The sequence below is a fragment of the Equus caballus genome, chromosome 14 (assembly GCF_041296265.1).
Source record: "Equus caballus isolate H_3958 breed thoroughbred chromosome 14, TB-T2T, whole genome shotgun sequence".
Classification (NCBI taxonomy): domain Eukaryota; kingdom Metazoa; phylum Chordata; class Mammalia; order Perissodactyla; family Equidae; genus Equus; species Equus caballus.
The window spans coordinates 42,961,252-43,105,430 of record NC_091697.1 but is presented as its reverse complement, the minus strand read 5'-3'; the positions used below and the strand labels follow the sequence as shown (position 1 = coordinate 43,105,430).

At 41.5% G+C, this 144,179-nt stretch overlaps 4 protein-coding genes across 10 annotated transcripts in view; 2 read left to right on the top strand and 2 right to left on the bottom strand.

Annotated features, from left to right (window-relative positions):
* MYOZ3 (myozenin 3) overlaps nucleotides 1-11,756 on the top strand; it is a 15,399-nt gene extending 3,643 nt beyond the window's left edge. For all 4 annotated transcript variants that reach the window (XM_014730574.3, XM_005599291.4, XM_014730575.3 and 1 more), the window contains 5 exons: nucleotides 3,806-3,960; nucleotides 4,893-4,946; nucleotides 5,063-5,198; nucleotides 5,648-5,810; nucleotides 8,819-11,756. In XM_014730574.3, coding sequence (XP_014586060.1) covers nucleotides 3,806-3,960; nucleotides 4,893-4,946; nucleotides 5,063-5,198; nucleotides 5,648-5,810; nucleotides 8,819-8,987 — 677 coding nt within the window. In that variant the 3' untranslated portion in view covers nucleotides 8,988-11,756. The remainder of the gene's footprint in view (nucleotides 1-3,805; nucleotides 3,961-4,892; nucleotides 4,947-5,062; nucleotides 5,199-5,647; nucleotides 5,811-8,818) is intronic.
* A 7,689-nt stretch (nucleotides 11,757-19,445) lies between these two features.
* On the bottom strand, nucleotides 19,446-29,945 carry RBM22 (RNA binding motif protein 22). Of its 2 annotated transcripts, none has more exons than XM_070234002.1 (12): nucleotides 29,843-29,945; nucleotides 28,814-29,130; nucleotides 28,334-28,387; nucleotides 27,326-27,355; nucleotides 26,572-26,704; nucleotides 25,450-25,550; nucleotides 25,179-25,351; nucleotides 23,874-24,074; nucleotides 22,746-22,910; nucleotides 21,908-21,996; nucleotides 21,574-21,705; nucleotides 19,446-20,555 (listed from the first exon to the last, which is right to left on the bottom strand). In XM_070234002.1, the coding sequence occupies exons 2-12, from the start codon at nucleotides 28,865-28,867 to the stop codon at nucleotides 20,425-20,427; spliced, it is 1,263 nt and encodes a 420-aa protein (XP_070090103.1). In that variant the 5' UTR covers nucleotides 28,868-29,130; nucleotides 29,843-29,945; the 3' UTR covers nucleotides 19,446-20,424. The 2 variants fall into 2 exon arrangements, with proteins under 2 accessions (XP_070090103.1, XP_023473173.1); XM_023617405.2 differs by having other exon boundaries at nucleotides 28,814-29,086.
* A 4,803-nt stretch (nucleotides 29,946-34,748) lies between these two features.
* Nucleotides 34,749-67,964, bottom strand: DCTN4 (dynactin subunit 4). 2 transcript variants are annotated; one of them, XM_023617397.2, is made up of 14 exons: nucleotides 67,510-67,738; nucleotides 65,093-65,163; nucleotides 62,325-62,503; nucleotides 56,584-56,627; nucleotides 54,317-54,424; nucleotides 53,118-53,138; nucleotides 52,643-52,716; nucleotides 52,295-52,407; nucleotides 51,652-51,761; nucleotides 45,419-45,492; nucleotides 42,340-42,394; nucleotides 41,211-41,318; nucleotides 40,157-40,254; nucleotides 34,749-37,355 (listed from the first exon to the last, which is right to left on the bottom strand). In XM_023617397.2, exons 1-14 carry the CDS (start codon nucleotides 67,642-67,644, stop codon nucleotides 37,142-37,144), a joined length of 1,404 nt encoding a protein of 467 aa, XP_023473165.1. In that variant the 5' UTR covers nucleotides 67,645-67,738; the 3' UTR covers nucleotides 34,749-37,141. The 2 variants fall into 2 exon arrangements, with proteins under 2 accessions (XP_023473165.1, XP_001917683.2); XM_001917648.5 differs by lacking the exon at nucleotides 53,118-53,138 and having other exon boundaries at nucleotides 67,510-67,964.
* SMIM3 (small integral membrane protein 3) lies at nucleotides 67,622-112,087 on the top strand. Of its 2 annotated transcripts, none has more exons than XM_023617398.2 (2): nucleotides 67,622-67,746; nucleotides 110,724-112,087. In XM_023617398.2, the coding sequence occupies exon 2, from the start codon at nucleotides 110,735-110,737 to the stop codon at nucleotides 110,915-110,917; it is 183 nt and encodes a 60-aa protein (XP_023473166.1). In that variant the 5' UTR covers nucleotides 67,622-67,746; nucleotides 110,724-110,734; the 3' UTR covers nucleotides 110,918-112,087. The 2 variants fall into 2 exon arrangements, with proteins under 2 accessions (XP_023473166.1, XP_070090104.1); XM_070234003.1 differs by lacking the exon at nucleotides 67,622-67,746 and adding an exon at nucleotides 93,897-94,035.
* The last annotated feature ends 32,092 nt before the right edge of the window (nucleotides 112,088-144,179 follow it).

Sequence of the window (144,179 nt, the reverse complement as noted above, 5' to 3'; positions counted from 1 at the left end):
AAACGTATTTATATAAACACATGCACACATGGGCTAAATACTATACACTGTGTTCTTCAGCTGAAGCTTTTTTCCCATTAGTGGCACACCACGGACTTATTTCCAGCCTAGAATGATTTATCTCTCTGCCACCCCTCCCCCCGCACCCCCAGCATATAATATGTTATACGCATTTGTATACACACACACACCCCCGCCCCGAGTCGTGGTCCTGAAGGCTCGTCCTGGGTTGGGACCCTTAGGAGCAGAGCCTGAGGATTCTTCAGCAAGTGACTTACTGAGGTCGCGCTCTCAGGAGAAGGGAGGAGACGAAGCAGGCTAGGGCAGGGGAATTGCTAAGCAAGGATGTGGGCTCCGCCACAGCCCGGGTTCACTCAGACCCTGTGGCGGATGGTGCTGCAGAGCATGAACGGCTCCACAGAATTCGTCCCATCTTCAGCAAGGGGGCCGTGGTGCTTCCATTTGCCTGGACGGTCCTCTGCAGAAGGTGGCGGTTGAGAACTGCCAGCCACTGATAAAGGGCCGCTGGGCAGCATCTACTGCAAGACTGAGCCCCAGTTTCACAATTTGAAACCTCACCGCAAGAAACACCCTTGTAACGTAGATCTTCGGGCATGTTTATTCAACTTTTCTCCCCAAGGATGAATGCCTAGAAATAGAATTGCTTAGTCCAATAGGTTTATCCATAGCTTTTTAAAAATCGAGCTCGGTTCATCTGGATAGTATCTGAGAATATGATGCTGGGGACTTTTTATTAGATCTCTAGGTGTAGTCTTTCATGTTTTTAAGTATGCAGTACATTTTCTTGTTAAAAAAAAAAACCAACAGTGCGAACAATTTCGAGCCCTCGCTCATCCTCCCTACGTGCCATAAGTAGGCGCTGCTAACATTTGGCACGCCTCCTTGCAGACTCTCCAGGGCGTGCATAAACACACACTTAGTTTTTTAAATATGTGAGTGGGATCTTAGAATACAGATTCTTATGAAACTTAGTTTTTTCCCTCTTAACCCACAGTGGGTTTCTTTCTATTCCTAACATGTAGAAGTTATTCTCTCGATGTTTGCTGAATGAGTGAAAAAAACGTCAACCTTCTTTTTTAAAAGGTTGTTTAGGATTCCACCGAAGGCAGTGAGTCACTGCGCCTGCAGGGTCCTCAGTGCTACCCGACGGCCGAGTCCACGTCCCTGGCCCTTCTCTCTTCTTCTCTTCTCCATCCCACTCTTGTAGACAACTTTAGCAGCCTCTCTCCTCAAACCTCCACTACCTCCTCCCCCATCTTCATTCTTAGCTAATGACCTCGCTTCTTATTTCACTGAGAGAAGGGAAGTAACCAGAAGAGAACTTGTGCAGCTCCCTCCTCCACATCTGTCCACGTGCTTGCATCTGTGTCCATGTCCTCAGTTCTCCTTCCTGACGTGGTCGATGAACTCTCCTTGTGCCTGTCTGAAGCCAACCCTCCTAACTGGGCACCGGACACCCTCCCCGCCCTCCCTCCTGCTCAAGGGCATTCCTTCGGTAACTCTCCCCGCTCTCTCCTGCATTGTCAAGTTTTCCCATCAGCTGACAAGCACGCGTGTTATTTCTCCCTCTTTAAAAACAAACAAACCCCTCTTGATTCCACAGCTGCCTCCAGCCATGGTCCTGTAGAGCATAACTTCTCAAAGCAGTTGTCTATACTTTCTTCCTCTTTTTCTTTCTTTCTTTTTAAGATTTTATTAAGCCAATCCCCAAACACACACAAAAGTAGAGAGTGCAAATCCCCCTTTTTATTCCTGGAATCCTAAGCAAACCCCAAATACTTCAGAATCCATCAAAAATAATAAAAGGACGTGTCCTTACATGCCATGAAGATATTGGCACACTGAAAAAACTAGCAATGTTGATTTAAGATTATCAAATAACTAGTCCCATAGTCCACCTTCTCCAATTTTCATTTGTTTTAATGAGGATCCAAAAAAGGGCCATTGTTTTTATTTGGTGGCTATGTCTCTCGAATCTCCTTTAATCTAAACACTCCCCTTCTTTTTTTTCTGGGTCATTCACTCCTTTGAAGAAACCAGGCTAGTTGCGCTGTCGAATGTCCCACATCCTGGGTTTGGCTCATTGCTTCCTCGTGGTGTGGTTAAGCTTTTCCTCTGTCCATCTTCTCTTGAACCGTTTCCAGTAAGGCTGTCACACCCAAATACTCCACAGAAACTGCCTTTGTGCAATTACCAATAATAACCCCAGGTTACCAAATAATGGCCAATTTTCAGCCTTCATCTTGCTTCACATATCAGCGGCATTTGCCTCGCTGGTCACTCCATCTTCCCGACCACTTTCAGCATTTGGTTTCTAGATTTCCTCCTACCTCATTGGGTGCCCCTTCCAGGCTCCAGGGCTGCTGGTTCCACATCTCCTCATCTAAATGTTGGAAGCCCCGGGGCTGACTTCGGATCTCTTTATCCATTCTCATATCCTTGGTGATCTCATCCAGCTTGCCACTCAAAACACCATTTATAGAGCTAGTGAAGTAACACGCATGTTTGTTCGCTGATGGGAGCACCATTTTCAGAGCTCTGTGCATCTGAGCTCAGAGAGGGACCCCTTTGGTGGTGCTGTCCAGACATGTCCCTTTCCTACCAACCTCCTCACCATTCTGTCACTCCTTTAAAGGCTTCCCTTGTTAGGAAAATATAAAAGTGTGCATTTCACCAGTGGGGAAAGCAAAAAGGATATGGATGGGCCCCGGAACTACTAAGGACAGTTATCAGCCCTGGAAACCGTCTACATGGCAATAATAACTAGTCCTAACTATGAGAAAAGAAATAAACTTAATGGTCTTCACTGAAAAACAACAACAACAAATACCATTTGTAAGCTCACACTGTTCCAGTTTTTATCTCCAGGTTAGTTTTCTCCCATGAACACTGGACCCACACATTCAGCTCCCTTCTCACATTTGAGTGTCTACACAGCTCTTCAAATCTTATATGCCCAATTTTGGAGACCATTAGGAGAGTTGAACATGGACTGGGCATTATATAAAACAAAATTTATTCACTTGGAAGGGTAGAGACCTTTAATTGATAAAAGCAAGTTATAAAGCATGATACTATGATTCCATTTTGGTTAAAAACTCATATAGGAATATATAGTCATTGAAAAAGTATGAAATGATTTACCTGAAAGTGTTAATAGTGGCAATCTCTGGGTGGGAGGCAATTCTTTTCTTTTTCTCTTCTATCTGTATTTTCTAACTTTCTTCAATGCACATATGTGCTATTCTTATAATAATAAGAGGCTATTTTGAATTGAAAAGACCTCGAGTCTAAAACTGAACTCGATCTTTCCCGCACCTTCTCCTCCTCCAGCCGTCCCCACCTCAGGAGGTGGCTCCATCCTTCCAGTGGCTCAGGCCAGAGCCTCTCCGTAGACTCCCACCCTCTCTCTCTCCTAGCCCATACCCATGGCTGACCTTTAAGGGATATCTAGAATCTGATCATTTCTCACTACTTCCACCACTATGGGCAAAGAGCTGCACAGGAAATTCACGGAATAAATACAAATGGCCAAAGAACGTCTGAAATGGGGCTCAGTCTCACTGAGTGTCAAACACATGCAAGTTAAACTCTGAGGTGTCATTTCTGCCCATCAGGTGGGCAAAGATTCGGCTGAATGATGACTCTCAGTGTCGGTAAGTGTGGGGAGAAACCAGGTTTCTCACACACAATGGACAGTGTGCTGAGGAGGCCTCCTGAGAGGCGGCAGCCTAGGAAGCCTGCGGGTTTGGTAGTAAGAGCTGCCTCTGGCCTCTCCTGGCAGTCCCTGTGCTGGACCTGGGCAAGAAGCTGAGCGTGCCCCAGGACCTGATGATGGAAGAGCTGTCGCTCCGCAACAACCGGGGATCCCTCCTCTTCCAGAAGAGGCAGCGCCGCGTGCAGAAATTCACCTTTGAGTTTGCAGCCAGCCAGCGGGCGGTGAGTAAGCCCCCACTGTGCTCACAGGGAAACTGAGGCCCAGAGAGAGCCAGTGGTTAGTCTAAAGCCCAACAGTGAGCCAGGGGAGGACCTCTGGCCCCTGGGGAGTCCCTCAAGCTCCAGCTGGGGAAGACTGTGATGTTCCCATCGGACTGAGCCCCGCCCTGCCGGGTGATCCTAGAAAAGGGTTACCTCTTTAGGCGTCTCCCCAGATGTGAAACATGAAGTGGCATGGGCAGGAGGAGCTGTGGAGTGAAGGACTCTGGCTCCTATAAAAAGGGCTGAAGCATAGTCATGTGCTCTGGGCTGAATTTACAGCAAGCCGGATTTAGGTTAGACTTGAGCTTGATCTAAGGTGGAAAATGCAGAATGCCTTTTTCTCTTCTTCCCACTGGAAGAAGGAAAAGGCCACGGCACAGTCTGCTGGTAGAGAAAGGAGGCGAGAGCTGTTCATCCTCAGGCTGCAAAGAGGCAGGAGGCAGTTTCAGGTACTTCTAAGGAACTCCCGCACATTCCATCCAGATGCTGCTTAGTTTCTGGACTAGACAGGGAGCGGCTGAGAGGAGTGATGTGGCCGAATGATAAAGACGACAAACACCTGCCTCCCTTTGTGCCCAGGACGGTGCTAGCTAGCGGCTTTGCATCTATCATCTCACTTAATGCTCACAGAGTGAGTTATCGTCATCACCTCCATTTTACAGAGGAGGAAACTGAGGCTCAGGGAAGTCAAGTATCTGTGCAAAATACAATATCTGTCAATATTATAATAGCAACTAAGACGCAGAGCATTTCTCTGTCCAGGCGCTGGGCACCCGGCCCCCCCATCCCCGGGGAGGTGGGCGTTAGGATTAGGCCACGCCCTTTTATTTTCTTGGAGGGAGACCCTGGTCCCTTTCCCCGCTGAGCCCTCCTGCGGCTTATTTTCCCCACAGACCGTGGCCGGAAGCGCCAAGGGGAAGGTGCCTGGAGCAGCAGAGCCCGGGACGGTGAGCGCGCAGGGGACCCCACAGGCGGGGCGGCTTGCGGCTGGGGACCGGGGGTGGGTGCCCGGCGGCTGGAAGGCTACAGGCCGCCGCCGCTGAGCGCCCGCCCCTGTGCCCAGGTCACCAACGGCCCCGAGGGGCAGAACTACCGCTCGGAGCTCCACATCTTCCCGGCCTCGCCCGGGGGCCCCGAGGACGCGCAGCCCGCAGCCTCCGGGGCAAAGAGCGCCCGCAGCCCCAGCGCCCTGGCGCCAGGTGAGCGGTCTCCTGGGTCCCGGGACCAGAGCAAGGGGACAGGAGCGTGCGCCACCGTGGGGCAGGAAGAGACCCCAGAGAACGTCTAGTCCACCTCCTTCCCGACACACACACCCACACCCACACCCACACCCCTCTACAGACCAAACCCAGAGAGGCGCAGCAACGTGCCCAAGGTCACACAGCGAGCCAGAATCGGAGCCAGCACTAGAATCTGCGCCCCAACTCGCGATTCCCCGGCTCCAGTCCTCCTGTTTCCAGGGATGGCGAAGGGTCCCCTTTGCTGGAGCAACTTTGGCGTCACACCCCTCCTCCCCCACTCCTCTTTCCCAGCTCCGGTCTTCCGTCCTCTGTATCCACTGGGTGGGCGTGGGGGTGGGGGCCGAGGGAGGAAGGAACCCAGGCGTCCCCTCCCCGCCCGCCTCCCACGCGCCCTGCTCCACCCCCAGGCTACGCGGAGCCCCTGAAGAGCGTCCCGCCCGAGAAGTTCAACCACACGGCCATCCCCAAGGGCTACCGCTGCCCGTGGCAGGAGTTCATCAGCTACCGGGACTACCAGAGCGACGGCCGAAGTCACACCCCTAGCCCGGCCGAGTATCGGAATTTCAACAAGTAAGGCGGCGGGCAGCTGGGGAGGGACCTGGAGGGTGCGGGAGCCGGTCACCCGCGCAGCGGGAGCTGACTGCCCGGGGCCCTTTCTGCGCGGGCTCTAGCTAAGGCTTCATGCGCGTGCACTGAGCTCTTGCTAGAACTCAGTAGACCCCCTGCCTCTGCGCGGCGTAGGTGCTGAGGGAACGTCCAGGGAATGAATGCGCGAACGCGTCGCACGTCTTGTTGGATCCTCCCCCGACCGGGTGGGGCGGGTGCTACAATCTTTCCTATTCTGTTCGGGAAGAGACTGGCTCAGGACTGCCAAAGGCCTGCCCAAACTCACAAAGTAGGGAAGCAGCGGCAGGGCTGGGGTCCAAGTCTGGGTCGGCCTGGGTTTGTCTCTGGAGCCCAGTTTCATGTTCTCCATCACTGCTGTGTGCCCCCTCTTTGATGGACATCTAGGTGCACATCCTTCCCTGGGAGGTGGGCCCACATCTTGCCAGTCCTAGACCAGCTCAGCCTTGTCCTCACCTTCATTGATGGTGTGGAAGAGGCCTGGAAAGTGGATCTGAGGCTGCCCCACAGTGGGGAGTGGCAGTGAAACATTAGACATCAGAGATGAGAGCCACAGAGGCGTGGCTTGTACTGGTTAGTTCCTCAACATGGGCTTAAATGCAGACTCCACACTTGGCTGTGTGACCTTGGGCAGGTGACTTGACCTCTCTGAGCCTCCCTTTCCTCATCTGTAAAATGAGACTATTACAGTACCTACTTCATAAGATTGTTGTGAGGATGGCGTGAGAACCATAGGCAAAGTTTATGGCAAGTAATAAGCTCTCAATAAACATTGTTACTATTATTACTATTTACAGGCTGAAGTGATGGTTGGAAAAGTTAACAGGGGAGAACTTGAAAGGGATAAATTTAACATTCTGCCCAAGGGGGCCTGAAAAATCACGGGAGTCAAGACAGGAGCTTGGCACTGGACGAAGGCCTTGGGCTGAGGGCCGCATTTCGGCTGCAGTTGGCTTCCTCAGTCTGACGCGATTTCTGAAAAATGCTCCTCTGGCTTGGGCTGCACTAACTGAGAGAGACGAGGGCCCCCCGGAGAGGAGGCCACAGTCCAGCTCGTCTGGCACCTGCTCAGCCCACACGTGGAGACCGTGTCTGTCTGACAGAGACAGATGAGTGGTCACCAGGGCCTGGCTGGGCCTGTGAGGAGGGGCTGAAGGGACTGGAGGTGACCGGCCTTGAGAAGAGACAGCTCAGGAGGCGTGTGACCGCCCTCGAGCAGCTGACTAGCCCGGGAGGGCCATGACAGGAGACTGGGCCCAACAGGCATTGTGTGAGCCACAAGCCCCTGGCAGACGGTTTGGGGCCTCCCGCCAGGCGGGACTGTCCCCTCTCTCCTCCTGGGGCCCTCAGGCCTTGCCTGCCCAGCTATTTACAACCCTCAGCAGACATTCAGTCCTGGCAGCCAGCTTCCAGGCTGGGCGGCTCAGGTGGCAGCCCCATCCATCTCACACCTCAGGGACGACAGTCTGAGGCACGTTCCCACCAGCAGAGGAAGAGTCTTGGGGAACCCTGAGCCCAGACCCCTTCCGGGACGGAAGGACCAAATAAGGCACAGAGAGGAGGAACAGCAGTGCTGGTGGCCGAGCTGTGCTCAGAATCCAGGGCTCTGGGCTCTCAGTCAGCGCCCAGCTGTGAGGCCTTCTCTGCTTGGACGCTGCCCAGCTGTTCTCGCGGGGCCTGGCTGTTGCTGCCACAGCTGGGGTGGTCCAGGCAGAAACGCTGTCCTGGCTGGAGCCCAGGCCCTGGCCCAAGGTTTGCCTTTCCACCCGGGGGCAAGCACTGCCCTCTTCCTATTGGTCCCAGGCTGTGGGGAAGACACTACAGGAGAAAGCCTTTTTATTTTTCTTAAAATTGAAAAACAGTTTAAAAACCACATCCCTATATTCTCTTTTGGGGGGAAAAAAAACCTACGTAACTGCAGATAAAGGTAGGGCTCCTGTGTTCACCATCCTCCATCCCAGTTCCCTTCCCAAAGGTAACGTGTTGTCAGGTGGGTGTGTAGATTCTCAGAACATTGTCTACAGGCGGCTACGTCCCCCAGGGGCCACGCATTGCTCTGTGTGTGTGGGCGCTTTAATACTTTGTATTTCATTTGTAACTCGCTTGCTTTCTTCACTCAACATTATGCTTTTGATTCTACCCTACTTCATCCATACAGACCCCGTCTTTCCTTTTAAGCTGCTGTATAGTATTCTGTCGTGTGGAGATTCTACACTTGTCTTGTCCATTCCTCTGCTGGTGGGCGGGTGGTTGCTTCTGGCTTGTCACTAGTCAGTGCTTATCTCTGCTCCCTCGTCATCTATGCTTGTGCTCCCCTAAGCCACATGCTTGTAGGTGGAGTTGCTGGTTTACAGAGGTTGCACGTTTTCAAGTTAAGAAGATCCTGCCAAATTATCCTCCGAGGTTGCAGCATCAATTTACCCTCCAAACAGCAGTCTAGGAGTGAAACTTTGTCCCCCGACCCCTACCTCACCAACTTTGCCCCATTACCAAATTATTTCTTCTTGTCAGTCTTACGGGTGAGAAGTGGCGTGTCTCTGCTGTAATCTGCGTCCTCCTGATTCTCAGTGCTCTTTCGAATCCTCCCTTCTCTCCCCAGTTTGTGGGTATCTTGTTCTGAGGGGAGACAGAACGAGGGAGGAAACCCTATTCCTACTCTGGTCCCTTCTGGGGCTCACTTAAGGGGAGCCTAGAGCTGTGCCTGGGACAAGCCAATCCTAACTCGGAAAACTTCACTTCTATTCCCAAGAATAAGCCACCCCAACCAGGGCCAGACTTGGGAATGGGCAGACTGAAAAAACCTTCTAGAGACAGTACAAAACCTTGCTGTATAGGAGGGGAAACTGAGGCCTAGAGAGAGGCAGGGAGGGGGCCCGGCATGGTGACCCAGGTGTCAGTGTTTTGCCATCTCCTTCACACACAGCCCACCCCTCCTGCTGCTCTTCTCTCCCCAGGACCCCGGTGCCCTTTGGAGGACCCCTGGTGGGGGAGGCCGTGCCCAGGGCAGGCACCTCCTTCATCCCAGAGCTCACCAGCGGCTTGGAACTCCTCCGCCTGAGGCCCAGCTTCAACAGAGTGGCCCAGGGCTGGGTCCGCAACCTTCCGGAGTCCGAGGATCTGTAGCCCCAGCCTGAATCTTCAATTCCCCAGTCTCGGAGTTTGGGTAACATCTGGAGCCAAGACTCATGGACAGCACTTCACAGTTTACGAAGGGCCTTCACATACAAAACCCATTGCAAGCGGCCTCAAAGGTCACAAAGTTCACTAGTCCCCAAATGTGGTGTGCTTCAAAATTACCTGGGGATGTTATTTTTAACACAAATTTCTGTCCTGCCCCAGACTTGCAGCATCAGAGACCCCGGAGTGGGGCAGTCTCCACTAGTAACTAGTACTCCCAGGTGATTCCAGTGTCCCTGGTTTGTGTCTTTAGGAATGCCAACCACCAACGAATGCACCTCCTGCCTCCACTCCTCCCTGCTCCTGCCCTCCAGCGTACACTCCCCAATCACGGGGCGCTCACTAGTTGCCATTTGCCTGTGAATAACTCTGATAATGAGAAAGTTTTTCCTTTTTCTGAGATGCAGTTGGCTTTATCTATTCATGCTGTAAACATTTACAAAACACCTACTGTGTGCTAGACACTGTGCCAGCCCCAGGGAGTGCGTGTGGTGAATAAGCCAGGCCCTGGCCTAGAGGAGGGAAAGACAGACTTGTAAAGCAGTAAATCATCTTAATTTTTCCCTGAAGCGTGCTGACAGTTGAGGAACAAGGCCCCGCGAGGCCGAGCAGGGGGCCTCTCACCCTGGGTGTGGGGTGGGATTCTGGGAAGCTTCCCAGAGGACGGGAGTGGGAGCTCCGGGGAGGAGAGAGGCCATCAAGGGAAGAGGGTGTGATGGGGAGGGCGTTCCCGGCAAGTGGACCAGCCCGTGCACAGGTGCGGGATTGTCATAGATGCAGGGTGTTCTGGAGAAGGGTGAGGGCAACGTTAGAGGAGTCGGTGCCTCCTTAGAGGGCTAGAGTCGGGGTGCTATACTAAGGAAGTCGGGGAGGGTCTTGAGCTGGGGAGGGAGGTTGCCATGTGAGGCACAGATTGGAGGGGACTAAGGCCGGAAGCCAGGAAGCCTTCAAGGAACAAGGCCTGGACTAGGGAGGTGGCCATGGGGATGCAAAGTGGGGTCACCTCTCTGCACACCTCCCAGGACAGGTGCAAAGTGCAAAGGGCACTTATAAGGACTCCTTCTTTCACCTCCTTCTGCTCACAATGCTGAGCAGGCCCCTGGGTGGATCTTCTCCTGGTCCCCACAGGAGTAGCTCGGGGCTCTGCTCCAGCTCATTAGGAAGAGGAGAGAAAGGAATGGCTCTTAGTTCAAGTGACGGTGATGGTGATGATGGTGACGATGATGACGACGACGATGATGATGATGATGATGGTAGTGGCTGCTTTTTACTAGGTGCCTCAGTGCTAGGGCTGGGAGTAGTTTCTCTACAAGTTCTGTTTCTAATTTTCGGTACAAACCTGAGAGAAAGGCATTGTCCCATTTTACAGACATGGAGATCCAGGCTCAAAAGGGGCATGTGACTTGTCTGGGAACAGAGCCAAATGGGAATCTGTCTGATTCCAGTGGCTGTCTCCTTTCCTTGCACTGAGTGGCCATGCCAATGCCCGCTCACTCTGGAATCACCTCATCAGGGTGCCCTGCCTTAGAGTTTAGAGGTTAGAGGGCAGGCTGAGGAGTCGGACTGGATGGGATGGGTTCTAACTGCTAGCCGTGTGAACTTGAGTAGGTCATTTCTCGTGGGTGGGCCTCTGTTTCTCCACGTGTAAGATGAGAACAAGAGTCGGAGCCCGTGTATAGAGTGGCTGTGAGCACAGTGATGGACACAGACACAGTAAGTGCTCAGTCACTGTTAGAATTCACGCAACTACTGCTCTTGACTGGAAAGATGTTCTTGCAGGGGATGCAGCTTGAGAAGCAGGCTGCCAGGATGTCACTGGGGGTCAGTAAAGCTGAGACGTGAAGGAAAGCTTCTGATCCTGTAGGGCTCCCTTTGGACATGAATTACTCCTTCCTCCGCCTCCCTCCGCCTCCTCCCTGACTCCTTCTCTTGGGAGATGAGGTGAGGCACCCAGCTGGCTCCCAGGGTGCGTGGGATAGTGGTTGCATTTTCCTTTGGCTTTGGGGTTCCACTGTGCCCCACACAGTCTCAAGAGGTCAGCAGCTTAGAATTGCTTGTAATCAATGTATTGTCTTGAATTTGGAGGCTGCTGTTTAAAGCCATGTTTTCGTGAGCTGGAAACCAACCATTAAAGTGTCTGAAACATAGAGGAGAGGACTTGGCCTGCCTTGGGTTGGCTCTGCTGTGCTCTGGAGGGTGATGACAGCCACCAGGTACAGAAGAGGAGAGCCTGGCGGGGAGCCTGCTGCATCCCAAAACTAATCTTTTTCCTTTCTTCTAATAATGTGACTTTTGCTGATGTTGTAAAAAAAAAAAAAAAGAATCCTTATTGTAAAAATGGATAAACAAATACATAAATAAAGGAAGACATAACATGTAAAAGTATCTGCCCACATAGCTCCTCCCATGCACACACACAGACCTCCCCACCCTCCTGCATTCTGCCCCATTCCCACATACCTGAGGTAACCACTGGTAACAGTTTGGTCCTTCCAGAATTCTAGAATTGTTTGAATAGGCAAATATGTACATGTGTGTAGATGCATAGGTACAATGATATGTCTCTGTTTTAATGGGATCATACTATATGTATTATTCTGTATTTTCCTTCTTTATTCAACAGCAAGTAAAATTTGGGTCCTGATAAAGCAGGTCATTAACCTTTCATGTAATTTGGGGGCCTAATAACCCCTTCATATAAAACTCTATACTTTTTGCCTGTTTTTGTTCTTTATAGAAATGAAATCATGCAGTGAGATGGAAATGAAAAGGACCGAGAATAGCTAAAGCATTGGAAAACCCAACATTAGATACAGCAGCAATGAACATAAAAGCACTACAGTTACAGGCACCAGTACAGACGCCTCTCAGAAACAGAAGGGTAAGCAAAGGAAGGCAGATACAGCTGTATGTTTACTGCGAGGAAGTGTTTAATGTAGAAGTCAGGATAGTGGTAACTTTGGGAGGAAAGAAAGGTTTGTGATTATGAAGGGACATACAAGATGCTTCTGAGGAAAGCTGGAAACCTTCTGTTTCCAGACCTTGGCGATTGTTAAAAATATTTAATTTAGTTGTACATCTGTGTTTTATGCACTTTTTCTGTATGTGTGTTATATTTTACCAAAACAATCCCTCCTTTTAAAAAACTTAGTGGACATATTAATAGCAGATCAGATGTACTGAAAGAATTAGTGAACTAAAAGTGCCCATAATGCATTACAGAGAGTTAAAGAGATGGAAAATAGGAGAGAGAAATTAAAAGACATGGAGAATAAAATGAAAACGTCCAACAGTAATAATAGGAGTTCCAGAAGCAGTTTAAAAATGACTAGCGAAACCTTTTCCAGGTTTGATAAAAGACATAATTTCATATAATCTTCGCCCTGTCCTGAGAAGGATAAATTCAATCCACAGATTTATTTAATTTAACTGCAGAACTCCAAAGTCACAGAGAAATTTCAAAGGCACCTAGACAGAAAAGTTAAATTATCTATAAAAGAACAACACTTAGAAAGACATCAATAATTTAAAAAATCTTCAAGAAGGGAGAGCAAAATAAATTAATTTTCACACAATCAAATATTAAGAGAGTTTTCCACTAACCCCTGAAAGAATTACAAAAGAACATGCTTTGGGAAGGATCCAGAAAGAAAGTATAGAATCTAAGAGGCAATGGTGAGCAGAGAAATCAATTCAATAGGTGGCAGGAAGGATGAAAAAGAAGCAAAGGCACATAAAATGAAGTGGTATAAATACATTTAAATATATCCATTATCACAATAAATGTAAATGAATAAGACTCACCAGTTTGAAGATAGAGACTCACAGGTCGGATAAAAAGCAATTCCAGCTCTGTGCTATTCACAAGCAGCACTCCTAAAAATATGATACAGAAGTAAAGAAATGGGAAATTATAAGCCAGTTAAGTACTATCCCAAAAAAATGTGTTCTAGCTATATTAACATCAGACAAAGTAGACTTTCTGCCAAAAAGCATTATTGTGATAAAGATCCTTACATAATGATAAACCCAAAATCATAGTGGAAGATTTAACACAATTCTTTCAATTATTGACAAAGGACGAACAAGGATATAGAAAATTTGAACAATAAAATGAAAATGTAGACTCCTCCACCACCAAATTAGAGAATACTCTCTTTTCAACTATCTATAAAACACTTTAAAAAAATGAACACAAAATTTAAAACTTTTGTGCATCAAAGGACCCTATCAAGAGTGAAAAGACAACCTCCAGAATAGGAGATTATAACTCAAAGAATAAAGTAAATATACATGAATCTGCAGTGATATAAATAAATGATTGAATACATTAAAAATTGGGGGAAATGAGAAATCTTCCTGCCTTACAGAAGACTTCCAAATAATTTATGTAGATACCCCCCTTCAGGAGGTGGAGCTTAATTCCCCTCCTATTGATTATAGATTGGACTTAGTGACTTGTTTCCAATGATAGAGCATAGGAAGGGGAAATAGTAACTTTACAAAGAAGAAATCTAGAAGATACCACCTGAACGCAGTGATGAAGATTAAAATCATCAGTGATATTCAAATTCCTGATATAAGATTATGAGAAGGGAAATTCCCCTTGTGATATTTTCCCCAAAATCTGTAAACCCAGTCTAATCATGAGAAAACATCAGTCAAACCCAAATTGAGAGACATTCTACAAAATATCAGACCAGTACTCTTTAAATCTATCGAAGTCATGAAAAACAAGGAAAGATTGAGAAACTGTCACAGATTGGAGGAGACTAAGGAGACATTACAATTAAATGTAAAGTGGTAGCCTGGATTGGATTCTGGAACAGAAAGAAGGATATTACAGGGAAAAAAGGGTGAAATCCAAAGAAAGACTTAGTTTAGTTAATAGTATTGTGCCAACGTTAACTTCTTAATTTTGACAACTACACCACAGCTATGTAAAATGTCAACATTAGGGGAAGCTGGACAAAGAGTATACGAGAACTCTTTGTATTATCTTTGCAACTTTTCTGTAAATCTAAGGGTTTTTTAAAAATGGTTTTAAAACAAAAGAAAAAAATCCCACAAAGAAAACTCCAGGCCCAGACAGAGATGGTTTCACTGGTGAATTGTTTCAAACATTTAAGGAAAACATAACAGCAATGTTACACCAACTCTTTCAGAATACAGAGGAAGAGTAATATTTCCAACACATTTTATAAGGCCAGAAAAAGCCTGACAGAGATGTTACAGAAAAGAAGATTCAAGACTAACATCTCTCATGACCATAGACACAAAAAACAAGTTGTATATATGTTTATAAGTACGTGAATATATGATTTATAAATAAATATATAAAATACATTATGACCATATTGGGTCATATGGCTTCAAATGGGTGAAGGTGGTCAAAAGGCACAAACTTCTAGTTATAAGATAAATAAGTCGTGGGATGTAACGTACAGCAGGGTGACTATAGTTAACAATACAGTGTTGCATATTTGAAAGTTGCCAAGAGAGTAGGTCTTAAAAAGTTCTCAGCACAAGAAAAAACTTTTGTAGCTATGTGAGGTGATGTTAACTAAACTTGTTTTGGTGATCATTTCTCAATATATACATATATCAAATTCTTATGTCGTACACTTTAATACAGCGTTATAAGTCAATTATATCACAGTCAAATTGGGGAAAAAATAAAATAAAAATTTTAAAATAAATAAAAATAAAATACATTATGACTAAGTTAGGTTTATCCCAGGAATGCAACCTTGGTTTAACATTTAAAAATCAGTCAATGTAATTTACCACATAAACATAGTAAGAGAGAAAACCACATGATGCAAAAAAGCACTGACAAAATTCAACAACAATTTATGGTGAAGATTCTCAGAAAATTTGGACTTCTTCATTCTGCTAAAAGGCAGCAAAAAAAAAAAAATCACTAATATCACACTTGATGGGGAAATACTGAAAGCTCTCCCCCTAAGATTAGGAAAAAGATAAAGATATCTACTCTCACTAGTTCTATTTAATATATGACTCAAGGTCCTAGCCAGTTCAGCAAGGCAAGAAGAAGAAAGAAAAGGCATAAGATTGGAAATAAATAAGTAAAATAGTCTCTATTTGCAGATGACGTTATTGTTTACATAGATCATCACAGGAATCTACAAAACGACCACCAGAAGTACTGAGTGAGGTCAGCAAGTTCACAGGAAACAGGATTGATATACAAAAATCAATTGTATTTTTACATATTAGCTGCAACAATTGGAAAACAAATTTTTAAAAATTCCATTTACAATAGCAACAAATCACAAAGTTCTTAGTAATAAATGTAACAAAGATCTTGCAAGAGCTGTACACTGAAAGTAGGAATACTCCTGCGAGAGATTAAAGAAGATTACATTAAGTGGAGACATACACCCTGCTCGTAGATTGGAAGACTCAATATTGTTAAGACGTCAGTTCTTCCCAAATCGATCTACAGATTCAACACAATCCCAGTCGTAGTCCAATGGTTTTGTAGAAATTGATAAATTGATTTTAAAATTTATATAGAAATGCAACAGACCTAAAAAAGGACAATCTTTTCAACAAACAATAAAGGAGGTCATTAGGGTGGGCCCTAAGCTAATGTGACTGGTGTCCTTATAAAAGGGGAAATTTGGACAGAGACACTCACACAGGGAGAAGGCCGTGTGAAGATGAAGTCAGAGATCCAGGTGACATTTCTACAAGTCAAGGATGAAAAGATGGCCAGCAAACACCAGAAGCGAGGAGAGAGGCCTGAGACAGATTCTCACAGCCTCAGAAAGAGTCGATCCTGCCACACCTTAATTTTGGACATCTAACCACCAAAAGGCGAGACAGTAAACGTCTGTTATTTAAGCCACCCAGTTTAGGATACGTCATTCGGCAGCCCTGGAAAACTAACACAGAGTTTGGCAGACTACACAATAAATCAAACTTCCTTAAAATGAAAACCCTCTACTCATCAAAAGACATCATCGGGAAAGTTAAGAGGCAAGCCACAGATCATGAGAAAATATTTGCAAACATACATCTGGCAAGGGACTAATATCTGGGATATATATATTTTTAAACTCCTATAACTAGTTAATAAAAAGACTGACGCCCAATAAAAATGGCCAGAATATTTGAACAGGTACTTCACAAAAGATGTATAAGTACCAATAAGTACTTGACAAGGTGCTCAATTTATTTGTCATAATGGAAACGCAAACCACGATGAAATACTGCCATACACCCACCAGAATTGCTAAAATTTAAAAGACCGTTTATATCAAATTTTGGAGATGTTCTAGAGCAAATGGAACTCTCATACATTCTTGGTGGGAATGTAAAATGGTACACCCACTTTGGAAAAATGGCCAACAGTTTCTTTTAAAACTAAACATATACCTGCCCTATGATCCAGTAATTCCATTCCAAAATATTTATTCAAGAGAAATAAAAACATATATCCACCAAAAAAATTGTACAAGGATATTCATAGCAGTTTTAATTCATAACAGCAGAACATTGATAGATAAGCAATGGTATAGTCATACAATGGAATGCTACTCAACAATAAAAAGGAAGGACTGGAACACATCAGAGATGATTCTCAGAAATACCATGCTGTTGGAAAGCAGCCAAACACAGAGTTCATACTGCATGATTCCACTTATGTGAAGCTCTAAAATCAGTAAAACTAATCTACGCTGAAAAAAATCACAATAACAGTGTCCTCGGAGATTGGTGGGCACGGGTATTGACTGAGAAGAGCAGGGGAAACTTTCTGGAGTGGTGGTAACGTTTTACATCTTGACAAAGGTTTGGGTCCCATAGTGTATTCATTGTCAAACCTTTTGAATGGCATATTCAAGATCTGTGCATCTTAATATATGTAAATTTTACCTAGAAAATTTATAAACAAATTTTGACCTCTAGTTAAATACGTAAAGAGTTTAAAGGTAAAGTGTACTGATGTCTTCAATTTACTCTGAAATGCATGAAAAATAGATCAATGGATGCATTGAGGAATGAATAGGTAGGTATGTGATGAAGCAAATAGGGCAAAAGGTGAATTGCAGATCTAGTTAGTGGATATATCATTGTTCACAGTAAAATTCTTTCAACTTTTCTGTATGTTAGGAAATTTTTATAATAAAATGTCAGCGAGAAATATGAAGACCACAGGATTTCCGGGGAGGGCAGCATTTTCGTATCTTACAAGTCATCTCATTCTGTGCTAGTGTTTCTCCAAGGGCGATCTCTGCCTCACCAACTTATGAGGCACCTAGGAGCGCACTCAGACCGACGAAGTTTAAGAGCTAATGTTCTATATCCCTATCCTGGAGGATTTCATTCCACACTCAGGGCTTCGAATGCCATCACGCCACTGCCAACTCCCAAACCTTGATCTCACTTAAGCTCTAATTCCTGTTGGGCAGAGAATTTCCACGGGTCTGTCTCACAGGTCACTTAAACTCACCAGGTCTCCTATTGGACTCACATTTCCCTACTCCTGCTTCCCAGTCTCACTCTCCTCTCCCAGCATTCTCTATCTCAGGAGAAGGCATCTTTCCACACAGTTGACTGAGTCGGAGACCTAGGGGGGTCACCCTACATTCCTCCTCTTTCACTTCCCTTCATCTCAGGTTACAATGTCTCAATGATTTGGCTTCCAAAACATGTCACATCTCCCTCTTGGCCCCACGGGCAGTCACTGCCTTTCTCCAGTTGTCATGCTATACCTTCTGAGTCTTCTCCATGAGGGGAGAAGCTCAAAATACTATAGGCAGTTCGGATCCTGGGTGCGGACATGGCATCAGGCAGGGACTGCTCATCAGGCCATGCTGAGACGGCGTCCCACATAGCACAACCAGAGGGACCTACAACTCGAACATACAACTATGTACTGGGGGGCTTTGGGGGAAAAGAAGAAAAAAAAGAAGATTGGCAACAGATGTTAGCTCAGGTGTCAATCTCTAAACAACAACAAAATACTCCAGGCAGCAGGAAGGGTTAGGAGGTGAGGTGTTATGACACCCAGACAGAGGTTAAGTAAGGTGCCCGAGGTCCACAGCTGGGACGTGCTGAAGGAGGGATCTGAATTCAGGTAATCGGGCTCCAGAGTCGTTTAAACCATTACTCAGTATAACAAAAGTGGCTTTTAAATGTTCTTTGCGATCAGATTTGACTACATCTATGTTATTAGAGTAACACTAGATGCTGTAACAGATAAACCCAGGTCTCAGTGGCTTACTGTAACAAAATTCCTATCACAATGGTCTCCTCAAAGCAGCGACAGAGGAAGCCAGACTCCTAGCATTCTGTGACTCTGCCATCTTCCTGGGGTCCTCCTCCCGTGCATTCAGCCAGCAGACGGGGAAGAGCTCATAGGATTGGGTGAGATGATTTACAGACCAGGTCTGGGAATGCCAAAGGTTACTTTTTCCCAAGTGTACCCCCAGCTGTGTGTCCTAGAGGAAAAGGAAATGGAGTTTGGTAAGTGCCTGAGTTTTCACCAAAATCTAAATGCTAATTCCAACTTACTTAAAATGGGGTAATTGAACATCTATTCTATACTTCAATTTGTGGTGGCTTATGCTTTTCAGGAAAATATATCCATAGTCAGTGCACAAAATTTAGAATCTTCTTCTCAAAAAGGCAAGAATATACAATTAGATAGTCATATATTTACACATGTATATATGTATAGATATAAATAATCAAATTTGGCAATTATTAAAACACTACATGATTCACATCTTATTCACAAATTGGCTAAAAATCTTTTACATGCTCAAAAGTAGGCCCAAAAACTCCCACAAAAAAACCCCACCCAAAATGGTGTCAGAATACGGGAAGTACCCTACATGGCTTCACATTAGCTATTACCAGAAATAAACGCAAATTTTCTAAGCCCTTCTAGATTAACTTTTAAATCTTAAAAGGAAAAAAAAGGCAAGGTAAAGCCCTCTAGAGGAAAACAAATTCTCCAGAGAAACTCAAAAAACGGTGTTATATGGGGTATGGCCATCCCCTAAGTATATATTTTAGATAAAAGCGACATAGAATTGGTTTCAGAAAAAATGGATTTGTAGATAAACTTTGCCTGTCTCCTTTAAAATGACTTGTCTAATATCAGGATGACTTTCAAGCTATCATTTATCAACCACCACGCGGCACGCTCTGTGCTGAGTGCCTTCCGTGCATCATCTTATTTCAACCTCACCACTAAGCTCTGACATCAAGTACTAAAAAGGCCCAGCACAGAACGGATACAGAAAGATCAAAACAGTCAACAGCAAAAGTTTACATTTCTATGCACCTTGTTTGTAACTGCCACTGACCTCAAGTTGAGCTACCGAAGGACAAAGAAAACAGAAATCTAGAAATAAGCCTATAACAACATTTTGAAAATTGACCCGTTTTAATTTTTTTAAAAACAAAAAACAACACAACATCAAATTATTGTTACCATCTACAATTCAGTTATATCCAAACATTCTAAGACCAAACACAGTGCCCCGCGCAGAAGCAGGGAATTGAATGGGACTGAAGACACGTGCAGGTGAGTGCTGAAGACCAGAATCCCAGCGGCAGGTCAGTCTTCCACTCAGACGCACGCCAAGGCTTTCTGTTTCACAGTTTGTTACAGTGTTTTACAGGAAGTTCTTTAAGATTTCATCCCAGACACCAGGTTTCTTCAATCATACACAGCTCCATGACATGTTTCCATCCGATTGATAGGACTAAGAAGTAATTTTAATTTTTGTCTTTTTTTGGTAGCGCAGACGTACAACTATCAGCCAGATGCCTTTAGTAATAAACGAGGAAAGGAGAGGTAAGAAAAGGTCTGGGCTGTGCTGGGTGCTGGTTTCTCCTTGTCTTTCTGAGGGTGTGACTTCGGATGTGTTATATCACACTCATGCCACTACAATGATTAGGACTAGTAATCTTTTTTTAGATGATAAAAAGGAAAATACTCAATGGACATAAAAATGGTCAAAAGTTTTTTTTACCGCAGGTCAATTTTTTTTTCCCCCCAAAAAAGATACAAAATGAACATATAATGGGGATGGTAACTCCGCTGGACATTCCAATTCACCCAGCTGCTTGTTCCCCACAGAGGTAAAGGGAACAGGCACTAAGTTTTATTAGTAACGTTATAGTAGTAAACAGATGTGTTAATGGCAGCTTATTTGAGGTCCATCAATCCTTTGAATACGTGTAGGAAAGCATGACTGTCGTTCTCCAACTGCCCACATCTGAACACATTCAGCTACCATGGAAACTACAAAGGAAGGAAAAATAGATTTATTCCAAGATTCATTTACTGGGATTTTTAAGCGCCCTTTCTTCTGCAGAGCCCCAGAGTGGTGATAATGTGCTAGGGGCTGCTGTGTTTCCCGGCATGAGCTCCCATCCTCTGAGGGTCCTGAGAAGGATAGTGGATTGGTCCTGGAGCCCTCATGAAAGGAGGGGGTGGTCCCATTGGGTGGAACATGTGTGGCCCAAAACCTGCAGATGGGAGAGGACAAATTTGTTAGGCCTGTAGTTCCCTTGACAACCTTTGAAACCTCTCAATCTTTCTGAAGTCAAAACCACCTACATAGAAATCAAATGGATGAGGGGCTTTAGAAAATGTCAGCTCACCAGACTTGCTTAGGAATGTCGACCTTGGTTTTGGAAACCTTTCCTCAGACCAGGTTAAAAGAAAACTCCACAGACTCAAGGTATCTGCTAGGATGTCATCTGAGCCTCTGCTATCTACCAAACATGCCAATCCTACCAGACAAATTTGATCAGAATCTGAAAGGTGAGGAAGAAATCAGGCTGATGGCAGGACCCTGTCAACATTAACCTCAACGCTTTATACTAGAATGGAGGCTGTTCAGAAACCAGGACTTTTCTGCAGGGAGAATGGGAACTCTGCCACAGGACAACTGGCTACTCGTGACTGACTGAACTGCTCACACTGTCACCTGACATTTTGTAGGTGCCATACACAGTGCTACACAAAGTGCCGGTCCTTGAACTGAGCCAAATGTAACTGAGCCTGAGCCAAAATGTAACTTAATGATGTGACCAAGCACACTGTTTTTCTGACAGTTTTTTTGTAACAAGACTGTCTTACTGAATTTATCTTCTGGCACCAGCTTCTTATCTTGTTGCAGACAGGTAATAAACGCATTGTGAAATGACACACGTCCACAGCTGACACCATAAGCCATGGTGCTCGGGCATCAGTTAGGATTTAGTTTAGAACAGGGAACAACTGGTGACAGATCACTGCAATCCAGTAACTCCCTCTCTGACTACACACATACTCAGATCTTCAGAAAACTGGAGACCTTCCAGGAAAAAAACCGAACCATCAGGAATCCTAACAAATCAGCTTTACATGCAGACTTCTATGGGGCAAACTCCAAGGATTTAGACAAGTTAGACGTGATGGTGAGGTGTGAAGACAAGACTTTCACAAAGATCGCCCCAGGCTAAGTCAGACCTATTTACTAAGAAGGAAGATGCACGTTACCTGGGGGTGGGGGTGGGGCGATACCAGGGGGCGGCGGCAGGGCAATGTTCACCACAGCTGGAGGACCACTTGGGGGGAGGTTGAAGTAGTTGGCAGAGGCTTCTTCCTCTGCTGCAGGAGGAGGAGGAAGAGCTGGAGAAGAGAAAATAGCCAACCTTTATAGGGGAAGACAACTGTGCAACACTGTTCCCTCCACCGTTAAATCCTGGAGGTCCTGCTGGGAGAACAGAGCTGCTGCAGGAGCCAGAGGCCCGAGTCTCTTCTAACCTCGGAACATCAAGGCAGTCTATCTGAAGACAGCCGTCTACTTGGTAGACAGAAAGTCTGCACTCACCTCCTGGCAGTCCTGGAACCGGCTCTAGCTTGATTCCAGAGTCTGTGGTTCCATCCTTCTCTTTTTCTTTTCCTCTGGCTGCTTGGGACCTGGGAGACACAGACACACACTACATCAGCACTTTGTCCCACCTTCCATCACACCTCTGCTTCTCATGGTCCCAGGGGAGTTCCTTTGCTCCTTGCCTCCTCTTCAGCACACTCTTTTCCCATAAATGCCACAGTGCAGAGTGGCTAAGAGTAAAGGTTTTGAAGCCAGAAAGACCTGGGTTCAAAATCCGCCAGAGCTGTTGTGAGGACTAGAAGAGGCACATGTACGGTTTGGCACACGCTTACTCAGCACACAGGAAGCACTCCAGATGGGCTGCTGCCGCCATGAGCCAGCTCCTCCCCGACTCCAAGCAAGAAACACCTTCTGCCTTTGAACTTTCAGGGCATTTTACCTGTGTCTCTCTTGTGTCATCATCACTTTCAAACTTAAATTAGCTATTCTTCTCCACTAGACAATCAGCCTGGAGAGAACGGAATCTAGGTCTAATTCATTTGTAAACTCTCAAATCCACCCTTCATACCCTGGCAGTTATACTTGGTCTATAATAGCTGATCACAAAAATCATGACTCTTCAAAGGAGGAGATTACTACACCAAAACCCTGAATAAATTTCCAAAGCAGCATCCTCCCAACAGCCAAAGGCGTGAAGTGTAATATAGAGAATGAAAAATTCTTTTTAAAGGTCCTACTGATTTAAGCTATTCACCAAAAGCTTACCAGTCTCCAAATAATGAAACAGTTTCTCGAAAATCTCAATAAAGACATTTAAAAATAGTCTAATTTTCACCTTCCCCACTTCACGTTGAGCCTGCGGCCATTGACAATCAACTTATTAAAGGACTTCTCAGCCGCCACTTCTGCAGCCTGCCTCGTGGCAAACTGGATGAAAGCACACTGCTGTCTCTGCACCACGGTGATCGTCCGGATCTCTCCAAACTGGTAGAAATGATTTCTGAAGAGAGACAGGCAGAGGAAAACAAGAGTTAACAACACATGAACATTCTAGGAGACTGAAAATGGATTAACTCTTTCACTGATTCACTACAAGGCGGGCGGCCCCACGGTTACCTGCCTAACTACCAACAGGTAGTTCCCCCAACAGCCTACCCTACTGGGGGTGCTGCATATCAAGGGCAAGAAAGATCATGAGTAAACAAAGGTTATCAAACATCTCAGGGTTTTTCTCATGGAGGAAAGGGGGCTCCAGTAGGTTCCTTAAGGGCCTAAACTCTAGATAAGGGGTTGGCAAACTACAGCCCCACTGGCCCATGAACCAAGAATGTTAAAAAAACATTTTAAAGGTTGTAAAAAAGAAAAAGAGAAGGAGGAGGAACGAAGAAAGTCTGTCAACCCCCGGGGACCGTCTAGCTCACTTAGACAGAGTTTAATGGAGAAAGGCTACCAAGGGCAGCTGATACACTTATAGGAGTTTCTTCTCCACTGTCTCTCTTCGGAAGCAGTAATTTCCATCACTATCTGCCCAGATGTCTCACTCAGCCAAGCAAAATACAAGCTAAGAATAATCCAAACTTACCAAATACCAATCTCTTTAAAAAGCCAACCATTTAAACCGTAAGAGTTTTATAATTGCAAAGCTCTCCCTCTCTACATAATTAATCATATCTGGATATGTGCCATCTTCAAAACATTTGAATTGGCTATTAGATCAAATACAATCTCCTATAATTATTACCATATGCAAGGATGGAATAAGCACTGTAGATTAACATTACTACTCTGACACCATAAAAGACAATTTTCTAAAGATTCTAGTCAGCATGATACGTATTAACTGTAGAGTGGCTAAAGAAAAACGTGCCTTGTACAGAATTACCATGCTTGCCTGTGTTTTTGCCAAAAAATTATTCCAGGGCAGTTAAAAGCGAAAATAGTTCATACAATTACATGCACAAACCTCAGGTCTGTCTCAGTGATGGTGTCACCCAGACCACCAACATACAGCGTGGTGATAGTCTTGTCCTCTGGTGGGTCCAGACGAGGCATGGTTGAAGCCCGCTTCAGAAGCTTATCTGCTACAGGGTCATTGATTCCATAATATCGGTCTTTAATGTTCTGATCAGCAAGGGGGTCATCTGGATCTGTAGGCTTCTCATGTCTATGGTTCAAGAAAGAACAATGCGTAAAGGTGAAACAAAGGAAAAAAATTTATAGGTATCACCCAATAGTAGCTACAAATACATACCCTGAAATGCCTTTGAACCAAAAACCCTGGCCATACCAAAACATAATTATCAAAATAGAGCTAATATCAAGTGATTTACTCTATCACACAAGGACTTGCCAGCCTTTTAGGAAAGCCATTTAAATGGCCATGTAGAGTGGCAAGTAGGGTTTCTGTATAAAGAAATGCTTTTGCCACGATCTACCCCAAAACAAATGGTAACCAAAACATGGCTATCCCTCTCCAGGTCAGTGGTTCTTAACATATCTGAGGTCTTGCATTCCACCGAGAGTCTGATGAAAGCTACGGACCTAGGCCTAGAAAAAGGCATAGATAATTTTGGTGGGAGTGGGATCAACCAACCCCCAGTTAAGAACCCCTAATCCAGACGCTTGGCAGTCTTGACTGAAACATACTCACAGCCCCTTAGAAGCCTGGCCTTAACTTGACTTCAACTACACACTGAGATTCAAGCCAGTTAGACCAAGACAGCAAAGACTTACAACTCAGGTAGAAACTTTTAGGGTCAACGTCCAGGTTACATGGCACAGCAGTTTAGTTTCCCAAGGTTTAGTTATAAGTAAAAGTTCTATTATAAGTAAGAACAACAATTTGGGGCCAGCCCTGTGGCACAGTGGTTAGGGTCCAGCAGGCTCGCTTTGGCAACCCAGGTTTGCAGGTTCAGATCTCAGGCGTGGACCTACACCACTTGTCAGCCATGCTGTAGCAGTGACCCACATACAAAATAGAGGAAGACTGGCACAGACGTTAGCTCAGGGCTAATCTTCCTCAAGTAAAAAGAGGAAGATTGGCAACAGACGTTAGCTCAGAGCAAATCTTCCTCACCCCCCCAAAAAAACCCAAAAAAACAAGCTCTTCTAAATTTAATAGTCTTAAGTCATGAGGTATATCCCCCTAGTTGTATATATAAACTTTTAGATTTTAAAGTAGAAATAGTTTAAGCTTAAGCTAGCATCTCCCACTTCTTAGATAACTAATCATCTGAAGCAAATACTGAAAATGCAGCTCAGCTCTTGCCTGTACGGACACTCCTCTCCTCTCTTACATTCTCCTTTCACCCAGAAGGAGCAAATGTGGGGTCGATTCCTTTTGTAGTAGGGTGTTGTCCGGGCCAGTTTGAGCAGCATGTCACTGGTGGATGTGGCTTTCCCCAGCATGCCAACTGGCCGTGTTCCATCAGAGTTAGAAATCTACACAGGAATGACAAATTCAAAAGATAAATTATATAGACAGTATCCACTAGGATTCTTTTCTCAAATATAAAACTACATCAAGAGTGGCAGCATACCTCTCTCTCCATATTCTGTGTGTAGTACTCTTTGTTGACATCTGACTTTGGCATGTCATCTTTAAAAGACAACCCTGCGTCACGAACCTGGATGGGCAGGCCTGGGACAAAGAAAAGGAGGAAAAAACTCAGATACACTTTAAAACATACCCATACTGAATATGCACAAGGAATACAATATCATCCTTCTCTTCTCCACTTTATTTGCTAACAGAGGCTTTAGTATATTTTTATTCAAAATCTTTAGCACCACCAGGCAAATACCGCTACAGAGCATTCTAAGAAACTGTCCAAATTCCTGAGCTGTCACGAAATTTGATGAAATAATGTTTTAGAAAATCTTTCAGATAAACAAACTTTGGTTAGCATCAGATTTGACCTGTAAATTAATAATGTATCTAGCTTTTATTATAACACAATTTATTTAAAATAAATGCAACAAGTAGTTTAGTTTTAGGCTGGTCCTACAGCTCCTCTGGATAGTCAGAGGCATATATGGGTCGCTGTATTCCAGAACACCTCCTTAACTAACATACAAATAATACTAAATAACATATATCCAGAACTCTAATTAGTAGAGTAACTTTCTGAACTTAACACACACAAACTCATATTTTCCTTTTATTTTATTGTATAACAAAAATTCCTGCTGAAAAAGTATTTTTCTCATACACAAAAAATCACCGGCAGTTAAAAAAAAAAAAATCACTCTCCAAAGCAGATACTCTGAAACAGTAGTAACATATCAGTCCTAACAACAGTTGAGACAAAAACCTAAAGCACAATTAGCCTATGAACACTGGCAGGGATTGGGAAGCAAGCTTTGCATCCAGAAGGAAGCCCAAGGCAAAGAAATTACCTAACACGGGAATGATGCCTTTACCTCCCCTTGGCCACAGGGATGTACTTGAGGGAGGTTAAGGCCAGTTCTGATTAATTCCCAACTTTTCCTTAAGTTCCTACTATCGTTCAGGAGGACTCTAGAAGGGCCTAGTAAGGTTCTCCTCTTCCTGGGAAAAGCAGACCACAGCAGACATTCTAAAGTGGGGTCACAACCAGAGACAGTGTAAGAAATGAGAGACAAAAAAACGCCTTCAGCTCTACGGGACAAGGCAAACGTACCATACTCGAGGTCCAAGAGGCAAGTCTGACAGACATTCTTCAATTTACTGCAGGTCTGGCATACTTCTGTCTTCTTGAAACGCATGCGGACCCCAGGGCACCAGCGAAACACTGTGAACGGCCTGGCACAGATCTTTAACACCAAGTAAGAGCCAGAGAGTTAATGGTCCTGACCTGGACATCAATCCAGGAGACAATAACAATGGGGGACTCAAAGAAAGGATCTCTGAGTCTAGGGTTTAGAAGGGACCTTAGTAATCATCTAGTAAATGCCACCTGATGTTCAATCCCATCTACAACACCCTTCCGCAGCAGTTGCAAAAATTCACATACTACAGAAACGAAATACTCAAAGTTCTCTCCACCCTAGAGATAACCACCATTAATAATTTGACCCTTAATCTTTTTTAGGGTGAGTGAGGAGTGTCACAGACTCCTTTGAGAATCGTATGGCAGCTGTGACCTTCCTCCTCAGCTAAAATGCTCATGTACATAGTCACACAACACTTGGTATAATATCTCAGGGAGTTCAAAGCCCATCCACAGACACCAGGTTAAAAACCCCTACATTAAAGGGCTCATTTTCTTACCTCCCACACTAAACAGTTAACAGCCAATGAGTATGAAAGTGACATATGAAAGTTGTACAGCACTGACTTTTACCAGAGGACCTCAAACCCAGCAAGCTGAAGGCTACTTTGGTAGAGAAAAGGCAAATGAAATGAAATCATCACTCTTAAACAAGCGCACTTACTTTGCATTCCTTCCCATACTTTTCTTTGGTCTGAAATAGAAAAAATAGAAAAGAACTGGAGTTACAGAAAGAAAAAGACTAGATGTCTGCTCCTTTCCTAAATGCAACCTCAAAAATGTGTCTGAAGCTCCCTGGCATCTTAAAGGAGCTGGGGAAACACCTTTTATTTGGCTGGGGGGGTGGGGGGGAGTATGGGTGTGTGGAGGGGTTATTTATTCCAAGCACCTACTATGAGTTATAATCTCTTGAGACTCTTATAGATCTAACGCCAGATAAGCATGTGTCTTCCCACAGCCACAACTCTCAGATTCACTTCTGGCTCCCAAGTTCCCTCCCAAGAAATGAAATTCCTAACAGTTTCTAAGGTCCCCACGTCAGGGAGGATGCAGCCATGGTCACCGCATTTTGCAAAGTTTAGTCAGAAGGTAACTACCACAGACTCATCCTGTGCTGATATCCTGCATGCAAATGTTCTGTTCCCAGAAGCTATTCAAACATCTTCATCTTATCAACATCAACACCTCTGAGACTGATCACAATACAGCTCTAACCCAATTATCAAATGTTAGCTGACACTAATTTTATCTTTATTTATAAGGATAAGGAGTGCCTTACACTAAAGAGACACAAGGTGCAGCGGCCAAAAGGCATCTGATTGGGAGTCAGGAAACCTAGTTTCTAGTCCTGGTTCTCCTCCTAACTGGCTGAGGTCCCTGGAGTCAGAATATCTGAATATAAATCCCAGCTCCACTCTTTATTCGATATATGAAAAAGATATACAGGCTCTTCGCTTCTAGTTAATACATCTACCCTCTAAGTAAATGCTCAACAATATTAGCTATTACTATGACTTCCACAACACAGGACTGTCGCTGAGTTCCAAAGTGAGAGGATAAGCATGACAGTCTTTGCAAATCGTCCTACGCTTTGGGTTTGCAAAGGACAGTGTGCAAGGACCGTGACATTGACAGAACACGGACAACTCCTGCTTCACACGCGATCACTCACCATTCGGATATATGGGTTTTCTCCAAGACACGTCTGGCATAGAATGGGGAAGTCCTGGTGAAAATGGGAAATCTGGTTGAGGACCAGGCTCCGAAGAGCCTGCCACCTCAGCCACACTCGTGGGCACGGGGGCGGGGAGGCGAGGGGCGAGGGTGGAGAGCAGGGCAGGGACCCGAGGTCCAGCACGGGCCGGGGCGCGGGAGGGGGCGCTCTCTGCACTTCCGGCAGGAGGCGGGAGAAAAGGCCGGCTCGAATAGAGTGCGGGGGGCAGGGATGGAAAGGGTCCCGGACCTTGGCAAATCCCCTTCCCTCCAAACATGCGGGAGGGCCGCCCTCCAGCCTCCTGCTCCAGGCGAGCAAGGCCGCGGCGCTGGCTTCTCCCCGGAATTCCCTCGGTCGCGCCGCAGTCCCGGCCCTGCCCGCCCGCAGGAGGCGCGGTTTCGCCGCCTCGTCCCGTCCTCCTCCGGCCGGTACACTCACCGCATCCTCCCAGTTCTGCCTGTTGTAGGTGTTGGAGCCCAGAGAGGTCGCCATCTTGAGCGCGCCCGGGGGCAGCCGTAGCTTCCGAGTTGGAGAGAGGACCGCCACAATCCCGTGAGCCTCCGAGGCTGGCCCCGGCCGTCGACGTCTTATTTACGCGTCATGCGCGCCCTTGGGGGCGGAGCGTCGTGCGCCATGACGTCGCCCGCTCGGAATTTCTTCTTTGAATTGGAGTCCTGGTGTGTTAACACTCTAGTGATTCCTTCGAGTTGGCTACTTGGGATGAAGAGCCATGAGTACAATTGATTTATTTAAAACTTGAGTGAAAGAATAAAGGAACAAGTAATGAATGAGGGGCTGGGATTAAGACAGCCCTAGCTCCCACTGAGCGCTTATTATGCCAAACGCTGGGCGAACGTCTTGCTGTGCCAGTCTTATTTAATTCTCACAAAAACCCCACTGCGGGATTGCCAGATTCAGCAAGCAAAAACACAGAACAGCTAGTTAAATGTGACTTTCAGATAAAGAACGAACCGTATGTTAGTATAAATATGTCCCAAAGATATTTACACTAAAAAAATGACTCGTTTATCTGAAAGTCAAATTTAGCTGAATGTCCTATATTTTATCTGGCGACCGCTACCCTCTAAGCGGGTGTGATTGTCCCTCTTAAAGAAAAGGAAACTGAGGTTAGAGAGATTAAGTAACTTGCTTCTGGTCGTGTAGCTAATATATGGCAAAGCCACAAATCCAAAGGCAATAGTATTGTCTTTACAACTTCTGAAATGAAAAGAGTCTTATGGATCAACACATACATTCTTATATCATTTTTGGAACAACTCATAACCACTCTGCCAGTACTTTATGTATTTCAAGCATTCTGGTACCACTTTCATAATTTTTGACATATCCTATCATCAAACTACCTAATATGTTTGTCACCATTTTTAAAAAACAGGTTTATTTAAAATAGTTTAGGTACGGCAAAATGTCACCCCTTTTAGTTGTACAGTTATGAGTTTTACATACATTCACCACAAATATAGAATAGTTCCATCATCCCAAAAAGTTCCCTTGTGCCAGAGTCCATCCATTTCTCCCCACACACAGTCCATGGCAACCACTGGTCTGTGTTCTGACGCTATAGTTTTACCTTTTCCAGAATGTCATAAATGGAATCCTGTATAGCCTTTTGGGTCTGCCTGTTTTTTCTTAACATATTGTATTTGAGATTCACCCATATTGTTACATGAATCAGTAATTTGTTCCTTTTTATTGCTGAGAATTCCATTGTATGGATATACCAGAAGGTTAAAAAATTCATTTGCCTATTGATGGACATTTGAGTTGTTCCAGATTTTGGTAACTATAAATAAAGGCATTATAAACATTCACATACAGGTTATTGTATGGACATAGGCTTTCATTTGTAAATACCTAGGAGTGGGATTACTTGATCGTATGTAAAGTATGTATTTTCCTGTATGAGAAAGTGCTTGGGTTTATCTGAGCTTCTTGGATCTGTGGTTTGTTGTCTTTTGAAAATTCTTCAATGTCTTCTCTAAATATTCTTCTGCCTAGTTTCTTCTCCACCTGGGACTCGAATTACACGTTAGATCATTTGATATTGTCCCATAGATCTTGAGTACTCTGTTGTTGTTTCACTCTTTCTTGGGTTTCAGTTTGGCTAATTTCTATTGACCTATCTCTAAATTTCCTGATTATTAACAAGTCCTTGCCTATGACAAGTCTACTGAGGAGCCCAGAGAAGATACTCTTCATCTCTGATCCTGCGTTTTTTATTTCAGTTTGTCTCTTATAGTTTCTGTCTCTCTGCTGAAATCTGTTCATATATATTATCCGTATTTTCAGCTAGATTCTTCAACGTGTTAATCAGAGTTTAAGTCCCTGTCCGATAATACCAACATCTGGGTCATATCTGTATATGGTCTTGTTGATTGTTTCGTCTGTGAAGAATGGGGTGGTTTTTCTTGCTTCTTTGTGTATCTCAAATTTTTATTGAATACCAGTCATTGCTTATATCACAGTAGAGACTGAGGTAAATAGTATTAATACTTGGAAATGAGCAAGCTGCTTCTTCTGTCAGGCCATTCGGGTGGGGTTTGGTCAATCTAGTCAGGAACTGAGCTGGGTTTGGGTTTTGCTGTTGCCATGGCTGCCTCCAGCAGATTTCACATCCTCTAGCATTATTTTGTGCTTTAGGTTGGGGCTGAAGAACTTTTCTCAAGTGTTCCTGTTTCATCCTTAGCTTTCAGCTGTCCTGCGCACCTGCACATGTGGCATGTCTCCATGCCCTTGCCCATCCCCCAGCTGCTGAAGTTTGTTACTAGCCGCTTTCTAGGTGGGTAGTCGGGGAGGGGTCAGGGATTCTTTGATCTAATTCAGCCTCAGTCTTTGGTAGGTCCTTTGTGGCCAGGCCCTGGGAATGGGTCTTTTCTCAGCATTCTTGCCCCTCCTCTCTGCAGCAGCCAAATCCTGACTTGGATCTATGGCTGGCCTTGTGGGGGAGTTTCCTGCATTTCCTGTAGAAGAACTTTAATGGTATCGGTATAGAATCCTGGGGTCAGGACTGACTCTCGTCCCTCCACGGGTAGAGGTTTTGCCGTACCTCGCGCCAGCAGCAGTGCATCTTCACCCTTGCCCTGTGGAGGCAGGATTTTCTGTTCCTCCTGCAGTGGCTTAGGCCTTCTTGCTCCTTATGAGGGAAGGGTCTGGGTAGGGGGAGGCAGAGTTGCCTGCAGATCTCTCCTGTGTGCCTTCAGACCAAGGCAGGCTGTAGAGCTCCAGCATCCCCCCTCCTCCCCACAGGTCTTTCTCATGAACACCTGGAGGTTTTGGAAAGCAGTTCTGAATGCACGCAGCTCCGTTAGTGTCTTAGGCTCCCAGGAATTTTGTCCTGTCAAGTTAGCCCAAATTTGGCCTTGGGGAATTCTTTAACATTTTAGTTAATTTCCTCTTACCTGCTTGCACGGTGGTCAGCACTTCTTCCTCCTATGCTCTTCTACCTGTGAGCCAGTCTGCATGTCTGATCTATCCTTGCAGGGGTCTGTTCCTCCTTGAAAGGCAGGCTATCTGATTGCCCTGCCACGTCAGCTCTCTGATAGGTCCATAAAATTTATGATTCCGTCATCTGTCTGCCTTTTCCTTTTGAGTAGGGTGACACTCTTTCCAGATATCTACATCATAGGCAGGAGTGGAGCTCCTGAGTCACCCCTTTTACTTAAAAATATTTTAAGAGGAAAATTTTTATCATTTTTGTAAATGGAAAATTATCACGTTTAGATGTAGCCTTAAAAGCAAGTACAATGAAAATGAAACAGTATTTTTTAATAAGCAGCTACTGTTGTCTGCCAAAGGCTCTGAGCCAGAAGCCTATGTTTAAAAAAAATGAGTAAGTGTTAGATGTTACAAACATCAGACAATTGATACTTTTTTCCTTGATTTAACCAGCAGGATGGGGAAGGGGGCGGGAATCAGAAGGAAATACCTTTCCCACTGATTGATTCCATATTCTTTAATGTTACTTTCATTTCACAAAGTCATTATCTCATGTAGGTGTCTCAAACTGTGAAATATATTTCACTGTAGATGCCCCTGACTGCCAGAAAATGAGGATAAGTAAAGTATTGCAATTGAGTGACTTAGCTCTGAGTTTCTGGGTTTGCTCCAGGCTGCTCTCTGAATGTAATTAGGAGAAACAGAGGACAGAGGGGCTTGGATTTGGCTCTGAAGGAGTTTGCAATCCAGTAAAAGAGATACATAGATGCAAAACCCCATGAGACAAGGACGTAAATGCCCCGGAGAGGTATGGTGCTGTGGATTAAGATCATAGCAAGATGGGAGCAGGAAAGTAATGCTGGAGATGGTGCAGAGAGAGGAAAGAGTATTCTAGGTAGAGAAAACACCAGAACAAGAAAGCTCAAGGCAAGTAAGATATTTGGCTTATGACAAAGAGGCATGTGTATATTAAAAAGAAATAAAGACACAAGATCAACAGCTATGTAAATAAGGAAAAGGACAATAGTATTAATTCAACAAACTTGAGTGCCTACTATTTGCCAGGCATTGTTCTAGGCTCTGCAGATACATCACTTAAAAAAAACACAAACCCCCTGCACCATGGAGCTTATGTTCTAGTATGATGAGTCAGAAAATAAACAGATATATGGTAGTATGCTGGACGGTGATTAGTGCTATGGAAAAAAAGAGCAAGGAAGGGGGACAGGGAATGTATTTAGGGGAGGACAGTTGACATTACTTAATAGGGTGGTCAGGGAAAGTCACACTAGGAAACATTTGAGCGAAGCCCTACCTGTGATGAGGGTGTGAGGTATACAGATACCTGGGAGAAGACCTTTCCAGGCAGAGGGAACAGCCAGTGCAAAGATCTCGAGAGGGCACCTGCGCGGGTGACGCAGGGACAGCTGGGGTGGAGTGAGCACGGGAAGTAGTACATGAATTCTGCAAGGCTGAAGAGGGCGTGGGTTTCAGGTCATGTAGGGCCTCCCAAGCTGTTAAGGACTTTGTGTTTGCTTTGCTCTTGAGCAAGGTAAGGAACCTATACGGGTTTTAAGCAGAGAACTATGACTTAATCATTCTGGCCACTAAAAGGTCGGGTAGGGACCAGGGTGGTTTCAAGGAGCCTAATTTGGATGCTACTGTAATAATAATGTAGGGGTCTAAATAGATGATGGTGATTTGGCCCAGGATAGTAATGTTGGAGAGGGTATGAAGTCGTCAGTTTGAAGACAGAGCTGACAGGATTTGCTGACCGAATGTTGCACGTTAGTCAAGGGTGATGCCAAAGTTTTTATTGTGAGAAACTGAAAGGAAACAGTTAGTTAGGGACAAAGGCAGGAGAGGGAGATGTGGTGAGAGAAAATTCAGAGTGTAGTTTTGGACTTTCAGAGACTTTTCTAGAGCTGGTATGTAAATTTGGGAGATGGCCATAAACTGGGTGAGGTAACTAAGAATAAGTGTAGAGAGAAAAGAAGTTTAAGAAATGAGACCTGGAACATTCCAAGCTTGGGGAAATGGGAAAGAACTAGCAGAGGATACAGAAGAAAAGCTGCCAGTAAGGTGGAAGGAAAATCAGGAGCACTGTGCTCTGGAAACCAGTGAAGAAAGTCTTTCAAGAAGGAAGAGATCAACTGTCAGATGCTACTGAAAGATTAAGTAGGTAAGGACTGACAACTGACCACTGTTTAAAGGTGTGGATTGTTGGGGACTTTGACAAGAAGTTCCAGTGATGTGGTGGGGATGGCAACCTAAGGAGAATGGAGTCAGGTGAGAATGGGAGGAAGGGTACTGGAAGGTAGCGTTGAGTTTTGCTGTAAAGGAAGTAGAGAAACGGAGTGGTAGCTGAAAAGAGGTGTGAGGTCAATTTCTTTAAGATAAGAGAAAGCATAGCATGCTGATCGAATCAATGCAGGAGTGGGAGGGGGAGAAATTGCTGAAGAGATGTCCTTTAATAGGTAAGAGAATGAGATTGAGTGCATTAGGTGGCGGGGCTGGCATTAGACAGGAGCATGAACACTTCATCTACAGTAATAGGACGGAAGAGCTGAGTACAGACAAAGGTGGATGAGTGGCTACTTGTCAGGGCTGGACCATCTTGTATATTTGAAAGGATATTTTTGGGAGCAATGACCCAGGATAAAAGCTGGTAGAGGCCTAACACCATAACATTTACATGATGGTTCTCAGAACTTGTTTATATAGAGCTCAAGCAACAGCTACCTATATAATGTTATAGTGAACTAACTTGATATGAAGTTTGAACTTAGTTCATTTAAACAAAGGGAAGGGAGCATGCCCCACCGACTCTCATACTAACTCTGTTGACTTCACCCGTCTCCTGACTCTGAGCCGCACTATTCCAGTCAGTCTTCATGAAACCAAACAAAAGACACACTCAAGCTTTGATTGCTTTATTTCACGACATTAAGTTAAGCAATAAGGCAAAACAGTAACCTGTCATTCATAAAAATCAAGGAGTGCCTCTCATTCCTACAGGATGTTTCTTCACAAATATGTGTGACATTTAGCTCATTACGCCTGTAAGCACTTTGAACAAAAGAAAAGTTTAGTGGGTTAATGAAATCACAAATTCAAATTAACTTAGCCTGAAGTTTCCAAAATTGTAGTTTCTAGTGCTAATGACATCTAATTCGCCTGCAGTGATGCACACTGACTGTACATTAAAAATCTTGCACCTGATCTAAAACAAAAAAGCAACAAATTCTGAATGCACCAGCTGCAGGTGTTGAACCGCTTCTCCTAACACACAGAACACAGGCTTGCACTGAAAACCATCTTGAGGAAATGTTAAGCTAATGGCTCTATTATTCTGCAAGTTAATCTGGCTTCTGACGAAAAAAAATTTTATGATCAAAAGTGTTTTTGTGTTTCTGTGTCACATGGGGGTGATGAGACCCATTACTTCAGCATTATTACTGTTGGGAACAAATACTGGCTGTGTGCCATAAACGCACGACATACAACTGTGTGTAGTCTCTGCCAATGTGTAAACAGGAAGCTATTCTCTGCTCTGATGCCCATTTCCTCCACTGGCAAATACGGAGCAGCGGCTTCACAGCAGGCTCTGTGAAGCAGGTAGTGAGATAAAAATTAATTTGACACTCTGTGGGGTAGCAAAAAATTAAACTGTTTCTATAGTCTGCAAATTTGTCACTATATACCCCTGGCCCCAACTCCTAAGAGGCTAAACCTTACTATTGTCATAATATTAAAGAGTATTTTCTCCTTACACTGCAGCATATATATTACTCTGTGGAATATTGTTTCATAAAACTGGTTTGACCTTAAGAGTACAATTTAGTGTCTTTCAAAGGCTTCCTAAGTATTTTTATCTTCTAAGGGGAGCCATCAAATTACTGTCTCCTGTCTGTATTCTATATTACTATCTATCTTAACTTTTTTCTAAACTAAAGGCTTGAACTTCAAAACAAACCAAGATAAACAGAAAATTTCCCTTTTCCCCAAAAGCCCATTGGCCACTTGCTAACAATACATTTACAACAAACGTGGTGTAGTTGGTGGTCTACTTTGTCAAGCAAAGTTTTTCATTTTAGAAAACATCACAGAAATTAAGGTTAGCAACTCAACTCGAGGATACCAAGTGAAAACAGCATGTGTGCTGTTAGGCAAGTATTCTGGGCTACCTGCTTAACTATTTCATGCTTTACAATCACAATGGTCTTATTTGACACACCATATGATAAAAATCTTAAACTCAGGAAGGGGAAAGGTTCTTTTTCTAAATATCCAGTTTTGGATTCAAGATATTATAAATGTTAATTTCCCCTTCAAATCAAATGGAAAGAATAGTAGTTCATATCATGCTAAAACTCTAACCTTTAAAATGTCTTCTGCATTCCAGAAGTGAACTTGTCCACCAAGTTTTCTTTGGGCTTTTTCCAGATCCCAAATACTCAGACCAATTTACCGAGTTAAGGAGGCAGAGCAGGGAGAGGGGTAGGGAGTGAGACGTACAAAGACTGCCTCCCTGTGGCAGTATTAGTCCCCGGATATGTGGCAACATTTAAAATGAACGGAATTTGCCACCCTCTTAACGTGACATACAATTGCGTGCTTTTCAAATGCTTCTTAAAAGTTCCATATACTACTGGGAAAAAACTTTAAGAGCAACTAATAAATAAGTATCCTATATTCACTCAGAAGAGGGCAAATGAGGGCGCCTTAAGAACTTCACAGGTTTTTCCAATCAACACAAAACTGACAATTCTATTTTTCTGTCAAATGGAAATCAATGGCAAGACAGGAGCCACGATGGCAAGTGAAGGGGTATGTTTAGTCTGCTAGAGTCTGTCTAATGGAATGCGCAAAGCAGCTGGTAGGCTGAGACTAGTGCTGGGTCATTAACAGCAGGTCTATCCTTCCATTAAGGTTCATCTGGGAGACTGTGATCCTTTGTGTGATCAGATTGGGAGATAGTATGGTCAGAGTTTCTCAGGTGGCCACTCTAATGCCACTCCAAGGAACAGCTGCCCCCCTTTCTGGGGATGGAACTAAGCTGTTATTCAATGTGCAGGGTTCAGTGAGGGAGACACAGATTTACTGCTGTCAAAAGAAGGGAAAGCAAGAGGAACAGCAGTTACCCTGTGTTCCTAAGGCCTTGCCTGTGCCCCTACCCTGCTAGGAACAGGAGTCAGTAGTGCATGAGTACATCATCATAAACACGGCCTAATGAAGCAGCGGCTTCCATGTTTTAGTGCGGGTTTGTGGTGATAACGTCCTTTGGGATCTGCCAGCCAGTGGAACCTTTTAAGGAAGAAGCGGGCCCAAGCTGAGTTCCACATGCTGGGTGAGCCAGATGACTTCTGTGCCCTGGTCACTTTCTTCGATGGGGCGAATGGGGGCTGTCAGGTTTTTAAAATCATGCTTCATCTTAAAGCACACGGTCACTTCGCCCTCCTCACGTTGTGGGGTCACTTTGATGAAAATACCCACTTTGTTGGCCTTTCTGAAGGCTATAATGCTACGGAAGGAAATAAGCACAGGATTAGGCAGGTCACAAGCCACTAAGACTTACAGTCGCTTTATGGCCCAACACGAAATCTCAGACGACAAGATATGACCACCATCCCGTTTATCAGCAAAGAAGAGTTTCTTCAGCAAAATGTTAATCTCCGTATTTTTTTAACATTACAAAAGTAAAATATAGTCATAAGAATTTCAAATGGGAAAAAGTAAGTCATTCCCCTTATTTTCTCCTTCAGCACACAGAGAAAAACTGTAAACGCTTTGGTTCTTAACCTACCAGGTATTTTCCTATGAGTTGACACTTTTTTGCTTTTTTAACCAAAACAAAAGGGACACATTATTCCGTAACTTTTTTCCCTGTTTATCACAAACATCCTTCCATACTGGCAAATAGAGATCTTCTTCATTCTACTTACAGGTTGCATAGTATTCTGTATGTACCGTAACTGGTACACACTGAGGTTGCTGCCAGTTTTCCCCTGCTATAAACCCTGGCGCTGCGAACGTCCCTTCACATTTACATTTGTGCACAGGTGGTGATATTTCTACAGGATATAGACAGATATTAACTCAGAGTTTTAAAGGAATTTCTGGAACACCACAGATCAGTGTGTTTTTGTAAGTAACCTCTGTAAATTAGGAATTTTTCGGATAGGAAAAAATCTCTTTAGTTGAGGTTTACCATTTTAGTTTTCTCTGACATGTGCTTGAAGTTTGTGCTTTAATAACTTAGCTTCAGAAAGTAAAAGAGCAATGAGATAAACAGAATTTTACCTACTATCCAATGATACTAAGTTACTCTAAGAAAAGTTACTGGAATTAGATATTTACATATTTATACAGTATTATATAAATTAATTTTCAGATATCTAAAAGTCCTATAAAGTGTAATAATGTGAAATATAATTAATTCAGTTTTTTATCAATCTGTCAGGTAATCTGACTGGAATTTAATATCTTAGATGATCCTTTCCAGAAGTTTACCTTGGCTTAACAAATTTCTGTACCTAATTAATATAATTTAAGGACCCACATAAAGCAGAGATTACAGAGAATGCATGTTGTATTGTGTTTAAGTAACTACACCCTTGATCTGTATCAGATTCATTAAAAAAATAAATTCAAGCAGCTGGCTTGGTGGCAGAGTGGTTAAGTTCATGGGCTCCAGTTGGCGGCCTGGGGTTCACAGGTTCGCACCCTGGGCGCAGACCTATTGCCACTTGTCAAGCCATGCTGTGGTGGTATCCCACATAAAATAAACAGAGGAAGATTGGCACAGATGTTAGCTCAGTGACAATCTTCCTCAAGCAAAAGAGGACGATTAATGAGAGATGTTAGCTCAGGGCCAATCTCCTCACCAAAAAAAAAAAAAAGTCAGTTAAAAATAGTACAAAGAAAAAATTAAGTCTGTTTTTTAGCCTTAATTTCCTAGGCAACCACTGCTATTTGGGAAGCATTTTAAAAAAATTCAGATTTCTGGTGCCCACTAAGACCGGCTAACGAGAATCTCTGGGGTGGGGCCTGGACTCTAGGGATAAACACAACACAACCCCTGCCCTGGGGCATCTGAAGTGAACTCCAGTTTAGGGATCACTGCACTCATCTCACCTTTGACCTCACTCTATTTCTCCAGCCCAGCCCACGTTCTCTTTTCTTTCCAGTGCTTTCTGAGGGAGCTTTTGATCCTTCTGTTAAAAAGCCTTAAATGTTCCTGTGTCAGTATCTTAAGCTATTTCTTTTGAGCTCCAAGCCCACCGTCTATATCTTGCCTGTGACACAGGACTCTGCTAGCCACATTTCTGCTTGGTAGGCTGGCTCCCTGTCAGGTCCCTGTAGCGGGCTCTGAAGGGGATGAGAAGCGTGCAGGAGGAAGGGGCTGTGCCTGCTCCCCACCGTGAACTTCCTGTTGCTGCGAGGTTCCTGAGGGCACCACTCCAGCAACGCTTCTTCACCCAGAAAGTGGCCATATCCACTTGCAGTTTTCAGACTCTGGCATAACCAGCTTCATCGTGCCACCCCAAGATGCCAGCACTGGCCAAGCAGCGTTCCCTCTCCCACCTCCCCAGAGGTCTGAGTTTCAGCTCCACGGGGCTCCTCCTGCAAGCCTCTATCTAGACTGTAACAACTGTGACCCTTTCCCTCTAACCATTTCACGGAGGGGCGGTCACTGCTTCATACAATTGCCATCTCTGGGATCCTTTCGGGTTCTTTCGAACTCTCAAGTTACCCAGCTAACAATTCTCTATACTAAGTTCTCTCTGATCAGATAACTGAAGTGATTCCTGTCTTTAGACTGGATCTGACTGAGGCATTTCCCATCCAGGGGAAGGTGTGGGTTTTTACTTTCCAGTTATTAGGTAGGCGAGAGTAAAATCTTTTAATTACTCTAAGGGGATGAGGGAGGGGGAAGACAAAGTCAATGATAAATCTATGGGGACAGCATATTGTATCCTGTCCACAACCATTAAATCATGTACTCGAAAATTTTTTTTATTAACATGGGAAAATATATTTACATGAAAAACAAAGGTTAAAAAACTGTGCTTACAGAATGATATCAATGATGAAAGAAATATATGGAAAGACAAACACCAAAATGTTAATGGTGCTTATCTCTGGTGATGGGATTTTATTTTCTTTTTCATGGTTTTACATATAGTTCCCAAATTTCTATAGTAATTATTTTTATAAACGGGAAAAAAAAATTTTAAACCCAAATAAGAAAACTGGAATCTATGAATGGACCTCCTGTATGAGCCAACTGTGGTAAGGGAGGGTCACAAAAAGATCACTCACTCAGGATCATCCTGAAAGTCCTGGGGTTCCGCCAACTCATCATACTCCGCGGCTGCGTCCTTGCCGGCTAAGACGAGCTCTTTGGGAGGCACTGCCACCTGGGGGGCAAGAGAGAGAGGCCTGCCTCAGAAGGGGCCAGCGCACTGTAGGACATTCATGCAGCAGACTGCAGTGAAAGTATGACACCGATCCAGACATGCAGAAGTAAGCAGCAGGGTTCAAGACACAGACAGTATTCTAGCACTTACACTAAGTTTAAAAACAAGGACTAGATGAATCACCAAGTAGCAAAATGTAGAAAGGCCACATTTCATTTAACTGATACTGAAGTCAAAATCTCCTATTTCAGTGCTTTGTATACTCTATGTAAGCAAAGGGCATGTAGAGGAGGGATGCCACTTTTAAAAGGAGATGTTATTCCTATGAGTCTTGAAGAATGAGAATGCATTAGACTGAAAGAAAGGTGTGCACATGTGTGCCAAGGGAGTGGGGATAAGGAGGCATTCTAGGTAAAACAAACAGCAAATGCAATTCTCTAGCATGAAAGTTCATAACCCATTGGATCTGCTTGGATCACAATCATCAAGATGTATGATTCAGAGACAGCTAGATTTGGGGATCTGGGGGAAGATCATCCTGGAAGAACAAACAGAGGTGAGAGCATTAAGGGGCTCTTATGCTATGCCAAGGAATTTGGATTTCACCCCGAAGTCAGAGGGACAACAAATGATCAGCATGTCATGATCAAAGTTAGATTTAGAAAGATCACCCTGGTGGCAAGACTGGAATGGAAGCAGGGGGGACTAAAAACAGTGAGGTCAGTTATGAAGTTACTGTCAGAGTCTAGGTAAGAAATGATGAGACCTTCAAACAGGGCAGCAGTAGCGTGTTTGCTGATAAAATAAAAAACTTAGGGGGTAGAATCAAAGGAACTTGATGACAACTTGGATGTGGAAATGAGAGATGTTTTCCCCATGTGGAGGTCCTTTAAGCCTCAAATGAGGTCACTCCAGGAAAAGTCAGGGCCAGTCAGGATGAAGCAAAATGCTCCTACCTTTGCAGTGCTGTTGATATTATCAGGGTCCCCCTCCTCACACTCCAACAGTGTCACGTGGGTGAGGTTCTCCACTGGATTCGTCAGAGTCAGGAGGACCTGGCTCTCCTGCGAAGAGGAAAAGCATCTCTCAGACATGTTCCACTACTGCCACCGAGGTCCAGTTTTTTAGTTGCTATACCAAATACTTCACAAAATTATCATTCCTCCCCCCAGTTACTCCTCAGCAATAACACCCAATTCTCCCCCACTTTCAAAGTGCTCCTGATTCCCAGTCTATTATTTCTATGGTAGGCCATAGACTCTTTAGAGTTGCTTTTCACTGAGGAAATGGACGGATCCCACAGAAAGGGCCAGTTACTAGATCCAGAAATTCTGAGGATGGACATTGTCTAAGTGATTATTTAAAGTTTACAACTCTTGCTCCACCCTGTCCTCCACTTAAGGACTGAAAAGAAGGAAGCTCTCATAAATAAAATATGGGAGCCACAGGCCAGCCAGATGTAGCAGAAAAATGGCATATCAAGACTGTAGAAGACTTTTTCAGATTTCCTGAATCATAATTTGCCCTTGTTTGGTATTCTTTTGAGATTAGCAAAAAAATCTCTAGAATGGACAGATACTATTCAAATGTCTTCACGAGCAGCATGAGAGGAAAGAACTAAGGAGGCTGCTGCAGAATATTCTACAACTCATTAGGGGGTGTGTATGAGAGAAAGGGGCATAGATAAGGATCTCAAAAGAGAGCGGCTATGATAAAGAAGAAACCTAGCTGATTCCTGATATCTGATACATACACACACACGAGACGGTGGAGAATCTCCTGACAGGAGAAGAGCTAAAGATGCCTGTGGGGTCCAACAACAACTCCTTTCTTTTCCTCACCCATGATTCCACTTCCAATATAATGTGGACTTGGCTCCTTCTGCATACGCTACAAAGATGCTGTTGTCAAGAATTCCAGTTTAAAGAAATTTAAAATCTCAATCCCTTTTATTATTCTGAACTACTTCTTTTCTATCCCTTGCTCATTGCATCCCATGACAAATACCCACAGCCACTTACATACACATGTGCTCACATCTTTGATCAATGAATTTTCTTTTCTGTTGACAGGCAAAGTACTAACCTTCATGTAGCGAAGGTTGGGAATTGACATGATTCTCACTTCTGGGATATAATTGCTATGCATGAATAAAAAAAATTTATTAACTTTCATTCTTAAAATTATTACTGTTTTTTAAAGCTAATGCAGCAAAGAAAAGATTTCTTTACATTAATTAGGACATATCAGAGAAAAAGAATTTTAAAGAATCATATCATCACCACAATAAAAACTTAAGATAAGACATGAAACTGAACTGGTTGAGTTCTTTCTGAAATCTTATGTATACTTCCAGTTTAGAGCCTATATATGTATGCGTATCATGGCAGATATCTTCCTTATACATTTATTAGATATCTTTTTGAGATTTTACTAATTCACTTCTGTAAATCTGAAAGGCAATTGGTTCTAAGATCCAAGGCTTATTTAATAATACACTGTAGGGGTGTAGAAACACTACCAAAGACTTCCCAAACACTTATTTTTTTTAAAGACTGGCACATGAGCTAACATCTGTTGCCAATCTTTTTTTTTCCTTTCTTCCCAAAGCCCCCCAGTATACAGTTGTATATTCTAGTTGTAGGTCCTTCTGGTTGTGCTATGTGGGACGCCGCCTCAGCATGGCCTGATGAGCTGTGCCATGTCTGCACCCAGGATCCAAACCAGCGAAACCCTGGGCCATCAAAGCACAGCGCAAGAACTCAACCACCCAGCCACGGGGCCAGCCCCCCACTAATATTTTTATACAGCACTTACTATACGCCAGGCAATGTTTTAAGTACTTTACAAATATTACCTCGTGTAATCTTCACTGCAACTGCCTGAGACATGTATTATTATCATCCCCATCATAAAGAGGAAGAAACCAGACTTGGGGGGAGAAGTGACTTGCTGGTAAGAGGCCAGGACTCAAACCCAGGCAGCCTGGCTCCAGGGTCCCTGCTCCTAACCATTATGCTATGCTGCCTCTCTAAGTAAGATAACAGAATGTTGTACTTACAAGTGCTTGTTCTGGACTCAAAACTGCCCAGGTTGAAATCCCAGACTGGTGTTTATATACCAAGATATTCTTTGTAAAGACCAGGGCAAGATATTTACCTCTTTGCACCTTGGTCTTCTCAATTATAAAATGAGGACAATAAGAGTATCTATATCTTGAGGTTACTGTGAAGAATACATTAAATAATATGTGCAAAAAGTGGTTGTTAGCACATATAAATATTAGCTACTGTGCATATATTAACATAAGACAAAAATCTATTGCAGAAACACTAAAAGTGGGGGGGAAGTGCAGCTTAAAACTGAGACAATACAGTACTTTAAATTCAGACTAGACATTTTTCATGCTAGTTCTCAGGATTACCTGAGTGACTTAATAACAATTCAAGGGCCCCACTATTGAAGATTTGGATTCAGCGGGTCTGATGTGCAGTCAGACTGTCGGTATCAAGACTCCCAGGCAATTCTGCCATGATGTCAGAAAAAGGCACTTTTTCTCAAAGCAAGCTTAAGAAATTAATGCTAAGCACATCCCGCCATTCAGGTTTTCTGTAATGAGTATGATTCTTAAGAAAGGCATTCGTACCACATTTCACATGTACCATTTTTGTAATTCTCTTCCTAACCAGTTGCGTATTAAATAAGATGGTTAGGAAAATAGAACATGTCTTACTGGATTTACAGTTACAATGCATTTGCAAACATAATAGCTCATTTGATTCTTCTCAACAGCCCTGAGAGGGAGGCAGGACTGGTATCATTCCTGGTTCAGATATAAGGGAATAAGTTTAGACAAGCAGAGTGACAGACCTCATACCTGGCCTTCTAGTCCCTTCCTCCTAACTCACCAGACCAGCACTTCTCAACCTTTTGACTATCAATAACTTCTTTTTAATTGCTGCATAATATTCTACAGCACTAGTGTATCTCAATTTAAACATCTATTTCTTTGTTAATGGCTAACCAGCTTGACATTGAAGTTGTTTCCAGCTTTTTGCCATTAAAATGTTGCAATACACATCCTTATAAACGATCTTCAGATACTGGTGCTTTTGATTCTGCAGAATAGAGTCCTAAGACAGGACTGCTGGGTTAAAAGGTCTACGTAATTTTGTCTTGGTTTTCCAAACGACTCTCCAAAAAGACTCTAGCAATTCACATGCCAACCAACGATGTATGCAAATGTGTTTACCCACACTCTCACGAGCACTAGACGCTATTTATTTTTTTAAACTTTTCCTATCAAGTCTCAGCATCTTTCCATATATTTCCTAGCCATTTGGAATTCCTCTTCTGTGAGCTGCCTCTTCAAATCCTTTGCCTCACCTCATCCCCCCTCCATTTTTATCTTCCTAATTTGTGGGAATTCTGCATTCCAGGGATATTAAACTTTTATTTGTCAAGGAGTGACAAATACTCTTTCCTGCTCTACTGGCTGTCTTAGGACTTTGTGGTCAATTTTGTTTTTCACAGCTCCTGGGTTTTTTTTTGCTAAGGTCAAAGCAGTCTGTTTTCCTTAGCGGCTTCTGGGCTTCCTGCCTTGCTTAGGAAGGGCTCTCTCCCCCTCAAATCAAGAGAATATTTTCCTAATTTTTCAAAATATTTTTCTTGTTTGATAGGTGATTTTCATACACAAAGTTTCCTTCTATTGACAAGTCACAATGAGTTAACACTAAAATCACTAAAAAATCTAATAAATCTAATCTAATAAAATTACAGGAATTTTTGCACGTTACAGGAATACTCTTCAATCTGCTATATCGTGTTTATCATTTTTTACTTTAATTTTTTAAAAGGTCATTCCCAAACTTGGGTATTTTGTAATTTGTAGTGAATGATTAGTGACCCTCGATCCAACAGTCAACATACATTACCACATACCATACCATCACTGTGTCCCCGCTACAAACATGCACCCCAGAGTCTGTTTATAGATTTACCTTAAACTTCATGGTACGCAATTCAAAACCTTAACAGGAACAGAATAGCAAGATTATGATGATGTAGTTTTTCTTTTCTTTTTTAAGCCAAGAGTAAGCACATTTCACATTGGAAAAAACCAAAACAAAACAGTAACCAAAAACACCAATCCCAAAATACTTACACAGCAACCAGCTGGATTTTGAATTTGATAGATGTTGGATTAAATTCTGGCTTGCTCAAATTATGCTCACATTTCTAAAAAGAAACAGACTATGTCTCAGAGGAAAACAAGTACTCTGCTGATCCACAGAGCTGCAAAATTCAGGACAGCATTTACTGGCAAGACCACCTATGTTTTGAAATAAGAGTTTACTATGCTACTGATAACCAAAATACACAAAAGGAGATGTTTTGGGTTTCTGGATACAAGCAACCACAGTATCAAATATTACACCTTTGCAGTGCTTTAAAACTATCAAAATAACACAACTAACACATACTGAATACTTACTATGTATGCTGAACAATGTGAATTTTCCTGATTTTTCTGTTTTTCTTTTAAATTGATGATTTTTCACTAGTCCTCCTTCTTTCCCCTCTACTAGCCTAAAAAGTATACATTCTTGGTTTCAGTGGGTTTAAACATCACACTGACTTTATGAAGTAGGTGTAGGAACTATATTATTGTCCCCATTTCACAGATGATGAAAATGGGGCACAGGAGGGGTAAGTATTCTGGCAACTTCACAGAGCTAATAAGGATTGGAGCTGAGATTTAAATCCAAGCAGTGTGACTCCAGATCTCATGTTTTAAAATACAGTAATCATTATTTATTTCTTGAATGGGTACTACATGCACCTGGTTAAAAAATTTTTTTAACAGTACAAAAAAGGTACAATGTAAAGATATGTGTAACCTGTCCCCTTTTTCCACTCCCCAGAGCCAACCAGTTTCTCATGAGTTTTCTCGTAGACAGCCTATGCACATAACAGTATACGCATACATCATCTTTCTTTTTCACAACAACATAAAAGGGAACATTTTATATAATCTTCTGCCCTTTGCTTTCTTCACTTAATCTATCTTGGAATTCCATACCAGCACACACAGAGGTGCCTCTGTATCCTATTGCAACAATTTAACTTATCTAACCAGACCCAAATTGATGGCTGTTTCCATGACTTTGCTACTACAAACAATGGAGCAATGAGTATTCCTGTACATGAATCAATTCCCACATGCGTAAATGTACCTGTAGGATAATGTCCTAAAAGAAGATCAATGGGTCCATGCATTTTTTACCTTGATAGATACTGTCAACTTTTGCCAATCTGATGATTATGAAATGGTATCTCACTGCAGTTTCAAAGTACATTTCCCTGATAACTGTATAATTTTGAGTATCTTTGCCATTTATTGGGTATTGAGATTTCCTCCGCTATGATCTGTACATTAGTATCCACTAGTTATTTTCAACTGGGATATCTTTTCCTTACTAATTTGCTAAAGTTCTTTAAATATTCTGGATACTAATCCTTCGTTAATTATTTACCTTACAAATTACTTTTCTCAGTCTATGGCCTATCTTTTCATTTCTTTATGGGTTTTCTTTGAAGTGGCAAACAAGTTTTGCTTTCAATGTATCAAATATGTAACTTCTCTTTTATAGTTTGTGCCCATTTGCCTCATGGAATACTCCTCTAGCCAGAAGTCACAAAGATATTCTCCTATATTTCCTTCTAGAAGTTTTGTTCTTCACATTTACTCTTTAAAGTTTCCAGTGTTCCTGAAATTGACTTTTGTGTATGGTGTGAGACAGAGACTCAATTTTATTTTTTTTCATATAATCATTTGACCTAGCAAAATTTAATAGGCTATTCTCTCTCCAATGATCTGCAATGTCCTATTTAGTAAAATCAAGTTTCTTTACATGCATGACCCTATTTTTGCTTTCTTTATTCTGTTCCAATAGTCTATTAATCTAACATATGCATGTATTTTTTATGGTTATATATACATGTATTTATTTTCCTTCCTTTCTTACACAAAAAGTTGCATACTTGCCATGCACCCTGCTTTTTGTATTTAAAAATATATCCTATATCAGTACCTTCTTTTTTATAGATTTATAGTACTCATTGTGTGGATTAACCTAATCTCTGCATATTTTGGTTTGTATTTGTAGAGGTGTATCTTTAGGGCAGACTCCTATAAGTGAGGTCAATGGGACACTGCTTATTTACTCTTGGTAGATATCACTACGTTAATTTTATGTAAATTTTTGTTAATTTATATATTAATATTTACTTACTATCATTAATCTTTTTAAAGGAATCAACTTTTGGTTTTATTCTTTTGTAGTTTATATTGGTTTCTTAATTCATTAATACTTACTCTCCCTTCTAGTTTCTTTGGACTTACTTTGCTGTTCTTTTTCTAACTTCCTAAAATGGATGCTGAGATCACTATCTTTTAACATTTCTTCTTTTCTGATATATATCTCTCTCTAAGCATGGCCTTAGTTGCCTCCTACAAGTTTTGCTATATAGAAACCACTGATTTCTAACTTAATTGCATTGTGATGAAACATCTTAATAATTTCATCTTCTGAAAAATGTTGAGACTTACTTTATAATCCTGTATATAGTTAATTTTTACAAGTGTCTATGTGTACTTGAAAAGAACGTATATTCTGCAGATACTGGGTACAGTGTTTTACATATGCCATTAGGTCAAGTTTGCTAGCTAAATTGTTAAAATGTTCTATATCTTTATTGATTTTCATCTGTTTGTTGTTTCAGTTACTGAGAGAAGTACACTAATTTCTCAAAATAATGTCTATTAATGAAATTTTCTCAACTTCATATATTTTGAGTCTCCGTTATTTGTGCATACAATTTTAGAACCATTATATCCTCTTTGTGAATTAAATCTTTTTTCCTTCATGAATTCTCTCTCCTTTAAAAAATGAGTGTTGGAGCTGGCCCAGCAGCGCAGCGGTTAAGTGTGCACGTTCCGCTTCTCAGCGGCCTGGGGTTCAGTGGTTCAGATCCCGGGTGTGGACATGGCACCGCTTGGCAAAACCCATGCTGTGGCAGGCGTCCCATATATAAAGTAGAGGAAGATGGGCATGGATGTTAGCTCAGGGCCAGTTTTTCTCAGCAAAAAGAGGAGGATTGGCAGTAGTTAGCTCAGAGCTAATCTTCCTCAAAAAAAATTAGTGTTTGCACAATATACCTTTTCCCGTCTATCTTTACTTTCAATCTTCCTGAATTCTCATGTTTGTGTTTCTTGTAATCAGCATTTAGATGACGTGTTGCATTTTGTTTGTTTTTGAATTTTGTCTGACAGTCTGTCTTTTCATAGAAGCCTTCAGTTCACTGGTAGTTAACGTAAATGCTGATCTATCTGGCTTTAAATCTGCTATCTTACCACATGCTTTCTATTTGAACCACTGGTTCTAGATTCTTCTCCTCTTCCTTCCTTTCTTTTTGTAGATAGACTTCATCAAGTTCAGAAAGTTCCCCACTATTCCTAGTTTACTGAGAGACTTTTTTCTTTTTTTAATCATGAATGAGTATTGGATTTTGTTAAAAGCTTTTTCCCATCTATTGATATGGTCACGTGATTTTCCTTTTTCAGTCTGTTGATGTGATAGATTACATTAACTGACCTTTGAATGTTGAACCAGCCTTGTGTTCTTGGGATAAATCCCACTTGGTTGTGGTATATAATTTTTAACACATTTTTGGATTTGATTTGCTAATATTTTGTTAATAATTTTCACATCTATTTTCATGAGAGATACTGGTCTGTAGTTTTCTTGTAATGTCTTTTTCTGTCTTTAGTATTAGAGTAATGCTGGCCTCAAAGAATGAGTTACGAAGTATTCCCTCTACTTCTATATTCTGAGAGACATTATAGAGAACTGGTCTAATATCTTCTTTAAATGCTCAGTAGAATTCACCAGTGAACACAGCTTGGCCCGGTGTTTTCTGTTCTGGAAGGTTACTCATTCAATTTCTTAAATGGATATAGGCCTATTCAGATAGTCTATTTCTTCTTGTGTGAATTTTGGCAGATTGTGTCCTTAAGGAATTGGTCCATTTCATCCAGCATATCAGATATTTGGGCATGGAGTCATTCCTAGTATTCTTTTACCATCCTTTTCACTTCCATGGATCTGTAGTGGTGTCCCCTCTTTCATTTCTGATATTAGTGATTTGTGTCCTCTCTCTTTTTTTCTTAGCTTGGCTAGATGCTTACTGATTTTACTGGTCTTTTCAAAGAACCACTTTTGATTTCATTTTTTCTTCTATTGATTTCATTGATTTCTGCTCTAATTCTTATTTCTTTTCTTCTGCATACTCTGGATTTAATTTGCTCTTTTTTTCCTAGTTTCCTAATGTGGAAACTTAGATTGTTGATTTTTGAGCTTTCTTATTTTCTAACATATATGCATTCAATGCTATAAATCTTCCTCTAAGTACTGCTTTTGCTGCATCCCCAAATTTCAATAAGTTGTGTTTTCATTTTCATTTTGCTCAAAATATTTCTAAATTTCTCTTGAGATTTGTTTTTTGACCCATGTGTTACTTAAAAGTGTGTTGTTTAATCTCCACATATTTGGGGATTTTCCAGGTATCTTTCTGCAATTGATTTCTAGTTTCATTTCACTGTGATCTGACAGCAGATATTGTATGGTTGCTCTTCTTTTAAATTTGTTAAGGTGTTTTTTATGGTCCAGAATGTAGTATGTTGGTAAATGTTCTCGGTTGGCTTGAGAAAAATGTGTATTCTGCTGTTGCTGGATGAAGTAGTCTATAAATATCAACTATATCCAGTGACTGACGGACGTAACTGAGTTCAACTATATTCTTACTGATCTTTTGCCTGCTGGATCTGTCCATTTCCGAGAAAGGAGTGTTGAAGTCTCCAACTATGACAGTGGATTCATCCATTTCTCCTTGCAGTTCTATCAGTTTTTGCCTCATGGAGTTTCACTCTCTATTGTTAGATGCACACACGCTAAGAATTATTCTATCTTCTTGGAGAACTGACCCCTTTACCATTTATAATGCCCTCCTTTATCCCTGATAAGTGTCGTTACTTTGAAATCTGCTCTAAAATTAATATGGCTACTCTTGTTTTCTTTTGGTAGGTGTTAGCATGGTCTACTTTTCTCCACCCATTTACTTTTAATCTATATGTGCCTTTATATTTAAACTGGGCTTTTCCTTTCTTTTTAAAAAGATTTTTCATTACAGAAATTTTCTAACATATGCAAAAATACAGAATAGTATTGTAAATCCCTAGGTACCCATCACCCAGCTTCAACAATTAGCAACTTGTTAGCAATAATGGCCAATCTTGTTTCATTTACACTCTCACCCACTCCCTATGCCTGACTATTCTGAAACAGATATCAGATATCATATCACTTCATCCATAAATATTTTGGTATGTATCTCTAAAAGACATAGATATTTTAAAACATAACAATACTATTATTATCCCTAAAAAAAGAACAATTCTTTTAATAGCATAAAGAAATCCGAGTGTTTAAATTTCCCCAAAGCCTTCATAATTTTTTCTCTCCACCCTTACCCTTCTTTCCTTTCTTTCTCCTCCCTTGCCTCCTCCTTTCCTTCTGTGTTTTGTTTGACTCAGGAATTAAATAAAGTCTCCACACTGTGTTTGGTTGATAAGACTCTTAAATCTCTTCTAATCTAGCACTGCATTATGTGACAATAGCAGCACTATTACAGCAGTCACCTGTGCTCATTGAAACGAATTAAGATGAAAGGTTCAGAACCTCAGTTGCACTTATCACATTTCAAGTGTTCAACAGCCACAGGTCACTAGCGGTTACTATGCTGGACTGTGCAGATACAGAGCATTTCCACCATCACAGAAAGTTCTGCTGAATAGTACTGATCTAAAAGGTTTCCTCCTTTCCCCCCTTTTCTTGTTTTCTTTCACCATTTATTTATTGAAGAAACTCTGTTGTTTGCTATACAGATTCCCAGAGCCTAGATTTTGATTTTTCTTTCTCTTAAATTGATTACTTTTTATTAGTCCTTTCATTTCCTCTCTATTAGCTTAAAAGCTATATATTCTTTCACTATTCTTTGAGGGGTTTGAGGGGTAGCACTATAACTTAACCTTCAGAAACTTCAATTTCCACATCTGTAAAACCTGAGCAACAACAGTACCTACCTCACAGAGTGGTGAGGATTGAGTTCACCTTGAAAACATTTAAAATATGCCTGGACACCTAGTCCATTCTCAGCTGGCATTTTCTATATTTACTACATCCCAGAAGTTTTGATATTGGCCAGACACCAATCACGTTTCCTTTACTTCTGCTTTTCTCTTGTACAAACGGCAACTGTAGAGAACGGAATACGTACCCGGCAGCGCAGGGACCGTTTGATCAGAAGATGTTTGTGACGAGGATAAAGCTGTGAAGCACAGATTGGCTGGAAGTCAGGCTGCAGGAGGCGCTGCTGAAGGGTGGTCACTAGCATGCAAGGCAGAAACCAGGCTTAGTTACAGTGACTTGCTCAAATTCAGACTTACATGAAACACCACCTTTATGAATAGTGTTTTTCAAAAAATAATAATATAGAATTTTTTTTTAAAAGATTGGCACCTGAGCTAACAATTGTTGCCAATCTTTTCTTTTCCTGCTTTTTCTCCCCAAATCTCCCCAGTACATAGTTGTATATTTTAGTTGTGGGTCCTTCTAAGTGTGGCATGTGGGACACCTCCTCAGCATGGCCTGAAGAGTGATGCCCAGGATCCGAACCGGTGAAACCCTGGGCAGCCAAAGCGGAGCATGCAAACTTAACCACTGGGCCATGGGGCCAGCCCCTAACATAGAAATTTGATAGACATTTTATAGTTCTTCAATTGCATCTATTTTATTTTCTACATGATTCATTTTACTATTAACAACTATACCATTAAAAATCTCAGATCACAAGGCCTATAAGTAACCAAAGCAAAATTAAATGTAAAGCAGAAACAAAGCAGAACCATGTATAAAATTACCCTCTGTTAAATTTACTGGTCTTGTATAATAGTCTTCAGGTAGAGGTTCCACTTCATCTACAGCCTGAGCTGGCTCAATCTTTACCTCTTTCTGGTCCTCTCCTTCTTTAAGGCTAAAAAATAAAAAGCAGTGATTTCTTAAGGGTCTACCTGATCCTCTTCAAAGTCTACGGTATCAGTAATTCAAGTCTTCTATTGCAGAATATTCTTTCTGTTTAGGTCTTTCCTAAGTATGAAAATCTTCTGCCTCATTGGCAACTGTTATTTATTTATTTTTAAATCACATTCCTTTAATATTGATTTTGATACCTGCTTTTCTCCTCAAAGCCATTTAATGTCCAAACTTACGACAGTCCAGCAAGGGTACTGATGGTTGCACCAGCTCGTGGTCGCTGAAGCCTAGTTCCAAGACCGTATTTGTCCTAAACAGAGTTCAGAAATTCCTATTAGAAATTCCACCTTTACATATCCTATTTATCAAAAGAAAGAATTTGGGTGGGACAGCATGAGAAGCTCAGGGAAATAAGCAAAAAAAAAAAGCTAATTTGAAAGCTTCCCTGAAAGAGAGTAATTTGTAGCCCCACATCATCTTATTCTTAAAATAATAATAAAAGCACCAAACATGGAGATTCAAATTACATTAAATAGTAAAACTGAATGAAATGTAATTTTTTTTTTTACTATTAATCTAAAAATATCTAAGCTATGGCTTAGACCAGAACTATGTGGAGTGTCTGAGACACACGATGAACGTCTTCTTGGAACACTAGTGATCATCTGCTAACTTCTTCAGGGTTAGCAAGAATCATAAGAGAGAACTTACCACTACATGAATAGTGTGTTGCTGTAGGCCCCAAAATAGCAGCAGGTTGCAACAGAGACAAAAAAAATGCAGCATAAGATAGAAGCAAAGCAGGCAGGTTATACGGGAAAGTAGGAAGAATAATGCATTTAACTCAAATTCCACTCCTAAATACACTACTGCACACGCTGATTATACCGTTGAACAATTCAGAAAAATTCAGTAAGATTTCGCTGAAGTCTTTCGCAAAGGTAGATGCTTTGCAAGTTCTGTTTTATTAAATTCTAAACTAGATATTTTCATATGGACCTTACCAATTCTTAGGGTTTCAATAACTTAAGTAATTCTCATGTGGAAGAAGTTTGACAAATTACTTAATATTTAAAGGTCTCATTTCCTCAATTGTACAATGGGGATACACCATTTACTCCACAGCATTGTTGTGAACATTAAATAAAATAATATACGTAAAATACTTAGCACAGTGCTTGACACATCACTGCCATTCAATTAATGTTATTCATTAAATGCCAACCTGCTTGGCTCCAAGCAAACACATGAAAACAAATTGTTCTGCGAAAGCAAATAAAACTTAGGGGGACAAAAACAAAAGCTCCAAACCCTAACCTCCTGCTTCTGATTGGTGGAATACAAACCAGTAGAGAACGACTTCCATAAATAACTCCTATCAAAAATTTCACCTGCATATATTACTATTTATTTAACCATGCAATGTGCTATGCTCAAGTCAGTGTTTTCATACTGGAGAAACGTGGGAGGGTGCCAAAAATTCTGACAACTAGAGATGGGAAACCACGACCACCAGAATATCAAAGGTGGGCTACATGGGCAACATGAACAAAATCTACTACTTGCCCAGCTTCTTCTGACTTTCTGTAATAGCCAAAAGCTCTCAGTAAGAGTTCTGTGGTGCCTACAATATTAAACAGTAGCCCCTTTGGGGAATAATCAGAAGAAAAAGGGGAATGATGGAGAAAGAAACGCTTACACCCTTAAAACTCAAAGAACTCAAACAGAACTAGTGATACGGCAAAACCATGACGGCTGGACATGAACACCCAGAATCTGAGGAGCCTTTCTCTGCTACTATCACTCAGGAATCTAGGGACAATGGCCGCTTTCTGAAGTGGTCACTGTTCTTACGCCACACAGGTCTTGGTCAGTGGGTGGCAGACTCCTTTTTTTTACCATGCTCTCACCGAAAAAGCCAAAGGCATATAGTTTCTACGTCGTGCCAGTTTCTTGCGATCTCGTTCAACCTTCTCTTTCTGAGCAAGCTGCTGGTAATATTCAATCAGCTTGTTCATCTGTAAGAAATCAGAGACTCAGTATTTGTTTCACAAAAAAGCTAACAGGAAATATACAAAATTAATCAACTCTACCCACTAGATACATAACGAAGAGAGAAGACAAATTATTAAGGTGGGCAAATTCACCCTTTTGTTCAAGGAGAATTTCTCTTCATTACGTGATCTATCTTCAGAATTGAAATGGAAGCTTGAAGTTCAACAACAGGAAGAACCTGGCAATGAAAAGACTTGGAAACTTCATGCTCTCTTCCCACTGCTTTTACCTCATTACTTATTTTCCCTCATAACTGCTCCTACTTTTTGGGCATGGCCACAAGACCATCTACTTCTAAGAATGTGACATTTCATATTCTATTTTCTCCCCTACTCCATCACATATTTTCATTTTTGAAATACAGTTTAATCATAAAAACAATATACGTCAATTGTGAAAAGTTCAAACAATACACAAACATAAAGAATAAAAAGTGCAACTTCTCTTTTACCTCTTGTGCCCCAGCTCACCCTTCCCCTCAACAGAGGTCTCCACTATTATCAGTTTAGATATCTTTCCTACACGCTTAACAGACACAGGCATGATAATACTATATTTTGCATACATTTTTAAAAATCTGCATGTAGACATATAACTTTGATATGTATAAAAATAAATATAGCCCTTATTTTTCACATAAGGGGAAAACAACTGTTTTGTAACTTTCTTTTTCACTGAAAGTATCGTGAACTTTTGATCCAGCACAAATACATCAAGTACATCTTCCCATCCAGTAAAAGTAGACCTACCTCATTCTTTTTAAAGGCTGCACCTTATTGCATAGCACAGATGTCCTAGAAGGTATTTAACCATTTCCTATGATATGACTTAAATGGTCTCCTGGTACCCATTCCTGCCCTCTAAATTCAGAAGCAATTATTTTTGGAAACATCAATCTGATCCTGTCATCTCTTTGCTTAAAAACACTTAGCAGCTTCTTAGTTCCTTAACCATCTACATGGCCCTGCACAGTCTGACCGCAAGTACTCCTCTCCACGCTAATACTATGCTCCACTTTGTCACACTCACCTTCTTGTCTACAACTTGCTTTTCTCTTCCTCTTACAAGCTCTTTGCATATGCTGTTCCTCGGCCTTGAATTCTTTCCCTTCTGTGTATTGTCCTCAGATCTTAGTGTAATCCTCAGATATGGACCTAACTAGTTGAAATTCCCCCTAGGAAATGTACACATGGCAAAATTTACCTCTCTTTCACATAACTTATCAAACTTTCCTTTATCCAGGGATCATTTGATTTTTGTTTTCCCATTAGACTTAAGCTCTATGAGAATAGGAAACAGGTATCCCTACTGTTCAGCACAGTTCCTGGCACACAGTAAATGCTCGATAAATGTTTGATGAATGAATACATGTATTTGTGCATAAGTGCAAGTATTCCTGTGGGTCAGAGTCCAGGAAGTAGATACTGCTGAGAGCTCAAGAAATCTGTACTAATTTACACTAACAACAGTTATGTGAGAAGGTCCAATTCCCCACACTCATCCAGGGTATTTTCAGTATTTCTTGTTTTTGCTGATGTCAAAGGAGAATAATTACAAATTACTGTTGACTCTGCAGTTTGATCATAGATACTTCATTTCGATAGCATCTCATCATCTTCCCCATATTCTAGTTCCAGGGGGAAAAAGTCAGCTCTAGTACATGCTACGGAGATCAATTCTCTATGAACTCTTAAAGGATGCTCAAATCATGATTGTATAAGCACCACTACTGAGTCCAAGAGCATCTTCTAAATTAGTGGTGTTTTCAGGGGTTAAGATATCTTTATATTGATGATATTTCCAAGAGAATTTGAGAACAAATGGAACCTTAACTTAGTTGGTGGGTACGTGAAAAACAAAACAAAAACCTATTTCCTTTTTCTATTCACAACCTGAATACAGAACTAAAACCATACCTAGGCTTCTCCATTAAGTCAGACTGGAAAAAACCTGTCATCGTGATTTAATATCTTTACAATAAGAAGTTCTTTCTATGCGTAACAGATACCAAAATACACATCAGGGATTTCTAAGCACAGGTCATGTCCACTGATAAACTGGAAGATCTTTGGTCTTTTTCTCCATCTTATTTCATCCTCTCTCTAATTGACACTTTACTTACCCGTTGCGTGTGAGGGTTTTCAGGTTCCTGCCAACCACCACTAGCTGCAAAATAAAGGAACATTAAATAAGACTTTCATGATGTGATAATTTTATTTTCATAAAAACAGATCATCTGCAGGCTACAAAATGAAACTTAAAAACATAAAATCACAGAACTTACAAGAGAGAGTTCTAGAAATTATATGGAACAGAATGTTCAGAATGAAAATTTTTCTTTAAATACAATAATGGTGATAATGATAAACACCACAACTGACACATGTATAGCTTATGTGCCAGGCATTTGAAATATATTACATTTCACTTTATTCTCCTAATCACCCTCTGAGGTAGGGATTCATTATTAGTTTCATTTTACAAATGAGGAAAGTGAGGCTCAGAGACGTTAAATAACTTGCCCAAAGTCACACAGAGAATAAGTGGTAAAGCCAAGATTCAAACTCAGGCAGTCTGACTCCAGAGATCCTTCTTTTACCTGCAACTCTGTGCAATGTCTATGTTCTAAGACCTGGGTTTGGAGAAGAATTTCTTACAAAACAAACAGCACAAATCATAATGGAAAAGATTATTCCAGAAAGTTGAAAATAAAACCATAATGAATACTTTCAACAAATGGTGCTGTAACACTTGGATACCCACAAACAAAAAACATGAGCCTCGACCTTCATTTCACAAGATATACAAAACTTACCCTGAAACGGACCATAGACTTACATGTAAGAGCTAAAACCATTATCTTTCTACAAGAAAACATAAGCAAAAATCTTAGTGACCTTGGGTTAGGCTAAAGTTTTCTCACTGGACACAAAAGGCACAACCTATAAAATAAAAAATTGATACACTGGAGTTCGTCAAAATTAGAAATTTGTGTTCTACAAAAGATATTGTTGAGAAAATAAAAAGGCAAGCCACAAACTGGGAGAAAATATTTGCAGAACACATACAGTCACGTGCTGCTTAACGACAGGGACACGTTCTGAGAAATGCGTCATTAGGTGATTTTGTGTGAACATCATAGAGTACAGTTACACAAACCTAGAAATTATACCCTACTACATACTTAGGCTGTATGGTACTAATCTATGAGACCACTGTCATATATGCAGTCCATTGTTGACCAAAACGTTGTTACACAGCGCATGACTGTATTCAAACAAAGGACTTGTATCCAGAATACAGGACTCTTACACAAACTCAATAAAAAGACAAAAACTTGGGGCTGGCCCAGTGTCACAGTGGGTAAGTTCGTGTGCATGCTTTGGTGGCCTGGGATTCACAGATTCGAATCCTGGGCACAGACCTACACACTGCTCACTGCGCCATGCTACGGCAGTGTCCCATATGCAAAACAGAGCAACACTGCCATAGATGTTAGCTCATGGCCAATCTTCCTGACCAAAAAAAAGGAGACAAAAAATAGTTAAAAAATGGCAAAAGATTTGTACAAACACTTTATTAAAGAAAATATATGGATAGCAAATAAATATATTAAGAAAATGCAAATTAAAACCATAATGAGGTATCACTACACACTCATTAGAACGACTAAAATAAAAAAGATTGACAACATTAAGGGTTATTGAGGAACTAGAACTCTCCTACACTGCTGGTGAGGATCCAAAACGGTATGGCCACTTTGGAAAATAGTTTGGTAGTTTCTAGTCAAGTTAAACATACACTTACTCTATGACCCAGCAATTCCACTCCTAAGTATTTACTCAAGACAAAAGGAAACATACATCCACACTAAGACTTGTAGGCAAATGTTCATAGCAGTTTTATTCATATGGGCCCCAAAATGGAAAAAACCCAAATGTCCATCAACTGGAGAATGAATAAACAAATTATGATATATCCACACAATAGAATACTATCCCACAATAAAAAGCAAAAACATGGACAAACCTCAAAAGCATTATGTTAAGTGAAAGCAGAAAGACACAAAAGATTACGTGTGACAAGACTCCAATTATATAAACTCCTAGAAAAGACAAAATTACAGTGATAGGAAGCATATCAGTGGTAGTCAGGGGCCAGGAGGTGGGGGGAAGAAACTGACTGCAAAGGGGCATGAGGAAACTTTTTGGGATCATGGAAATGTTCTATATCATGATTGTGGTGGTGGCTACATGACTATACACATTTGTCAAAAATCACAGAATTCTACACTTAAAACTAGTGAGCTTCATTATATGTAAATTATATCTCAATAAAGCTTGCCAAAAAAAAAGGAAAAAATAAACTATAATGAGATATCATTTCACAACCACCAGTTTCAAAAAACTTGAAAGAAGTCCAATGATACTAAGAGCTGCCAGGGATCTGGAGCAATCAGGGGTAGTCTACTATTATATGCTCCTGCGGGGGCAAAAAGTGGAAAACCATTTTGGAGAGCTAAAGACCAACACAACTTAAACCCAGCAATTTTATTTTCAGTTATGCAGAGAAGCCCTTACTTTTGCAACTTGGGAAACACATGTTTCTAACAGTACTGCTGTCAAAAGCAGAAAACTGAAAGCAACCTAAATGTCCATCAAGAGGAGACTGAAGAAGCCAACTGCGGTAAGTCATACGTGAATCAACCAAGTATCACAAATACATGCTGACAGAGAAAAGTGGTAGACGATACATACCGTACGTTTCCATTTGTTTCAAACTGAAGAACATTATTTGTTAGCGGCTATACATGTATGTGGAGAAGTCTGAAGACAGGCAGGCACTCTGATAAATACTGAATTCAGGACCGTGATAATTCTCTCTCTCTAGGAGGCAGAGGGAGGGGAATGCAGACGGGAAAGGCTACAGGAGGGGCCTAAATTACTTTGGTTGTGTTTAATTTCTTAAGCTGGGTGATAAGTACATGAGTGCATATTATTGGTATAATTAAAAAAGCTTTTTTCCAAAACAAAAAGGACTCTCATTGAAGGTGACACTATATCCCTTGTAAGAAATGGCAGCAATAACATCCTTTAGTACAACATTCATATTTTAAAGGTTGCCTTACTTAAGGCAATCGTGAAAAATTATGTGAAAGAAACGTTTGTTGTAATATTTTAAAAAATCTAAACATTTTACCTAATTGCTTCTTTAGAAACGGTAATTTATTCTAAATAGCAATTTGGGAGACATAATCTCATTATAAGTTTTTCTCTGCACATTACTGATACAATGGCTTACTTATAAATAAACAACTAGTTCTAACTAAAGTGGTTTCAGGGCTTCTCAGACACCAATGACATCAGGGAAGAAATGAAATGATCTGTGCTCTTTAAGAGCTCCTAGTAGTCAATTATCACTATCAGCATAGCCCAGAGGAGAGAGTTTTCTAGAAGCAAGCACAGGTTGTAAGTTCTGAAATATAAATTCTCCAACCCTAATGGCTCATAATCCAAAAAGCATAAAACATTCGTTTAGAAACAATAAACGGAGACATCTACTTGGACTTCTGGGCTTTGTTTCTTTAACTTGATAAAAGCAGACAAAATAAAAACACAAAAATACACTCTAACTCACCAAGCTACATACTATGCCACTTTGAGGTTGTTTTCAACATTTAACTTAAATTCTTAAAACAAATTCAAACAACTTATTTGTCACAATGACATTAAAACATACACACACAAATATGTACTTTCAATCTAAAAAGATGCCACAGAATCTTTCTAACATAAGTCACATTTCAGGTACATACATACACACCAACAAGCATTTTTAAGGAACTAAGATACATCTGTTGGGTTAACTAGTTTCTTAAAAGTATTTTACGAACTTAATGTACAAAGTCAGAGAAACAATCAAGAGCTCAAGCACTCTAAACCGAATGGCAAACCCAACAGAATCAATAACTAAAACTTTAAGAACAGAGTTGAATCTAAAGGAACTTCACCCATATTTACTTCCAAATTGTGTAAGAATCTGTAAAACTTTTAGGCTAAAGTCCATCTTCATTTTAGTTATGTCAAATGACAGAATATATTTGTTATGAGCTTCTTCATATATTAGTAAGCTGAAACTTTTTTTTTAAAGATTTTATTTTATTTTTTCCTTTTTCTCCCCAAAGCCCCCCGGTACATAGTTGTATATTCTTGGTTGTGGGTTCTGCTAGTTGTGGCATGTGGGACGCTGCCTCAGCGTGGTTTGATGAGCGGTGCCATGTCCGCGCCCAGGATTCGAACCAACAAAACACTGGGCTGCCTGCAGCGGAGCGCGCGAACTTAACCACTCGGCCACGGGGCCAGCCCCAGTAAGCTGAAACTTTTAATGAAAATCCAAAAAATGGTAATTTTTAACAAGTCCAAAAAGTTTTCCAAAAATCAAACAAAGGAAATTTCAGAAAGACAAAAGGACAATGAAGAATTAGCTATGCTACTGTTTATATTAAAAAACAAACAGCAACTGAAGGTTTTGAACTGACCGTATAAAGTGTTTCCACTCTCTGATGTTAACCATAGAGTACAGGAAATGTAAAAATAAAGGAATTTTCCTGATAAAGATAAGTGCAATCTTCACTCTGAAACACTCAAATGATGGAGACATAAATGCTTTGGTGGTCTTTATGTCCAAACACACACATTTTTCTGTTTCACTGACAAACATTTTATACCTATAAATGTATCTTTGAGCATATGTTTGAATCTCCAGGATAGATACCTGGACCTGCAATTGCTGGGCAGAAGGATAAGAGCAATGAAAAATTTTAATAGATGTTGTCCAACTGCTTTCCAAGGTAGTAGCATATGAAAAACCTATTTTCCCACATTCTTGCCAATACTTCATATTACCAGATTTAAAAATTTTTGCCAAATCAATGGAGTCAGTTTTAATTTGCATTTCCCAGATTACGAGCAAAGTTGAACACATCTTTTTGCATATTTATGGGCTTAAAAAAAATACTACCTCACCAAATTGGGTGTGAAAACAAAAAATCCAATCGACTGGACAAGAAAAACTAAATGAACTCAGATATCCAAAACATGGTCTTTGGTCCCAAGGAATTCATATTAGAGTCGAAAACACTTAAAAAATTCACATATAAAGAATATTAACAGTACAAGGCAGTTTATGATAGCCAAAGAAAGAGTAAACATAAAAACAAAGGTCTATAAAACTTCAGAGGAGGGAAACAGGAAGGGGTGGGACTTGACTTGTGACTTCATGAAAGGTTAGGGTCTTTCCACGGCATCTGCAAGGTTACTGAGGAGTCTGGGGTGAAGAAAAAGATCTTTAACCCTACTGCAGTCCCTTCAGTGTGCACATTTTGGTTACTGAAAATTTTCATTTCCATCTCTGAGAAATGTTCATATCCGGTGCCTATTTTTCTGTGGGGTTTCTTTCTTACTGATTTATAAGGTTCCTCATTTTTGGTTATTTATCTTTAGTCTGTTACGTATGATCCAAATATTTTTCTCAGCTTGTCACTTTAATTTTTTAGTTTTGTTCATGGTGTGTTTTGTCACCAGGAGAGTTTATTTTTTATGAAGAGCATTAATATTCAATTCTAACAAAGTGTCAGATTTATAAACGCTACTTTACCAACTCTAAGAAACCGAAATAGTTTATCCAGTCTCAGATGAAACATTATGGTAAATAAATGGGAGAATTTGGGAACACAAAAGATTTAATGACAAGATACTCTGAATTTAGCTCCTACCACCCATTAGGTAACAGAAATAATAATCTGTGGGCAATTACAGCGCTGCCAATTTCACAAGATCTCATGTTGAAGTCTGTCTCACTCACCCACGGATTTGTCTGCCATGCCCACATCTCTAGATGTCCAGCGACAAAATCCACAGGCCAGGTAATAGGCTTTCTTCATGGTGGTCTTGGCTGGGTCATCAGGAAGCTGTGTGGAGATGCTTGTTGCCCGAGTGGAGAGGGTGTGCATGCAGCCGGGACAGTCAAAGCAGTTGGCGCATCTATGATACAAAAAATATAACAATTCATTCACTCGACCCACATTATCAAGCCCCTACTATGTGCCAGACATCGTTCTAGGTATTAGGAATCAAGAGAGAACCCTAAGGGAGGAGTGTCTCTCAAGCAAAAAGAAATAAAGTATTCCTGACACTCTTACAATGTTTGTTTTAAAATTTCAAAGGTATTATACATTCATTATTATTTTTTTTTTTTAAAAGAGCAATCGTTACCAAAGTTCCTGAAGAATTAAGAGCCTGACCCAACCCTACTTCCCAGAGGGAATCACTACTAACAGTGTGGAGTTAACTATTTCAGACTCTTTTCTGTACAGACCACAAAGGTTTCTGAGGAACAGAGAAATGTCACAGATTATGACTTTAAAGAGGACAGACCAATTGCACAATGGGAAACTGAGAGGCAACAATACAATAAGCTGGAAACTGGGTTTGGAAAATAACTGCTTGTCTGCTATGCCAGAGGGCCGAAATGGACACCACCCAATGCAGTCGCACTGGACGGGCCCAGGAGCGGAGCATTTTCTGGCCTTTCAGCTCTCTCTTTAGGCACTACTCTTCCTAGTGCTCAGCCAACATCCCCGTCCAGGGGCCCCTGGGCCTTGTTGCTTTTAACTTTCCCACCACTTGACATTATCAAGATTTCGTCTCCAGTCCTGGACTTGCTCTGAAGCTCCAGCCCATAACTCCAATTATCCGTGACACTTAGCTGCCTGGATAACATCCTCAAATGAGGATAGTAAGAGTACCCACCTCGCAGTGATATTCTGAGGATTAAATGATAAAATAATGTGTGGACAACATACAAAACAGTGTCTGGCTTATCAGGAACTATTTCTCGGGGACAGGAAAGACAAATAATAGTGGTTCACCTCCAGAGAGGTGTAGCAGTGTGACCTGCAGCAGAGGACTTTCACACCAAGCTAAAAAGCAAAGGGCACCCAGTAATGAGCACACCTACTACCAGTCTCCAATAAAAGGAAGCAGGGCTCCTTGGAGAAGGGGCTAATTCTAGGACTGAGGGAGAAAATATACAGGATAAGCCTGGCGTATCTTGTAGTAACAGAAAGAAAGTGCTCAAATGAATGAACAGCTCCTCCCCACCCCCCATACAATGACGGGGTATGTCAGAGGGGTACAGAGGTCTACTGAAAGAGCTCCCAACGGCCAAAGCTAGAACAACCTGAACAGAAGAAATTATAGTAGTATTGGATTACGTAAAGCTTAACAGAAATACACATGAGCCCAGACTGCTTTAAGTAAATGATTAAATAAATAGGAGAGCAGAGAAAAATCTTCCAAGAAAAGAATTTCAAATAGTTCATGCAGACAGCCCTCACGGAGGGGGAGCATAACTCTCCAGTATTTCAGTGTGGGCTGTAATAACAACTTTCCTTCCAAAGAGTACGTTATGGAAAAGGAGGGAAAAAAAGCTGGAGAAACCTGACAAACGCTAGCTCCAGCCAGGGAATAAAGGTGAACACCAGCAGTGATATGCCATATTGACGTATGACTGGGTATGCACCAGTATGTACCCTGGATATGATGCGTTGAAGGGTGCACTTTCCCTCTGTGGTCCCCGTCAAAACACATTCCCCCAGCTGACGGCTGACGAGAGAAACATCAGACAAAGTCCAACTCAGAGACATTCTCAAAATACCTTACCAGTACTCCTCACAACTTTTTTTTTTTTTAAAGATTTTATTTTTTCCTTTTTCTCCCCAAAGCCCCCCGGTACATAGTTGTGTATTCTTCGTTGTGGGTTCTTCTAGTTGTGGCATGTGGGACGCTGCCTCAGCGTGGTCTGATGAGCAGTGCCATGTCCGCGCCCAGGATTCGAACTAACGAAACACTGGGCCGCCTGCAGCGGAGCGCGCGAACTTAACCACTCGGCCACGGGGCCAGCCCCTCCTCACAACTTTTAAGGTGATCAAAACCAAGGAAAGTGTAAGGAAATGTCACAGTAAGAGGAACCTAAGGAGCTATGACTATTAAATATGAGTATCCTGAATAGGATCCTGGAACCTAGCAAAAGGAGATTAGGGAAAAACTGAGGAAATCTAAATAAACTGTGGAATTCATTAATAATAATATATCAATATTCTTCATTAATTGAGCCAAATATACTGTACTAAAGTAAGATGTTAACAATGAGGGAGACCAGGTATGGGGTAAATGGAATTCTCTGTACCATCTTCACAATAATTGTTAAGTCTAAAACTGTTCTAAAATAGAAAGTTTATTTAAAAAAATCAAAGGACATTTCATTTTTGGCAAAGGGAATGCTAAAAAGGGAAAAACAGCTTGTTAAAAAAGAGAGTTAATCCCATGTGTTTTCTAACCAGCTATTAAAAAAATAGTTGAAGGCCAGCCCTGGTGGCCTAGTGGTTAAGTTCAGCACGCTCCACTTTGGTGGCACAGTCCTATACCGCTCTGTTAGTGGCCATGCTGTGCTGGCTGCCTGCATACTAAAATACAGAGGAAGACTGGCACAGATGTTAGCTCAGGGAGAATATTCCTCAACAACAACAACAAAAGTTGAAGAAAAGAGGGAAAAATGGATCTCGATCTTACCTATTCTTTTTTAGTTTGGCTTCAGCTGATGGCATATTTTCTAAGCAACTGGGACAATAATGAGAGTCCACCTAGAAAGAAACAAGAGATTACAAAATCAGAGGAAAAGAAATTCGTTTAGCTTATGTATACGTCTATACTAAATAAGAAATTTTAAAATACATAGCAGCAGCAGGTGAGACATCACTATCTGGCAAAGAACCTGGACTGTTTTCAGCTTAAAGTTTCTTCTTCAACCACGTTTTTTCTCACCCCCTTGATTTCCTAAAACTCTTCTATTTCTCCTTTCTGATCTTTCCTGTTCCCCTTTCATCAGGGTTTTATGTATTAAATATGTTAAAAGTTGTCTAGAAGAACTCTATGATAATCTAATGAATACGTTAATAAATAAAAAAACCTATTTGTGAAGCTGTGATTAAATATTCTATCTTGTTTAGCTTTACTGGACTACAATAACTTGACCACACTTAAACTGTTACAGGAAATTTAAAGTTTTCTCTTAAAGAGATTTTAAACGACAAATTAAACTACTAAGCTAACAAGATAGTCTTATTGTATTTAACCCCAAAACATAGTATAAAAATTAAACTCACTGTATTTTTTAAGGCCTGAATAATTATTTTCTTTAATGTAGGTAGATCCTATTTGACAATTCTAGAACTCCAGTCAACTGCAGATGGAAAGACAGATTCACTTGACCATAAATACTATGATAGAAACTGGCTGCTTCTTTCATCATCTGCTATAAACAGGACCATCTTTGAAAAAATAAAGTTGCTGCTCAAATAATCTCCAGGAAAATAAAATACCGCACTGCTAACTAATATTTGCACTTACTCAATATAAAAGGCAAAATAATTGATTCTTTCTTGTCCCCTTTCCAAATCATACTTGTCCCTTCATATGTAGCTCCAATCCCAGGTTCTCCATTAGAACTTTCTGGGCTACGCCAGCCCTCACTAGCCTCATCCTTCCCCAAACCCTAATGGCCTCCACTTCACAGGGACACACCAGTCTGTAAAAGATGCAGTCGCTGACTGAATGTCTTAGCTGAAGAGATCCTTAGAGATCAAGGAGACTGAGCTCCATAATGACACCAAATGAGAATCTAATCCAATAAATTCTGAAGGTGGAGCTGGAACAAAGATGCATCTGAAAAAAAAAAAGGCCTGACCAAAGATACATACATACATACACATACACACACAACATGCTAATGAAGAAAAATATACAAGAAATATCATGTACGTAACACAGCATTGATTTTTCTCTGGTATTAACTGCCTTCTCTGACTATTCCTATTATGAAAAATATCCCCAATAAAATAATAATTATTAATAACGTGTAAAATGGCTTGTAGGATAGAACATGTCTTCATACGCATTTTTAACAGTCCAGGGATCTTCAGTGAAGTTCTGAGTCAGGCTGCTTGGTTTCAATTATTGGCCCTCCCTCCCACCCCCCAATTTCTTGCTGTATGACCTAATGCAGACATTATGTTTGTTTCCCTAACTGCTCTCAGTTTTTATGATGATAAAGGGGATTATGTAAAGCACACGGCATACAGAATACTGAATAAGCCTAACATTACAATCAGCTTTTTTTTCACTAGACTGAGTTACTCAACAGCAGGATTTGTCTTACTCATCTTCTAATCCCCAAAGGTTACTGAAGGAACAAGACGTGTCAAGGGCTGCAGAAGTTCTGGGGTTTTGCTATTTGGTGATTTTTTTACGGGGTGGGGTCTTTCACGTTTGAATGCCCACTTGTGACTGTGAAGGACAGCACCGCACCCTCAAGCAGAAGCGCCATGAATATAACACTTCGAACCTCTTACATGACAGACCCTATTCCAAGCGCTTTTCACTCAGCCCAACCCAGCCTAAGTTCTTCCCTGCTGCAGGCCTTTGCCCGAGCCAGGAAACAGCAAGGCATTCTGACGAGGGCCCCGTTTCTGGCCAAAGTAGGGGCCGAACTTCCAGGATGGGAGGGGCATGAATGAGAATGCCTGCACTCCCTTCCCCCCATCAATCCTGCAAAGACAGTATCTCGCCCCTTAAGGACCCTGACCTAAGCACCCCTACACCTTTTTCTCCCCAACCCACCCAATTCCCAAACCCCCCAGGAGACAGACGGCCAACGTCCCCAAAGTCAAGTCTGTCCAATCAGAGGGCGCTCTAGAACCAGAAGATTCCCCCTCAGCCCCACCCAAGGCCGCTCCTCCTTTCCAAGAAACAAATTATAAGCAAATTAAATCGCAGGCAAATCTGAGTGACGGAATACATAGCCAATCAGGAAACTAGAAAAACGACTACCGCCTCCAACCGGCGGAACTTCCCCGCCTGTCGCGGTGACTGGGAAGAACCCCTCCCCCCTCCCCCCAACACACACATTGTTCATGGGACGACGGCGTTACCTCGTGAGACACACATTCCAGCGACCGCAGCTCGCTACAATAGCGGCAGAAGTAAAGCTGCGAGAGCGGGGCCCGAACCTTCTTTTCTCCCTGGACTAGGTAGAGAACCCGCTCCGATTGCAGCAAAGACGCCATCTTGGAGGGGGAGGAGCCAACGACGCTCCCGTCGCATCACGTGACCCGAGAGCCGGCGTTTTCCTCTCCGCCTTCCCTACGTCTTTCAACGTACACTTTGACGTAAGATTTCCGACCCCGGTGCGGGGGTTTGCGCCGGGCGAGTCAAAGTGCGCGTGCGCAGCTGGGATCCACTGTTTCTTCCCCAACCCTGGGCCCGCCCCCCAACCTTTTAGCGAGGGTCAGCCGCCTGGGTGGAGCTGAGGGTTTTCTATCGTTAAGTACGGAATCGCAGATCAAATCCAGACAGGCTCAGTGCTCGCCTTTTCTTGGTTTCTTCCGGAAATGGAGGCTGCTCTTTTGATTTATTTAAGCTGCTTCTCCGCCCTCACTTTCCAGGCAGACATCCAGGAGGCAGAGGGAGGGTCTCAGGGACAGAGTTCCGAGGGAACTGGAAAGCTAAGAGTTAACACCAGACTCTCTTCTGACAGTCTTGCCACTGACCTCTAGGAAACTTTCACAGACATTATATCGTTTGAAATTTCTTAGACTGTAAGCCCCTCCACGGAGGAGGCCATATCTCATTCATTTCCAGGTTTCCAGTACTTAGCACTAGGACTAAGTCTATATTGTGGGCGTTCAATAAGTATTAAGGAAGGAATGAAATCAATGATTGCACAATGTTGTTAGGTGTCCTTTATATTTTTCTAGTGCATAAACTCAGCCTTAGATGTGTAAAATGACCACTTAGAACTGGCCTAGCAGAAACTGGAGCCCATGTTACTTGCCACTAGTTCTGTGCTTTTCTCTTTGTTCTAGTGTTGTGTTATTACCTGTCTGACATTGGAGTTGGTGATTCAAAAGAAATGAAACTAAAAAATAAGTAATATTAGCTGACATTTATTGAGCACTTTTTGAGTGCGGGACACTGGATCAAAACTTTGCATACATTGTCACATTTAATTTTCGCAAAAACTCCGAAAGGCCGGTACTATTATTATCTCTATTTTACAGTGCAGGAAATTGAGGATTAGAGCATTAGAACGGTTTGTCGGTTTCCTAATAGCAGCAGAACCCTGTTCTGTCTGACTCCACAGCTTGCGTGCGTTACCGCTATGCATACTGCCGCCAGCATGTTTTTTTACTTTCTTTTTTCCAGCTTTATTGAGGTATAATTCACAATGAAAGTTTGTATATATTTAAGGTGTACACCTTGATGATTTGATAAACATTGTGAAATAAGCAACACAATCAAGCTGATTAACATATCCATCCCCTCACATAGTTACCATTTTCTTTCTTTTTTTTTCCTGGTGACAACACTTGAGATACCTTTTTAGCAAATTTCAAATATGTAATACAGTATTGTTAACTATAGTCACATTGTTGTACTTAAGATCTCCAGAACTTGCATAACTGGAACTTTGTACCACTTGACCAACATTTCTTCATTTCCTTCTCCCCCCAGTCCTTGGTGACCACTATTCTGTCTGCTTCTACGGATTTGACTATTTTAGATTCCATTTATAAGTGAGATTATGCAGTATTTGTCTTTTGGGGTCTGGCTTATTTCACTTAGCATAATGTCCTCTAGCTTCATCCATGTTGCTGCAAATGGCAGGATTTCCTTCTTTTTTAAGGCTGAATAATATTTAATTGTGTGTGTGTGTGTACGTATATATATATATATATGTATCACATTTTCTTTATTCATCTATCTACATTTAGGTTGTTTCCATATCTTGGCTTTTGTGAATAATGCTGAAATGATCATGGGAGTGCAGATGTTTCCTCAAGCTTCTGATTCCATTTCCTTTGGGTATATACCCAGAAGTGGGATTGCTTGTTCGTAAGATCTGTTTTTAATTTTTTGAGGAACCTCCATACTGTTTTCCATAGTGGTTGTACCAGTTTATATTCCCACCAACAGTATAGCGGGATTCCCTTTTCTCCACATCCTTGCCAACACTTGTTATCGTTGGTCTTGCTGATGATAGCTGTTCTAACAGGTGTGAAATGATATCTCCTTGTGGTTTTGAATTGCATTTCCCTGATGATTACTGAAGTTAAGCACCTTTTCATATATCTGGTGGCTGTTTGTATGTTTTCTCTTCAGAAATATCTATTCAGGTCCTTTGTTCATTTTTTAATTGGATTATTTATTTTGCCATTGAGTTATAAGAGTTCCTTATATGTTTTGGATATTAACTGCTTATCAAGTATAGGATTTACAAATATTTTCTCCCATTCTGTAGGTTGCCTTTTCATTCTGTTGATTGTTTCCTTTGCTGTGCAGAAGATTTTTAGTTTGATATAACCGCATTTGTCTATTCTTTGCTTTTGTTGCCTCTGCTTTTAGGGTCATATCCAAGAAATCATTGTCCAGACCAATGTCAAAAAGCTTTTTCCCTATATTTACTTCCTATAGTTTTATGTTTTCAGGTCTTTCATTTAAATCTTCAAGCTATTTTGAGTTGATATTTTTATATAGTGTGAGACAAGGATCCAGTTTCATTCTTTTGCATGTGGATATCCAATTTTCCCAACTTCATTTATTGAAGACACTCCCCTTTCTCCTTTGTGTGTTCTTGGCTCCCTTGTCCAAGACCAGTTAACTGTTGATGTGTGGATTTATTTTCGGGCTCTCCTCTCTATTCTGTGCCGTTGGTCAACGTGACTGTTTTTATGCCTGTTTTGATTACGGTAGCTTGTAAAATATTTTGCAATCTGGAAGTGTGATGCCTCCAGCTTTGTTCTTTTTGCTCAATATTGCTTTGGATATTCAGAGTTTTTTGTGGTTCCATATGAATTTTAGGATTTTTTTTCCTATTTCTGTAAAGAATGCCATTGGGATTTTGATAGGGATTGCATTGAATCTGTAGATCACTTTGGGTAGTATAGACATTTTAACAATATTAATTCTTCCAATCTATGAACACAGGATGTCTTTCTATTTATCTATGTCTTCTTAATGTTCTTCATCAATGTTTTATAATTTTCAGTGCACAAGTCTTACACCTCTTTGGTTAAGTTTATTCTTAAGTGTTTAATTTATTTTTTTCTATTATAAATGGGATTGTTTTCTTAACTTTCTTTTTAAATAGCTCATTATTAGTATATAGAAACACCACTGATTTTTGTATGTCAATTTTGCATCTAATAACTTTACTGAATTTGTTTATTAGTTCCAACAGATTTTTCTGTTGAATCTTCGGAGTTTTCTACCTATATGATAATGTCGTCTGCAAACAGAGATGATTTTACTTCTTCCCTTCTGATTTGGATGCCTTTTATTTATTTTTCTTGTCTAATTACTCTAGCTAGGACTTCCAGTACTGTGTTAAATAGAAGTTATGAGAGTAGGCATCCTTGCCTTGTACAAGATGTTAGAAGGAAAGCTTTTAGTTTTCCCCCACCGAGTATGATGTTAGCTGTGGGCTTTTCATAAATGGCCTTTACTGTGTTGAGGGGAGTTCCTTCTCTACCTATTTTGTTGAGAGGTTTAATTGTGAATGGATGTTGAACTTTGTCAGATACTTTTTCTGTGTCTATTGAGATGATTGTGTCATTTTTTTCTTTCATTTTGTTAACGTGTTGTATCACATTGATTGATTTGCATACGTTGAATCATCCTTGAATCTCAGGGATAAATCCCAGTTGGTCATGGTGTATGATCCTTTTAGTGTGCTGCTAAATTCAGTTGGTCAGTATTTTATTGAGGATTTTTACATCTATGTTCATCAGGGAGTTTTCTTTTCTTGTGGTGTCTTTGTCTGGTTTTGGTATCAGGGTGATGTTGGCCTCATAAGGTGAGTTTGGAAGTGTCCTTCTTCTATTTTTAAAAGAATTTAAGAAGGATTGGTATTAACTTTTCATTGAATGTTTGGTAGAATTCACTGGTGAAGCCATCTGGTCCTGGGCTTTTCTTTGTTGGGAAGCTTTGATTACTGATTCAATCTCGTTATTTGTTATTGGTTTAGTCATGCTTCCTGTTTCTTCTTGATTCAATTTTAGTAGGTTGTATGTTTCTAGGAATTTATCCATTTCTTCTAGGTTGTCTATTTTGTTGGCATATAATTGTTTATAATATAGTCATGTGTCACGTAATGAAGGAGCTAAGTCCTGAGAAATGCATCGTGAGGCGATTTTGTCATTGTGTGAACATCATAGAGTATACTTACGGAAACCTAGATGGTATAGCCTACTACACACCTAGGCTAAATGATACTAATCTTATGGGACCACCGTCATATATATGGTCCATCATTGACTGAAACATTGTTCTGTAGCACATCACTATAATCATATATGATCCTTTTTATTTCTCAGGCATTCATTGTAATGTCTCCTCTTTCATTTCTGATTTTACTTATTTGAGTCTTCTCTCTTTTTTCCTTAGTCCAGCTAAGGGTTTATCAATTTTATTTGTCTTTTCAAAAAACCAACTCTTAGTTTTGTTGATTTTTTTCTATTATTTTATCCTCTATTTGTTTCTACTTTAATTTTTATTATTACCTTCCTTCTGCTAACTTTCGACTTAGTTTCTTTTTTTAGTTCTTTGAGGTGTAACATTAGGTTGTTATTTGAGATCTTTTTTCTTTTTTAATGTAGGCATTTATTGCCATAAACTTCCCTCTCAGTACTGCTTTTTCTATATCGCATATATTTGATATGTTGTGTTTTCATTTTCATTTGTCTCGAGATACTTTTTAAATTTGCTTTTGATTTCCTCTTTGACCCAGTGGTTGTTCAAGAGTGTGTTGTTTAGTTTCCACGTATTTATGTATTTTTCCATTTTCTTGCTGATAATGATTTCTAGTTTCATTCCATTGTAGGCAGAGAAGATACTTAGAATGATTTTGATCTTTTAAAATTTGTTAAGACTTATTTTGTGGCCTAACGTGTGATCAGTCCTGGAAGACAGATCTATGCATGCTTGAGAAGAATGTGTAGTCTGCTGCTGCTGGGTGGAATGTTCTTGTAACGTCTGTTAGGTCCATTTGGCCTATAGTGTTGTTCAAGTCAACTGTTCCTTTATTGATTTTCTGTCTGGATATTCTATCCATTATTGTAAGTGGGGTGTGGAAGTCCCCTAGTATTATTGTATGCTGTCAATTTCTGTCTTCAGATCTGTCAATATTTGCTTTATATATTTAGGTGCTCTGTCCAGCATGTTTTCTAATATGAAGATATTAGTAATATCTTACCTTTAATATAGTGCTTTTTGATTTATACAGTGCTTTCCTATATGTCACAAGTTATTTCACCCTTTAACAATTTAAGCCTAAAAGTCATTAAATTCCAGTTACCTTGACTTCTTATTCACCAAGCAACAGCCTGGTACTAATTTAATTTCATAGGTGGGCTCTACTCTTAGAAGAAAATGTACTAACAGCCAATTTCTTTGCAGTTATTTCTTCATGTTGATGAATTCCTTGGCCTTATGGCCTATAACCTAGTCTCTGCTGAATTTTCATCACTTTTACTGGACTAATCTTTCGTGGTAAAATCAAGCCCCAGAGCCTACAGGTGCAGAGAGGCTGCAGAGCTGACCCCACATGAAACAGACACTTTTTGGAGGACTGGTTTTGAACAATTCAATTCAATAGACAATTATATGGTCCCCGCTATGTGCCAGGTATTGGGGAGGGAATCAGAGATAAACGAGACAGTTCCTTCCATCAAAGGGCTCAGAGGCTAGCCCCTGAGGCAGCGTTTAAGTGTGGCCCCCGATTATCTACAATAGAATTACCTGAAGGACTTGTTATAAATGTAGATTCTAGGTCCTTATCAAGACCCTAATTGGAAGTTTTGAGGTGGGGTCCAGAAATGTAAATCTTTAGCAAGATCCTAAGTAAATCTCATGCCCACAAAATTAGAGAACCACTGATTTTGGATAATTACTTGTTTAATTTTCTGTCTTTGGCCTCTGAACTGGGTGTAGTGGCCCTCGTCTTTGCTGCCTTCTTTTTTTTTTTTTTTTCCCCTGCTTTTTCTCCCCAAATCCCCCTAGTACATAGTTGTATATTCTTGGTAGTGGGTCCTTCTAGTTGTGGCACGTGGGACACCACTTCAGTGTGGCCTGACAAGCGGTGCCATGTCCGTGCCCAGGAACTGAACCAGTGAAACCCTGGGCCACCAAAGTGAAGTGCGCAAACTTAATCACTCAGCCATGCGGCCGGCCCCTCTGCTGCCTTCTGATCATTGGTGGCACTGCCTAGCATGATATCAGATGTCCTCTGCCCATTGACTTATGGAATATGGAAAGTCTCTTGGGGCAGGAAATTTAAACACCCTCCCTATCTCTTGCTCAGCCCCTCTCCCCACCTTCAGGGGGACTGATTCTATTTTCCACAATTCCAATTTGACAGAGCCCTACCTATCAGACTGAAAATTAGACTTCACTTTGGAGATCTGTGTTCCAGGGCCTACTCCAGTCCCCAAGCCCAGACTCTCCCCAGATATTTGTACTTTTAACTATATGATTAATAAACGAATACATTCTTGGGCTACCTTTGGGAATCCATTTGGCAAACCTGGAAATGTGAAAGAGTTAACATTCTGTGGGACAATCTTTGACCAATGTGGGGTGAAAACTTGTGAATAAATGTCCCCTTCTTCCTTCTCCCAGATGTTCTCCTTGGGTCTTTAGAGGGTTCCAGCAGGATCCAGCCCTGGTTGCATACAATGGTGACCAGCTTGTTCAGGTACCCTTGTATTGACTTTCCTTCCAACTGTTTGACTCTTCCCGCCTCCCTGCCTGCAATCTCTCACTTTAGACTCTGCTTTCCAGGGGGAGCTGAGGCTAAAAGAGAGACCCAAAAGTTGAGCTACCACATCAACTGGTAACCACATTTAACAATTCTTGGCAATAAACTCTTGTGAAAAAATCCAACCCAATTTACATTCTCACCATGAGTGTATGAGATTTCCATTTCCCTATTATTTATTCAACATGGAATATTATCAAATCTAGGTTAATAGTTTTGCACTTTCTAGCCATGTGATCTTGAAAAAGCCGTTTTTACCTCTGAGTCTTGTTTCATAACACATAGAATGGGAAGAATAATTGCTGCCTTAGTAAAAATAAAAAGTCATCATGGCTGTGAAAGAATCCTTCAGAGTAAATTCACAATAACACCTAAAAATATTGGACTTAGTCAGACTTTTGTCAAATGAGATCTTGTGGAGAGGGCTTGGATTTGGGCTCCCACATCAGAGGCTCAGAGTCCTCTATAGCTTAGGAGTCCTGGAGAATTACTTTGACCATTGCTGACCATGAGGAAGGCTGACCTCCTCATTTTGGTTTTCTGCTTGAAAACTGCATTAATCACAGGTTTTCACGCATTGCATCTGCAGACTCATCTAAAAGTCATAGTAAGGGAACAGAGGAAGAAAAAGAAAAGCCAGTGTTTCATTAACACCCATCCTGGCCTCTCTGGAAATATGTTGGCAGTGCTACCTAAAGCTATTTCCCAAGTGTGAGCATGGCAGAGGGCTGCGGGTATGCCTTCATCCTGGGAAACCTGTCCATGGACTCTGCTTTGAATTGTTTTTTACAGAGCTTCTTCTCTTTTCCTGTATACCTGCCTCTCTTATTGTAGCTATACCCTTACCCTCACTCAGCTGCCCTAGCCGAAAACCTGGGGACTTCGAGTGGCTCTTTCCTTTCGATTCTACCTCCTGGATAGCTCTAACACCTGCCTGTCTTCATTCATTCTCACAACCACTGCCTTAATTCAGAGATCTATCGTTTTTCTTCTGGACTTACTGCAGCCTCCTGACTGCCACTCAATTTACTCTCTATGCTGAGCCAGAGTGACATTTCTAAAAGCCATATGTTGATCTCGATCCATGTTTGTTGTTGTTCAGCTTCTTTCAGCAGCTCTCCATCACCTACAAACTCTTGGGATAATGTATAAGACCCTCCAGGATCTGGCGCCTGCTTACCTCTTCAGTCTCATCTCCCAGACACATCTCACTTGCTTTCCAGGCCTATCTAACTCTTGCTGATCTACCAGGAAGAATGTGCAGTGTCCTCTTATGCCTTCTTGCCCCTGTACATGCAGTTCCCTCGGAGAGAAATAGCCTTTATCTGCTTGCCGGCTCAAGGTTAACTTCCTCTGTGAAGCCTTGTCTGTTCCAACAAAGAGGAAATTGACCATGCTTGCCTTTGTCCCACAACTGTGTCCTGGTAGAGCAACTTGCATACTGCATTGTCTTCATTTCTTAACAAATCTGTCTTCCCTTCCAGACCATAGCCTGGCAAAGGGCCTGACCCAGAATAGGTATTCAATAAATTTTGTTTGATGCCTTTTACATCTGGGAATATTTCTTACATCTCAGATTGCTAAATTGGCTAACATTACCTGATAGGTATTATTCACAAGTTACTTTACAGACATACCCTATGAGGCAGGTCCTATAACTATTAACCCAATTTTATAGATGAGGAAACAGGCTCAGAGAGGTTAGGTATTTGCCCAAGGTCAGACCAATAGGAAGTGGATGAACCCAGGTCATCTAACTCCATACACTACTATCTTACCGATTATGCTATAGCCCATGAGTTGGCAAACTTTTTCTGTAAAGGGCCAGATAGAAAATATTTTAGGCTTTGCAGGCCAAGAAGCAAAATCAAGGATATTAGGTAGCTGTAAAGAGAGAAAACTTCTGTTCCATCCCTCTGGATTGCCAGTTGCTGTGTGGTGAGCACACTTTGCCCCAAGTTGGAGACCTTCTCTCAGCCAAAAAGGAGAAAGGCCAGTGGCAAGGGGGGTGAGGAAAAGTGGGAGAGGAGAGCGAGGCTGCCGCTATGGTCAGTTTAACTTTCTTCCCCAATGACTCAGACCCAGGGGCTCTACTCTCCTCCCAGGAGAGCCTGGCCATCTCAGCTGGTGCAGACTGAAATTCCCCTGCTCAGTGACTGGCAGTTGCCAGTAGCACAATCCCTAGAGTGTAGGTAGGGACCAGCATGGGCCCTGGGCAGCAGCAAGGTGCAGGCACTGGCGTGGGAGACAGGCACTGGGAGCGGAGAGAAAAAGAGCCAGGCATGAGGACACCTGGCTTGGTTTCTGGGGCTCACGGTGCCACCTGCTTCAGTGGTGCTTGCGGGTTTTACAAAAACAGGCAGCAGCTGTGGGCTGAAATTCACTGACACCTGCTGTAGCCTCCTGGTGTAGTACACTGAGTAACTTAGAATTATTACCTACTAGAAAGATCTTTGTTCAATTTCTGTATTTTTCAGGTAGATAAAATGAGATCCAGAGAGTCAAAGGAACATACCCACAGGTTTCCTCACTCCTGGTACAATATTCTGTTTTCTAATTCCAAAAATGCAGTTCCCCTCTTCACTGCTCATCGGTTAATTCATATCCACAGCTGAGTAAGAAACCGGTTGCTCTTCTAACAATACTTAAAAAGAAAAGTAAGCAAATGCAAGGGAAAACAGGATGCTCATGGATAACCTATTCCATTTTGCCCTGGGAGTTGGCTGGAATTGCGTCATTCTCATTTTGAGGACATGAGTTTCACATCTCTAGAATGCTCTCCCCATGGCTTCAAAGGGAAGTTCCCAAGTGCACCTCATGCCTAACTAAAGCTTGTCCCCCTCACTCTCCCTTCTCTGTGCTTAGTAGGCTAATGGGAAGCTTATGTCAATTCTGTGGCACCATGGAACACTTCCTCTGTGGTCTGCTGAGGATACAGAGACGTGAGCTCGGCGTCCTTTTTCTGCTGGAGGATGCACAGGGTGACCTCGGGTTAATCACTGCAGCTGTTACCCAATTACTGCCAGTGCTTCAGGAAGACCTCTGGCCCCTGAAGTGCTGGCTCATAAGAGACAGCTCATGGCCACGCACTCTCTCTATTCCACTCCTCTCTTCCTCCCACATTTGCCCACTCACCCCTGGGAAATGCAACTGGCTCAAGAGACCATAGCTCTCAGGAAAATCAGGGTAAAATCATGGAACAGTAGAGCCAGAAGTGACCTCAGAGATTAACTAGTCCACTCACTTATTTTAAAGATGGAGAACTAAAGCCCAGAGAAGGGAAGGGACTTGCCCAAGGCCACAGAGGAAGTTAGAGGTGAAGCCAGGGTGTGAATGCAGGTCTTGGTTCCAAGTTTATTTCTTTCACTACACTTGGCTGGACCTTCACCTCTACACAATTCACCACCCAACCCCAAGGCTTGCTTCTAGAAGACCACCAGTGTATTGCTTGTTGAATTGAGTAAAATAGAACTGAAGATTGAATTTCTGCCTAACTCAGTGCCTGATCCAGAGCAGGTACTCAATAAGTATTTGTTGGATGGATGAGTACTATCTTCAAATATCTGGAACTTGTTGGCAGATGGAAGCTGGTAACTAAAAATTGTTTTCTTTTTGATCTTCAAGCAGTTCCTTCTTTTAGAAGGTAGAGGAAGAAACGAGGGAAGGGAGGCAGACCACAATTTTAAATAGGGTGGCCAGGGTGGGCCTCATGAGGTCAGAACTGAGCAAAGATTTAAAGGATATGGGGAGTGGGGCAAGTGGATATCTTGGGGAAGAGCCTCCAAGCAGAGCTGAGCAAAGTTTCTAAGCCTAACTGAGGAAGAGCAAGGAGGCAGTGGGGCTGTTAAGGAATGAGCATGGGGAGAGGTATAAGAGATGAAGTCCCAGCGGTAAGGGGGGAGAAGGGGCGCAGCTCATGTAGAATCTTGAAAGGCGTCTTAAGGATGTTGCATTTTGCTTTGAAAGAAGTGGAGAGCTGTTGCGGGATTTCATGCAGAGCAGTGACATGATTTAAAGTACATTTAACAAGGATCACTCTGGGAATGGGACTGTAGAAAGATAGGAATAGAAACAGGGGTCAGTCTGGAGATTGCTGCAGTGATCCAGGCAAGAGGTGGCAGTGCTATGGATCAGGGATTCTAACTATATTTTGAAGGTAGAGCCTATGGGATTTCCTGATGCCCAACGCTGGGCAGTTGTGTATATAGACTGCTGTGTGAAGGGTGGCTTGGAGTTACGCATCAGGGAGGCTGTTGTTGGGCCAGGGGATAATCCATTTCATGGTTTGGCCGAATTCAGCCACTGGGAGTTTATTTTCTCAGAAATTATCAAGGCTATCTGTTTCTCCTCTGTGAGGTCAAAATAAAAACATCACAGAAAGGATGAAAAACTTACATGTTCAGAAGAAGGAGATGAAGCTAACTTGTTGAGTTTCTAGTTTACTTTTCCAAATCACCAAGCAGGATGATTACTACACCGGAAAACATATTTCACAAGAGGCCCAGAGAAAGAGCTGGTGGTTGCTAAACACATTAATCAGATTTTCAGCACTCCAGCTCGAGCTGAGAAAGAGAAGCTGGTGTGGGAGGGCCCAGACCATTTGGAGTGGTGCCAAGGGCTATTCCAAACAAGCTGTGCCCGTTGCTTTGAAGGTAAAATGAGTTAATAAAAGTTAAAGTGGGTAGAGCATAGGACATCGTAAGTTGCTGAGTAAGTATTTGTTATTCGGCCGCGGAGTTTAGCCCACCCCGTCATTTACAAGTGGGAAAACAGGTTCCGAGAGAGGAAGTGGTTTGTCTGAAGTGCCCTGGATCTCCAGCTCACTTAATGAGCACTAAGTTGATTTGTTTTATTATGTTGGGGTGACTGGGACTTCCAGTCTTGCCCACACTCCCGCCTGTGCCTTTTGGCTGCCTCTTACAATTCATTTCAGGAAGCTCGTTTAGGCTTTGAGCTGTCAGTGTCTCTGATCGTCTGAGAATCTGCCCTCACAGGAAATGTTCTGTTACTCTCGAGCACCTGTGGTTGGGATGTTTCATTAGTCTTGAGCGCCTGTGGAAGCCAGCCTCCAAACTGGCCCTCAGTGGTATTTATACCCTGTGTACTCACCTTTCCCATTGTCTCAGGGTTGGTCTGTGTGACCAATAGCATACAACAGAAGTGGTGGTGTGACACTTCTGACGTTAGATTATAAAAGTCTGTGGTTTCTGTGTTCTGTGTTCTCTTGCTGGCATGCGTGCACAAGCACACACACACTTAAAATCTTGGATCACTTGTTTGGGAGAAGCCAGCTGCCACTTTTGTGAGTAGCCCTATGGAGAGGCCCATGGGGCAGGGAACTGAAGCCTTGGCTAACAGCTAGTGAGGACTGAGGCCTGCCAATAACCAGTACGTGAGCTTGGAAGTGGATTCCCCAGCTCCAGACAAGGACTGGGATGACTGCAGACCCAGCTGGCAGCCTGACTGCAATCTCATGAGAGACCCTGAGCTAGGACCCCCTAGCTAAGCAGCTCCTGGACTGCCACCCTTAGAAACTGTGAGATAACATATGTTTGTTTTAAGCTGCTAACTTTTGAGATACTTTGTTACACAGCAATAGGTAACATACAACCACCTTACCTTCCCGCGGCGGTAACAATTAGCCTTTGTTGCACCATTCACCTCTTTCCACCTCTGCCCCCTCCACCGTCCTTGTCATCACCCTGTCCACTCCCCATGTATCCTTAGCATCAACTGTCTTCTCTGAGGCTGAACCCAGAAGTCATCAACTTGTTAAAATCACTCATGGTACCAAAAGGAAGCAGGTGGTGAGCTAAAATGGAATTTGAGAAAAGTGTAATAAAAAGGAACTATTTGCAAAAGTGTGAGTGGGGTGGAGGGTAATCACCCGGAATACGGAACATGGCAGTACCCAGGGCTAGTAAACGTGGGGTGCTGTTTGTGGCCAGAGGCCTTAAGGGGTGAGGGGAGGGAGCACTTACTGGAACCTTGAGACAGAGAGAGCTGTGTGAAGAGGGCCCCCTGAGAGGAGTTGGGACCTTTAGGTCCAGGACAGAGCCAGGCATTGGCATGCCTGGGTGGAGGGTAGAATGCAAAATACTTCATCTGATCTGCGTTCTCATGTGCAGAACGGGAGTTAGTAACATTTTCACCATAGAATTGTTGTAAGGACCAAGTGATATGATGCATGTAAAACCCTTGCTATGTGGTAAGTGCTAAAGAAGTGTTTTTTAAGTAAATAATAATTTTTTTAAAAAAATAAAGGCAAAGAACTTTATTATAGATTTTTTCCTGAGACCGCATTTACTTCAAAAATTAATAAATTTTTACTGATGGACTGGATTGAAATATCTGCCAGTAATAGGCATTCTTTTCTGTCTCCAGCTGCATGACTCTATGATAATTGAGCACTTTGGAATAGCCATGAGAATTGATTCAAATAATTATCACCACACTAATGAGACCATGTGACTGTCACTCCACTTCAAAGCTATAAAATGGAGCCTTCCATTTCCTTTTCTTTCTTCCTGTCTGCCCAGAAGCTTATTTTATCTCACATTCCGCATGTTTGGAAAATTCCATCACTTTACCTTCTTGACTAATCATTAGTTCAGTGAGGTCTTTCAGCTATAATAAAAAAAGTTGTAATTAAAATAAAAATTCCTGCATCTAGTTTTCAGACTGAAAGCGTATTTCTTTTCAGAGTTAGCAAGCAAGTGGGGCTTCCCAAAGAGTAAGAAGGCACTGTGCCCAGAGATCCGTAGAGCAAAAAGAACCGTAGGAATTTGTCCAGGGGAAGAAGGGAAAGATGGAAAGACACAGGGGACTCAGGAGTCCTTGTGCACGGTGCTTGACTTCTTGGGAAGAACTGAGCTGCTTAGGGACCTGTCAGGAGGGAGCTGGTGTCTGAGCCAGACATGTCCGCCAGTGGAACAGGATGGATCACCCTACATGGATATGCTTTTAACTCAAAACTGTAGTGATCTTATGATCCTTGAGCCTTGGCTTTGAAAGGATTTTGGAAGCACAAGTGACTTCAGAGACTATCTAATTCAGCTCCCTTCTTTCCAGGTTTGGAGCTAAAAGACCTAGATGGGGGGAGGGACTCATTGAAGGTCACGTGGCAAACTAGATAGAGCCAGCACAAAAAGCCACGGTTTAGTACTGCTTCGTGCCGGTTTAGTGCCTTTTACTTTGTGCCCAGGTGCACCCACTTTCCTCTGTCCCTCCAACCCTCCGCCATTCCAATAGAATCCTTCTGCAACGTGTTTTTGCTTGCATACCTCCAGTGTTAGGAAGCTCATGACATCCCAAGAAAGCTCGTACTGTTCCATTTCCAGGCAGTTCTCTTAAAAAATTCTTTCTTAGAGGTTTTCTCAGAATTCCCACAGCCCCCATGAGTACCCACATCTCTAGATCAAACATCCTGATTTCTTGTAATTTGGTCTTTTCTGGGGTCTGTTTTAGAAACTGAGATGAATTTTATACACACAGTTACCTAGTTAATGTTTCCTTCAGACTGTGGTGGCCGGAAGGGAACACAGATGTGATTTTTATGTGTCACACAATTTTATGTGTCAACTTGGCTGGGCCACAGTACCCTAATACTTGGTTAAACACATCTTGGTGTTGCTGGGAAGGTATTTTTTCAGGGAGATTGACTTTTTAATAAGTAGACTTTGAGTAAAGCAGATCACCCTCCATAAGGTGAGTGGGCCTCCTCCAGGCAGTTGAAGGCCCTGAGATAAAGACTGTCCACCTCCGAGGAGAGGAATTCTGCCACAGACAGTGCCTCGAACCTAAGCTGCAACATCAGCTCTTCCCTGGGTCTCTAGCTTGCTGGTCTCCCCTGCGGATTTTGAAGTTGTCAGCCTCCAAAATCATGTGAGCTGATTCCTTAAAATCAGTCTTTTTCTCTCTCTGTCTCTCAGTGTCTGTTTACACACACACACACACACACACAGTTGGTTCCATTTCTTTGGAGATCCCTGACTTATGCTATGTTTTCAAGCATACAACTTTGCCTTCAGGCACAACCTCAGAATTGGAAAGAAAAGTCTTTATTGACCTCTCATCTTCCTCTCAGCGTCCTATCATTCATTCATTCCACAAGTGGAGCATATGTTCTGCCCCAAGTGCTGCTGATAGAAAGGAAAATATTGTAACCAGAGTTCTGAACTTAGGGCCTTGATAAAGTCAGACCCTGCCCCAAAGCATTAGTGCTTAGAATTTAGGGTGACATAGAATTTGGCTCTGTAGTCAGACAGTCTTGGGTTCATAATTGGCTTTGACATTTACCAGCTGCTGACCTTGCGAAGTCACTCAACACCCCTGAGCCTCAGTTTACCTTCTCCATCTGTAAAAGTAGGGATTTGGATTGGAAGATCTTTAATTTTGGACATACAGTCTCTCCATTTAGTGAAAATTCAGTAAGGGAAGAATTGTAAATAGCATCAGTCAATCAGTAGGATGACAAAGAATACTGAAATAAGACTGACAAATTAGATGGGAAAGTGGTTAACGTTCTATAGGGCAATAAAAACATCTACTTCAGGGGCTGGTCAGGCGATGTAGTGATGGTTAACTTTGCGTGCTCTGTTGCTGCAGCCCAGGGTTCGCAGGTTCGGATCCTGGGTGTGGACCTGCACACTGCTCATCAGGCTCTGCTGTGTGTGGCATCCCACACACAAAACAGAGGAAGACTGACACAGATGTTAGCTCAGTGATAATCTTCCTCAAGCAGAAAGAGGAAGATTGGCAACAGATATTAGCTCAGGGCCAATCTTCCTCACCAAAAAAGAAAATGAAAAAAAACCCCACCATCTACTTCAGGTCTATAGCTATAGATGAGTTAATAATTTATATATACTATATATACAAATGAGCAGTGTTTACCAGTCAGAAACTCTCTCACATTCATGATTTCACTTGATCCTATTTCATCTTCACTAAAACCTCTTGAGGTAGACAGGAGCGTTCACATTTTGTAGAAGGGAAACCTGAGGCTCATAGACATTAAATACTTTGCCCAAGGTCACAGAGTTAGTAAGTGCCAGAACCAGGATTCAAACTCAATTTTTAAAAATTCTGAGCCACATTATCATGCACCTCCTTTTTCTTAGAGATTTTTTGGCACGTGGGATGAATGGCATGAGTTCAAGAAATCTGGGATCTGTTTTCCAACACTGTGTTCACTCCCAACAGTTGATCAAAGTATAGTTTTGCAAATGTTAAAAATATAATTTGTATACATACATATGGTGAGCACATATCAAAGTTTTATTTAGATTTTTTAATGAAGGAACCAGTAGGATGACAAAGAATGCTGAAATAAGATTGATAAGTTAGATGCAAAATTGGTTAATGCCCTATAGGGCAATAAAAACACAACTTTTGGGGTTATCTTTTCCGTCAGATGGAACTCATTTACATCTCTATTGGACAAAACAAACCAAAACAAAACAAATTTTTTTTGTACCTTATGAAACTTTTTATAAGTTAGCATCTAACTTTACAGAGTTGTAAAATGTCTGGACCCTAGTAAATCAAACGAAGGTACATATCCTAGAGAGTCAGACAGGCTTCTTAGGCCATGCTCTTGTATGACATTGACAAGACATCTAGTCATCCTTTGGGTTTATTTCCAAGTTCTGGATAATTTTTCCTATCAGTCCTCGTCTATGATTGTAAACTTCAAAAATTATTGATGATCACAAAAATGGCTGACTTCATAATCTTTTGGAGTTATTTGGCCTGACTCATTCGCGTAGAAGCCCCATTGTTGTATGGTCAGCAGATCTAGAGCATATGGTGCTCATCAGCTACTACAGCCAGAGAATTAACTTCTGTTGGAGATTTCACAAGGAACTAGGATTGAATTTTTAATACCCATGATCATTCCAAAGATATCATCAACTTGATTGAGATATAATTCACATGTCATGCGATTCATTCATTTGAAGTATTCATTTCATTGGCTCTTAATGTGTTCACAGAGTTGTGCAACTATCATCACAATCCATTTGAGAAGCTTTTCATCACGCCAGAATGAAATCCCACACTCTTTACACGTCACGCCACATTCTCCTCACTACCCCCAGCCCTAGGAAACCACAAATCTTGTTTCTATCTCTATTGATTTGCCTGTTTTAGATATTTCACATAAATGGAATCATATAATATGTGGTCTTTTGTGGCTGCCTTCTTCCACAGTACTTCAGTTTTTAAAAATATCTGAGTAATATTCCCTTGTATGGTCATGAAGATTTGCTCCTATGTTTTCTTCTAAGAGTTTTACAGTTTAACTCTTTCATTTAGGTCTTTGATCCGTTTTGAGCTAATTTTTGTATTTATAGTGTGAGGTAGGAGTCCAACTTTATTCTTTTGCATTTAGATATCCAGCTGTCCCAGGACCATTTGTTGAAGAAACTGTTCCTTTCCTACTTAATTGTCTTGGCACCCTTGTTGAAAATCAATTGACCAGAAAAGTGATGGTTTATTTCTCAATTCTATTCCATTAATCTATATACCTATCATTATTCCAGTACTACACTGTTTTGATTACTGTAGCTTTGCAGGAAGTTTTGAAATTGGAAAGTGGGAATCTTCTGACTTTGTTCTTCTTTTTTAAGATTGTTTTGGCTACTTGGAGTCCCTTGCATTTTCGTATGAATTTAATTTATAAGCTTGTCCATTTCTGCAGAAAAGGTAGTTGGGGTTTTGATAAAAATTGCATTGAATCTGTGACTAGTGGGATGATTATGAGATTTTTGTCCTTTATTCTATTGATGTGATGTATTACATTAATTGATTTTTGGATGTTAAACTAACCTTGCATTCCTGGGATGAATCCCATTGGGTCATGGTGTATAATCTTTTTAATATATTTCTGGATTCAATTTGTTAGTATTTTGCTGAGGGCTTTTTGTGACTCTATTCATAAGAGATGTTGGTCTGTAGTTCTCTTGTGATATCTTTGTCTTGTTTTGACATCAGGATAATATTGGCCTCATAGAATGAGTTGAGAAGCGTTCACTCCTTCTGTTCTTTGGAAGAATTTGTGAAGAATTGGTATTAATTCTTCTTTAAATATTTAGTAGAATTCATCAACGAAGCCATCTGGTCCTGGACTTTTCTTTTTTGGAGTTTTTTGTTTTGTTTTGTTTGTTTTACCAATTCAATCTCTTTACTTGTTATGGGTCTATTCAGATTTTCTATTTCTTCTTGAGTCAGTTTTGATAGTTTGTGTCTTTCTGGGAATTTGTCCATTTCATCTAAGTTATCGAACTTGTTGGCACAGAGTTGTTCATAGAATTTCATTGTAATTCTTTTGATTTCTGAAAGATCAGTAGTAATGTCCCTTCTGCTACTTCTGATTTTAGTCACTTGAGTCTTTGGGTTTTTTTTTTTCTTGGTCAGTTTAGCTAAAAGTTTGTCTATTTTGTTGCTCTTTTCAAAGAACTAACTTTTGGCTTTATTGATTTTCTTAATTATTTTTCTATTCTCTTCATTAATTTCTATTCTCATCTTTATCATTTCCTTCCTTTTACTTGCTTTTGGTTTAGTTTGCTCTTCTTTTTCCAGTGTCTTAGGCGGTAGGTTAGGTTGTTGATGTGAAATCTTTCTTCTTTTTTAATGTGGGTGTTTATACCCACACATTTTCCTCTATGCACTGCTTTAGTTGCATCCCATAGGCTTTTGTATGTTATATCTTCATTTTCATTTATCTTAAATATTTTCTGATTTTTTTGTGTATAATTTCTTCTTTGATACACTGGTTATTTAGTAGTATATTGTTTAATTTCCACGTTTGTTAATATCACAAATTTCTTTTAGTTATTGATTTCCAATCTCACACCATCATGATTGGAGAACATACCTGGTAAAATTTCAGTCTACTTAAATTTATTGAGACTCATTTTGTGGCTTGACACCTCTATCCTGGATGATATTCTATGTGCACATGAGAAGTATATTCTTCTATTGTTGGGTAGCATGTTCTATAGATGTCTGTTAGGTTTAGCTGTGTATAGTATTGTTCAATTCTTCTATTTCTTTGTTGATCTTCTGCCTAGTTCTTCTATCCAATATTCAAAGTAAGGTATTAGAGTCTCTGACAATTATTGTTATATTCTCTATTTCTCCCCTCAATTCTATCGGCCTTGGCTTTATGTATTTTTGTGGCCCTGTTGTTAGGTGCATATAACGTTTATAATTTCCTGATGGATTGACCTTTTTATCATTATAAAATATACCTCTTTATGTCTAGTAACATTTTTTTAAAATTTACTTTTTTTCTGTTATTAATATAGCCACTCCAGCTTTCTTACATTTGCTGTTCCCATCATATGTCTTTTTCCATCCTTTTGCTTTCAATCTATTTGTGTCTCTGAATCTAAAGTATGCCTCTTGTTGATAGCATATAGTTGGATCCTATTTTTTATTTTATCCAGTATGAAAATCTCTGCCTTTTTATTGGACTGATTCATCCATTCACACTTAATGTTATTATTAGTATAGTTGGATCTACACCTGCCAGTTCATTTTTTGTTTTTTATATCTCATATATATTTTTGTCCTTTTATTCCTCCTTTGCTACTTTCTTCTGCATCAAGTGAATATTTTCTAGTGTCACCATTTTAATTATTTAATAATCGATATTCTAAAATTGCTCTTCTTTGTTCAACTATTCCGGTACCAGAACCAAAGCCAAGAAATTAGTCTCTGTCAGGCTTTGCTTGCAGTCCCTGAAAGTAAGTGATGTTGTCTTTTCTCAAGATCCCCAACATTTGCTAAGTTTGCTAATCTGCCAGCATGTGAACTTCCTTACTATCTTACTAGCATAATGCTGGGAGCCTGTAAGCCGCAGAATCGGTTTAGCAGGCCAGTCTCCTGGAAGGGTTTATGTAGCTTTGCTTCCAGACAGGAAGTACAACTCTTATTCCTTAATGATTACATGATCGTAGTCGATTAAATGAAGTTTTTTCTCAAATGTAAAACTCTTTGGATGGCTTTGTTTGTATAATAGATTTGATCAGTTATATCCTCGTTAAAAGGAGGGCAGATTTTGGACTCTTTGCAAATAATTACATTGTTGGGGTCTCAGTAAAATTATTCACTCTTGAATCCTGAGGGGTCAATGGGAACAAGATATCATTAAGAAATATTTTCTTTTTGTTTGTATAAGCATAGCTTGCTAAATTGAGGGTTAGCGATGGATCAAGAAGAAAGCAAAAAACCAAAAAAAAAAAAAAAAAAAGAGGACTTCCTCATAGGCACATCAAATACAAAACATTGAAAAAAATCCAACAATATTCTAAAACGAGCACAGTTATATTCCCTTATCAACTTATCAGGCGCCTGTGACTTATTCTTGACTCACAAATCTTGGATCAGCAGTGTACTTCCATGAAGTGGTTTTCATCTGAACTGAAGAGTCCTAGCAATCCTGGCTCAGTGCTATGGTTCAGTCTACAGCTACCCACTTGTGGTTGCGATGTCAGCTTATGCTGAGAAACCTGGCCCTATATCTATTCCGGTTAAGAGTACCTCACACAATCTTTTCCACCAAGTTGCTGGGACTGTCCTCTGTTGAAGACACTTTAGTATATAGCAGAGGTCTTCAGGTAAGCATGTAAAGAAAGCAAAAACCACTTGTTGATTAGACTGAAGGCTCTGTTAATTTATAACAGTAGACAACTGTATTAGAATAGAAGAGAGTAAAATCCTATTGGGTTATGGATTTTATCAGTGTTTTCTCAAGTGTTAGAATATATTGTGGACATGGGGACATTGGCAAATCTACTTTAAAAAATGAACATAGGGAAGATAGAAATTTTTTTTTGTTTGGACGGCTTATCCCATTTTGTGGGCCTAATATATAATGCAAATCCTACCATAGTATTAAGCCAAGTAAGAAATATGGACTATATCAAACTTACTAATTAGTTCTACTATCTATCCTGCTTGTGAATGACCCATTAAGGGTTATAGGGTGAGAGAACAAGCCTTTGGTATTTTAGCCATCTAGAAAGTACCGAAGATGGTTGACATGTAAAAACATATTAATAATTACATTTTTATAAACTCTGGAACTGATCTTGGAAGGCAATATTAGAAAGAATTTTCAAAGAGGAATCATCACTAGCTTAAGACAGACGCACAGATGCCTAGGAACCATGAATGGTTGCAGTTTAGCTACCCATTAACCAGAGTGATAATACGCTAGTACTAAATAAACGTAATCGTAGGTGTAATAATAAGGAACTTAAGCTATTTAAGAAATGAGGAACTTCTGCTGTTGTTTGTTTTTTAAAGAACCAACCAAGGTCATGACAAAGTCAGCACAAAGCACAGAAAATTATTCTTGTTGGCTATATAATATCTGCTCTTTGGGCAGATTACACAGAAGTTAAAAATAACTTTTGCTATCTCTTGTCAAGGACCAACTGAATATTCTAAGACTAGTTTGTCATTTTAATATAGAGAATAACAAAGCCAAATTCTACTCTTGCATTAATATAACAATTGGCAGCAAAGACCTTTTTAAAAAGTGTTAGAAGTAAGCCCATTAAAGCAGACCCAATTTTGTCAAAATTTTAACATATTTCATTGCTTTTTTCTACACTTATTATTTGCCAATATTATAAAGCAAGGAAAACAAAGTTTTCTTTTCCTCAAACTTCTACAACTTACACATTCAAATTTTGTCTTTTACTATCCTTTCACATTCTGGCACAGTTAGTCATTTATTTTACTTCAAGACAAAGTTGCTCTCTTTTGCCCTTGATAAACAAAACCACACTCATAATCTTACATGCACATCCATACTTCTTTGTTACTTCAATTCTTTTATTTTTTTTATTTTTTTATTTATTTATTTTTTTATTTTATTTTTTTTTTTAAAGATTTTATTTTTTCCTTTTTCTCCCCAAAGCCCCCCGGTACATAGTTGTGTATTCTTCGTTGTGGGTTCCTCTAGTTGTGGTATGTGGGACGCTGCCTCAGCGTGGTCTGATGAGCAGTGCCATGTCCGCGCCCAGGATTCAAACCGACGAAACACTGGGCCGCCTGCAGCGGAGCGCGCGAGCTTAACCACTCGGCCACGGGGGCCAGCCCCTGTTACTTCAATTCTTAATATAGCTCAATGGCCCATGTAAATTACAACTTTTTCCTTAAGTTTATGCATTTATTTGAAGAGAATTGACATTGTCGCAAACTTTAGATTTTTCTTCTAGAAAAATGTGTTCATGCATTTGTTCATATCTTATTTTGTGTATCTCAAAACTATTTTTCTAGTTTTCATCATATTAAATAAAATGGAATCCTACCCCTTTCTTCCCCCCCCAGCTTTATTGAGATATAGTTGACACATAACATAGTGTAAGTTTAAGGTGTACAACATGTTGATTTGATACATTTATAAATTGCAAAATGATTACCACCATAATATTAGCTACCACCTCCATCCCATCACATAGTTACCATTTCTTTTCTGTGGTGAGAACCTTTAAGATCTCCTACTCTCTTAGCTTATAAATTACAACTTTTAACCAATGCAACTACCTTCTACTTCCTGACAGAGATAACTGTAGGCAAGTAACTGAGTATGGTTTGAAGTATTTAGCAGACCAGCTACGCAAGCATTATAAAACTTCCTATGGCCACACACATCCGTTTTACGTTTCTTAAAGTCTGCAAAATTGAACATATACATTAATATAACCCAAAGGTTTATCCACTCTCAAACCTAAAAATAAGAAGTAAAGGGTGTGTGTGTGTGTGTGTGTGTGTGTGTACATACTATGGTGACCAATGTTTTTGTATTCTATCTTCCTTAGAAATTATCCAGGCATCTAAAGATTATTCACCAATTTACTTGATTTAATATCAATCTAAATTCTTAAGTTAATTAAAGACCTTGGAAATTATGTTTAAGCTGATATATTACAGAGTAACATAATCATTGATGATATAAACTATTTAGGAAATTCAAATTAACTACAATCTCCATGATAAAACACTCTCCATCGCTCTAGCATTTCATCTTGTTTTATGTTCTTCATGGTTTCAAAAACTGATATCATCTTGCTTATTTATTTGTTTACTTATTTATTGTGAACATTTTCCCACTAGATGTAAACACAATTAAAGAAAGAGAATTTGTCTTCTTTGGTGCCTAGAACATGTAGGAAACTTGCAATGAATAGTTTTGAATAAAGGAATACATGAAGGAAATCCTTACTCATAATAATCATTTCAGGATCATTCAGGAGGAATAGGTCTTATTTTACTATTTGACAAGTGAGGAAACTGAGGCATTGATAATCATTTAGCTACTGAGTGACAGACTCAGAATTTTGGTTTCCTGATTTCCAATCCAATAAACCACATTATTTCCCACAACTAAGTAAATATATGTGCAGGTGAAAAACATATGAAAGAAGAAAATTCTTGCATAGATGTGATTCATAGAGAGGGTACCTGAGATGGACTGCCACTAGTGGGGGTCCCTTTAGGCAGTGTTTTGATAGAAGCCAATGTTATTAGTATACAACTTCTTTTATCTAAATTCCCCCCACTATCAGGGGATCTCCCAGCAAGTATTATTTCTTTGAGCTCTTAACGTTTTCTCCTTTGGATTACTTGTCATTGAGGACCAAGGAAGTGAAATGTGAGTTGTTCCCTGGCATTTGCTGTAACAAAAGCTTGTTGCTCAAATTGGCTGTTTCCCCCCGCTCCTACTACCCCAACACAGCATTGCTTATTCTTCCCTTCCAAAGCCCTCTTGGCAAAATCAGCCCAGCTGAGACATCAGACCTAACATAGTATGCTTCCCATAGGGTATTCCAACTTCATCTTTTGGCTTACTTTTTTTTTTTTTTTTTTGAGGAAGATTAGCCCTGAGCCAACATCTGCCGCCAATCCTCTTTTTGCTGAGGAAGACTGGCCCTGAGCTAACATCCATGCCCATCTTCCTCTAGTTTATATGTGGGATGCCTACCACAGCATGGCTTGCCAAGCCGTGCCATGTCAGCACACGGGATCTAAACCGGTAAACCCCGGGTGGCCGAATCAGAACATGCGAACTTAACTGCTGTGCCACTGGGCTGACGCCTTGGCTTGCCTTTAGAGTGCCTGGGCAAATCACTATGGGAAAGGCAGACTAAGCCTGGCTTGTGCTGGCTCCAGTCCTGGGCTTCTGCATTCTCTCAGAGGGAAGCCAGTATTCACACATGGCACATGAGTGACCATTTTCCCAACCAAAGGAACCCCCATCCTCAACCACTAACCAGGGAACATTTTGTATTAAATTGAGATTGTCCTCCTTTAACTCCCGCCCCCCCAACCCCCGCCAAGCTTAGGAGGATTTTTGTTTGTTTGTTTGTTTGTTTGTTTTGGTGTGGAAGATTGGCCCTGAGCTAACATCTGTTGCCAGTCTTCCTCTTTCTTGCTTGAGGAAGATTGTCCCTGAGCTAATGTCTGTGCCAATCTTCCTCTGTTTTGTATGTGGGACACCGCCACAGCATGGCTTGATAAGCAGTGTGTAGGTCCCTGGCCAGATTCAAGCTGCGAACCCTGAACCACAAAACAGAGCACATGAACTTAGCCCCTATGCCACTGGGCCAGTCCCTCCCCTGTCAAGAGTTTTGTGGTAAACTATTCAAAATTGCATGGTACTTGCTTTTAGGATCCCGCACTTCTCTTTTGATTAAAACATGTTCTTGACTGACAATTCCTGTAATTTTTGTCAAATCACTTCTCATGTCAATCTCCTTCATCCTAGTTGTCTTCCCTCTGAAAAACTGGCATCTGGTAGTGATGATTTAGATGTCATTTCTGCTGGCCTCATCCCTGATTCAGAGAAAACATTAGTTGGTAAGTTCAGAGCCTGCACCATATCACATTTAGGCCTGGGTAAGGCAGTATGGTTCTTAACATATTTATTGGACAAAATAGAAAGAAAGAAACTGAAACACACCTGGACTCCAAGACTCCATTGATGCTCAAGACCTGCACTCCTTTTTTTCCAGAAGAGTAAAACAGAAGAAAACTCTACTACTGAATTAAATATTGTGGGTGCCAAGAAGGGACCTGTAGTCCCCCTCCCTCTGCGGACCACAGAAGCAGGCAGGCACTTGCAGAGTTGGCATTGTCCTATGTGGAAGCTGGAAGAGATGGGGCATGGGAAGCTGCTTGGATGCTGGGCAGTGGATACCTTGGATGGGGTCAGGTCACTGTTATCACAAAATAGGATGCTCAGAGGCATGTTACAGCGGGCAGCCAACCAGCTGCACACTGGTCCTCTAAGTCAACCCTCACCGCAAGGCTGGGAGACAGGTGTTAGCGAACCAGGTTGGTTTTCGTCTGTGGCGGGGAAAGCCAAACACCGAGACAACGAGATTGCAGCAGAGAGAAGGTTTAATCACAAGCCAGCCAAGTGATAAAATGGGAGAATGAGTCTCAAATCTGCTTCCCTGAAAATAAGGACTCAGGGATATTTATAGGGTGGCAGGGCAAGGTGGTCTGAAATGTGGAGAGAGGTGATTGGAGGTGAGGAAAGGTGAGGTAATTGATGATCTGCGCAAGCGCAGTCAGACTTCATGCTCTTCATAGGACCCATGTTCACAAAATGGCAGTGTTAGCACGATCTGAGGGGGGAGTTTTTAGTCTATTGTCAGAAGGTCGCCTATCGGACATCTGCGTGGGCCTGGTTGATGAGTTGGTGGTCTCAACCAGCCTGAAGTGGACCAGGAGTTCTAATTCCTGAGAAACAGCTCACATACCCATTACCATGGTGACTCAGGCTCCAGGGAGATGTTATCTATAGGCGCCTAGTGGGAGTCAGATAGCATAGTGCCTAAGCAGCACAGTCAACAATGGCTAAAGGCTATAATCAGTAATTGCAAAAAAGGAAAAAAACTTTAGTTCCTAGGTACTTAATCATCAACCGCTGTTTACCGTTTAAGCGTTATTACCCCCACTTTAAAGAGAACGAAACAGAGGCAGGATGGGGAAGCCTCTTGTTAAGGAGTCCACACTCAGTACACTGCAAAGCAGGTACCCTGAGTGCCGGCTCCTCCATCCAAACCCAATGGCTAGACTTTCCCATGTGTAGACTACAGCTGGAAAGGATCTTGGAGGACACATTTTAGGTCAACCTTCTCGGTGCGAAGACCCCCGACAGGCGAAGCGATCTGCCCAGGGGTAGGCGGCGAGCGCGTGACAGGCTGCGAGGGGAACCTGAGACGCCCCAGTTTCTCCCTTCCCTTGCTGGCCTCTTGCTCACCCGCAGGGTGCGGGGGAGGCTGGAGGAGGAGCTGAGCAGAATTGCGGCGGCGGCCGGGGGCCGGGGCTTTTGGGGCGGTCCCTGGCGGCCGCTTGTCCCAGAGCCCTTGGAGGGGAGCGCGCGCGTGCTGGCCTCTCCTGCGCGCTCCCGCCTCCCCGGGGCTCCGAGGAACCCGGGCACGTTCCGGACGGAGACTGCAGAGCTGGGGATTGCTTCCCGCTGCCAGAGGCCGTGCCGTCCCTGGGACGTGGAGAAGCGCTCGAGCCGTCTCCGCCCCAGGAACTTTCCGCAGACTCAGCGCGATCTGTCTGCGGAGGGAACCCCAGGTTTTAAAGCCAGTTCTACGAAACCGAGGTGAGCGGGGCCATTGGATGTCGTGCGTGGGGCTCCGGCTCTGAGGCTGCCCTGTACCCGAGGGCCCTCCCAACTCTTCTCTTTCATCCACTCTTCTCCCTCATTTCTCTCCCTGGATCCCTTTTGCGTTTCCCTTTCTCCTTCTCTCAGCCCCTAAGTTCCAGCCACCTTCTGCACGCGATCTGGATCTCCGGGGAGGCTGGAGCTTGGATGAGTGAGCCCCAGCCCCACAGGAGATGGGCTTCTCTCCGGTTTCCCTGCTCCTGCTTCCTCGGGAAGCGCGCCCCCTCCTCGAGGAGGCTCTGCCGCCCCTTTGCTCTCCAGGCGTGGCATCAGAGTTCAGCTCCTGGGCCTGAGCACCCGCCCTGGGCGCTGCGCTGGCACTTTGGGTCTTTGCACCACGCGGAGCAGAGGGTTATCTTCCCCGCTTTTCTCAAAGCCCCGCGTAGAAGGCGCCAGAGTTTGGAGTCAGGGGTGGTGGTTTCCAGCCCTGGTCTGTCACTTGCAGTTTCACTATCCTATCTCCGAGCCTGTTTCTCCATCTGTGACATGGAGAAAATACCCTTTGCATACCGAAATCAAGTGAGAAAGGGGCTGTGCAAAGTATCTTGGAGTGAAGACTTCCTTCCGAACTCCCTCCTTCTCCTCCTTTTGCCTCTTAAGACTTGGTTGTTCGAGTCGCCGGTTCTTTTGCGCCCGTGTCCCCCCTCCACAAACTCCTTGAGGACAGGGACTGTCCAGCTGTGGTCACCTCTGAGGCATCCTCAGCTCTTGGCACAGGGCCTGGCAGTAGGCGCTCAGTACTGTTTACTGAGGGGAATGATGGGAGATGTAAACCATGAAAACCTGAACAACTGATTGAGTGGCCTGGCTGGGCTCTTATTCATCAGCTCCACTGGTTTCCACCTGACAGGCGCTAGTCCTGTTGGCACCTGGGGGGACTCACGAGCCTCCCATTTGCTTATAGGCTCCTCGAAGCTCTGGGCTATAGTGGTGAAAGCTGATCACTCATTCAAGGATCAAAGATTCCTTGAGCGTCTGCCCTGATCTGTGGTACCACTGCAGTGGGTAAATAGGAAGAGAGATGTGAATTCCTGAGGGAGTGGGGGAGGGGGTAGGAAGACCTGTTCTCTGGGAGTCAGGAGACACTCTGTTACCTTGATGAGGTGTTTCGGCTGTCTGGACCTCGCCTTCCCGATCTACAAAACGAGGAACTGAGGGTAGATCAGATGGGTGTCTGTGGCTGAGTGTGATGTGCTCTTGGGGTTATGCAGGCCACTCGGCAGTCCTCTGAGCAATCCTCTGAGAACGTATGGGAGAGCCCAGCTGAGCTTCAGGACGTCACGTACTTCTCTAGTAACCACCAAAAGGCCAAGAAGCAACACTTTTCCACTCCAGCAGGGACCTCTTGTTTCCAGCTGTTCTGATTATGAATCATGCCTTGGAGGCTGCAGGTCGCGCTCCATCACATCCTCCAAACACTGACCTCTCAGGGCGTCAGCGCAGTGGGCTCCATTACATAAAACGTCTGGGGATTTCCCCTCTCTGGGGCAGCCCGAGAGTCACTAAGCTGTGGTGAGACGTCGGAGAGAAAAAACAAATTAGAGACTTGGGTGCCTAATGTGGTTGGGTCACATACTGGGCCCAGGGGTGACAGACGAAGGGAATAAAGAAGCGGACACAGCCTCAGATGCTTTCCCAGCCATATTCTGATCTGTCTTTAAAAAACATGCTTCTGTTTCTTCTCCATAGATTAAAATATACAAACAAAGGAAATGTCTCCAAGGAAAGAGGATCTTTGTCTTGGCTGGTCTTACACTGCCACCATTGGCAGTTGTATAAAAGATAGACACATGTACTCAACACTCATAGTTTAAAGGAGTAAGTGTTGGTATTGCCCCACCTGAGTACCAGGTGAGCTGAATAATGTAATAATAATCATACTTGACATTTACCAAGTGCAGACTATGAGCCAGGCATTATTCTAAGCATTTTACGTGTATTAACTCATTTAGTCTTTACCAGAATCCTATGAGGTAGGGGCCTTCATTACATCCATCTTATATATGAGGACACTGAGGTCCAGAGAGAGTAAGTAACTCATCCATGAACACACAGGAAGTAAGTGGCAGAACTGCTATTTGAACCCAGGCAGTCTGGCTCCAGGGCCCATTGGAATTAAGGGGATCTGGGTTCAGATCTTGCCTTTATCACTTACTAGCAGGGTGACCTGGGGGAAGTTAAATGAGAATTTGACAGCCACTGGACTAGTGAGTTACTAGGGACCCTAATACCCTCCCAACTCACTAGAGAAATGGAAGATGAACCTTAAGAGAGAATGGCATACATCTAGGAGTGGCCCTGGGTGGCCTCTTAGAAACACCTTGGGGCTTTCTAAAGATTAATCTTCTCTTCCCCTCACTCCTTTCTATTTTTTCTTTAATAGTCTTCAACCCAAGACTGTCCTGGAGCTGGGGTGGGGCTCTGGGGGAGACAGGACGTCAGGAGAGCAGCGTCAGTCTTTGAGAGCTGGCTGGACCCTTAGAGACTCTTAGAGACCCTCCTTAACAACTGGACTGACAGGAAACTGAGGTCCAGTTTGAAAGAGGGGCTTACTCAGGATCACACAGTGATTTCATTTTCTAATGCTGTAACAAATTGCCGCCGGTTTAGTGGCTTAAAGAACTCAAACTCATTCTGTTACAGTTCTGTAGGTCAGAAGTCTGGTATGGTCTTGCTAGCATAGAATCAAGGCATCATTAGGCTGTGTGTCTTTCTGGATCTTTAAGGGGGAGTCGCTCCCTGCTTATTTGAGTTGTTGGCAGAATTCAGTTCCTGTGGTTGTAGGACCTGGGTCATGGTTTTCTTGCTGGCTATAAGCTGAGAGTCATTCCCTGCTTCTGCAGGCCCCTCATTCCTTGGCTCATAGTCCCCTTCCTCCATCTACAAAGCAAGCAGTGGCGAGTCGAGTCCTTCTCATGTTGCATCTCTGTGATCCACTCTCCTGCCTTCCTCTTCACTTTTAAAGACTCGTGTGATCAGACTGGGCTCACCTGGGTAATGCAGGATACTCTCCCCATCTCAAAGTCCTTAACTTTAATCATATCTGCAAAGTCCATTTTGCCTCTGTTCTCATGGCTCTGCCTTCTGAGTCATGCTTCCCTTTTCATAATCAAGCTTCCAGGGCCCAGGACATGGACATCATTGAGGGGACCTTATTCTGCCCACCATATGCAGTCAGGCCCGCTTTGGGAAAGTGACTTGTTATGGATCACACAGCAAGATAGGGATTCACCCCACTCCCGTGCCTTGCAGCTTGGTCACTGAGTCTGCCTCTCAGCCCACCTCATGGACAGCCCAGCACGCAGCAGGCCCTTAGTCACCAGCAAATAACAGTGATGGATGCGAGAGGCTTAAACAGGATGCTGTGGATTTGGCCTGGGCTTCTCCTCTGCCAGCTCCTTGTTGGTTTCTAAGACTCTGTGATTGGCTGGGTCAGATGGTATGTGCAGTGTTGAACAGCTCTGGCTGCTTTCTGATCTCTGAAATATCCTAGTGTTTTTCCATCTTTCCAGGCACAGAGGGTCAGATAGAAACTTAGGCAGGGAACAAATCTTTTTACTGTTAAGAATTTTAGAGGAGACAGAAGCCAATTTGGGGTAAAATGAGAACAGAGCATTCCTCAGGGACTTTGGGTCATCGGAGAAAGGCCTCCGATTTGATTCATTTTGCATTTTTGATAGTTGTGTGTCCTGCCCATTCCTTCTGCTGGCCCCTTTCTTTGGGACAAAGGTCTCTGCTGAAATGGACTCTTTGCCAGGTTGATACATGCTTGAGGCTGACTATTACAAAATGGGAGGAGAACTATTTCTGGGAGTAAGTGTGAGGCTGGGATGAGGCCATTGACACTGGACTTGGCATGGGAAATCCTCTCCCCTTTTATCAGCATCCTTGTCCTCTTCTGAGAACAGGGAAAGAAAGGTTCATACTTGGGGCAGCAACTCCCCCAGCCCTACACCCACCTCAGTGCACAGCTCCTCAGCACAGAGTGTCATAACTGGAATTTGAGCTCACCAGCCCAAGCAAGTCAGCAAGGGGGAAAACCCGTCCTCCCCTGCCCAGTACGTGCAGGGTGGGCTGGGCAAGAAAGTTTGTCTATCCCGTAATCCTTCTTGAATGTGCAGAGAGCCCCCATGAAATCAAGTCAGAGGATGTCATTTTATTTTAGAGATAGGGTTGTGACTTTTAGGGTCATTGGGACTTCTGCAGGGGTAAGGATCCCTTCTGACCCTCCACCAAGGAGGTTCTAGGAGTCAAGCTCAAATCTGAAGTTCCCCAGTCTGTCCATATTCATTCCTTCATCAGTCTTACGTTTATTGGGCACTTACTGTGTGCCAGGGCCTGTGATAGATGCTGAGGGCACCTCAGTGAACAAAAGACGAGACTGCTGCTCGCCTTGTGCTTACATTTGAGTGGTCAAAGACGGCCAATTCAAAACCAGCAAGCAAGCTAATTTTTAATTGTCAAAGTATATGAAGAAAATAAAACAAGGTATGAGAGAGGATGGTGGTGATTCAGCAGGGTGGGTCTGGAAAGGCTTTTCCAAAGAGGTGACATTTTAGTTGAGATCATGGACATTGAGACACTGGATGTTGAAAAGGAAAATCTGGGAGGAAGAGCATTCTTTGAAGAAGGAACAGCAAGCACAAAGGTCTTGAATTGGGATCAGCACTTGAGACACAGGTCATTAGGTGCCTCAGGCTCCTAGGTGGCCGGTGGGGCCCCTTCTCTGTACTTGAGTTGCCCTCTCTGTCTGGGATCAATGCCCCGTTCTTCTCTGACAATCTCTCCAGTTCCTTCTGAGGGTAGAACCTTAGCAAAGGGTCCTATAAGCTGGGCAATGCTGGTAAACCCCCAAGTCTACTGCCCTGGGAACCATCAGCCTCGTTGTTCACATTCTGGAAGATGCTTGAAGAGACACCCCCAGCATCAGTGACTCAGAGCTGGTTCTAGCTGCCTCCTCTCTGGCCTTCGGGTCTGGTAGAAAGGAAGCATCAGCAGCACTGTCTGCTCAGCACTCTGCAGGGCTGGATTAAGGCCACACCTGCAGGAAGCCACCTGCCTCTCTCTGCCTTTTCTCCCACTTTGGGATAATTAAGTTTGGTGCCAGCAGGAAGTCGTTTCTTTTATTGCCTTCTTCCTCAGTGAATTCCTTGGTGGTAAAACCGGTTGGATAACCATTGGCAATCTCAAAAGTTAACTGTGAGCTGCAGTTCAGAGGTGGAGGGTGTGCATTTCCGGTGGAGGGTCAAAGCTGGGACAGACGATCAAAGGCTATTTGGTGATGAAACTATTACTGTGGTTTCCTAGATCAGACTCAGAGCGGTAATGGCGCCCGAAGTAATGGTGGTTTCCTTCAATCTGGAAAATGAACTCTTTTAGAATTTAGGAGACATGCTGTGTTCACTAGCTCAGGTTAACGTTTTTGAAGCCCTTACTGTGTACCAGGCATTGTCCTAAGTAAGCGCTGTATGTGCTTTAGCTCATTTAACTTCCATGGTATCCCAAAGAATTACTTACTATTATTAATTACTATTCCCATTTTACAAATGAAACTGGAGCTGAGAGAGGTTAAGCCTTCGGCCAAAGCCACAAGGACTGCATATGCTTCCTGCACACCATGTGTCTCATCATTTCTGGGCTTTGTTGATGACATCTGTTCTGTTCAACCTGCCTTCTCCCTCATTTCTCCCTTTTGAGCGCCTGCTTATCTTCAATGCCCATATCAAACGCCCTATTCTTTGTGAAGTTTTCTGTTTTACTTAGACAAAGACAAGGAAATGAGGATTAATATTTTGGGGAGCATCTATGATCTTCCAGGACTTTATATGCGTTGTTTCACTTTATCCTCACAATAGATGTTACAATTTGTTGCTTTTAGTGTCCCTGTTTTAAAGATGAGAAGACTGAGGTTTAGAGATTTTAGATAACTTGCCCAAAGTCACACCTCTAATAAGGGTGGAAAGCACTATTCAAATCAAGATCCTCTTAACTCCAGAGTCCATGTTCTTTCTCCTCCTTTCCTCTGCTCTGTGGTTTTACCTTCAGTGTAGCATTTCTGCGTTGTATTGCCATTAGCTATTGTAATTAATGTCTGTTTTCCTGCAGAGGAGAATGAGCTTCTTTAGGTCAAACACTGTATTTATTTATCCCTATCTCTACACCCACTCCTCTGTCCCCAGGGTTAATTACAGTGCGATAGGTGTTTACTGAGTTAGATTGAATTGCTACTCTACTGGTTTCATGCGGGGACTGGAGGAATAGGTCAGGTTGATCAATCATGCTGCTGATTGATTTAAAAAAATCATTCATATGGATTAAACATGTATCATCTTTGTTGATAAAGTGAAGACATGGTCCAAGTCAGAGACACTAGCAAACTCTAGCTAAAGGAAGGGAGGATTTCTGTTTAGGTCAGTGAGTCCCTACCGCCAGGAATTATTAGTCATAGAACGAACATTTGTAGAGTGCTTACTGTGCGTCAGAACACGGCTAAGTACTACGTGTGGTTATCTTTTGGAATTCTCCTAACCCTATAAGGCAGATACTGTTATTTTCCTATTTTTGTTTTTGTTTTCAGCTGAGTCAATGGAAGCATTAGGAAGTTTAAGTAACTTATTCAAGGTAGGTCAGCTAGAAAGCGTTGGAGCCCCATTTACATCCAAGCTGAGTGGCCTCAGAGCCTGGGCTTTTCACACTAATGTGAGTGTAAAGGAAAGAATTTCGTGCTCTTTCCAAGTATTCTTTCTACTCAGGAGAGCTTCCATTGCCCTACTGAAAACAGGAGCATGGGATTTGTTGATTTAAGAAATGTTTATTTGGTGTCTCTACCACTGAGCAGAGAGGGAAGGCATTCCGTGAGGAGAAGTGAGCTGCGTTGGGTAAAATCAGTGCTGGGGCAGAGCTGGGACCCAGGCGAGGACATCCACTCCTCTCCTTGGCCTTCATCCCATACGCTTGTGGGTTTTGTCCCAATTTGGTGGAATCTCCCACTACAGGTAGGATTCTGATGTCTCTCCCTCTCTTCTCTGATGTTCTTACCTACGGTGGGGAAGAAATCAGTTACAAGGCTTAGCCATTACCTTCTTCACTAGATTCATTTGCATTTGGACCTTAAATCAAAGGGATGAAATACAAAAGGTGAAACTGCGTACATCAGCGATGCTTCCAGGACGTTCCTTTTCTTCTCTTTTGTTTTGTGTATGTGTGTGTGTATGCTTGGTCCTGGAAAACCATCTCATCTGCCTTGCCTGTTGTGAAGTTGCTGAGGGCTCTGGGCCTCAAGGACCCCCGTAGATTTTTACACAATAAAAAGGTATATTCAAGAAGCCTGGCTGGCGTTCATTCTTTTTGTCAGTTTATTCTCTCCCACCGCTTTCTCCAGCCTGACTCCCCACTTTCTTCCCCCAGCTCCCATGTCGAACTGGATAGTGATGGAATTTAAAAGAGCACTGCAGACCAGGAGGGCTGTGTGCTCCCCTCAGTCCTGCCGGTAACTTGCTTTGTGACTCTGGGCAAGTCATTTCCTTCAATCTGTAAGATGGAAGGTTGGCTATGTGGTTGAAGTTAGATAGTGTCTAATTTCTATGTAGATTTCTAGAATACCATTAGTTTGTAGAAGTTTCATCTCCAAGAACAAACCCTGTAGGGTATAGTTTCCATGGGTCAGGAGTTCAAGCACAACTTAGCCGGGTCCTTACAAAGCTGCCCTCAAGGTGTCCGCCAGGCTGCATTCTTACCTGGAGGATCCGTTAGGGAAGAGCCTGCCTTCAAACTCATTCAGGATGTTGGCAGAACTGCTTCTTCAACTCAAGGCCAGCAGGAGAGTGTCTTTGACTTCAGGGAAAGCTTCAGCCCTCTTTTAAAGGACTTCCACCTGATTAAGTCAGGCCCACCCAGGATGATCTTCTTTTTGATTACTTTAAAGTCAGTGGGGGGCTGGCCTGGTGTAGTGGTTAAGTTTGTGCACTCTGCTTCGGTGCCCCAGGGTTTGCAGGTTTGGATCCCAGGCGCAGACCTACACATGGCTCATCAAGCCATGCTGTGGCATCATCCCATGTACAAAATAGAGGAAGATTCGCAGCAGATGTTAGCTCAGGGCCAATCTTCCTCAGCAAAAAATTTAAAATAAATAAATAAATAAATGAAGTCAGTGAATCTGGAACCTTAATTACATCTACAAAATCCCTTCGCCCTTTTTATGTGACCTAACTTAATCACAAGAGTAACACCAGGGAACAGAGGTTATGGGGGCCGTCTTATAGTTCTGCTTACCACAATTGCTTTACAGAAATGTCCTATTTACAGTTATAGCTGGAGCATATTGGAGCCAGCTCTCTATTTTCTGAGTCGGGTCAAATGACTTAATATATGAAATCAGTTCTAAAAGTTACCTGTTCCCACACTAAAACTATTCTGCTTTGAACTTGTTTTTTAACTGTAATATATTATGCTTCCCTTTATTCTAATGTAATTATCCTCAAAGTTATTTTCTTCCAGTACCATTAAGTGAATATATAGTTATTCACAGAGGAAATAATTTAAATGTTAACTTTTTATATTTAATTAGTTTTGGTCCTTTCCTATTTGAAATTATATATTGTAGAAAACTATTAATTTTAGAAGTCTTCTGTGTCCCTAGCTGACTTAAAAAATCTTTTGTTCTATCAGTATTTGAGAGAGATGTGTTGAACTCCTGCACTGTAATTGTGGATTTGTCTGTTTCTCCTTAGAATTCTGAGATTAGGTCATAAAAATTAAAAACCATTTTTTCTTTTAATATCTCCAGTTATACTTTTTGCCTAAAAGTCTACTTTATCTGATGGGAAGATAGCTCTGCTAACTTACACAGTTCATGATTAGATGGTATTTCTTTTTTATACTTTACTTTCAACCTTTCTGAATCCCCATGTGTCTCTGGTTAAAAAAAAAGAAAATAAAGGATATATGTATATATTTATTTATTTATTTTTGCTGAGGAATGTTCTCCCTGAGCTAACATCTGTTGCCAATCTTCCTCTTTTTTTTCTGGAGGAAGATTAGCCCTGAGCTAACATCTGTGCCAGTCTTCCTCCACTTTAGATGTGGGTCACCTGCCACAGCATGGCTGATGAGTGGTGTAGGTTCATGCCCAGGATCCACACCTGTGAACCCAGGCTGCTGAGGTGGAACGCACAGAGCTTAACCACTATGCCACAGGGCTGGCGCCATTTATATTTTGTTTTCATTTTTCTATATACTTTCATATTTTTTGTTAGTTTGGGGTTAAATCTACTATCTTTCTCTGTGCTTCCTATTTGTCCCACCTGTTCTATTTCCCCCCCTCCTTTTCTTATTGTCTCTGGAAGTTGTGAAAAAAGTCTCTTTTACTACTTTTAAATGTCTGCCCTAGAAATTGCAATATGCATCTTTTATTTAACAAAGTCTAATGTTATTTGGTTCTTTTGTTCTTTTCCAGACAATGCAAGAAAATTAGAAAACTTTATTTCTTCTACTATTTATTTGCTATTTTTGTTGAAAATTTTAATTCTGTGTTTTTGTCTGAAAATTTCATATTTTGTCTTAATTCTTGGCAATTATTTTTGTTCAACACTTTAAAGATATCATTCTGCTGTTTTCTATAGACTCCATTGTTTCTGTTGAGAAGTTAGCTGTTAGTCTAATTGGTTTTCATTAGAAGATAATCTGTATTTTTTTCTCTTTAGTTTTCAGCAGATGTACCATAAGGTGCCCAATGATGAATTTCGTTTTATTTATCCTGCTAGGATTTCATAGGGCTTCTTTAGTTTGTGAATTGATGTCTTTCACCAGCTTTGGAAAATTCCAAGTTATTACTTATTCTAATATTGTTTCTGCCCCTTTGTCTCTTCTCTCTTTCTAGGACTCCAGTTACATGTGTGTTGTACCTTGTCATTGTTTCTTTATACCCCTTACCCAGGTTTCTGTATTTTCCATTCTTTTATTTCTCTCTGCTTCATTCTAAGTTTTTTCTTTCTAATCTGTCCTCCAGTTCACTAATTCTCTATTCAGCTATGGTTTATCTGTTAAGCCAATCCATTGAATTTTTAATTCCCATTTGCAGTTCTAGAATTTTGATTTGATTCTTTAAAAAAATCTGTGGCCAAGTGGTTAAGTTCACACATTCCGCTTTGGTGGCCCAGGGTTTCACCGGTTTGGATCCTGGGCACAGACATGACGCTGCTCATCAAGCCATGCTGAGGCAGTGTCCCACATAGCATAACCCGAAGGACCTAGGACTAGAATATACTACTATGTACTGGGGGACTTTGGGGAAGGGAAGAAGAAGAAGAAGAGAAAAACAGAGATTGGCAACAGATGTTAGTTCAGGTGCCAATCTAAAAAAAAAAAATCTGTTGTGTTCTTTCTTATAGTTTCCAGTTCTCTGTCAAAATTCTCAATTGGATTTTTTTTTTTTTTCTCCTTGAACAGAGTGAGCAAGGTTGTTTAAAGTATGTGTCTGTCTGACAACTCCAATATCTGGAACCCCTGTAGATCTTTTTCTATTGTGTGTTTTTTCTGATGATTCTGTTCTTGTTATCTTCCCTTTTTCATTCCTGCTTATTTTTGGTTATGTATTGGATGTTATATTTGAATAAAATATTTGAAGCCTATTGTGATATTATCTCCTCTAGAGAGGATGTAGGTTTTCTTTTGCCAGGCACCTGGAGGTACCAGTGATTGGAAACAACCTTATTTCAATTTCAGAGACTGTGATGATTCAAAGTTTGGCTGCAGTTTCTAGGATTGGTATACTTCTAATTCACTCTTAGCACTAAGGGTACTCTTTGAAGTCCAGCCTCAAAAATGCGGGGGTTTTATTCTTCCTGTCTTGGTAGTCTTGGCCTCCCGAGTCTGTCAGAAATACTGCTTAGTCTCCGTCCTCCGCTAGGGGAAGTGCTGCTTCGAATGCCAGGCTCACCTTCCCGGATTTCTGTCTTCTCCCAGGTCTTAGCCTTGTAACTCCTCATTCTTTTGTTGTTCTTAGTGCCATCAAGCAGATTTTTTTTTTTTTTGGTCCAGTTTTTCTAGTTGTCCTCAGTAAGAGGATTGGTCAAAATGGTCTAGTTTGCCATTACTAGAAGTGAAAGTCCTGATCTTTGTAGATTTCATATCTCTTCTAAATCTAGAATGGCCGTTGGCCGAAAGCAATGAGTCGGACCTTGGTTTAGAAGAGAAGTGTGGATTGGCACACTCCGTGCTCATACTTCTGGGTCTGTGTGGATACTTTGGAGGTGGCTGTGTGGCATGGTGAATACAGGATCAGGAGATGTGAGTTTCAATCCCGTTTACTTAGCTTTATGATCACTAAGCAGGTAACCTCTCTCAGCTTTAGTTTCCACATCTATAGAATATTGTATCCTGCATAGACTTATTGGGAAGATTAGATAAGTTAATGTATGGGACAAGGTCTAGCACAGTACTTGGTATTGTTAAACAAATGCTGGCTTGTGTGATTCTGTGTTTAAGGAAATAAGGGGAGGGGTACTTCTCTGTGCTTCTTGGAAGTAAAAGAATTATGTCTTCTAAGTAAATAATAGTAACTCCTATGAGAGTCTCTTGTATATAGCGAGGACGTGACAAATGACTGACTGAATCAACGAATGAATATTCTAGACAGAGTTACTCATCCTGATAGTGCTCAACCAAAAACAATATTGCTGTGTCAGAGGTAGAAGTTGCTTCCTGGGGAGTGAGTCTCATGATTGAAAAGCAGATGGATAGCACAGATTAGGCACCTTGAATTCAGTTGTTCTAAAACCACTGACTTGTAGGAAATTTTAATTTATGTCTTTTTTGTTGGAACTAGAAAATTTACCATATGATGGGATTGGCTGGAATAGTGATTATTCTTATTATTTATTTTTTGCAAAAGGATTTTCAGTTGCTTAAGAAAAATAGCTCCAGAAGTAAAAGTTGATGTTTTCCAGGCAGGCAGCAGGGGCCCCCCCTTTCCTTCGCCAGTTGGACCTAGTGGCGTACCTGATAGATGTGATGAATTTTCCACTTTTGGAGAAGGTATAATGATCTTGATAATGGATACAAATAATCTTTTTGGGGTTATTAACTTTTCCACTGAATTGCCTAAATTGCTTAAACTCTCTGGTCTAAAGGGGAGCCAGGATGTGCTGGTTCACAGGGTTGGTGGTGGAGGGCCCCGATGGTGTCAGTGGCTGGTGACGCTGTCGGCTTCTTTGCTTGTCAGCTCAGGGTGGTGTTAACACAGCTTCTTACACAAACTTATATTGAATGTGTGTCAAAGTTGATTATTTATTAATAAGGTCAATAGCAGATAAAGTATGCCAGTTTAAAAAGCCAAGAGTTTAGGCTTGGCTGCTGTTTTACCTGCCCTGGTCACAAAAACATTTTATTTTTACCAATGATAAGGTTAAATTTGTAACATGAATGGTTTGGGCTGTATTCCAATGTGACCCATCAATCAGAAATAAATAATATATCTGCAAAGCAAACGATAAGCAGATTGATCTATGGTTATTAGTGAGATGTAACAAGAAACAGGGTTTTATGCACTCACAAGGAGCCAGTGCACCCGGATGCCAACAGAGGTCAAACAGAAGTCAGCTAGCAGCCACGTCGAGTCCTGCTTTTTCTCAAGCAAATTTCTCCAGCATGCCATTAAAGATGCTGAACATATGGTTTGCATAGTGCTTACTTTGGGGACAAAAGTTTTCTTGCACAGTGAGGAGAGGTGGGAGTGACTGGAACCCCTCTCACATGAGAAGGAACAGCTGCTGGAGGACACGTGTTTGAGGATTGAGAAGGTTAAAAAAGGGAGATAGAGCTCCCTGTGCCCTCCAGCGCCGGGCCGCACATATGGCTGGCCTTAGAACCCTGAATTTCTGGCAGGGCCCTTGGAGAACATCACAACCTATGGTTTTCAAACTGTATTCTGAGGAGCCCAAGAGGTCAAGGAGAAGCTGAACAGCTGTGTTGTACCAAGTGAGCAGAGACACCAAAAAAATTACTGGGAAACGTTATTTTTCTCAAATTTTTTCAGTTAGGAAGAAAAAGGGCTTTAATTTCATCATAAAATGTACATTTTTGTGTTATGGTTTAGTATTGCTGTTAGTTTGAATTGTATATAGAAGGGAGGGGGCTCCTAACCTCTAGTGCTTGGGGCCTCTCGGTATTTACCCAGCCCTGCTGACTGAGGAGGACTCCAAACCCCCCTCCCCTCGCCCCTCCTTGTCATCCTGAGCGGCTCCAGCTTTTATTTGTTTTTGTGATGGGGGTTTTAAACAATTTACGTGCACAGGAGTAGTATTGATGCAGTCTAGAAGACGGGTTACAGAAGAAGTTTCATTTATTTATCCACTTGTTCCGTTCTGTTTTGTTTTAGTTAGGGGCAGTAATTTGATCAGATTTATGTCTTTGAATGATTATTCTGGAAGGAGGTGGAGTTGAAGGTGGGGGAAGACCTTCCGACCTCAGCTTTGCCATCTGTGAAATCAGGCTGGTTCTAAGCTTCAGTGTTCCATGACTCTTGGTTGTGGATGAGCCCTGAAGTCTGAGTTCCTGTAAATGACAGGTTTTGCTTATGAAGGTCAGCCAGGGGGATTGTGTATTCCTGGCATTTGGAGTCACAGTGACTGTTTGATGTTAATGGGTTTACCAGCAAGGGCTTTCGTGGAGTTCCTTTGGCATAAGGCAGGCTAGCTGTTGATGTAACCAGGAGACCACAAAGAATGATTTCTCCCACCCCCATCCCTCTTTAGCAGTTTGTGTCTCCTGTGACTCATGCTTTTCTGCCTTAGACCTTGGAGAAAGTGACCATGTTTCCAAGGCTGAGGCAGGGCCGGCCTGTGCCTCTCCCTCCCCCGCAGGCCCCAGCCTGATAATCCTGCAGCCCGCAGGAGTCTGCTGGAGGCTCCTCCATCACCCTGGAACTTGCCCAGATCTGACCAGACTGGCCACAGAGCACCCAGAATCAATTCCCAAATCATAGTGCTGGAAAGAGTTGTAGAGGCTTTAGAAATCCTTGAGTCTAGGGGTTGCCAAAGCTGGATGCACATTCAAATCACCTGGGAAACGGGAACAAGCCCCCCTCCCATCTCCTCTAGAGTCCAGTTCAGTAAGTCTGGATGGGACCTAGAAGTCAATGTCTTTTTGTACAGTCCCAACGTAGTTCTCAGCACAGCATATGGCATTTGCTGACCACTGATCTAGTCTCATATCTTAATTTTATTTGACTTGAAATTGTGTATGTATGTATTTACTCTTTTTAATACAGAGAATTATAAGGAAAAAAAACCCAAATCCGGTTTTTCCCTCAACCAGGTCAATGTAAAAAAATTAAAAGTGATACATGCTAATGTTTAGAAAATTCAGTCTAAAAACATGAAGAATGAAAAGCGAAAACCTCTCCCGCTCCTAGTCTGACTCCCCAAAGGTAATCACCACTAACACTTTCTTGAGATTCTGCTCGAAAAAGAATTTTCCTTCATCCACCCTCACCTGTCTGTCTACTTACTTGTACCAAATCTGAACCAAAGGAATCTTCCTATACACATTATCCTGCACTTTATTTTTTTCCACTTAAAATATTTTGGAGCTCACCATAGGTCATCATTTTTTTTAATAGCCATTAAATAAGTTAATATTTGGAACACATTTGAAACAATGCTTGGAGTGTAGCAAGACTATATATTTGTTAAATGAATGAATGAACGGATGAATGAAAATTGTGCATGGTATTCCATTACGTAGATATACCCTCTTTATTTTACTATTGATGGACACATGTTGTGTTGGTTGCTGTAATAAACAATGCAGAAATAAACATCTTTGTATGTACACCTTGGGGAATCTACTTTGGGTACAGTAATCAGTAGCTTTCTTAGAGTGGCAACAGTGGGCACAAAGCCAAAGGCATTAGAAAGGAAAAGTTTTTGATTGGGGAAAGCAGGAAACAGGACTGGAATTGGGAATTTTGCCTGAGACCTAGAATCACAGAATTACAGATCTGAGATCTAGAATCACAGAATTATGGATCTGAGATCTAGAATCATAGAAGATTGTCTGTTCCAGCCTTGTGCTCTTCGGGCAGGGAATGTGTTACATCTGTGGTTCCCAAGTCGTGCACTGGGCCCTAGGAAGCCACAGTGAACTCACTGGAAAGGTGTGTGTGTTGCGTGGGGAGCTGCAGGATCTTTAAAATTTTTGACGGGAACATTGATATTTGCCTTCTCTCAGACATTGTGTAAACTACTAGCTCAAGATAGCTTACACAGTTTAACATTAATCTTACTGCGTTCCTTTTGGTGATGTTATATTTGGTGAAGCTGAGTTTTTGGTGGTTGCCATGATACAGCAAGTACTGCACAAATGAATGTTGAATAGAAAATGAGGATGCTATTGTCCAGTCTGGTTCCAAAGTTTCAAAAGTTGTGCAGCGCCCAACTGTTGCACACATCCCATTGGTAACTGATTAAGAGTGAAATAAGAATACTTTTTTTCTTTCAATTTGTGTGTATTATTTTTTCAGACAGCTACTAATTTGTTAGGACATAAATGCTTATTAAGTTATTTGAACTTAACTACTTAATAAACAGAACTGCCAGGTATTTCTTTTGTCCTGGGATGCTGTGAAAACATTACTAAGACACTAAGGGTACTGTGAATTGAAAAAGTTTGGGAACAACTGATTTACATCTTTATCCATTGGAATTTTTTTAGCTGCAAGTGAGAGAAATCAAACTGACACTGTCTTAAGCAAAAATAGGAAATTATTGGCTCATATATCTGGGATGTCCAGGGATGCAGATGGCATCCGATTGGGCTGGGTTTAGGTGCTTAAATGAAGTCATCAAGGTTCCATTTCTCTTTCTACCTCCAGGATAGTCTCTCACATGTGGGTAAGATAGCCCCACACTCATCCTTTCCAGACTCACATCCTTTCAGTTTAGCAATCTCAGCAGAAAGAATCATCCTTCCCGATAGTTTGTGCATAAAAGCCCTGGGAGGACTTTGGTTGACCTAGCCTGGATCGCTTGCCTATCCCTGAATCGAGGCTATGGGGATTGGTAACGGCCAAGCCTAGGTCACATATCCATCGCTGTGCTCAGGCAAGTGGCCCAACTAAACCACAAGGGGTAGGTCGGTGCTCCACAGAACCTGTTACCAGGAGAATGGGAGAAGGGGTAAGGACCAAAAACAATGCATTTCCCATTATACAGATGAGGAAACAGACAGGTAACATGATAGTTTAATAGTTAAAGATGGAGGCTCTGGAGTCCCACCGATCCTCCTTGGGCAAATTAACTATATCTCCATCTTTTAAGACGTTAAGAGTCTCATCTGTAAAATGAGAATAACTGAAGATAAAGACCAAGAAATAAAAAAGGATGACAATAATAGTCCCTACCTCATAGGATTGGTGGTTGAAGTGGAGACTAAGTGAGTAAATACATATAAAGTGCCTAGCACAGTCCTCGGTAAATGGGGCCATTATTATTATTGATCAAGCAACCTTAACAAGCACACAGCTGGTAAGTGACCCAAGCTTCTGACTCTTGGAGCAGGTTTTCATCCAACTAGGGGGCAGGGAGAGGGTACAAAAACAGTGATTGCCTCTTCCCTGTCTGTTGCAGAGTGAAGCAGCATGGATGCCGTCAGCCAGGTCCCCGTGGAAGTCGTGCTCCCCAAGCACATTCTGGATATCTGGGTTATTGTCCTCATCATCCTGGCCACCATTGTCATCATGACCTCGTTGTTGCTGTGCCCAGCCACTGCTGTCATCATCTATCGCATGCGGACTCATCCTGTCCTCAATGGGGCTGTCTGAGAACCTCCCAGGAGGGGCAGGTGAGGGATGAGGACAGCATCCCCTTCCCATGCCTCTTCCCCTTTCTCAGAAAGGCAGCAGGAGGGACTTTGGTGTGTGGACTCTGGAGCTTGATATGCGAGGGGAGACCTGAGTTCTGATTTTGATTCTGCCACTGGCCAGCTGTGTGGTCAAGGGACCTAGTTCTGTGAGTTCCAGGTTCCTTATCTTTTAAATGGGGATTATGATCCCTCCCCTTCCTACCTCATAGGTTTGTGAGAACCAGTGACTTAGTGGAGGTTAAAGCTGTTTGTGAGCAGTTAAGTCACCACAGATATGTAGGTGTTGTTGCTGAGTGCCGAGAAGCTCTCAAGAACCAAAGGATCTAACTGCTGATGATGGCTTTCAAGGTGGTGAGGGAGACAGTGGGGTCAGAGCAGCCTGTGCCCATGCTCCTTGGGTCAAACCAAGCAAATCCACCCTGTCTTCATTCCAAGGCGCCAGCAATGCATTGGCTCAAAAGTGGTCTTCTTTGAGTGTCACTCCCTCAAGTTTCCTAATTTGGGAGGTACTCGAGCATGGCAGGGGAAGGGAGATGGGTGGAACTTCCTGAGACTTTCTCTGTGCTACAGTCTCTGCCCCTATGCAATCTGGAGGAGGGCTCTGCCATTTCTTAGCAATGCCGAGGAAGCTGGGGCGATGGGCTTCTTTCTGCACTGGAGTCTCATAGCTGTGACACTCAAGCAACGTTGGAAAATGCAGGGTGGCTCAGTTCCCTGGGCAGCTCTCGGGATCTCCAGGCCCCATCCCCCTGTATGCCCCACATAGAGGAGCTCTGCCCCGGCTCCTGCTATAATTAGCTCCATGGTGTAACGTGTATCCCTTCACTCCCTCCCACCAGCACTGCCGCCAGTCCAAGGTACAGACTTGCATTTTAAGACATGTTCCCAGGACTTTTGGAACTAACTCAAAACAATGATGGTTATTTTAGATGCTATAATTTATATTTATATAGAGAGATTTCTGGACCATCCAAGCTCTTTGACCAAAATCAGGAGCATCCTGGGATTTATTAAATTATGTTAGAAGATAGCACCGATATCAGGATATTATTGTGTAAAAATGATGCCTTTACTTTGATCTGTTTTCATTGATGTGCACAGCCAGTTTCCAATAAAGTGCTAGAATGAGTGTGTGTGAGGTCTTTCTTTAAAGAGCTCCTGTTAAGCTCAAGAGCTCAGGTCAAAGGATTCCACTGAATTTATGGGCCTTAGAGACAGTTTGGATATAGGAACAGAAAGAGAAAGAGAAGAATCAATCAACTGCCAGGGTTCTAGCTTGGCAAGTGGGTGAATAGTTGTGCAATTGACACAGACATGGAATGTGGGGGAGAACAGATTTTGGAAATAAGATGATGCATTTGGTATTGCACATGTCGAATTTAAGGTGCTTGGGATATTCCTGTGGCACTTTCAGGATGCAGTTGGGAAGCTAGGTCTGTTCCTTGGGAGAGATTTTATGGCTGGAGTTATGTTTTGGGGGATTATATGCACGTGGTGTATGGCACACAAGTGGACAGGATCACCCAGGCGGAGTGTACAGGCTGAGAGTGGGGGAGTGCTAAGTGCAGACCTTGGAGAACACTAAATAGGAGTGGAAGGGGGATAGAGGGGAGAAAGCAAAGCAAGGTGATTGAAAAGGTCATGTGATAAGAGGTGATATGAGAGGGATGCAGTCATACTTTGTGAGTTAAGGAACGAGTGGGAGGTAAGGAAGTGGAAGCATTGGGAACAGACAGCTCTTTCTAGGCACAGGACTTAGTGTAGAGGTAGGAGTTAGAGGAGGGTACAGGGAAACATGGTCAAGCGGGGATTCTGATTGGTTTGCTCAGCATCTATTCCAACTTTTTTGTCCTGATGCGCTTTCCTGGGTGGCAGAGGCTAGAAAGTGAAAAACTACGTTGAAGGTAAAAAACTCCATTTCCCTAACTAATCTGTAGTCCAAGACTGAGATGTAATTTAGGTTCTGCTACTCCGATGCACGCACTCGAGATCTGAGCGTGGAACCCAGTTGAGTCAGGAGAGATACCGCAGCAGGGTGTGAGGCAGTCACGGTGCTGGTGTGAATCCAGCACCTGTGGTGTGTTCTGGAGCCAAGCTGGCAGCTTTCTGACACCTGGATTACAACTGAGATGAGACAGTCCCGCTTGCCGCAGCCGAGACTCTGGCTTTCTTATTCCCTAGTTTCCGATTGTAGCCCAAGTAGCAGCTCTTAAAGAGGGCCCGTTCTGCAGTGTTGATCTGAGAGGAATTCTAGTAACCCCTGCCTGCTTCTCTAATCCTTTTAATGATTTTTAAGCACATAATTCCCTATATTAAAGCCCTTTTTACTTAAAATTGCTGGAGTGCACCTTGGTTGACAGAAGAAAATTTTATTAATTCCTATCAATTATTAACCTAGCAATTCTGCTTCTAAGTCCATTATGTGATCCATTGGTGGGGAAGGAGCTCTGTTAATGAGAGGCAGGTGGTCTTGGAGAAACGAAGATGCCAAGCAACTGGCGATCTCCAAGAGCTCTCAGAGAGGTCTGTAGGTGGTGATGGGATGGGAACTTCGCCTGACGGTTTCTGCAACAATACTTGTAAGGATGGTGAGATAGTTAGGCGAGCATCATACAAAGGTGTGAAGACAATGTGGAGCGGATTTTGAAAAGAGAGTGAAACTACAAATTCCAAATTCAAATGTATTGGCCACTTTGAAAAATAAAGGGTCTGGTAATGAATAACAGTGTCTTAAAAATTGTGTGTATTGAAATTAGGACTTACATTATGTCATTTAGTTGCATAGAATGCTTTAAAATTTAAAAAGTAAAGAGAATGTGCATGTGTTTATAGGTAAAACAGTAAGTGAACATTTTTTCCATATACTCTCAATACACGGGAGTTCATGTTTCCACATTTTTTTTTTTAACACTTAACATCCTTACTGAAGTTAGCAGAAATTAAATTTTGGAAGAAAAGGTTAGATGGTAAATCAGAGGGAACACTATTTCCTGTAATAACTAATAAGCATTAATAGCATTTCTTCCAAACTCCCCCCTCCCCGACCCTGACTTCAGAAATAACCAACTAATTTGAGAATTACTAGAAGAAAAAAAGAGAAACAATTGCAATACTTATACAGCCATAGGGGAGTGTTCTGGTAAATATGGCACAAACAATGGAATAAAGCATGTCAACTGAGCACTCTTTATTATGTTGAGCAACAAAAAGCAAAAACCACCTCTAGAATTTTCCTAACAGGCTGAGGGGTAATAATGTGGTCAGAACTGCTATAATTTTTCATAGCCTTTTATGTAAGACTGAGAAAAGGTCAACTCGTCATACAAAAGAATTGAGGGGGCTGCAAATAAAGATAATATTTAGAATATATATGCATCCAAACAAGGCTGTGAAGGAGCATAGAGAGCTTGACTGGGGGCTGCGAGATTGTGGTGACCGTTTCTTTGCATTTGCTTCTTTATTAGTTACAACTGTCTATAATAAAATCATGAATAGATGTATTGTCAATTTGTCACTAACAAAATGATTTCCTTGACATTTTGCTCCATTTCTCAAAATTACAGGGTAATTTCTGCTATTGTACTTGATATGTAACTGGGTTCATCAGGTTTCTTTCTTCAGTCAAACCTGTCTTTGGAAACCAACACTCCAGCATTCCAAGGTCATGCCTCTAGACATACCACCCAGTTTAAGGAAATGCAGTTTGGGGCGGGGGGGGGGGGGGGGGGGTGGGTGTGCGAGCACACACTCCTGCGTGTATGTGTTCAAGTGTAATGTGATTCCACTGAGGTGCTCATGCGGCATTTCATGTTGAGTTATTCACTTAACCTTCCATTTCGTGACAAACACGTTGGAAATAAACAATTGTGTAGTACTACCTCCCAAACACGCACACGGCAAATCTTGTTTCCTTTTAGTTTCTGGTAATTGTATTCAGTATTAGTCATCACTAAAAAAGATTATTTTCTAATTTGCAAATGGAAAATTTCTTACTTTCCATCCACAAATTGAGTGTTTTTCCTGCAGACAATGATTTTGCAACTGTAGGATGCACTGGAGAGCTTTTACAAAGGCAAAATCCTTGTCCCCATCCACGAAGATTCTGATTCAGTGGGTGTCTTAGTCCATCGGGCTGTTAGAACAAAGTCTCACACTGGGTGGCTTATAAACAACAGACATTTATTTCTCAGAGTTCTGGCGGCTGGAAGTCCAAGATAGAGCCGCTGATTCAGTGTCTGGAGAAGGCCTGTGTTCCGGTTCACAGGCGGCTGTCTTTTTGCCGTAACCTTGCATAGCGGAAGGGGCGTGGGAGTCTGGGGTCTCTTTTATAAGTGCACTAACCCATTTGTGAGGGCTCTGCCCTCATGACCTAATCACCTTCCAAAGGTCCCACCTCCTAATACATCACCTTGGGGGTTAGGATTCAACAAATGAATTTTGGGGGGGACACAAACTTTCAGTCCATAGCAGCGGGCGTAAGATAGAGGCAAGAATTCTGCATCTTTAACACAGCATCTTGTCCTTTGAGAAACATTGTCCTGAAGCATCCGGGAACTTTGTTTCACTGCGATGGCTGTCCAGAACTTCTTAAACTTTCTCCTAATTGCCTAATGGAGTAAAACTGGAAACTTTTGTGATTAATACACACTGGCTTCATCTGTGAAACTCAAGCCCTTGAGAAGCCGCAGACCAGGAATTGCTGGATGTGGGGCCGAGGCTGTGTGTGCTGCTTCGCCTTTCTGAGTCTGATTCCTGGTCTGTAAACTGGAGGGTATCAGAATTAAATGAGAAAATGATTCCACAGTTTGGAGGTGAATGACTGTAAGGAACTTTTAGGCAATTCACCAGATGGCAATTCAGCTCTTTTTGCAAAGAAAGCAGTTAGCTCACAGAAGTTTCCAGAGTCAATCCTATAACATTCCTAGCAGTTCAAGATTTTATTTTTACAGTTCTGGTTCCAGAGATCTGGAGGTAACATAGGGATCATCCAGTCCAACCTCCCCTATACTCAAAGGATCCCCTCTTCAATGGTTGGGTTAGTCATTGCCTATTGGGTATTTCCCCGTGGGATCCCAGACCACCTACGTCAGATTCACCCGGGAGTCTACTTCGTAAAAACAAGCTCCCTGCTGATCAGCGATCAGGCTGAGATTGAAGAGTCACATGCCAGTGGAAAGGAGTCCACTTCTTCCTGAAACCACCCCTCGAGAGCTGTTCTATTAAAATTCTTCCTTTGGTGAGAGAGAAGTCAGGGCTACCTTGAAGAGATCAACTTGCTCTTCCTTGTGACGACGTCTGAACATTTGGAAGACAGCCATCATGACTTACTCATCCGTCATCCTCTCTGGGGAGAAAGTTCACACTCTGCCTGACTTGTTGGCCGCCATCCTCCCTCCCTCCCCCTCTTTCCAGGAGATGGTATAACCAGAGATTACGAGCGAGGACCTGAAGAATCTTGGCTTCCCTATTCCTCAGCTTTGTGATTGCGGGCCAGTGACGTAAACTCTTTGAGCCTCAATTTTCTCATCTGTAAAATAAGACGGAAAGTAGTTATTCCTACCTCAGAGGATTTTATAAGTATTAAATGAGGGCAAAACTGCAAGGTGAAAGGTAAAATACAGCAAATGCTCAATAAATGGGATCTATTATTAATAATAATGAGTCTCGGTTTCTTCATCTGTAAAATGGTGATGACGGCTATTTCTGAGTGTGGGGAGGATTACATGAGATCATATAATTAAAGGATTTGACCAGTGTCTGACTCATAGGAGTCTCTCAGTAATGGTAACTATAAGATGGCCAATAGTTTAAAAACACCAAAGGCCTATGATCCTAATGGGACAGGATTTCCAAAATCACTAGTTTAAGCAATGAGATTAGCAGACAACTTCTCTACTGGCACCCTGTCGGATTGGCACCAAGTTCACAAAGGGCCTTAGGATAAGTATGAAAGTGGTATCTCTCCTATATTAATCTCCTTTCAGAAATTATTTCATAACTAATTCATAATTATTTAATAAAACACAAAGTTTTCCATTTTTAAGTTTTAATTCTTCACAGAGATGGTTTTCTAAACTTAAGAGTGCAAAAAAGCATTTAAAATCTTTCAGTAAGATACAAACTTTAATCAGGTCTTTACATAACTCTTGCTAAAAAGAGACTGGAAATCAGATTGTGAAATGAAAGGATGATAGTAATACAATTTTCTTTGAAACCCTCTCTTAGTCGCAAAAGGTGAAGAAGCAACTTTTAAATTGTCCAGATTGAAATGTCAACCTGAATAGTTGATAATCAATCTACAGATAAGAAAGATAGAGTGATATTTATTGAGCTGAAGACTAGTCTGGAAGTGCTCCCTCCTCCAGGGACGAAAGCTCTCCAGGGAAGTGTGGTTTACAGCACGGTTATATACTGGTTCAGAACAAAAAACATACATCAAGCATGGCAGGAGTACAATTTTTTTTCCCCAAAGTCACAGGCGATGTTTTGTCACAGTTTAGCACATACACCGCAGGTCAACATAAACTTAGTTCTCTGGGAGGAAAAGCTTATCTTCAAAGAAATACTGGTATTGGCGTCAGAGAGAGGAAGCCATTACATCCCCATCTTTAAAGAGTGCATTCTTGGGGCCGGCCTGGTGGCTTAGTGGTTCAGTTTGTGGGCTCCACTTCCGGAGCCTGGGGTTTGCGGGTTTGGGTCCTGGGTGCCACCCTGCACACTGCTCATCAAGCTGTACTGTGGCCGCATCCTGCATATAAAATAGAAGAAGACTGGCACAGATGTTGGCTTAACAACAATCTCCCTCAAGCAAAAAGAGGAAGATTGGCAACAGATGTTAGCTCAGGGCCAATCTTACTCAGCAAAAAAAGTGCATTCTTTGCTTTCAGAAAATGTTTGAAGCAGATGTACAATGCATGTCTGGTGGGCCATAAGTCAGGCTGCTCTGGGAAAAACAAGTTTTAGGCCAAGTCAGATTTAAACCAGAATGGCTTCCCCATATACCTCAATATGTGAAAAATTATTATTATTATTTTCATCAACAAAGAATTTAATTGAGGTATATGAAAGGCACTTCAATTTTCATAAAGATTTACATGCTAGAAAAACGTTTCTGTGTTAGCACTTCTCTAACAACATTATTTATCAAAATCATAAAAATTCTTATACACATTGAAATTTGGACAGCTGCCATTATACAGTGAATTGTTTATATGCTTAAACTTTCAAGTCAAGCAGACCAAATTCCCATCTGGCTCCACTCCATGTTCTTCTGCAAGTAGCTGTCTCTGAGCCTCCCTGAGGCAGGCTCAGTGAGTGAGGAGTCGAAAGAAAGATTTCTTGGACTCTGAAGGTCTGGTAATAGTGCTCCTTTATTCAAAGAATAGCATGGGGACAGGACCCACGGGCGGCGAAGAGCTGTAGCATGGGGACAGGGCCCGCGGGCGGCGAAGAGCTGTAGCATGGGGACAGGGCCCGCGGGCGGCGAAGAGCTGTAGCATGGGGACAGGGCCCGCGGGCGGCGAAGAGCTGTAGCATGGGGACAGGGCCCGCGGGCGGCGAAGAGCTGTAGTATGGGGACAGGGCCCGCGGGCGGTGAAGAGCTGTAGCATGGGGACAGGACCCACGGGCGGCGAAGAGCTGTAGCATGGGGACAGGGCCCGCGGGCGGCGAAGAGCTGTAGCATGGGGACAGGGCCCGCGGGCGGCGAAGAGCTGCAGCATGGGGACATGACTGCAATGGGTTGAGGGCAGGGCTAAATTTATAAGGCATAGGTATATGAGTTATTTCTTTACAAGACAAAGGAAAGATCACGAAAAAAAGCTGTTAAAATGGTATCAGTGCCGATGGGGTCTGGTTATCGAGTTGGTGATATAGATCGCTATGTAGGCCGGGACACCTTGGGCTTTTCTGCCTGGGGCAGCCTTGATCCTCATCATCTCTGCCCTCATTTGTGAAAGGGGAGATGAGGCTGACTTCTGCAGTGCCACTGGAAGGATTAAGCAAGTCACTTTATCTAAAATATTTACAGAGTGCTGGCCTGCAGTAAGTACTCAATGCTTAAATGTTACCTAGCAACGGAGGAGGAGCCTTAGCTCTATCTTAAAGAATATAAATATGGTGGGGCAAGTCTGCTGGATTGGTCTCACTAGATTGTTTTCACCCAAACATCTTAGGAAACATTCCCAGGAGACTAGCAGGAGAGTGGAAAGGGTGAAAGAGGGTAGGGGTGGGAGATGGTAAGAGACAGCTCTTTTGTGTTCCTGGACCCAATTCTACTGTGTGTGTGTGCGGGGCGGGGGGCTTCCTCATACCAACAAGCAATTCTCAGACACCAGGGAGGCGTCCAAGAATTCAACTCAATTCCAACACTATCTACCCAGAGACAGAAGCAGATTCCACAGATAAAGGGCTCAGTCCCACATGACCACCCTCTACTTCAGAGGCCAATTGCAAGCCCAGGTGGTTGTTACCTGTGCTTCTGACCAACTGGCAACAAATCAGAGGTTCCAATGATCCCTTCTTTGGGGTTTGATTAACTTCCTAGAGCAGCTCACAGAAGTCAGGAAACCCGTTTGCTCACTAGATTACCGATTTATTACAAAGGATATTAAAAGATACAAATCAATAACCAGATGAAGAGATACGTAAGGTGAATGTCTCGAACAAAGGAACTTCTGTCCTTGTGGAGTTTCAGGCCTGGCACTGTGGCACATGGAAGCTCTCTGAATCCCCTCCTGTTGGGTTTTTATGGTGGCTTCATCACATAGGCACGATTGATTAATTCATTGGCCAATGGTAATTGATTCAAGCTCCAGCCCCTCTCCCCTCCTCTGAAAGTTCCAACCCTCTATTCATTGTTGGTTCCCCCGGCAATCAGCCCCCATCTTTAGACGCCTCCCAAAAGTCACCGCATTAACATAAACCCAGTTGTGGTGGAAGGGGTTTGTTATGAATAACACAACACCTATTTGGCCTGTATGACTCTGATGCTATTTCAGGAACTGAGAACAAGAGACCAAATATGATAACAAAAGATACTCCCATTGCTTTTATCGCTCAGGGAATTCCAAAAGTTTTGGGAGCTGTGAGCCAGGAACCATGGACAAAGACCAAATATATATGAGAAATATATTTTGGTCATCCAAGTGATCAAATATATATATTTCTTATAAACCACAATATCACAACAGCTAAACAGTCTGAGGAGAAATTAGGAAATAACGTAAAAATCTAGTTAAAATAACCCTACTATCCTCATATTCTATTTATATATTTTTCTTAAAATTTTTTACTTTAATGATCAAGTTTTTCCTCTTAGATTTGTGTCTTACAGACACTGATGAAAAAACAAAATAAATTGTAATATGACTGTGCAGTAAAAGCTTAGCAGTGGTTGGAACTCAGTGTCAATGAAATGAAGACATAGGCAAATGGGGAGAGAAAAAGCATACATACTTCACCAAAATAGTTTTCATAACTTTTCATTTCAACAACAAATTTCATAACAATAGTATGAAGAATATTCTTTACGAATTTTGAAATTGCTGTTGGTGGCTTTAGAATTTCTACTGTGAAGTTCTTTGTACGTCTATTGACCTTACATCAAGATTTGCGCCTCAGAAAACATTTAAAATTTCATTGCTGTTAGAAAAAGTCCAATATGAATACTGCTGTCTCATTGTACATAGAAATCGTTTGGGTCATGTAGGGTAAAGAATGGATATTTATTCTAAAAATGAAGATAAGTTGTATTCTGGGAATTGACCAGCAATTGGACAAAGAATGATCTGTGGAATCTCTGGACATCAGGGCAGTAGATCGCTCATAATTCTTTTTTCTTTTTCCATACTTAGTACTAAATTATTTTAAATTTATAGGAAGTTAAGCTAAATGAACCACAACTTTCTGTTTTCTTGCAAGGAGTCTGACACTTTCAAGAGGGACTAATATTCTTTCTCAGTGTAGTCAGTGGATTGATGGCCCCCAAAAGATCTGTCCACTTCCCAATTCCTGGAACCTGTGAATGTGAACTTATTTGGGGAAAAGGTCTCTGCTGATGTCATTAAATCAACGATTTTGAGATGTAGAGATCATCCTGGATTATCCAGGTAGGCTCGAATTCAACAACAAGTATCCTTATAAAAGACACACAGAGTTGAGACACACAGAGAGAAGATGAGGCAACGTGACCACGGAGGCAGAGATTGGAGTGACGTGGCCACAAGCCAAGGAATGCTCGGAGCCACCAAAAACTGGAAGACCCAAGCAATGCATTGTCCCCCAGGGCATTTGGAGGAAGCATGGCCTTGGGGACAGCTTGACTTTAGACTTCTGGCATCCAAAATTGTGAGAAAATACATTTCTCTTGTTTTAAGCCACGAACTCTGTGGTAATTTGTCGTGGCAGCCCTAGAAAACAGAGACACTTGGTAAACTGACGTGGGATGACACAGTTCTCCAGCAACCACATGGATAGACGGGGAATTCTAAAGAGTAAACATTTTTGGATGAGGGGAGATAAGATGATACATGTTAGAAAGGGAAAGAAAAAAGAAAAGGGAGAAAAAAAGAGAGAAAATGAAGGTTGGTGACCAGAATGTGAACCAAATAGGGAGACTGGAGCTTTGTCAGGAGGGCAAGAAGGGCATGAACTGAGGAGAAAGAGATAGCAGACATACGTTTTCTTCAATTTCAGGCAGTTACACTATCACCTCATATTCTACTCACGTACCTTTGTGTGTGTGTAATTAAGTAAATATTTTATTTCAGAAACAGCTTCTCAGAGAAAGTTCTTGGATGAGATGCAATCTTTTTTTTTTTTTTTTTTTTTTTTTTAAAGATTTTATTATTTCCTTTTTCTCCCCAAAGCCCCCCGGTACATAGTTGTATATTCTTCGTTGTGGGTTCTTCTAGTTGTGGCATGTGGGACGCTGCCTCAGCGTGGTTTGATGAGCAGTGCCATGTCCGCGCCCAGGATTCGAACCAACGAAACACTGGGCCGCCTGCAGCGGAGCGCACGAACTTAACCACTCGGCCACGGGGCCAGCCCCTGAGATGCAATCTTTTGATAATATTCCCATCACAAACATTAAATTAGAAGGATGGAGGAGCCTAAATGAAAACTAGTAGCTTCAGGGTGGAGATACGCAGAACTCAGTCAGCACATGGGGAAGAAAATGAGATAACAGAAAAGAGTCAAAAGTCACCTAGAAAGGTTCTAGGAGTTGGGGTTTTTCACTGATGCTTAACAAAGGTCAGCTACACAGAATAACGGAGGACTGCATCCTCTTAATTTTAGTCGATTTTTTTTAGCCAAGATTTTTAAATTCTGGAAATGAAACACTTTTCCTTACAGTTCTGCAGCACAGATACTGAAGTAACAGTTTTGAGAAGATACGCTACGCATTGTGAAAAATTTTTTTTTTGGCAACAGTTTGAACTCCTGTCAATCTAAAGGGATCACCAAGCTCTGGGAGAGGGCAGAAGGCAGCTCTGCCCTTTGAGATGTTCTGTATTCTCTTCCAGGCTGAATGGGACAAAAACAGATTTTAAGGATCAGAGAGATCTGAGGTAGCCAAAGCTGCATGTAAAATAGAAGCTTGGGACACGAAGAAAAGAGGCAAGAATTGTTGTGTTCTTACCACAGTAATAATAATAATGATAAAATTGTTCAAAAAATAAAACGTTGCTTGCAGATGCTGTACTTATTTGGAAACAGAAACTGTTTTAGTTTCTGATAGTAATTTGAATAGTACTTGGAAAATTTTCTTGTAAAAACTTAATTATGTCATAGTTCAAATAGTGTAGTTACATATTAAATAGAATACAACTGATATGCTAAAAAAGAGAGAGACAAGAATTAACAAAATGGCAGACATTATACTATTCCCTTGGTCCCCATGCAATGGTTAGAATTTTTAAACTTGTTTGATTGAATATTTTGTTCAAAAATTCTTTAAGGAAATCTCTTTTATTTGTCATGATTAGTTGGAAGGCTCAGTTTAAGGTATTGGGCCTCAATGAAATATACGCTAAAACATTTGTTGAAAGTCTCTGCTTACGAAGTTTCAGTTAACTTAAAGCTGTGTGAAAAAAAAATTGTTGTTCCAAAAATCAGAGGGTGAAAGTAAAAACGTGAAGCAAAAGGAAATATCTTTCAGAAATATTTTTAAACTTCTACTTCAAAATTAATCCAAAAAATAGTACCTCAGGTTGGGAGGAGAATAAAATGATAGGTAAATGTAACTTTCTTGAAATTTGTTGTGGTCTTTGAGCACAATTCTTTCTTGACACAAGGAATTCCACAGAAGAAACTGGAGAGTTTGGTAATTCCTGCAAAGAAAAACAGCAACAAGAAAAAACAGAATCTCTGTCTGAACTTAAAATTCTTCCTGTCCCAATTAATCACACGTATTCCAATTTCAAACATCAGTTCTCAGAGTAGGTCATGTTTTCCGCCATAATTTTTTTCTTTCAAGAAAAGAAGTGGCATATAGATTTAACTACTGTACTTAAATTCTGTGAAATCACTCCACTGCATAGTTAATGGCTTTAAGGGAGAAGTGATTTTTCCACTATTCTGCCAAGAGAAAAAGTGAGGGAGCGTCCCTAGCCTGGTCAGGATAGGGGCTGGAGGCGGGGACTGGGATCGAGGCTGGCCATACCCCTTTGGTCTCATACAATCAGCTCCGGAAAGCATTGTGGGGGGTGTGGCCCCACTCGTATTCTAAGAAATCTTAAAATTAACACTTTCTCAGGTTTACGAGAGTAAACAGTAATCTTACTAAAGTAACACTACTTTTATAGTTTCTTATACAAAATATTGATGAGGGGCATAGATTTCTGGCCGAGTAAGGAATTTCCTAAATCCTAGCCATTAGAGTGAGATAATTAGCTCTGTTTTCCATCCAGGTTAATTCTGAAAATGCTCAGGGTCTGGAAAACAGCAGGTTTAATGATCAGAGTGTTACCAACTGAACCCTCTCTCCAACCGGGAGAGACCCGAGGAAGGCTCTCTTGCCCTTCCTCCTGGGGTTCTTCCTCTGTACCTTGCTGCGACATTGAAATGAAACTGAAGCTGAGTGTTCAACAGTCCAAGCCTTATTCAATGGCCAAAGAATGGAGAAGTGGGAACAAAGGTCACAAATCAACTTCTCAGCTCCTGGGAGGATCAAGCAGCTGTTATAAGGGTTCAGAGTAATGAAGGGGAGGAATAGTCACAATTGTTCAGTGAACTGGGCAGGCTTTTCCGGGGAATAGGGTGCCACTTCTTTTCTTGCCTTATTTGATGATATCCAGCTATTGCCATGGCAGTTGTAAACTACCATGGAGCAGGTGGACGTGTTCTATAGCATCGTAATATATTACAATGAGTGTATAATGAACTGTGGGGTCTATGTCAGGTCAAACCAGACTGCCATGTTGCCTTTAACCTGTTTTGACTGATTTTGTTTAGCCATCTTCTCCTTCCCCTCTTTGTGGTTTCCTGCGAGCTGAAGATACTATGCTAGGCTTTTTGTGAGCAGGGTTGTGGTTAATGTCTTAAGGGGCCAGGGGTCAGGGCAACAAGAGGTCTTCAGCTGTGCAGCTATGGGTGATGGAAATTAAAATTCTCCCCCCAAAAAAGGAGGAAAAATAAATGTTAAATTCTATGTAATACTTCATTGTCCTTATTCAATATTTAGAAAATTGAGGTTTCACATAAATATTTTATTAAAAAAATAACTTTTCCTAACCATTCAATAGAATTGGCTATTAGACAATTACTTTGATCTATTTTCCCTCATAAAAATATTCTTTAAACATTTACTGCAAATTTCTTCTGAAATATTTCTAGTAACTCAGAGTTTAGTTAGGCACCAGAGCAACTTTCTACCTAAAATCACGTGGTAAAAATTGTGCCTCAAAAAATATTTTTAAACTTCTACTTCAAACTTACACAAGAAAATACAATTTCCTGATCATTAATTCCTGGAAGAAATTCTCATTCTTCAAGTATGCGAAGGTATTTGAGAAATTTCTTCCTTGCTTCTCAGGGTCTTCAGTACCTGCAAAACCCAGTTGTTTTGTTTATGCAATTCTACAGAAATATTATCTTTTAGATTCACGTGAAAGAAATTTTTTTTGATAGAAAACCAGAAAGGTCAATAATTTTTGCCAGGAGAAAGGGCAGGGGAAACATTCTTCTTTACACAAATCCTTAGGAAACCACCTGAAAACATTCTAGAAGTGGGTCCGGTGGAGGAGGGTAGGCCACAATGGTTGGAAGCACAATCTTCGCAGTCATATCCCCAGGGCTTTGCGAAAAGGCCAGGAAAAGCACCTAAGAAAATCACAGGAGAGCAGCTGTTAGCAGATCTCTCTGTAAAAACAATTTTATTCACCTCTTACTTCAGAAAACACCTTTTCTTAGGGGAATAGTTTCCTTCCTTTGGTAAATGAAGAAGGTTCTCTGAGTTCTTTCCCTCCTGTAAGGGACACCGTGTCTCTCGTCAAATTTAATTGTGTATTTAATCCAATCTGTCAAGATAAGCATCGAGGAGAGCAATAAAAACAACTTTAAAATATTCTCTACCAAAATCCATTCAAGAAAATTGTTGTGATCCAGAAACTTTCTCGAACATATTTCTATACAATTGAACCAGTGAAGTGGGACTGGCACCAGGAAGAGGGTTGTAGAACAACAAAATAGAAGTGTTGTCTCATTTTCTGATTTTCCTCCCTACCTATAGGAGCTCCCAGGGTTCTTCTCCTTCCATTGTTAGTAAGAAAACATGGAAGACTCTAGAGTTTCAAACATTGATGGAGACAGTTGTCAATGAAAATAATCCATCACCAATCTATAAATGTAAATTGGGGTTGAGATTATTAGGAGCCAGATCTGAGGACTAGCTTAGCCCGGGGTCTTCCTTCCCCAAGGAAAGAACAGTACTGTAGGGGAGGAAGACATTTCCTCTACCCACTCTGGGTCCTTCTGCCCGGACAACGAATTAAATTCACATGAGACAGATAACAGGAGAAAATTAAACAAAGCTTTATAACATGTATACATGTGGGAGACCCAGAAAAACTGAGTAACTCCCCAAAATGACGGAAGTTCTCACCTTAAATACCATCCTCAGCTAAAGACAAAGGAGGATGTTGGGGGTTGGAGAGCCAGTTATGGGAGATTACCAGAAAAGCGCAGTAAACAAGAGTAAGATTATTACGTAGATTTAAGTCCTTGCCTTCTGCATTGATAAGAGTTTCTAGAGATAAGGTCATCCCTCCTTCTTCCTGGTACAGAGAGGGAGACACCTTTACAAATGAGATTTCTCTTACAAGTATGAATGTCTCTTGCAAAGGGTAACTTCTGCTTTTCAGAGTTGTTCTCATGTCTGCAGTTTTTAAAAGTAACCAGCCCAAAATAACCCTCATGCCAAAGAGACATATCTTAGGGTGGCCAATTCCAGTCTCCCACAGTACCAAAAAAAGTGGGGGTCTACAGAGGGGTTATATATTGTCAAAGAGCATGTACCGTGTATGATTGAAATGTCCATTTTACAAAAGTCACAGATTGCTTTGTCAGCACAGCAACTGATGGACCCAGCAGGTAGCAGGTCTGCCTTCTTGGTGGATACAGCAGATAGCAGGTCTGTTATTTTGAGCTGAGTGGTCAGCTGGTGGGCACAGCAATCAATCCCCAGCCTAGGGAGAGATTCATATCCTTAAGGAAGTGCCAATGTGGGGGAAGTTGTGTCTTTATCTTAAGGCCATTTGTTCCTTCTTTGGGACATAGCAAATGCTTAAAACAGATATACAATGCATGCTCAACAGCCACATCAGGCCCTTTTGGAAAAACAAAGTCAGGCCAAATCAGCTTTACACCAAATGGCTTTCTCTTGTACTCCAATATATCGTATTGCTTGCCATTGTTTGTCATAGTGACTTTGATGTAATTTTTCTCCTCCTTAGTTTACACCAAGAATCACCACATGTCTCTCAGGTTTTTGCAGGAACACTTAGACATTTCTCAGGCAAATTGATCAAATTAGTATGAAATAAACTTTACTATATTATATTATCTCAGATCAGATAATTTTTAGCTTAATTTCTGACTATCCTGAAATGTTTCTTCATTTACTCCTTTGAACTTTACTCAGCTTGTCAAGTTCTTCTTTTTTTCTTTCATCCCTATTTCTTTTTTTTTTTTTTTAACTTGATGATAATGATGTCTCTTCTCCACAAGGGAAGATGTTTAGCTTACACTTTTGGTTAGTTTTTATGTAATTCTTGTAAAACTTCTTGATTTATCGAAGGCCCATGCCACTAAAATAATGAGCAGTCCTGGCTTAATTTGAAAGTGTCAGGCATATTTATGAGGTGTGACTGCCGGGAGCTCGCAGCTCCTCACTCAGGCATTAAAACAAATCATTGTGATGGTTCCTGCTCCAATGTTTGGAGTCTTTCTTTTAACTAACTGCCTCTTAATTTTCATGATACAAGAGACTTTTTTTTTCTTTCTGTTTAATACTGAGCAGGTTTCAATTCTTTAGCCATCATGAGCCAAAGCAGAGTAGCCTAGACATCCTAGACTATTTGTCCAAAATAACCCCCACCTCATGTTATTTAGAGGAGAGTAATTTTGACTGATAGTGGAAAGAAATTTAAAACACTCCTGCATTGCCTAGAGTCAGGATTCATATTAACAGAGAGCCTGATTATTCAAATCCTAGAAGGCATAGATTTCCAAAACAATGTTTATCATCCTCTTCTAAGAGAATTTTAAGTAATTTTTCATTTATTCTTTCTGTTTCATCTTATTGTGTCATCCCTTTAACATGTGACCGATCTAACACGCTTTTTCCTTCTTTCAGAGTGGATTGAGTATTCTTCCCCCTTCATTTATTAACTTTTCATTTGCTTAGAGACAATCTCAAACTTGCAGAAAGATGCAAGAATAGTAAAAGAACATGTTTTCCTGAATTTTTTCAGGGTAAGTTGCCAACACGATGACCTAATTCACCTGAGTACTGTAGTGTGCATTTCCCACAAACAAGAGCATCCTCCTTCATAACCACAGTATTACCATCAGAGTCAGTAAATTAACACTGATGCGTTACTAGTACCTAACCCTCAAACCCTTTCAAGTCTCACCAATTTTCCGAACAATGTCCTTCATAAGAAAAGGATCCAGCTCAATGTCGCATGCTTCATTTCATTGTCACATCTCTCTAGTTTTCTCCTTGATTTTCGTGACCCTAACACTCCTGAAGATTATGGGCCAGTCACTTTGTAGAACAGTCCTCAATTTAAGTTAGTCTGCTGTTTTCTCATGGCTTGATTTAGGTTTGCGTCTTTGATAGGAATGTCACATGAATGATGCTGTGTTCTCATTGCGTCCTATCAGATGGCTTACAATTCCAATTTGTCCCATTCCTGGCAATGCTAATTTGATCACTTGATTGATGTCTGTCAGGCTTCTCCGCTGTAAAGTTTCTCTTTTTTTTCCTTTTGTAATTAATAAGTATTTTGCAAGGAGGTACTTTGAGACTATGTAAACATCCTCTTTCTCATGAAACTTTCGATTTCTTCCTTCATTTATTTATTTCAGTCTGGATTGATGGATTCCTATTCTATTCAGTGGGTTATAACCTGTTACTCTCGTTATTTATTTTGATGCTCAAATTCTTCCCAATTTGGACAGAGAGAACTCTTTCAAGAGCCGTTTCGACATGATTCTCTGATTCTTTGTGCATTTATTTACTTCCTGGCACAACAAGATGTCCCAGGGTCATCTTATACTTTCCTTACCCTAGACTTGGTCCCAGCCATTTCTCCAAGGAGCCATTGTTCCTTTTAGTAGAGTGCGGTCTTTCTAAAAGATCTAGGAGTTAGATGTGCTTATTGTTATTGGGGTTTCGCTTCCTGTCCTCAGGACAGTGCTAGTTTATGTATATATGTATTATACGATAATATATATATATAGAGAGAGAGAATGACAGTATTTTATGATAAATTCCTAGAAATAGAACTGTTGGGTCAGAGTATTGTTCAATTTTAGAACTTTTGATATGCCTTTCCAAACTGTTCTCCCCAGAAAGATTGTGTCAACACGCTCTCCCACTAGAATGTCATTGAGTGATATTTCCTGCACGCTAACCAATCTCACATATAACGTTCAAAACATGCATTTGCCTTTCAGAGGGTGTTTGTGTGTGGGGAATACAGCATCTTCTTTTGTAAATTTACATATATATTTTATTGCTAGTAGGATCAATCAAGAAAATAACCAAGCATTCTTGGGGCTGGCCCGGTGGCACAGCAGTTAAGTTCACATGTTTTGCTTTGGTGGCCCGGGATCACTGGTTTGGATCCTGGGTGCAGACCTATGCACGGCTTGGCAAGCCATGCTCTGGGAGGCGTCCCACACACAAAGTAGAGGAAGATGGGCATGGATGTTAGCTCACGACCAGTCTTCTTCAGCAAAAAGAGGAGGATTGGGGGCAGTTGTTAGCTCAGGGCTAATCTTCCTCCAAAAAAAGAGAAAAGAACCAAGCATTCTTTATTTAAAAAATTTTAATTACTTTTTCAAAACATGTAGATTTAGGTATAATTAATGTACAATAAAATGCCCAGATTTTAGGTGTTCAGTTTGATGTGTTTGATAGTTGTATATACCTATGCAAATACCTAATAGAAGATATGAAACATTTCTATCATCCTAAAAAGTTCCCTTGTGCTGCTTTCCAGTCAGTTCTCCTGCCATCCCCCCAGTCAACCACTTTTTTTATTTTCTGAGGAAGGTTAGCCCTGAGCTAACTTCTGTGCCCATCTTCCTATATTTTATATGTGGGATGACTGCCACAGCATGGCTTGACAAGCAGTGCCTAGATCTGCACCCGGGATCCCAATCAACAAACCCCAGCCACTAAACAGAGTGCGCCAACTTAACTGCTACGCCACCGGGCTGACCCCCATGTTTTTACTTCTATGGCCATAGAATAGGTTTGCCTGGATTTCATGTAGAATTATATTGTAGATACTCTTTTCTTTTTCCTTTCTGTTCTTGAGATTTATCCATGTTATTGTGTGTATCAGTGGTTTGATCTTTTTTATATTACTGAGAAATAGTCCATTACATGAACATGCTATAATTTGTGTAGCCGTTTCACTATTGATGGACATTTAGGTTGTTTCCCATTTTGCGGCTGTCAGGAACAGAGCTCTTAACATTCTTATTCAAGTTTTTGGTGAACATGTTTTCCTTTCTCTTGGATAAAAGAGTGGAATTGTTTGGTCATAGGGTAGATGGAAGTTTAATTATGTGACCAACTACCAAAAAGATCTTAAATGTGGTTGCACATTTTATACTCCCATGAGCAATGGATGAGAGTTCCAGTTGAGTTACATCCTTGTCAACATTTGGTATGGTTAGTCTTTTTTGTCTTAGCCACTGATTTTATCATTTCTGTGAAATGATGTATCATCGTGGTTTTAATTTCCATTTCTCTGTTGATTCAAGATGTTGAGTGCCATTTCATGAGCTTATTGGCAAACTGTTTTTCTTCTTTTCTAAGTATCTGTCCTTTTGCCTATTTTTAAAAATTGAGCTTTTGTTGATTTGTGGGCATTCTTTATATAGTCTCATATGAGTTATTAAATACATGTTTTGCAAATATTTTCTCTCAGCCTTGTCTTGTGGATTGCCTTTTAATTTTTAAAAGGCGTTTTGGTTAGCAGACATCTCTAATTTTGATAAAGCCCAAGTGAAGAATTTTTTCTTTGATGGTTCATGCTTTTTGTGTTCTGTCCAAAGACAGAAGAGTTACGGTTATGGTTTTCCATTACGGGTCTGTGACCCGTCTCAAATTACCTCTTCAAGTCAAGTCCTGTAAATCGTTTAACGTCCTTTGCAAAACTGTTTTGGCTTTTCTACATCTTTTGCATTTTTATGTAAAATTAGGAATCAACACATTAAAAAAAAACCCAGCTGGAATTTTGATTGGGATTATGCTCAACCTTTAGATCAATTTGAGTGAAAGTAAAATCTTTACAATATGGAATTTTCTGATCTATGAACATCTCTATTTATTTATACCTTCCTGAATTTTGCTCAGTAATGATTTTTAGTTTTCAGAGTACAGGATTTGTACATATTTTCTTTAAAAATTTCCCAGCTATTTTAGTCTTCTTATGCTATTACAAATGGCCTTTTCCCTCCATTTAATGTTTCAATTCTTTGTAACGATTATATAGAAATACAATAGATTTTTGTATAGTGACCTTGTATCCTACCAATTTGCTAAATTCACTTATTATTTATAGTATTTTTTTATAGAATCCTGTTCTTCAGACATAATCATATGTGTAGAAAATTCTAAGGATCCCTGACTCTAAATAATAAAAGCTGACCTCTGCTGAGTGTCAGAAATTGTCATATGTGCTTTATGTGGATTAGCTCATTTAATTCTAAAATCATCCCGCTCAGGTCGGAGATGTATTGACTCCTGTTTACAGATGAACAAATCAAGGCAGAAAGAGGTTAAGTCACCTGCCTGAGATCATATGGCTAGTTAGGAGCCGGGGTGGGATTTCAGCATAAGCTGTTGGACATCAAAGCCTGTACTCCACAATGCGATACCTTTATATATCCCCACGGACGACTGTAACTCAGGATAAAAATATCGTATGAATGATGAAGTGTGAGGGCATGGAGAGAGAATTTCTTGTAAAAGCATCAGGTAAGGATCAAAAGGAAATGGCCCTTGAGCTGAGCTTCAAGAATGGTGAGGATTATAGAAAGCCCAGAGAGGAGGAAAGACCAATTTATGTGGAGCAGATGCAAGAGCAAATGTAATGTGAAGAGTAGATGCAGGTCAATTTTAGGGACTAATGAAGCTATCCATGTAGCTCAAGTGAGGAAAACAGGGGTAGGTGCTCAAGAAGGTGGGACGGGCTGGATAAAGAGGTGGTGTAGAGGCTGGCCCCATGACAGAGTGGTTAAGTTCAGCGCACTCCACTTTGACAGCCTGGGTTTGCAGGGTTGGATCCCGGGCATGGACATACACTGCTTGTCAGCCATGCTGTGGCAGCAACCCACATATAAATTAGAGGAAGACTGGCACAGATGTTAGCTCAGAGTTAATCTTCCCCAGCAAAAAAATAAATAAATAAATAAAACAGGTGAGTAGTGGGAGAAAACCTTGCTCAAGTACATATTTCAGAAGTTAGTATAAGAATTTCACACTTTTTTTTAAAGCACTAGGTAGCTATGGAAGGTATAAGTGTGAATTGGAGAAATTTCCAAGAATTCATTTTATTAATTATAAAATGTTTTGCCTATATTCCACCCAGGTACTTGTACTAGCAACTTCCTTAAAAAGCATGTTCTCTCTAAGCAACATTTGATTCTTAAGAGATCATCCTCTAGTTTTCAAGTGTACAGTTTTTAGGAAATAGTCTCCGTCTTACGGAACATTAAAAACTTAGAAAATTTTACCACAAGCTGTAAGAAAACGGAGATGTCATTCCCCAAAACCTATAAAAGGTTCCCAAACACATGAATATCCCAAAACTTGGGAAGAATTGCCTTCAAATCTCAAGAAGAAAGAAAGCCGGAGGTGCTTCAGCAAAGGTCTGAAGTTTCACACACCGTCTCTTGTGTGACCTCAGGTCGTCACAAGGCTGAAACTGAGCCAGGGAATCTAATCCTCCGAGAACTAGCGTCTCCTGCCTTTGCTAAACTTTCATCTCTTAGCAGTAAAAGGCTTGTCTAGCTAACGTAAAAGGCCTGTTTTCTATCTTCAAAGGGCGTTGGTAGGAGTCAAATATGTTCATATTTCATGACACCTCAGTTTCTTAAACTCGAGATTACTTCTCTGAAGCCAGGGTACGAACTTCCTCCCAGCTGCTTGCCTGGCTTCAGACAAAACTCAGCTAATAGAATTCTCCGCAATGAAGCCAGAGGGGTGTTGCCAAGTCTGGCCCCACAGGGAAGTCATCATTTTGCAGGACGGAGAAAAAAACGCTATCCCGAGAAAAGCACATTGAGACTGGGGAGGGGGAGTTGTGTTCTTGTGTCCTGAGTTCTGGTGGGTCCTTTAGGAAAACACCCAGTGAAAGAGCCTGCCGCGATGGTCACGTGACAGCAGGAGTTCCTTCGCATGTGTTTTTGTGTGGTGCCTAATCTGTTGGAGCAATAAGGTCTTATATGGGCACAAACTCCAAAGACAGGATTTGGAGCTGAGATGTGAAGACTGTTCCATGTGTACCACGGAGTTTACAATCTTGAGAGCCCCAGGCACTACCAACTTCTTCTAATTTTGCAGTTTCATAAAATTTTGGGTGATGTGAGTTGTGTCCACTTGGGTTGCTGCAGATAATTCGCTGACATAGACACGATATGTGTAAGACACGGCTCGAGCTTTGGATGGGGCTGGGCTAAGGGCACAGAGAATCCTGCCTGTGGCTCCAAAGCCACCACGGGGGCAGAGAAGACAGAGAGGGAGGAAAGATTCCAAAACAAATTTTGGCAGTGTGTTTATGTTCAGAGACGGAACAGGAATGCTCCTCGAAGCTGAGGCTTACTCAGTGGGTGCAGGGGAATCCTAGCAATTCCCCAGAATGAGGACATTGAGAGTGATTTCTAAGCACTGGCCAAGCCTTATAAATACCCTCTGGTCTCCCCATCATTGCCCTTGTCCCAGCATAGGCCTGACCCTTGTCATTCGTGTTTCTCCAGTTGTGAGCAACGATCAGTTTCTGGGCAGTGGTGGCCCAGCACAGGGATACATTCTCCTCCAGAGAATTTTCCCCAGGAAGGTGATTGCAGCTACTTACCCACCCGCCTCCCTCCTGCTCTGGCTGCTGCAGCCCATGGGCCAGGATGGAACTGGGACCTTCCCTGATGCTCTCTCTGCTCTTCTCCCGGGTTTCTCTCATCAAGTGAGGGACGGGCAAGCCCCTCCGCTTCCAGCAACTGAGCGCTGCATCCACAGAGATGGGGACCTGGTGACTGGGGCCCTTTCCCTTTTATGTCAGTTGAGAACACTTTCACTGAATGGAAGTTGTTTAAGCAACCTCCCTCCCCAGGCCTTTTACATTTGTAAGCGAGTGAACGTCTCTGGCATTTTGTCCGAATGGGCTGGTTTTCTTCATTCAGCTTATAGAGAATCCAGAAGAAAGGTGTTATTCCTGTGTTACCCCACCCTGTTATCTCTAAGCGTCCTTACACTTCCATGCATCAAATTGAAACTCCAAACTGAAGATCCAAACCGTCCCAGTCCCCTCCTGGTCCTTTCCCAGGGCCCTCCCACTGCAGCTTAGTACCCTCCTAGGAGGCCTGGGGCAGGGGGCTACTCTGAGCGCATTTGCGGTCCCCGAGCCCAGCACTGGAGGCTGCTTCAGGGCAGTCCCTGCTGCTAAGTGTCTGGGCCTGCGCACAGTTTGTTTGGCAGCAATAGCTGCTGGAGGTTTTCTGTTCTACACACCAAAGTCCAAGCCACTCCTCTTCCTTCCTGGGAAGATTTTTGTATTTCTTGCTGGGTGTGTCCAGCCACTTAGGTCCAGAGAGGCAGCCTGGAGAGCAGCTGGTTATTGAATTAGCTCCCTGAGTCTGTAAGCTCAGCTCAGCAACCTGCATTCCTTCACTTTCCAGAGCCTGAGAACAACTCCCAGCAGAGGGTCAATGCTGTCCTTGCTTGAGACAGAATGAGCTTGATGACTCCTATATGATGACCTGGGAAGAGCAGTTTTGTTTTGTTTAAAAATAAATTCTCGTAATGTGCTGAGCTTTGGGACACTGAATTTTCTGGGGAGGGTACACTTCTACTCAGGATCCTTGACCAACCCCTGAGTCAAGCAGAAATCATGACCGTCGCGGAGTTAAGAAATTATTTCAGCCAGGCCTGTCATTTCTTATAAGTATGTAAAGTTATTTTTCCAATTCTGTGGGCTTCCGTGAAATTTTAAAATTTCATTACTGTGGCTAATAATGTGATACAAAGAGAGATCTTGTTTATAGTATAGTCACCGGATCTGATCAGAAGGGCGACTATCCTGGTAGTGGTGGGAAGGTGAGGGCCAGGGGCTCTCAGTCATACTCACAGATCTGGCTCTTAAAATACAAGTCAATTCAACTACAGCTGGACTCTCAGAAAATAGTAGCTGGGAGGAATCGCCACAGGGTTTAGTTCAGACAGAGGCTGGGATGAAGCCATACATCAGTCCTGCTCTGAGCAGGTGGGAGTGTAATAACTAACCTTGGTGGAGGCAAGAGAAGAGCCTCCAAATGGAAGTGGTTGAGGGGGAGGTGGCGGATGTGGTGGTGGACGTGGGCATGAAGGGGAGAGGGATGGTCTTACGTCTGCAGATATTTCTGTGTCTTCCATACGCACTATACATCAGTGTGTCTGTAAATGTCCCACTGTGTTAGTCTCTCCATTTCTTCCTGTACTTCAGTTTTTACATCTCTAATTCTCATTTTCACTTAACTCCTGAATTTTGGGGTCTGTTAAGTCATATTTTTTTCAGTTTACTTTCATTGTTTGATTTAGTGGCTGAGAACAGTGACTCTTGAACCAGATGGCCTGCTTTCAACCCTGGGCAACTTAACCTCTCTGTGCCTCAGCGTCATCATCTGTAAAGTAAAAATGGTGATGCTAACAGTATGAGCCTCTGTGGGGTTGATGTGAGTACTACGTGAGATACATCCGTCGAGGCACTTAGAAGAATGATAGCAGTTTCTATTTAAGTGTTTGCACTTACTGTCACAAACACTGTCATTTGCCAGGAACTCAAACAGTTCTGGTTGCATTATTATTTTGTTTGGTTATTGCAACAAAGAATGCCCTTGTCAGTCATCTTTATACAAAGGAAGTACTCTAGGATAGCAGTTCTGATTGCAGTGATAAAAGCCTAGTAGCTGTATCAAGAATAGGAGCAAAAAGGAAGGTTCAGAATTTATTTTGATCTTAAAACATGAAAGAAAACTTGAGCCAGCAGAAGGCACAGCAGCGGGCCAGCGAATGCCTCATCTGCTTTGTTTCCTTGCTCCCCCACCTTCATCCCCTTCCTCTTCTCTCACTCTATTCCTCTCTCTTTTCCGTTCTCCTTTATTTTATCCACATCTTTCTCATCTTCACTATTAAACTCCTTGAATTCCTAAATCAATGAAAACATTCATTTAACAAATATTTACTGAGTGCTAATCAAGTGTTAAGAACTGAGAAAGGAGCTGGCCTGGTGGCATAGTGGTTAAGTTTGCGCACTCCACTTCGGCAGTTTGTGGGTTCGGATCCTGGGCACAGACCTACACACTGCTCATCAAGCCATGCTGTGGCAATGACCCACGTACAAAAAAGGAGATGATTGGCACAGATGTTAGCTCAGCAACAACCTCCCTCAAACAAAAAGAGGAAGATTGGCAACAGATGTTAGCTCAGGGCCAATCTTCCTCACCAAAAAAGGGAAAAGAACTGAGAAAGGTATTCCAAACATAATTACAGTCTTTGTGCCCCTCTTCTGCTTCCTGCTCGTGGAGAATCTAAAGAGGGTGGACAGACCTGCAAGTCCACAGTGACAATGCAGGGGTATGCCCAACTTTATAAAATAGATATGTGCAAGGTACTGTGGAGAGCAGAAGAAAAGTCTGTGCATGCAGTGGACCCATGTGTGGGACAGTTGTCCAGAAAAAATGACTTTTGACTTGAATTTTTTAAACTGAGTAGTAATTAACTAAATGGAGACAAGTGGGGAGAGAATTCTAGGCAGAAGAAACAGCAAGTTTGAAGGCACATATGTATCCAAAATCATGGCATGTTTGAACAAAAAGTTATTGCTACTTTTTGCCTGGAGATGAAAGAAAGCATGTGAAAGCATGGGAGCAATAAGGACAGAAGGTTAGGTAGCATCAATATTATGAAGTACTTTGTGTTTTAAGTCACAGAGTTTTGGTCTTTGTCTTTAAGTCAGAGACCAATTATTTTTTTTAAAGATTGGCACCTGAGTAACATCTATTGCCGATCTTCTTTTTTCTTCTTCTTCTTTCCAAATACCCCCAGTACATAGCTGCATATTTTAGTTGTGGGTCCTTCTAATTGTGGCATGTGGGACGCCGCCTCAGCGTGGCCTGATGAGCGGTGCCACATCCGCACCCAGGATGCGAACCAGTGAAACCCTGAGCCGCTGAAGCAGAGTGCACAAACTTAACCACTGGGCTATGGGGCCAGCACCCAGAGACTAATTATTAACTGACACACAAGTTCAGTGACATTTGGGCAGCTGCCAATCAATCCAGCTAAATGTTGCCATGTGGGAATCTAGGCCCAGTGTTGCCATGCCACCCAGTTGTCAAGAGATGCTCAAATACAGAAGGTAAGTAAAATATAATTTTTCAACGTTGTTAATTAATTAAAGTAATATGTCAATTATCAAGAGATCCAAACCAAACTTCATTTCTGTTAGGCAATAGGAGCCATTGAAAAGCTTAAGTTTTTAGAGGGTTACGTGGGTGCAGCGTGGCAGGCACATGTATTGAGTGGCCAGCATGGTGGCCGGTTGGTCAGCGAGGCAAGTGTGCGCTCATCCTGGAGAGAGGTCAGTGGCAGTGGGAATGGGCAGGTGCAGACAGTGCATAGTGATGACTGAAGGTAATTTGTTGATTTATCACCCTGGATGTGAGACATAAGAGGGCATGTAGAATAACTCCTAAGATTCTGGATTATTCGGTTGGAAAGTCAAAGGTATTGTTACCATACAAAGGGCACAATCTGCTCGCCGCAAGGCAAAAGCCGGTTGTCAAGAGGCAAGATGGTGGCAGAGAAAGGGCATTTTTTTTTTAAGATTTTATTTTTTTTCCCTTTTTCTCCCCAAAGTCCCCCGGTACACAGTTGTATACTCTTAGTTTTGGGTCCTTCTAGCTGTGGCATGTGGGATGCCACCTCAGCATGGCCTGATGAGTGGTGCCATGTCCCAGCCCAGGATCCAAACCGGCAAGACCCTGGGCCTCTGCAGTGGAGCGTGTGAACTTAACCACTTGGCCGCGGGGCCAGCCCCGAGAAAGAGCATTTTCTTACAACTTGCTAGCAAGAGGGAAGATGGCCGGCTAACGTCCAAAAGAACTATCTTAAGGGGAGCACAGAATCTTGAAGCAGTTATATAGGCCAGCGGGTTACAGGGGAGGGGATTAAGAATGTTGACCCTCTGGTGTTACAGACTAGGAATTGCTACACCAGATCTTTCAGTTTTCATTGATGATAGCTATCAGCATAGACTCTCTGTTTGGGGGGTCATCACATTCCTAAGGAACTCAAAAGAATGAAGCTATTGTCTTATCGCAGCTGTGAGGTATATGCACTAGCAGGGGTCATAAAATCTACAGAACAGTTGGATCTCCTGGAGGGTGCAAATCCAGCTGGGTTAGTTAGTCAGCGGTCATTCAAAGTTACAACGTGGTCTCTTTTCTACAATATGGCTTCCCTTATGTCAACCTTGTGTTGAGCCGGTTTCAGGATGATACGCTGAGATGAGGGATAAAAACAGAATTTGGTGGAAAACGAGTTCAGCTGTGGAAATTTTGAGTCTCTGATGGCTTTCATTAATCTGATTGGAAATATCCAGTACATACTTAAGATGAGTGTTTGGATCTTATGAAAGAGATCTAGACTAAGAATATAATTTCTGGTTTATTAACATGTTATTTAAAGCTTTTCATTTTAAAAATTTCATCGAGAGCTTCATATACTTAAGTATTTGTCATATGAAAAGAAAAGGGAGCCTAGGATAGAGCTGTATAAACCTGATTTTCTGGAAAATGCGTAGTATCAGAAGAATTACATGAAACTAAAGACTGACTAAAAATGATATATGAAGATTGTGTGAGAGCTGACACACAAAATCCAATGATGGATTGATGTTTAAGGAGGTATAAGTGTCAAATATCAAATAAAGATGAAGCAACATACAAAGAAAATGCCCATTGGTTTTGGCACTGCTAAGGAAATTGGTGAACTTAGAAAGAATATTTATAAATATTCCAATTAGAAATGTAAAAGGGCTTTAAGAGATGTGGAATTCTCTAAATCCATAGAACAATATGGAAATTGCATTTCAGGAAGATGGGTAATGATCCTAGAACATATGGTCTGTGAAAATAATAAACTGGTAAATATGTAAAAACATCTAATAGAAAGCTCTGTATATAATAGTGATAGTATCATCTAAACACAAGGGACTAAGACAATCCACCGAAGGGAAAGGGAAGGGAGGACTGTCAATAATTGTTTGAAATTAGATGTTTTAAGGATGTGTGGGGGATCACAATTGGCCACCCCAAAATGTGTCTCTTTAGCATGAGGATTATTTTGGGCTGGTTAATTTTAAAAACTGCAGACAGAGGAGAAGCTCTGAAAAGTAGAATTTACCCTTTGTAAGAGACATCTACATTTGTAAGGGAAATCTCCATCTGTAAAGGTGTCTGCCTCTCTGTACCAGGAAGAAGGGGGGATGACGTTATTTCTAGAAACTCTTATCAATGCAGAAGGCAAGGACTTAAATCTGCATAATAACCTTACCCTTGTTTATTGTGCTTTTCTGTCAATCTCCAATAGCTGACTTTCCCCATCCCCAACATCCTCCTTTGTCTGTAGCTGAAGATGGTATTTAAGATGAGCGTTTCTGCCATTTTGGTGAGTTGCTCAGTTTTCCTGGGTCTCTCCCATTGTGAACATATTATAAAGCTTTGATTGATTTTCTCCTGTTATTCTGTCTCATGTGAATTTAATTTGTAGCCCAGCCAGAAGGACCCAGAGGGTAGAGGAATTGTCTTCCTTTCCTACAAATGCATGCTAAGATTTCAAAGGTAATCAAAGATTAGAATGTACAAAGTACAAATCAGAAAGAGAGAGAAGTGGTATAAGAAAATAAACTGATATAATAAAAAAAGAAGAAAATATTAAAAGTGGTACTAATACCAATAAAAAAGCAAAATGGTAAAAACATCAAATATAAAAAATTGCTAAAGGGCCAGTGTATTAAACTTACAATTAATAAGACATAAATGGTCAGATTGGATTTTAAAAACTTGAACTTCATGCCATTTACAATAGCCACACCCCAAACATATGGACATAGAAAGCTTGAAAATAGAAGGATGGAAAAATAAATATCAGCATACAACTTGCCTAAACCAAAAAACTGGTGTGACTATCTGATACTGTAAAAAAGATTTTAAGATGAACACATCATTAAGCATAGGGGAGTAGGTACAAAATGACAAAACATTCAGTTTGTTTGGAAGACACAGCACTTACTTTTTTTCTTTTATTTTATTGCGGTAACATTGGTTTATAATGTTGTATAAATTTCACATGTACATCATTATATTTTGATTTCTATGTAGATTACATAATGTTCACCACCCAAAGACTAATTACAATGCATCCCCACACATACGTGCCTAATCGCCCCTTTTGCCCTCTCCCCTCCCCCTTCCCCTCTGGTAACCACCAATCCAATCTTTGTCTCTATCTGATTGTTTGTTGTTGTTTTTATCTTCTACTTACGAGTGAGATCATTCGATATTTGACTTTCTCCCTCTGACTTATTTCACTTACCTTAATACCCTCAAGGTCCATCCATGTTGTCACAAATGGCCAGATTTCATCATCTCTTATGGCTGAGTAGTATTCCATTGTGTATATATACCAAATCTTCTTTATCCATTAGTCCCTTGATGGGCACCTAGGTTGCTTCCAAGTCTTGGCTATTGTGAATAATGCTGCAATGAATATAGGGGTACATGCATCTTTACACATTCGTGTTTTCATGTTCTTTGGATAAATACCTAGCAGTGGAATAGCTGGATCATATGGTACTTCTATTCTTAATTTTTTGTGGAATCTCCATAATGTTTTCCATAGTGGCTGCACCAGTTTGTACTCCCACCAGCAGCATATGAGAGTTCCTTTCTCTCCACATCCTCTCCAACACTTACTGTTTCCTGTCTTGTTAATTATAGCCATTCTGACAGGTGTGAGATATCTCATTGTAGTTTTGGTTTGCATTTCCCTGATAGTTAATGATGTTGAACACCTTTTCATGTGCCTGTTGGCCACCTGTACATCTTCTCTGGAGAAATGTCTGTTCAGATCTTTTGCCAAGTTTTTAATTGGGTTGTTAGCTTTTTGGTGTTGAGATGTATTAGTTCTTTAAATATTTTGGATGTTAACCCCTTATCAGATATATGGGTTGCAAATATCTTCTCCCAGTTGTTAGGTTGTCTTTTTGTTTTGTTGATGGTTTCCTTTGCTGTGCAAGAGGTTTTTAGTTTGATATAATCCCGCTTGTTTATTTTTTCTATTGTTTCCCTTACCCCATCAGACATGGTACTTGAAAATATGCTGCTAAGACTGCTATCGAAGAGCGTACTGCCTATGTTTTCTTCTAGAAGTTTCATGGTTTCAGGTCTTACATTCAAGTCTTTAATCCATTTTGAGTTAATTTTTGTGTATGGCATAAGATAATGGTCTACTTTTATTCTTTTGCATGTGGCTGTCCAGTTTTCCCAACACCGTTTATTGAAGAGACTTTCCTTTCTCCATTGTGTGTTCTTGTTGAAAATTAGCTGTCCACATATGTGTAGGTTTATTTTTGGGTTTTCAATTCCTGTCCATTGATCTGTGTGTCTGTTTTGTGCCAGTACCATGCTGTTTTGGTTACTATAGCTTTGTAGTATATTTTGAAATCATGGAGTGTGATACCTCCAGTTTGTTTTTTCTCAGGATTCCTTTGGCTATTCAGGGTCTTTTGTTGTTCCATATAAATTTTAGGATTCTTCATTCTATTTCTGTGAAAAATGTTGTTGGAGATTTGATAGAGATTGCATTGAATCTATAGATTGCTTTAGGAAGTATGGACGTTTAACTATGCTAATTCTTCCAATCCAAGAGCACAGACTATCTTTCCATTTCTTTGTGTCTTCAATTTCTTTCAAGAATGTTTTATAGTTTTCCATGTACAGATCTTTTACCTCCTTAGTTAAGTTTATTCCTAGGTATTTTATTCTTTTTGTTGCAATTGTAAATGGGATTGTATTCTTGATTTCTCTTTCTGCTACTTCGTTGTCAGTGAATAGAAATACAATTGATTTTTGCATGTTGATTTTGTATTCTGCAACTTTACCGTTTTCATTTATTATTTTTAAAAGTTTTTTGGTGGATTCTTTAGGGTTTTCTATATATAAAATCATGTCATCTGCAAATAGTGACAGTTTTGCTTCTCCCTTTCCAATTTGGATCCCTTTTGTTTCTTTTTCTTACCTGATGGTTCTGGCTAGGACTTCCAATACTATGTTAAATAAGAGTGGTGACAGTGGGCATCCTTGTCTGGTTCCTGTTCTTAGAGGGATAGCTTTCGGTTTTTCTCCACTGAGAATGATGTTACCTGTGGGTTTGTCATATATGGCTTTATTATTTTGAGGTAATTTCCTTCTATGCCCACTTTATTCAGAGTTTTTATCATAAATGGATGCTGTATCTTGTCAAATGCTTTCTCTGCATCTATTGAGATGATCATGTGATTTTTATTCTTAATTTTGTTGATGTGATGTATCATGTTGATCGATTTGTGAATGTCAAACCATACCTGTTTCCCTGTAATAAATCCCACTTGATCATGATGTATGATCTTTTTAATGTATTGTTGTATTCAATTTGCTAGTATTTTGTTCAGGATTTTTGCATTGATGTTCATCAGTGATATTGGCCTGTAATTTTCTTTTTTTGTGTTGTCCTTGTCTGGTTTTGATACCAGGATAATGTCGGCTTCATAGAATGAGTTAGGAAGCGTCCCCTCCTCTTCAATTTTTTGAAAGAGTTTGAGAAGGATAGGTATTAAGTCTTTGAATGTTTGGTAGAATTCACCAGAGAAGCTGTTTGTTCCTGGTCTTTTATTTTTTGGGAGGTTTTTGATTACTCATTTGATCTCCTTACTGGTGATTGGTCTATTCAAATTCTCTGTTTCTCATTGATTCAGTTTTGGAAGGTTGTATGATTCTAAGAATTTATCCATTTCTTCTAGATTATCCACTTTGTTGGTGTATAGCTTTTCATAGTATTTTCTTATAATCTTTTGTATTTCTGAGGTGTCTGTTGTAATTTCTCCTCTTTCATTTCTGATTTTATTTATTTGAGCCTTCTCTCTTTTTTTCTTCGTGAGTCTAGTTAAAGTTTTGTTAATTTTGTTTATCTTTTAAAAGAACTGGCTCTTGGTTTCATCGATTGTTCTATTTTTTTAAGTCTCTATTTCATTTATTTCTGCTCTGATTTTTATTATTTCCTTCCTTCTACTGATTTTGGGATTCGTTTGTTCTTTTTCTAGTTCTTTTAGGTGCACTGTTAGATTGTTTATTTGAGATTTTTCTTGTTTCTTGAGGTAGGCCTGTACTGCTATAAACTTCCCTCTTAGAACTGCTTTTGCTGTATCCCATAAATTTGGCATGTTGTATTTTCATTTTCATTTGTCTCCAGGTATTTTTTTTATCTCACCTTTGTTTTTTTCATTGATCCAATCATTGTTCTGTAGCATTTTGTTTAATCTCCACATGTTTGTGGCTTTTCTCATTTTCTTCCTGTAGCTGATTTCTAGTTTCATACCTTTATGGTCAGTAAAGATGCTTGGTATTGTTTCAATCTTCTTAAATTTATTGAGACTTGTTTTGTGGCCTATTATGTGATCAATCCTGGGGAATGTTCCATGTGGATTTGAAAAGAATGTTTATTCTGTAGTTTTTGGATGGAATATTCTGTATGTATCTACTCAGTTCATTTGGTCTAATGTGTCATTTTAGGCCAATGCTTCCTTATTGATCTTCTTTTTGGATGATCTATCCATTGGTGTAAGTGGAGTGTTAAAGTCCCCTACTATTACTGTGTTACTGTCTATTTCTCCATTTATGTCTGTTAATAATTGCTTTATATATTTAGATGCTCCTATGTTGGGTGCATAGATATTTCAAGTGTTATATCCTCTTGTTGGATTGTTCCCTTTATCATTATGTAGTGCTCTTCTTTGTGTCTTTTACAGTTTTTGTTTTAAAGTCTATTTTGTCTGATGTAAGTATTGCTACCCCAAGTTTCTTTTCATTCCCATTTGCATGGAGTATCTTTTTCCATCCCTTCATTTTCAGGTTGTGAGTGTCTTTAGGTCTGAAGTGTGTCTCTTGTATGCAGCGTGTATACAGGT

Coding starts and splice junctions, on each gene's coding strand:
- RBM22 (XM_070234002.1), bottom strand. CDS start 28,867: ATGGCGACCTCTCTGGGCTCCAACACCTACAACAGGCAGAACTGGGAG. Junction 24,075..25,178: donor GGAGAGGAGTGTCCGTACAG/GCAAGAGCTGAG, acceptor CTTGAACCATAG/ACATGAGAAGCCTACAGATC. Junction 22,911..23,873: donor ATCACTGAGACAGACCTGAG/GTTTGTGCATGT, acceptor GTCTCTCTTCAG/AAATCATTTCTACCAGTTTG.
- DCTN4 (XM_023617397.2), bottom strand. CDS start 67,644: ATGGCGTCTTTGCTGCAATCGGAGCGGGTTCTCTACCTAGTCCAGGGA. Junction 54,425..56,583: donor AAAACCCTCACACGCAACGG/GTAAGTAAAGTG, acceptor GATTTCTTACAG/ATGAACAAGCTGATTGAATA. Junction 40,255..41,210: donor ATATCAACAGCACTGCAAAG/GTAGGAGCATTT, acceptor CTTGCCCCCCAG/GTGGCAGTGCCTCCCAAAGA.
- SMIM3 (XM_023617398.2), top strand. CDS start 110,735: ATGGATGCCGTCAGCCAGGTCCCCGTGGAAGTCGTGCTCCCCAAGCAC.